Raw genomic sequence first — 144179 nt, forward strand, 5'->3', positions numbered from 1 at the left:
TTAGGGTGCCCAATTTTTAAAAAAATTTGAAAGACCTCCTGCAGCCATGGCGGCCGACTGCGCAGGCAAGACTCTTGCTCGTCTTCGCCTGTATGGTGATCTCACGGCCATGCAGCAGGAGCGAAATTTGCTTCGCAGGCCAGCACACATCCGTAGATGCTTTCCATGCCATGTACGATGCAGGTCAAAATTCGACCCTTTCTCCTGCTAAGCGGGCTTGCCCGCGGTGCTTATCGGCTTCCCAAACCCGCTCGGTTAGACTCTACTCAAGGGGCCATGCCCGCCTTGTAGCAGGGTTTCCTTGTGAAGCTTGTCCACCACCCTCAACACGCCCTGCCACGGCCCTCCATCGAGGATGAGAGAGAGAGAGAGAGAGAGAGAGAGAGAGAGAGAGAGAGAGAGAGAGAGAGAGAGAGAGAAAAGAAAGAGACCCGAGACCGTGCTTCCATGCCCTCCACCCTTCTTCTCCTTCCTCCCCCTGAGCTCTGATACCAGTGTAAGATCAGGGGAAACTAGGGTATGAGAGTCCACCACCCAACCACCCTTTTAATAGGCAAGCCCCTGGCACTTTGCCCTAGTTGGGACTCCCCGTTCCACACCGCCTAGCCCCCGGCCCTGCCCTTGTCTAGTCCGGCCTTGCCGGTGTCCTGACATGTGTATTGAGCCTTCGACTCTCATATGCTATGGCATGCCCTTCTTAAAGCAGAACTGCTCCAAGGCAATCACCACAAGCATCACATTGGACCTCAAATGGTTTTGAGAGATCCGGAAGCATAAGGACTGGTTGGGAGGTAAGCTTCTCTTTGAGCTTGTCAAAAGCACTTTGCTCCTTAGCAGTCCATGAATACTTAACGTTTTTCTTTGTTAAGTCATGTAATGGTCCTGCTAATTGAGAGAATTTTGCTATGAAGCGTCTATAGTATGCACACATACCAATAAAGCTTCTTAGCTCATGTAGATTCCTTGGCTTTGGCCATTCTTTTATTACCTCCAACTTTGATGGATCCATATGGATACCATCTTGAGAGATAATATGACCTAAGTATTGAATCTCTTGAAGGAGAAATTTGCTTTTCTTTTGATTGAGAAAAAGCTTATTCTCCCTTAATGCTTGAAAAATCACTTGGAGATGTTGCTTGTGTTCCTCCAAGGAATTGGAGTAGAGGATGATATCATCAAAGAACACTCCAATGAATTTGCGGTAGGGTCTAAAAATTTTCTCCATTAATCGATTGAATGTAGCTGGTGCATTAGTCAAGCCAAAAGGCATGACTAGATATTCATAAAGGCCAAACGTTGTACGAAACGCGGTCTTTAGGATACCTTCATTCACTATCCTTATCTGATGGTAGCCACTTTTAAGGTCAATCCTACTGAAGTAGGTAGAGCCTTGTAGCTTATCAAACAGATCTTCTACCCGAGGTACAGGAAATCTGTTTTTGATAGTGATATGGTTTAGTGCGCGATAGACCACACACATGTGGTATGTACCATCTTTCTTTTGCACTAAAAGGACTGGAGAACAAAAGGGGGAGGAGCTAGGCCTCACCATCCCTTTGTCTACCAATTCTTGTACTTGCCTCATGTTCTCCTCTTGTTGAGCTTGGGAAACTCGATAAGGAGGTTTGTTAGGTGGTGAGCTTCCCGATAGGAGCTCAATTCGATGGTCATCATCCCCTCATTTTGGAGGTAAGTCCATAGGGATGTCATCGATGAACACATCTTGGAATCCTTTTAGAAAGTTAGACAAGTCTAACTCTTCTTGATTCATATCATTCCCCTTTGATGAAACATTAGGACCTTTTAGGGACTCTTTGACAAAAATCATGTACGCAGAAACTAAGCTCTTCATTGATTTATCAAAGGCAAGAGGATTTACAAGTGGTATAGTACGACCAGACTCATTAGCATCTATATACATATTCTTTCCCCTGTAGGTGAAGTAGATTCTCCTTTCAGGGAACTTCATGTTGGCAGCCATGCGGTTGAACCATGGTGCCCCTAGGATAGCATCCTCATGGTGGAGAGGAGAGATAAAGAAGTCTTCTTTGTCGACATAGCTTTGGACATGAAGCCTCAACTTCCCAATCAAGGGAGTAACGGGGGCTTGTTGTCCCTTGAAAGCGGCATCGGCAATTACAACATCTCCCATCTCAAAAGCTTGAATGCCCAACTTGGTGGCCAACTTCGTTGATATGAAGTTGTGAGTAGAACCAGGGTCAAACAAGATGAAGGAATCATGCTCCCTTAACTTTTCCCAAGCATAGGAGAGAGGTGATCCTTTGCAATGAGCATACTCTTTTGGAGCTTCGATAGTGGAAGATCTAGGAGTCTCATTGCGAACATTTCTTTTGGGGCAAGAACGATAACCATGTCCTTGCTCCCCACACTTAAAACATTTGTGATCCTTGCGAAAAGTTTCAAGCTCTTCAGGAGAGAGTTTATTTTTACCTTTGTAAACTCCTTTCTCCTTGGACTGATTGTTGTTGTTGCCGTTGGAATGGCCTTGGGAAGAATTGTGGGCATTAATTTTTCCCTTTGCATCACTTTTGTCTTTATTTTCCATGGGCTTGACATTCCGTCTAGCCCCTTGTTGGAAATTGATGCGTGAAGCAACCATGGTATGGTGGATTACTTCACTGATAGAATCAGGCCATTGAGTGTTGACATACTCGACCATCTCTTCAGGTAATCCCGCACAGAATTGTTGCTTTTGCTCAGCAAAGTCTATATTTTGAAAGACAGTAGCCTTGAGATGTAAATCCCAAAACTTGTCCACATATTTGTGGATAGACTCATGAGAGAGAAGCCTCAAACTCCGCCATTCGGTGAGCACTTTGTCCTTTGCATCGCTTGCAAGGAGTTGCTTCATGATGGAAACTCGTAGAATTTTCCATGTCTTTGGGCCTTTGCCGTTGCCATGAAGGCTAGCCCACCATTGACGAGCCGATTTTTGGAAGTGCATAGCTACATGGCGTAGCTTGGAGGAATCCATGAAGCCCTCGTCTCCAAAGGCCGCATCAAATTGTTGGATGAAGGCCAATACTTTGTCGGTAGCACCAAAGGTGCCATCATAGGTGAGAAAAGAGATAATCTTTCCTCCCTCTTTGAACTTCTTTAGCTTTTGTGACCTTCGCCAGGCAGGGTAAGATTTGCGATGTCCTCCCCTCTTGTATTTTCTAGGAGAATAGCCATAGCTTTCATCAGTAGAGGAGGAAGGTGAAGAAGAAGGAGAAGCAGGTGACCTCTTTCTTCCTTTGTTTCCTCTCTTCCCTTTTGGAGTGATGAGGAGAAGCACTATGGGTTAACCGTTTCCTCTTCGAAGGAGTTGGCGATCGTTTAGTCCGCCTTCTTCGTGGAGCCACATCTTCGGAGGAATTTGCGAATTCATTACTTTCTTGATCTTTGGATTCCTCCTCTTGTATGGGAGAGAGTCTTCTTTTGGGAGTCTCATCAAGAGGCCTCCTAAGCTCTCTCTCCTCTTGGAGAGGAAATGAAATCCCATAAGCACGAAGTTGTTGAGTAACTTCGGCTTGCAAAGCGGGGTTACCCATAGCTTGTTGCAACCTAGTGACAAGATAATTAAGAAACATGGGGGCATCATCATTAGCACCTTCATGTGCAAAATCAAAGTTATCAATGTTCATTCTACTCTCTTGATTATTGTCAGCCATGTTAATTAAACTTATGTGTTTACTTAGTGTATGCTTTGGCAATTCAAAACCTTAGTTGCTACTCCTCTTAGCCTTTGAAAATAGGCACTTAAGTATCTACACCCACGGCTCGAATTGCTTAGTTATAGAGAGTAGTGGAGTGAGTCTAACAGAGCGAAGTTGCCAAGGGATAGCTCCTTTCGGACTTCTTATGGCTCAATAATGGTAAAGCCGTAGGCAAGTCTAAAAAGACTCCATTATTAAGACCAAAGCTCCCGAGGTGTGCACCATATCCCACATTGTGGGCTCAACAAAACCGATATTAGATCCCAGTCCCACTTATCCTAATATAATTAACAAAATCAACCATTAATAGGCTACTTAAGGACCTCTCTTCTTAAGCAAGAAAAGAGAAACCAAATGCTCTGATACCAATGTAATGGAAATGGCCTATGAACTTTGAGAGTAGCGGAATTAGGAAATTAGATGAAGCACTTTTGTGAGTTTACTTTGAGAGCATAGCGGGTGAACTTAATTGATGGTAGCAACATAAACATGGTACTTAGTTAACTTGGCATGAACAATACTTTTGCAAGAGAGAGAGTTTAGAGAACATGACAACAATTGAGGACCAGATTCATATGGAGTTGGTCCCCCCTCCAATAGGCATTTGTATTATAGTTTCTCCCATCAAGAGAGACTTGGTACAATACAATATTTGTGTTCCTTGTGACCTAGGTGATGCAATGAAGATGGAAAGCTTCATGCATCACAAGCATAACATAAACTTTGTAGAAAGCATTAACTATCCCAAGCCTCAATCCCAAGCCCTCAAACACTTTCGAAGGTAGAGAGAGCTAGCGGGGAATGAGGATAGGGAAGAGGAAGAAGAAACATTCCATAGGAGAAAGAAATACTTCCTCACTTATCATCACTCTTCTTTCTAGCATACATAATAGCATAGTAATGAAGATGGAAAAGATGGCAAGCTTAAGCATTGAAGCATGGCGCTTGGTTGGATTTGCATCCCATAGCCAAGAGTGTTGGTGTAGGCTCTCACTTCTCACAAGCTTGGAGAAGGAGGTGGAGTTCCTCAACTTTCACCAAGTGAGAATGATCCACAAAATGAGTGTGTGTGTGGTGTATACCTCCCCAGCACCCCCCTTGCTTGCTTGGGGCGAGTTATAGCCTTTCCACATGCTTCAGGCTCATTGGACCCCTCTCCCCCTAGCCAATCACATGCAACATGCATTCAAGTACATGGGTAGTCTTTGGACAAGTGTCCTCCTTACCCCTTAGAGAGAGAGAGCTTGAAAATATCTAGATATTTGCTGGATGGAACTAGAAGCTCATTGGACCCCTCTTTAGCCCAATCAATAGCATTCAAGCACACTATGTGGCTAAGCATAGGGAGAGTCTGACATGTGTCCCATGTGCCCCTTGAGAAAAGGGGTGACCTTTGGGTGAGTGGGAGGTTAAGTCAAAGATTCCCCAAACTTTCTGACTTTTTCCCTCCTTTGAAGGGTCTCTTTTTGACTAAATCACCTTACCCCCCCCCCCATGCATGGGAAGCTTCTCAAGCACCTTCCTCATTAAGTATGACAAGCACCTCAAGCACCTTAGTCATCAAGCACGACATGCACCTCAAGCTTAGGTCCGGTTCCCACCTCAAGCTCCAGCCCTAGCTTGCCTAAGGCCTAAGGTCAAATGACTTTTAACACTAACCATTGGAGGTCTTTAATGAAGCTAACCCTAAGGTCTTTTAAGCTCCATTAGTTAACCTTACTCTTTGACAGACCATCTCTCATTTGGACCCCTTTACCATTGGCCCCGTGTTGAGATAGATCCGTAAGCACATGTCTATATTCTAACCCTTGTTCCCGTTTATTATCCCACATTAAATGAACAATTTAATATGAGAAAATCATTTGGGTTGGTTAGATATTAGATTTTATGACATCATACTTAGAGTCTAAAGATTTATTCTAATGATTTGAGCTTAGCACATTCACTTTCTATTTTTAGACTTCTATAATTGCTCTCGATCCTCTCCTTTGTCCTATACCTTTTATCAAGGCTACCCGGGATACATTTATTCTTTCTTGACCTATAATTATGACTGCGATAATTAATTATCAATTATCCTTGCTCTTTTATGGACTTTCCCCTTTTGGTCCCAAGCCTTGTTTGGTTGGTCCATTAGTACTTAATCAGTTTCACTTGTTCCCTTTTTATTTCCTCAGACGTTGGAAACTACTTTTAGAAGGTTAGAAATCAATATTCATGACAAAACCTTTCATGCTTCTCACTATTTGTGAGTTCCCATCACTTGCCTTGTGTAACTGTGAGAACTGTCTCCAAATCTCTCTCTCTCTCTCTCTCTCTCTCTCTCTCTCTCTCTCTCTCTCTCTCTCTCTCTCTCTCTCTCTCTCTCTCTCTCTCTCTCTACCCTTGCTTCTAAACTGAAATCGATTCCATTTGCCACATGCTATGGGAATCCAAAAGCAAGCTCCTCAAGATGCCCGCAGAGCCTTTTCATTGAATGGGTCACAACAACCGTTCAACATGAAGACCCCATCCCAATCAAAAGGGGCAGCAGTGGGTAATAAGGTCCCTACATTTCCAAGATCCTGAATGCCATCAAGGACAAGCAATCTTTGAGGGTGAGGACACCAAGAGGATAACAATGTGAGTGACTGCTCTTGGCAACAAAAGGAGGACGACAAGTATAAAGTACCCGATATAAATCTTGAATTGAATTCTACACTATTTATAGTTCCATCGTCTGCTTTTCTACGACCCAAATTTCAATCATCCAAGGGTTGAGTTTGGGCCAAGTGGTTCACTCCATGATCTAGAAAGTGAAAAGCCTCATTAAGATTACCAAGTAATTAATCAACTATAGAGGGATGATGATGCAGTAGCATAGCCAAATCAGCATGTGATAAAGTATACTAATGAGCTACTACAACTTTCAATGGAAACTTTAGAGATCCTTGAGAAAGACCTAGCCAACAAAGCAACCTTTGAACCCCACTTTCGAGAGATGATGGAAATACTGTTTGAGGCTCGGATCAAGGCCAATCGACCAAATCTAGCTAGTTGGATTCACATGATGTCAATTTGTCACAAGCTGGCCTGAGCCATACTTACCAGAAGAAAGAAGAGACTTTATGATCTTGACATGAAGACCTGGAATGTGCTGACACCCTACAAAGTGGAGATGATGACTGAGTGCAGGGAGTAGTTGGAGCAAAAGGCCATTTATTGAATCATCCAAAAGGAGAATACTGATTCCAACGCTCCAAAAGCGATAAGCAAGGAAACTCCCATTTCCACCCTAGATAGCCGACTCTAAAGAAAGCTCCAGATAAACGAAAGCGCAAACGTTGACATTAGTGCACTATTTGGAATTTTGAAAATATGCCAAAATTCAAAGAAAGGAGAGGAGGATGTAGATAGTGGAAACTTGCCGTATACAGGCGCTTGCACATAGTTGGTACGGTATTTATCAAAATTAATTACTGTAGTAACTATATCAGTGCTACGTACAATCAATTAGAACCCAGTTCGAGTACCCATAAATAGGACCTGCTAGCTACTTCATTTTGAAGGTCTATCATTCCCGGAGCTAACCTGATCATTGAGTTGTTGCTCTTATTGTCGTCATGCTCTATTGTAATCAATACTCGATGCCAATTATACTTCTGCTCCATTATATCAGCTCTAGTGCTGGGTGTCCATTATTTAAATTTGTACTTTCAGTTTAGTTCGTCTCATTTCCATGTTCACCTAAAGTCTAAATATGTGATGTGTCTATTTGATTTGATATTTGACTCTAAATTTCTAACCTAGAATAGTTGTTAGAAGTGACTAGCTCATTCCATAGCCTATAGAGTGTCCATTCGCTCGCCCATAGTCTTGAGCATATGTCGTAATCAATCACTCCATGAGACAACATCCCAAATAGGAAACAATTAGACACTTTCTATGCTGTTTGCAAAAACACTTGGCATAAATGTCGTTGAAAGCAATACAAGGCACAACATTATTTTAAGAGCCCTCACCCATTTAGCATTTTGTGCAATGTTGCCCTCAAGATGCAAGTAATTGTTCACCCATGTTAACATTTTGCATACTGATGTAGGCCTTCAGAATAGAAGTATTAGACGATTGCATTTGGAGAGAGGCACTCAATATGCATTTGATGAAAACCATCACGAGTTTCTTTGCTCTGCTCATAAAACGCAAATGCAATGTTTGCTTTTCACAACACTTCACACTTTTTATGGACGAGTCTCGTCTTTTGGGGTTAAGTTTAATTTTCAAGCCAAAAAGCTAACCACGTAAAAAGCAAAGCTTTGCTTTCTAACCACGACTTTAACGCAAATGCAATGTTCGACACTAGTTTTGGGGTTAAGTTAAATTTTCAAGCCAAAAAGGCTAACGACGTAAAAAGCAAAGCTTTGCTTTCACATACACTTGAAGGCATTGTGAACGTCTCGCGCTTCTTCTTTTGAGTTGCCTGTCATCAAGGAAGCAAACTTTGGTGAGCTTGCGTCGTTCTTTCTCCTGTTTTCGACTGCGGATTGTGGAATAGGACGTGCAAAAGGACTCTTTGTGGTCTCTACCATCAATTCTCTCGTTCTTGCCCTGCTTTTGGGTTCTTTGTTTTTGAAGCCTTTTGAAAGCAAAGTCACCTTGCGCGGAAGATACATAGCAGAGCAGATGTTAAGGATGCCATGGGACGTAAAATACTAACTATTGCAGGTCTTTAAGCGTCTGAACACCCACATACATTGTCATAGGGCACTCTTAGCCAGATTTTTTGCCATTGGGGGCTTCAACATGGATGGAGGCAATGCCTTAACAGGTGGGCCGGAAAGCAGAAAGAAGAAAGTTGCTTATTTCTACGACCCAGATGTTGGCAATTATTACTATGGGCAGGGGCATCCTATGAAACCCCATCGCATTCGCATGACACATTCACTTCTGGTGCAATATGGGCTTGATCGGAAGATGGAAATGCTGAAGCCTCTTCCTGCTCGTATTAGCGACCTCTGCCGTTTTCATGCGGATGATTACATTTCATTCTTAAAGTCGGTCACTCCAGAGACTCAACATGAGCAGACGAGACAACTAAAAAGGTTCAATGTTGGTGAAGACTGCCCGGTTTTTGATGGTCTTTACTCGTTCTGTCAAACTTATGCGGGCGGCTCTGTGGGTGGCGCAGTGCGACTCAATCATAACCATGCCGATATTGCCATTAACTGGTCTGGTGGTTTGCATCATGCCAAAAAGTGTGAAGCATCTGGCTTTTGCTATGTTAACGATATAGTGCTTGCTATATTGGAGCTTTTAAAATATCACCCGGTATGTGTATGATTTATTGGAGCATGCATATATGCATTAATTTTCCCCATGTTGCATTATTAATTCTTAGCCCTTCCTTGAATTGCTAATAGTTGCAGATTATTTCATTAACCTCAAGCACAATGTTTTGTTGTAAAGCCGTCTCACCATCATGTATCTGATTGTGTTACAAATTGGAGATGTGATGCAGCGTGTGTTATACATAGATATTGACATACACCATGGGGATGGAGTGGAGGAGGCATTCTATACAACAGATAGAGTGATGACGGTATCATTTCATAAATTTGGCGACTACTTTCCTGGTACAGGTGATCTTAAGGACATTGGTCACGGCAGTGGGAAGTATTACTCCTTGAATGTGCCCCTTAAAGATGGAATAGATGATGAGGCTTACCAATTTCTTTTCAAGCCTATTATATCCAAAGTAATGGAGGTGTTTCAGCCTGGTGCAGTGGTGCTGCAATGTGGAGCGGACTCACTTTCAGGTGATAGGCTTGGTTGCTTTAACCTTTCTATCAAGGGCCATGCAGAATGTGTTCGTTTCATGCGTTCATTCAATGTTCCATTGCTTTTACTGGGAGGGGGTGGTTATACCATCCGCAACGTTGCACGATGTTGGTGTTACGAGGTTTGTCTATCTTAGATATGTTACTAGTTAGGAATCAAATCTAGGGTTTATGTGAATGCTGAATCTTGGGTTTATGTGACTTGATACAGACAGCAGTCGCTGTAGGAGTAGAGCTTGAGGACAAGATGCCTCTTAATGACTATTATGAATACTTTGGGCCCGACTATACCTTGCATGTCGCTCCGAGTAATATGGAAAATCAGAACAACCGAATATATCTGGAATATATTAGAAGCAAACTTCTTGAAAATTTGTCAATGTTAAGCCATGCTCCAAGTGCACAATTCCAAGAACGTCCTCCAGATACTGAAATGGCAGAAATGGCAAGTCCCTGTTTACAGTTTTAAAGTAGAACATTGTCAATGTTCTTGTTTTTGCTTGGGAGCTTTGAAAGTCTTTAACCTTAACTTCCTTTACTTATGCTCAGGAGGAAGATGAAGAGGATATGGATGGTCACAATGGAAGTGGAGAGCTCTCTGATGTTGATACAGAAGAGAATGAGTTGAAAATCTTTAAGAGCACAGACATTAAAGATCCTTTACGTACCAGGTCAGATTACTATTGAAGAGCTCCATTTTACCCTTTGGCACCCTGATTGAAAATTGTTCCATGGTCTTTATGACGCATTGATTATGGAAAAGCATGTTCATTCTGGTGTTGTCATTGTCTTTTGAGCCCTTAAGATATTTCAAACTCCCTTGGGTTTGGAAGTTGATATCTGCCTTCAACCGGAACATGCCAATCTCAGTATTATCCGTGTAGCTATGTCAGTTTTTGTAAGTAATTAATTTATTTGCTATAAAATAATTATTTAAATAGTTGTGTGCACACCATAATAGATCTAGTAGTTCTAGGGCCTTTGGTGCGCCTAAACATAGGCCAGAGCACCTCGGGGAGGTCCTAACAGAAAATACCCTGAAGCCCTAGTGATTGGGAAATCGGGCCTTCAAAAAGAGGTAAATAGTAGCCTCATAATTTTAGGCTCAAAAACTTACGCACGTCGGTGCGAGCACAGGAATAAGATGGGGTCCTTAGAATAGTGATCCTAAGGCCAGGAATTTTTTTTGACAAGGTCTTAGGGTTAGCCAATTAAACTGAGGTTAATTATTTGTGCCCGGGCCAAATGGTTAGGCAAGTCCAAACAGATGGTGCAGGAGCAGTGCCTACGTTGTGCTAGGAGTAGTTGACGTTTATAAGTAGCATTCATGTGTGCAGTTGTGAGTGAATTACACATTTTATTAGTGATGTGGTAAACTTTTAAAGTTAAAAGTTGAATGGTTTTTAAGTTATAAGGTAAGTGTGCCAAGTGGCACACTTACCCATGCAAACTCTCTCTCTCTCTCTCTCTCTCTCTCTCTCTCTCTCTCTCTCTCTCTCATCTCCTAGCGCCCCCTTTGTCTACTTAAGAGCAGCCCCTCCTCCTCATGGGGAGGTTGGTAGTGCACCTACCCCCCCTATTGTGAGTATGCTCTACGCGATGGAGCTCTCCGTTGAAGCTTGAGAGCAGCCCCTTGCGACGTATGTGGTAGCTTTGAGCTCCCATAGTCTAGAACAAGGCTCTCACAGCCATAGGCACTCTCTCTAGTAGTTTTGTCGAAAAACGTTAGAGAATACTCTTTTTTTCTCAAGTGTATTGGCTGTAAATTCTCTGTTTTCAGCCCTTAATCACCTATCTTAGAGTGATTTTTCAGCAAAGCTCTCATAGAATCTCAATCTTCTTTGTCATTCCTACACATACACAAAGCTTGGTGCAATTCCATTTCAGCATTGTTAGTGCTCAGGTAACAATTTCAGGTTATGTGCAGAGAATTACAGTAAGCATATGTGTGTGTTTTGCGTGTTTCTCCCTTGTGTTAATTGCAGGAATGACTATGTACGAAGGTGACTACTTAGCAGAAGATAGACTCTCTTCTTTGAGAGCTTCCGAGGAGATTTGTGGAAGGTAGACTCTCGCTTATGAGAGCTTCCCAAAATCTCACAGAAGAGGGGAAAAGTCCCCTTAGCAGTTAGAGAGTAGTTCTCTTACTCTCTCAGTCAGAAGTAGAAAAAGGACAAGAAAGAATAGAGGACGGCCATTTGCCATAAAGATATTCTCTTTATGGGTGGAGACCAACCCATTTTCTGGTCTCCAATGATGTGTCGAGCTCTCTCTCTCTCTCTCTCTCTCTCTCTCTCTCCCCCCTCAATTCTCTTGAGTATTTGAATTGCATTTAAAAGTTAGTTTACGCTTTTGTCTTTTGTGACACTGGTATCAAAGCAAGGTCATCTCCCTCTTTCTCAAGGGATTGACGACTATTGGCAGACTGCAAAACTGGAAGGACGTGAGTTAGAGTTCACTCTCCTCCAGCAGCAAGTGGTAGAGTTGCAGAAAGCTCTCTTATCCAGAACTTCAGAAGATTCTTCATACCCTTGAAAAAGGGAAGGAGAAAATGCCATTGGAGTCGGGAGAAATCTCGCAGAACCCAAAGGGACAAGAGCATAAGAAAGGCCCTCTAGTCGGAACCTCCCGCATGCACGAGAGTTTTATTCCGCAGAAGCCAAATATACCAAAACCTCAGAAAGATCCTCTAGTTGGAACCTCCCGCATGCACGAGAGTCAGAATAAGCCTCCAGAACGTCATGTGCGGTTTAATGCAAAGGTTCAAGAACTGATTCCTCTTGATTCTTCTCAGTTTTCTTCATGAAAGATTTGGATGATATAGTTTCTCCAAAAGACATGTTCCTTGAAGATCCAATGCAGCGGGAAGTGCAATCGAAGGAAAGGGCTCTTGTCAACAAGGAGTCTAAACACAAAGAGGAGGAGTATCATAAGAAGCACTGTAGGTAGTGTTCGAGTGAGCAGTGGAAGGTGGGGAGAGAAAGAGAGAGACAATGGCGATCAACACATAGAGACAGATGGAAAAGGCTGGCAAGCCTCAATAACTCCAGATAGCAAAACTGTTATGTACAAGACAAGATAAATGGGAGAGTGCAAACCCCCCCCCCTCCTATATATAGGAGAATAGGGGTAGGTAGGGCAAACCAAGAAATTTAACGACCATGCACAAAAAATCCCCATGAATATGGAAAAATTGGAAAAGGACCAGTATAGGTCCGGCCGGGCAAAGTGTTGAGCAAAACCCTAAATGTGCCTGAAGATCCCTGTCCAGCAGGTGTATGGGTGGCCAACCCACAACCAAGGGCTAATGCACGTGATACGTGCGAAGCTTGTAGGTAGGTGCGAAGCATTTGGAGATGAAGAATCTAACACCCCCCCTCAACGACAGATGCAGAGTCGCTGAGGAAGAAGATGCAACATGTGTGGAAAATTTAGAGTGTGAAAAGAAGAAGCGCCAGCCAAACAAAATGACGAACCGTCCAACACCAATGTGATGATGACCAAAGTGAGATCAAGCTGATCAAGTCGCACGAGGAAGCTGATGGAGAGGCTAACAACATAATAATTCGCTGAAGAGGATATACATGAGGATAAGATGGAAGCCTAGCAGGGAGCTCATCGGTGGAGGTCAGCAAAAGAGAGAGTCGGAAGAGAGAGAACCCCCCCCCTGAAGCAGAGCACTCTGACACAAAAGGATAGAAGGCCAAGGTGGTAAACTGGCAAAATCCAAGCAAAAAGTGATCTCTATCATAAGAGGGAAGAAGGAGCTGGAGGAAACTAGAGGGGGATGCCATCGGTCTGTGAAGGGCCAGAGATGGCGGTTACAGGCGTATGTCGAGAAGGCATCCCATCCTCAGGATCTGAATTCTTCTTGCGGTCCCGCTGTTGTTTATGACATTTTGCTGCATAATGACCTTTCTTTTCACAATAGGTACAAGTAATGTCAGGGCGAGAAGGTGTACAACCAGGTCCGGACTATCCGGGAGTAGTACCACCCCCACTGGATGTAGAAACCAATGCAGTCGCTGTAACAAACTGCTGACGTGTCAAAGCCTAAAGAATGGAGTCAACGTACAGATGTGGCCGAGGGGCCTAAACCCTAAGAAGAACAAGCAACAGAAGAAGTGTCACAAAGTGATGACGTGTTGTCCGAGTGCAGAAAACCCTAACCCTAATTTCTGCCAAAAACCCTAATTTTGGAAACCCTAACTGTTGAAACCCTAATTCTGGAAACCCTAACTGTTGAAACCCTAATTCCAAAAACCCTAATGCTGAAAGCCCTAACCCTAAAACCTGCAAACCCTAATTCTGAAAACCCTAACCCTAAAACCTGCAAACCCTAATTCTGAAAATCCTAACCCTAAAACCTGCAAACCCTAATTCTGAAAACCCTAACCCTAAAACTGCAACAGCGTGGCTGATTTCCGAAAATTGCGTTGGCATGATGATGTGGCAGGCTGTACGGATTTCCGTGATTTATGCTGGCAGCTTTTGGCATTGCTTTTTGACCAGAAGCTTTTGAGTTTGAAAGCTTTTCATGTAAATTGCTTTTTGGACCAGAAGCTTTTGATTTGGAAAGCTTTTCATGTAAACTGCTTTTTAGGCCAAGGGCCTTTAAATATGAGGCTAGGGCTCATTCTCTGGCATGCTTCAGTACGAAGGTGCAGAGTCTGGAGTACCGGCTTGTACTGTGTTGATGCAATATAAAGAAATACCGAAAGGGGCGCCAAGGTTTGGGGCCAATACTCTCTGGGGTGGAATTCCGCCACTCCGTGTCGCATGTCGTCTCTCTCTCCATTTCAGTTCAGTTGTTATTTGAAGTGTTAAAAGTGTGTTCAGTCTGTTCTTTTCTATTGGCACGTGGTGCCCGCCTTGTGACAGTGGTATCAGAGTATCAGCCGTGTGATTTTCTGAAAGCATACCGGTCCCACAAAAGAGCAGACAGAGCTTGATATCTTCGCCCTCCAACCCGGACTTATTAGCCACTCCCACCCTTACTTCATCGTGCATCAGGCGCGCTCCCATCTTCACCGCAGTGTCTTACAGGGCATAAGCCAATTAAGATCACTTGCAAGAGAAGGATCCAGATTTGTTTCAAGTCACTGTTTTTCTCAGAAGCAGTGCTATGCAGATGTTGATATCTATAGCTACCAAGCAGCATACTCCAAGTACTTGAGAGTGGGGTATCCTGAAATGCTTGCCATGGAAACCCTAGCAGATTATAACTTGAAGTTTCTCGACATCTCCCAGTAGATGTCTCTTCACGAGCAGATGAACTTGGAGACCGAGTGCGATTGCTATCTTGGGACTACCATCGCTGCCAAAGAAACACTGTTTGTCCAAGAGCTGATGGACCATGCTGTGCTTGGCTACGACCTTATGGAAGAAACCTAACTCTACTTTTTTGGTGCAGGTTTCAGGATGGAAAGTCAATCGACTTTTCGAGCTCGACTTATGTCGAGATTGCTTTTTAAGTTTGAGTTCTGTTTGAGCTTGTTTGGTGATCCTGTTTGGAATTTGTTTGAAATGGATGGTATCTGTTTTGGTGCCGATTTGAATTGTTTGACTCTGGTTTGATACTGGTTTCAATGATTGGTGATTTTACTCCCGGGTGGAGAAGTGATAAATACTGTTTTGGTATTGTTTGAACCTCGGAACGACGCAGGCTGATGCTTGGGGAGCGTTTCGTTGTATGTTTGAAAACCTCCGAACGACGCAGGCCGATGCCTGGGGAGCGTTTGGTTGTATGCTCGTAAAATAATTGTTGTTGTAACTCCCGGCCCGGACCTGGATGGTTATGCGGGAGGAGTATTAAGAAGTCTGAGCAGTGGTTACTCTCAGCACCTCCAAACGACGCAGGTTGCGGTTTGGGGGGCGTTTGGTTGTAAAAGGCCTCTATATCTCCCGGCCCGGACCTTTTTAGGTTATGCGGGAGGAGTGATAAGGGAGTCGATGAATATCTCACGGCCCGGACCTTGTTAGGTTATGCGGGAGGAGTGTTCATTGGCGGCTTTATGTTTCTATGTCTTGTAACATGCATATGTGAGCATTTGTGTTGCATTGTGATGTGCCAACCACTGAATATTCCTAATTGGATGAGATTGCCTGGATATGTAATTTTAGTGCATCAAGACATTCGAGGAAGATCAATACGGTCTGGGTGTGATGGCTAATTTTACTACGCCGGAATATCAAGAGTTCCGATCTGGATGAAAGGAGAAGCTAACTCCTTGATCAAAACAACCGATAGGAGCAGCTAACTCCTTGATCAAAAGAGCGGAAAGGAGAAGCTAACTCCTTAATAAAAAGAGCAAACTGATTGTCCCTCGGAATCTCCCTTGGAAATTTTTGAGCTAACTTGAGTTGTTTTACAGATATGCTGTAATCGTGGATGATTACTCTCTTTCGAGAAGGGGAGATGTAACAAACTGCGGACGTGTCAAAGCCTAAAGAATGGAGTCAACGTACAGATGTGGCCGAGGGGCCTAAACCCTAAGAAGAACAAGCAACAGAAGAAGTGTCACAAAGTGATGACGTGGTTGCCCGAGTGCAGAAAACCCTAACCCTAGTTTTTGCCAAAAACCCTAATTGTTGAAACCCTAATTCCAAAAACCCTAATTTTGGAAACCCTAACTGCTGAAACCCTAATGTTGGAAACCCTAACCCTAAAACCTGCAAACCCTAATTCTGAAAACCCTAACCCTAAAACCTGCAAACCCTAATCTTGAAAACCCTAACCCTAAAACCTACAAACCCTAATTTTTGAAACCCTAACCCTAAAACTGTAACAGCGTGGCTGATTTCCGAAAATTGTGTTGGCATGATGACGTGGTAGGCTGTACGGATTTCCGTGATTTACGTTGGCAGCTTTTGGCATTGCTTTTTGACCAGAAGCTTTTGAGTTTGAAAGCTTTTCATGTAAACTGCTTTTTGGATCAAAAGCTTTTGATTTTGAAAGCTTTTCATGTAAACTGCTTTTTAGGCCAAGGGCCTTTAAATATGAGGCTAGGGCTCATTCTATGGCATGCTTCAGTACGAAGGTGCAGAGTCTGGAGTACCGGCTTGTACTGTGTTGATGCAATATAAAGAAATACCGAAAGGGGCGCCAAGGTTTGGGGCCAATACTCTCTGGGGTGGAATTCCGCCACTCCGTGTCGCGTGTTGTCTCTCTCTCCATTTCAGTTCAGTTGTTATTTGAAGTGTTAAAAGTGTGTTCAGTCTGTTCTTTTCTATTGGCACGTGGTGCCCGCCTTGTGACAGTTGCACCCGCAAAGGCTGCTGAGGTGGCTCTGTCCTGAATGCGCGAAGCTATTTGTTGCACAACGGGTAAGAGCTCCTCCCAAGTGATAGGAGTAGGGCGCGTAGAAATAGTAAGTGATCGGAATAAGGAATTATAAGCGTCAGGAAGCTTGAGCAGCCACCGAGTTGCCATGCCCTTGGAAGAGATCTGGTGACCGCAAGTTGCGAGCTCATCACGGAGCAGAAGCATGCGGGATATGAAGTCGTGGATAGTCGGAAATGACGAGACCTGTAAGTCCATCAAAGTCTTTCCGAGAGCGAGGATCCTTCCGGGTGTCTTCGCCTCGTACATGTTGCAAAGGAAACCCCATACCTCATGTGTAGTGGTTGAGAGCGTAAAGACGTCAACACGCTATCCGCACAGTTAATGGGTAAGAAAGAGTAAACTTTGTGATGGTTCAGATTCCACTGATCCACCATAGGACCATGAGAAGAAGTAGATAAGAAGCCAACACGTGTAACAACAGAAGAAGTGGTAGCTAATGATGTCGATGTAGGAGCACCAGATGCAGGAGCAAGGCCGGGACACACGGCATTGGAAGGATCGGTAAGCCAGTCCCAAAGGTCAAACTTCATAAGCATCACCATGATCTTCATCTTCTAGACGACAAAGTTGGGAGTCGTCGAGCTTTTCGTCAGGAGGAAAGATGGGCATGGCTGGGAGTGTTGCCATAGCTACAGACAAAAAATCAGCAGAGAAGTCTGGTGTGTAAAATCAGAAACAAAGGTGAGGATAGGATCAGAAAACCATACCGGATAGAACGCCAAAGGACTGCAAAGAAGAGGGTTAGTGACGGGAGAGGCAAGGGAAACCGGAAGGGATGCCGATGAAGCAAAGTCGAGGTGCTGTCCAAACTTGAAATCTCAGCAAAAGGGAGCTGGAAACTCTGCGAGAAACGCCGGGGTTTGAGCAAAACGCCAGGTGATGAACACCGGATGCCGAGAAGGTAAGGGGAGGGCTGCAAATGCACCAAAACAGGCTGAAAATCAGCAATGAGGTGATTGGGAAGATGCCAGAAAGGTCATGTGATGGCGCAGTTGCTACAAAAAACGCTAGGCCAAGGTGCTGGCTGAAAAATGTTGATTCAAGGAAGGGGCAACAGGTGGCGATCAAGGTAGAGGGAGAGAGAGCGATAACAGAGAGGTTGCAGAAGCAGATGCAGATCCCAAAACTCTAGGGCTGAAGCAAAAACGCAGGTCTCAAAAAAAAATGCTAGTAGATCTGAGCAGTTCTTCGCGATGGCAGATCCAAGCCTAGAGCTATGATACCTTGTCAGAGTGAGTAGCGGAAGGTGGAGAGAGAAAGAGAGACAATGGTGATCAAGAAATAGAGATAGATGAAAAAGGAAGAGTCAAGCTTTGCACATTCTTTTGGACGCATGGCATGATCAAAAGCCATCTATTGATCACATGCGCATTTTTGACTATTTGGCTTATGCTTTGTCGAAAGGGGCGCCAGACTTTGGGGCCAATACCTCTGGGCACGGAACTACGCTGGGCCGTGTCGACCCTCTCTCTCTCTCTCTCTCTCTCTCTCTCTCTCTCTCTCTCTCTCTCTCTCTCTCTCAAAGTTCAGAGATTATGGAGTTTCTGTTCGTGTGTTGCTATCGATTTCTCGCTTGGAGTATCCAAGCCTGTTACAGTGGTATCAGAGCACAAAAAGATTCTTCTACAGAGGATCCGATCCTTTTGCTAGCACATGCAGGGTTTTTTCGAAAGAATCTTTGTGTCCCGACCTTGGACTTATTAGCCACTCCCACCCTTACTTCATCGCACATCGGGCGCGTTCCCGTCTTCATCGCTCTGTCAAGCCGTTAAGAATCCCAAATTACACATGGGTTCTCGTGAAGAATTTGATGGAGATAACACCTCTTAACAGGCAGGCAAAAGAAAAGTGGAAATCCGACGCGGAAACTGAAGAAAAGAATGAAGATTTGCACAGATTCTTGGTGGAAAATTTTGCATGGGCAGAGTACGAAAGTCAACTACACGTTGACTCATGTGTGAAAAGATCGATGAAGTACTCCAGAGACCTGAGACTTGCAAAACACGTGAAGAATTACCCGATTGATGAGATTTACTCGAGATTGCTTTTCTCTCAGGTTAGGAGGAAAGTTGAACGGACAGACGAGTGCAAAAAATGCAGAACCTGTGCTCGTAGGAAGAGCCAGACAGAACTCTTGAAATGAAGACGAACCAGAGAACCACCAGAAGGTAAGCTTGAGAGTTACAGAGCAGCAGCCGAGTGTGGAAGAAAAGGAAAGATGAAAGCAGAACTGGTATCACATTGCGCGTGGGGACCGACCCGAATCAGATGAACGAAAGCACAAATTTTTGCCGCACATGGGGCAAAGTGAAAGATTAGGAAGCCCTCATTTTCTTTGATGGAGGAGCCAAGGCCAACTTCATTGACGGCTCGACTTAGAATTACACTCGATAGGCTAAGGCCACCGGCGGAGGCAGTTCTAGAGGCACCTGGACAGGATGTTTCCATTACACCTGTCATTGGCAAACTGTGTTTGTATTGTCAGGGGTATTTAGGGCACGAGGACTTTTATATTATGCCTTTGGAAGGGTGTGATGTCCTCCTAGGAATCCCTTAGTAACACAAGAACAACCCCGTGGTTGACTATCGGGCTAAGATAGTGATTTTGACAAATGAGAAGGGCAAAGAGATTGTACTTGTCGAAATCCAGTTTTCGTGACTCGATTTTATTGAAGTAACTGAATGACGATTGGAGGTCGAATATGTTTGACCTCGAAAAGGAGTGACAATATTTTTTTTGCAAGCTCAGGCTACTATTTCTCTGAGGGCGTACCAGGCGAGTTGCCTCCTTCACGCCCTGAAGATCACATGATTGATTCCTGGTAGTACACCACCAAACCGGCCACCTTACAGAGTTAGCCGAGGCCAAAATAAAGAAACAATGAACATAACAGATTTCCACATTACGAGGATCTATGATATACTCGACAAACTTGAGAATTCTACTTGCCAAATTGATATGAAGTGGTTATCATCAGATCTGAATTGCTCCTGGAGACGTCTACAATACAGCTTTCAGGACGACTTTTGGGACTTTCAAAGAGTTTTACAGGCACTGCGGAAGCATAAATTGGTTATAAATGTGAAAAAAAGAGCGAATTTTTCTTTCCTAAGATACACTTTTGGGGACATATTGTCTCAGTAGTAGGGGTAAGATGGACCTGACCAAAATTGAGACTATTCGTTATTGGCCTGATTTGACGAATGTTCATGAGGTTCGAAGCTTATCTGGGCTTGTGCTCATATTATTGGTGGTTCATTCGGAAATTTGCAAAGATAGTTTCTCCTTTGCATATGCTGAATCAGAAAGGAGTTCCTTTTATTTGGGATCGACAGAGATTGTAGCCTTTGAGACTCTCAAAGAAAAGTTGACTACTTGACTTGTGTTGGCCTTACCAGACTTGCAAAAGCCATTCGAAATTTACTATAGTCTGTGATGCTTATGCAGCAATCTTGATGCAAGAAGGCCATGTAATTGCTTATGAGAGACGTTTTTACGTCCTGAAATGGTTGCATAGATATATGAAAAAGAGCTATTGGGAGTGATCCATACTCTTACTCAGTGGCGACACTAGTTACTTGAAGGTGATTATACAGTCCTTGTGGATCATCAAAGTTTGCGCTACTTCTTGTCACAGAAGCAGCTTTCGGAAAAGCAGATGTGATGGGCTACCCTCCTGTCACAGTTTCAATTCCAGATTGTCCATGTTCGAGGACATAATAATTTAGTGGCAAATACATTGTCTCGGAAGTCCTTGGTTCTGCAATTCATCACAGAAGCATCAAGGATATGATTGATCAGTATGCCACGGATCCTGACTTTCTTGATATTTTACTAGGATACAGGATGGGGAGACAATTTCAGGCTATTTTATATGGGATGGCTATTTGATGCGGAAAACGATGTTGTGTGTCACATAGCCTTTGAGGGAAAAGGTTTTGACACAGTGCCATTGTCCACCTTTTACAAGCCACCGCGGCATAGATACCAGCTTGAAGGGTGTGGAGCGTTACTTCTTTTGGCCGAGGCTTAAAAAGGACGTGGATGACTTTGTTCGCAATTGTTTAGTATGCTAAATGGTCAAGTTTTGACTTGCATAAGGCACACGGACTCTTACAGCCTTTACCCATTCCCACCCGCCCCTGGGAAAGCATTGCGATGGATTTCAACGTTGATCTCCCCAAGATTCAAAGTGGGTATGATGGCATTTGGACAGTCATCGACAGATTCAGTAAACATGCCGACTTCATTCCGGTAAAGAAAATAGTTAAGCCCGATCATTTGGCGAAATTGTTTGTTTCACAGATTTTCTGTATGTTTGTCATGCTTGAGTTCTTTGTTTCAGACAGAGATCCCCGGTTTACTAGGTTCTTTTGGAGGGCAATCCGGGAGAACATTGGCACGTGAAGTCTTATAGCTCGATTAGACGACTATATGGGAAAAGTATTTGCCCTTGGTGGAGTTTGCCTACAACAACACATGGGGAAGGCGCCATTTGAAGTATTTGAGGGTGCCGAGCAGATTCGTCAATTTCCTAGGCACCAAAGATAAGATTTGTTTAGAGCATACTTTTTGAAAATGTCTAGAAGACATGGAAGGCCATCTAGCCGTTCAGAGGAGGAGAGCTTGTTCTCTTTTGACAATGACCAGATCAACAAGGAAACCAAGGAGTTCAAGGGAGTCACATCGTCAGGTTGAGCCGTTGTCACGCTATTAGGACACCCATTGAGCCCTTGAGTTTGTACAACAGTTTGACGTCGCCTTCTCTGGAGGACGGCAAAGGAACTGTGCAGGCATGGTGATCTACTTTGTTGTTACACAAAGAAGCACATGCGACATGGTTAAAATTCTTTTTTTCACGTCAACTTGGATATTAGATAAATATGCAGAGATGTCATCTTGGCACCACTTGAACATGATAGAGAAAGATAAATTTTATGACTACTGCTAGAGGTTTTGAGATACTTATTTGCCGGTGTCTTCGTTTCGGAAGATTACTTTGAAAGACCAAATTGAGCGGTTTTGTTGTGGTTTGTCAAAAGAGAATTGAGACTATTGTCTGAACAAGAAGTCTGACTCTATTCAGTGACTTATGCAACCTGCTAAGAAACAATTTGGAACGCATGCCGGCTCATTGACTTATCTTATGGACAAGATAGTATCCACCTCAACAAAGCAAGAGTCCGCCAGATTGAAAAAGAATGAATCAAGGGAACCGGATGACAGCTCATCACAGGATTCTGGAGAATCAGAGGGTTCCGATGAACTTAGGAAACCAGATGCAAGTTCATCAAAGGATTCCACAGAAAGGGGATCAAATGATAGTGCGTCTTAGGGTTCCAATGATTGAGACTGACGTGCCAATGGACAGGGGAAGCTAAAGAAGCTACCCATAAGTCCCAGGGCACAGGGAAAGAAAGAAAAAAGGGAATCAGCTTGTAGATCAAAGATTTCCCCAGACTCGGGATAAGATTTTTTTAAAAGAAGATCAATATGATCTAGATCTGGATATTGCTTTTGCCAACGTGCATGAGGCTCTTGAGAAGTCTCAAGCACGACATAAGAAGGCAGTCGACAAGATTCGTCGCGATTAGCAGCTGAAGGAGGATGATTTGGGTGCTCTTCCGGTTTGGGAAGGCACGCCTTAGGAAACGAAAGGGAAAGGAGCAACTTTTTCCAAAGCTAAGAATGCAATATTAGGGCCCTTTCCAGATTAAAGAGAAGATAAATGATGTATCCTTCAGATTGAAGTTGCCAGAGATTTGGAAGATTCACAATGCTTTTCATGTGAGTCCGTTGAAAAATTTCAAGGGTGAGGTGCCAGTCGTTGATAGGGAACTTGAGGAGCAACCTGAAGGGAAAGAGAGTGAGCAGATACTTGTTCTGGAACAAATACTGGCTCACCAGGAAAGGAAGTGAACGACAATTCTTAGTCAAGAACTATCCGGCATTGAATGCGAAATGGATAGAGGAGGAGGACCTAGCAGATACCCCTTAGATTTGGAACTTTACCTTGACGCTTTTGGTCTAGCTTTGGCTATTCCAAGAATTTTCGAAGATTAGCAGGTTGAATCTCGTGCAGGCGGGACTGCACAAGAGAGGAGTTACTCTGCTCCTTTGTTACAGATTACCTAGAAAGAATAAAGTCTCTCATTTTCCTTTGGATTTCAGGGATACTGATGGGTTGATAGTATTCTGTTGGATGACTTTATGAAAGAAGTAGTTCGACTTGGGATCCCCGAAAATGATTTCTCGCACACAATAGTGCTTGAGGCGAATGATTGCTTGCACACGATAGTGCTTGAGTTGAAAATCTTTGTAGACATGATTGCAATATGGGATTAGTTAATCCGACATCAATGAGGTCCGAGGTGGATCTAGATGCGGTTACTAAATACGTTGTTGGCAGTCATGGTCTGAGATTTGGAATGGATTTTTCTGTGATTGATTTGTCATGTGATGTCCTGTGATGCCATGTGCAGTGATGTGACTGTCGTCTTTGTACAAGTGCTGGATTTGTATCGTCTAGTGCGTCGATACTTAGAGTCAGTGTCTATTGAACTGGTTTATGGCTCATGTCTGATTTTGCAAGTGTAATCGAGGGCGATTACAATTCTTTCAAGAGGGGGGTATGTCACAAAATGATGACGTGGCAATCTTGCCCGGACACACACAACAGATGACCACTATTACGGCAGAACATGTTGACGTGACAGGACAGTACGGATAATCGTAAAATGCGTTGACAGGCTGATGACATGGCAGTTCCGCGAATTGCGCTGACAACATGATGACGTGGCAGAACTGTACAGAATTTCGCTTTTTGCTGGCAGATTTTTGACCAGTTGCTTTTGAAACTATTTTCTTTTGAGTTTAAAAGCTTTTGGGGCATCCCTTGTAAATTTATAAGAGCCTTTGGAGCCTCACTCTTCAGGGCATCTGGATGCAGAGTCTGAGAGCAGAGGTCCCTTGGGAGTTGTACTTTGCAATGATTATGAAAAATAAATACCGAAAGGGGCGCTAGACTTTGGGGCTAATACCTCTGGGCACAGAACTACGTCGGGCCATGTCGACTCTCTCTCTCTCTCTCTATTAAAGTTCAGTGATTATGAAGTTTCTGCTCGTGTGTTGCTATTGATTTCTCGCTTGGAGTGTCCAAGCGTGTTACACGGCGGGACAATGACAAAGCTCTAGCTTTCATCCTCCAGTTTGAAGTCGTATTTGCAGAAGGGAACTTTAAAGAAAGGTCTAAGCTTTGCCATGCCAGTATGTACCTGAAAGGCATAGCTAGCAGTTGGTGGCTGACCCTGATCCTCGAAAAACGTAAGCCTCAAGATTGGATTGCTTTCAAGAAGGAATTCTATGCACAATTCCTTTCTCCAGACTATGAGGAAGAAGTAAAGAAGGAATGGGATCCACTCTCTCAGTTAGAGAAGGAAACTGTTCCACAGTATGTGGATAAGTTTTGGGACGTTCTCTTGAAAGTCACCCCATTCAAGAAGATTGAAAATTCGGAAGTTTGAAGCGGGGCTGCATGAAGCCTTGCAAAAGGCTATGAAGGTTTATCTTTGAGGCAACTTACAAATACTTATGGAATCAACTCGTATAGCTGATAATATACATGACAAGGGTACTTCAAGGAAGATGGAGCAAAGCACTTATCATGCCAAGCAGAAAGCTCTTCATAATCAGCCCACTTCTACTTCTTCTTCTCAAAAGAAGAAAAGAACTGCCTCACGTGCTGAAGCAAAGCCTAATCAGCCCAAGAAAGGGAAATACCTCTCTCTTGTAGAGTTGAGTGTCACAAAGTGATGACGTGGCGGACAACAAAAACCCTAATTTCTGCCAGAAACCCTAAAATTCCTGCAAACCCTAATTTTTGCCAGACACCCTAAATTCCGGAAATCGCGGAGGTGGATTATTAAAAAAAAAAAATATTTTTTTTTTTTGGAAAATGATGAGCGACGCGAATTTTGCTTTTGTTTTTTTTTATAAAAAAGAAAAGAAAAGATTCTCTAAGAGAGAGAGAGAACTGATGCTTTTGATTTTAAAAGCTTTTGGGGCTCTGCTTTTGGGCATCCCTTGTAACCTTTAAATTAGTGGTGAGGGCCTCACTTCTCAGAGCATCTGGACGCAGAGTCTGAGAGTGAAACCCTAACCGCTCTCTTGTACTTTGATGATTGATTAATATAAAAAGAAATACCGAAAGGGGCGCCAGTCTTTGGGGCCAATATCTCTAGGCACGGAACTCCGCCGGGCCAGTGCAAATCTATTGTGATCTGTGAATTGTTTTGAAGTGGTTATTTGGTGCTGTCGCGGTTGATTCTTGACTTGGAGTGTCCAAGTCTGTTACAGTGGTATCAGAGCACGGCCGATTTCTCTTCTACGGGAAATCCGATCCCCGAATTTTTTTCCGCGGCACCTATGGCTTCAGGCAATGATCAGTCGACTCCCTCTGCATCTGGAGATGCGGGCTGGGATCACAACGAAGATTCAGGCAGAGAGTATGGCCCGCCTTGGCCTACTTAGGCGGAGCGGCGAGAGATAGAGTGTCGCCAGTTGATCGGCGATGCAACAAAGATGATGCTCAATTTTGCCAAGGACCCGAAGATGGCAAAATATATGAACCAGACCTCTTTGGAAGAGGTACAGATGGAGTGGCAGAGAACCACAACACCACTCCCGAAACCCGCTCTCAAGAAACCTTCTGCCTCCAAGAAATATACGGAGAAGGAACTGGAGAACGTGGTTGATGCACGGATTGCTCAGCTTTTTGACACGCAAAAGAAAGCCAAAAAGCACGGCAAAAAGCAGAAGAAAGGCACTGACTTCCCGGGATATTTAGGTCGTCGGTCGACATTTGACAAGGCAAAGAAATTGAAGAAGCGCGTCAAGTTTGAAGACCTACCCAGTTCTTCTTCTTCTTCTTCTGACAGTTCTTCTAGCTCCTCGGATTCGAGCGAAGAAGACAGAAAAGGTAAAAAGCGAAGCAAGAAGCAACGCTTTGGAAAGGGCAAGAGAAAGGCAAAGAAGGCTAAATCTCGCCCAGAGACTCACAGTTCTACTGAGGACTTGTCTACAGACAGCTCAGATTCCGATGACAGAAAGTTTTATGCGAACAAGAAGAATTTTTACAAAGCCAACCAGTATGACTTTCTCGAAGATAAAAGCAAGAAAGTCCGAGAGTTTAAGGAAGGTGGCCACTCGATCAAGTTTGATACTTTTCAGGATACTCAGATGCTTCGAAGGCTTCGTCTTTTATTCAGCAGTTTGACATCGCTTTCGCGGGAGGACGCTATTCAGAGCACTCCAAGATTCAGAGAGCTACCTCTTACCTTAAGGGGAATGCTCGTACTTGGTGGTCCACGCTTCTTTTAACAAGAGTGCGCCAGTTAAATGGCTGAAATTTAAGAAGCTTTTTATTTCTTCTTGGTTGACGCAAGAATATGAACGAGATGTACGAGCTGCTTGGAACCATCTTCGGATGACCAAGAAAGATACAATCAATGCTTATTGTGAAAGATTCTGGAGCTCTTTTCTACCCGCCTTTTCATTCAAGAAGATCTCGTTCAGAGAACAGATTGAGCGGTTTACCTTGAGTCTACCTACAGAGATCCGAGATCACTGCTTGGAACAGAAGTCAGCTTCTATTCAGGAGTTGATGAGTCATGCGAAGCGGGGCTTTGCCATTCACTCTGGCAGTTTGACCTACCCCACAGATAAGGCCATGACACAACGAGCCGAACAGACTTCTGGGAATGAAAGTAGAATGAAAAAGAGCAACCTAGAGAAAAAAAAGGATACACGACCCAAGCTTACTCCTGAGGAGAGAGCTCGCTTCATCAGAGAGGGGAAGTGCTTTGGATGCGGGGAACATGGACATATCTCCGCAGAGTGCCCTGATAAGGCACAGAAAGAACAGAATGATAAAGACGACGACAGGCCTAAGAGTTTGAGAGCAGCTGAGAAATGTGGCAAAAAAGGCAGATAGAAAAGTAGAACTGGTACCACATGGCGTGGGACTTGCACCGAATCAAATGAATGAAAGTACAAACTTTGCCGCTTTTTTTTGGGGCAAAGTGAAGGATCAGGAAGCTCTTTTCAAGGAGCCAAGGCCAACTTCTTTTCACTTGGAATTGGCGGCTCGATTTGGAACTACGCCCGACAGACTGACGCCACAGGCGGAGGTAGTTCGACTGGCACCCGGATGGGATGTTGCCATTACACCGAGCATTGGCAAACTTCGTTTGCAATGACAGGGGTGTTCAGGGCACGCGAGTGACGTTCTACTCGGGATCCCTTGGTACCACAAGAACTACGCCGTGGTTGACTACCGGGCCGAGAAAGCGACTTTGATAAATGAAGGGCTTAGAGATTGTACTTGATGAACTTCAGTTTTCTTACTCATTCTTTTGGGAGAACTGAACGATGGATAAAAGTTGAAAATGTTTTGACCTGAAGAAAAGAACGCCAAGATTTTTTTTCTCCACGCTCATGCCGATTGCTTTTGAGAGGGCCTGAAGATCATACCATTGATCTGAAATCTGGAAGCACGCCACCGAATCGGCCACCTTATCGTGTGAGCCGAGTACAGAATGAAAAGATTATGAACTCAGTGAAAGACCTCTTGGAAAAGGGTCTTGTCCAGTCTAGTACTTCACCGTATTGCTCTCCAGTGTTGTTGGTTTTGAAGAAAGACGGATCTTGGAGAATGTGCATCGATTATAGCACTCTCAACGAAATCACCATCAAGAACAGATTTCCGATTCCTAGGATCGATGATATACTCGACAGGTTACAGGGATCCTCGTGCTTTAGCAGGATTGACTTGAAGAGTGGATATCATCAGATCAGGATAGCGCCAGGAGATGTCTACAAGACAGCTTTTCGGACGACTTTTGGGTTATTTGAGTTTTTGGTGATGCCTTTTGGCTTAACCAATGCTCCTGCGACATTTAACCGGATGATGGATAGGATTTTTCGAGAGTACAGGCCATTTGTTGGCACTTTCTTTGACGACATCATTGTTTTCTCGAAGAATGAGGCAGAACACAGAGAACATCTGCTTCAAGTCTTTCAGGCATTATGAGATCACACATTAGTGATTAATGCTAAGAAAAGTGAATTTTTCCTACCAGAGATACACTTTTTGGGACACATTGTGTCAACAGCAGGAGTGCAAATGAACCCGGCCAAGATAGAGACTATCCGTGATTGGCCCGATTTGAGGAATGTCCATGAAGCTAGAAGCTTCTTGGGACTGTGTTCGTACTACAGGCGGTTCATACGAAAGTTTGCAGAGGTTGCTTCCCCTTTGCTTGCATACCTTGACACAGAAAGGAGTACCTTTTTCGTGGGGACCCACAGAGGTGATTGCCTTTCAGACATTGAAAGAGAAATTCACTACAGGACCAGATTTGACTTTGCCGGACTTGCAGAAGTCATTTGAAGTATTTTGTGATGCTTGTGGTCGTAGTCTGGGTACGGTCTTGATGCAAGAAGGCCATGTCATAGCTTACAAGAGCCATTTGTTCTCTAGGCCGGAGATGACAACACAGATCTATGGGAAAGAGCTTTTGGCGGTTATCCACGCTCTTACTCAGTGGCGGCATTACCTACTCGGAGCGGATTTTACTGTCTTTACAGACCATCAGAGTTTGCGCTACTTCTTGTCACAGAAGCAACTTTCGGAAAAGCAGATGCGGTGGGTGAACATCTTGTCACAGTTCCACTTCCAGATTGTCCATGTGCAGGGACAGAAGAATGTGGTGGCAGATGCTTTGTCTCGGAAACCGTTGGTTCTGGCTATTTCCGCGATACATCATAGGAGCTTCGAGGATATGGTCGATCAGTGTGCCACAGATACAGATTTTGCAGATATTTTCACACGGATACGGGATGGGGAGACAGTAGCTGGATACTCCCTTCGGGAAGGCTACTTGATGAAAAAGACTATGTTGTGCGTTACACAGCCGTTGAGGGAAAAGGTTATGACTGATTGCCACTGTCCACCTTTTACGGGTCACCGCGGCATTGCTACCACCATGAAAGGGGTAGAGAGAGATTTCTTTTGGCGGAGATTGAAGAAGGATATGGAAGAGTTTGTGCGCAGTTGCTTGGTATGCTAGAAGGTCAAGTTTGACAGGCATAAGGCATAGGGATTGTTACAGCCTTTACCCATACCCACCCGCCCCTGGGAAAATATTGAAATGGATTTCATTTTTTTGATCTCCCGAGAATACAGAATGATCACGATGATTTTCCGATTACATGGCATGCCTGAGATGATTGTCTCCGACAGAGACCCCAGATTTATGAGTTTGTTTTGGAAGGCAATTTGGGAGAACATTGGCACGTGGTTGCAGTTCTCGTCATCGTTCCACTTGCAGACTGACGGGCAATCTGAGATCTGGTGCAGTGGGATGCACAAGAGGAGAGTCACTCCACTCCTTTGTCAACAGATGCCTCGATTTTGATACTAAAGTCACTGATGTCTCTTTGAGCTTCAGGGATACTGAGAGCTGACAGTATTCTGCTGGATGACTTTATGAAATGGAATTCCTGATTATGATACTGATTTGTTCTTGACTTCTTGTGAGTGCAGGAACTGATAGACGAAATGACTGCAGCATTTTGGTCTGATTGATCTCGAATAGACATGGTTGCAATAGGGGTTAGTCAATCGGACATCGTTGAGGTCCCGATTGGACCTAGATGTGATAGCTAGCTACATTGCCGATAAATCACGGTCTAAGATCCGAATGAATGTTGAATGTCATGTGATGTCCTGTGATGTCTGGTGATGTCCTGTGATGTCGTGTGATGTGACTGTCGATTTTGTACATGTGCTAGATGTGCGTTCCTAGTACGTAGGTACTAACAGTCAGTGTCTGCTAAGACGGTTTATTGCTTTTGTCGGTTTTGCAGGCGTAATCGCGGTCGATTACAATGCTTTCAAGAGGGGGGTATGTCACAAAGTGATGATGTGGCGGACAGCAGAAACCCTAATTTTTGCCAAAAACCCTAAAATTCCTACAAACCCTAATTTTTGCCAAAAACCCTAAATTCCGGAAATCGCAGAGGCGGATTATTAAAAAAATAAAAATAATTTTTTTTTTCTGGAAAATGATGAGCGACGCGAATTTTGCTTTTGCTTTTTTTTATAAAAAAAAAGAGAAAAGACTCTCTAAGAGAGAGAGAGAGAACTGATGCTTTTGATTTTAAAAGCTTTTGGGGCTCTGCTTTTGGGCATCCCTTGTAACCTTTAAATTAGTGGTGAGGGCCTCACTTCTCAGAGCATCTGGACGCAGAGTCTGAGAGTGAAACCCTAACCGCTCTCTTGTACTTTGATGATTGATTAATATAAAAAGAAATACCGAAAGGGACGCCAGTCTTTGGGGCCAATATCTCTAGGCACGGAACTCCGCCGGGCCAGTGCAAATCTATTGTGATCTGTGAATTGTTTTGAAGTGGTTATTTGGTGCTGTCGCGGTTGATTCTTGACTTGGAGTGTCCAAGTCTGTTACATGAGAACCTATATCAGTGAAGGGAGATGCTTCAAGCGTGGTCAAATTGGACACATGAAGGGAGATTCCCTACTAAAACCCCACAGCCCCCTTCTTCCAATGCAGCTTCAGCTATACACGGTAATACAACAAGGGATGGTAAAGAAAGAGCTCTTCTCAAAGCATGGGGCAGCATCAACAACCAATGGGCCCTCATTTTGTTTGATCCAGGCAGTACTGATAACTTCATCTCTACAAAGCTTGCCAAAGATCTCAAATTACAGCTCAACCGCTTTGGAGTCTCTATTTGAGCCTCATGTGTTTTCAAAGGACAAAACTCCAGTTCTACTCCTATTATAGGGAAGGCGAATTTAAGGGTAGATAACTACAAAGATCAAGTGTTTCCTACTAGCTTCACTTGAGGGATGTGATCTAATCTTGGGAATGCCTTGGCACTACAAGATGCACTCCATCGCCGATTATGTTCAAAAAACCTTATCCTTTGATCATAGAGAAAAGCAATATGTTGTAACTGCGGATGTAGGTGAATGGCGTATCCCCATCGCCAATCACATTGCAATTAAGAAAGGAATGGAAAAGTGTGTTTCAACGTACTTAATTTTTGCAAGAGAGAGATATGTCTTCATCACAACTTTCTTCCTCTAAAGAGCAAAATAGAATTAAGTTGTTAGAAAGTTGTAAAGATTGTTTCGTAGATGAACTTCCAAATGAACTTCCACCTTCTCCACCCGAGGATCATACGATTGATTTGATCCCAGGGAGTTCTCCTCCAAATCAGCCCCCTTATAGAGTCAGTTTCATGCAGCAAGAGGAGATCCTCAAGCAAGTTAATGAACTTTTGGAGAAGGGTTTAATAAGGCCTAGCACTTCTCTATATTGTTCACCTGTCCTCTGAGTACAGAAAAAGGACGACACTCCGTATGTGCATAGATTATAGATCTTCAAACAAGATCATAGTTAAGAATCGATTCCCAATCCCTCGGATTGGTGACATTCTTGATAAGTTACAAGGAGCAAGTGTCTTTAACGTATAGACTTGAACAACGGGTATCATAAAATCCGCATTGCTCCTCAGGATGTGCATAAGACTTCATTTACAACAACCTTTGGGTTGTATGAATTCTTAGTGATGCCTTTTGGACTCGCTAATGCACCAACAACGTTTAACAGAATGATGGATAGAATCTTCCATCCACATAGAAGATTTACAAGAGTCTTTTTTGATGACGTCTTAATCTTCTTAGAGACGGAAGAAGAACACTACAAACATCTTGAAACAATGTTTGAAGAATTACGCAAACACAAGTTATTTGTGAATGCTAAGAAAAGTGAATTCTTTTTAAAAGAGATTCATTACTTGGGCCATATAGTATCTCACAGTCAGGTGAGAATGGACCCTTATAAGATTTAAGCAATTGTAGAATGGCCTACGCCAACTACAGTACATGAAGTTCGAAGTTTTCTAGATCTCTGCCCCTATTATTGGCGTTTTCATCCTAGCTTTTGCCGCCATAGCCGGTTCTCTCCATGATTTGACGAAGAAGCGGATTCCATTTCGTTGGGGACTCCAACAAAAACAAGCTTTTGAAAAGCTCAAGTATTTACTCAGTCACGGACCTATCATCAGAGTCCCTGATCTTTGCAAACCTTTCGAGGTGTATTGCGATGCATTTGGAGATTGTGTAGAAGCAGTTTTGAACCAAGAGGGTCACGCCATAGCCTATGAAAGCTGGCGCCTTAAAGATGCAGAGTTGCATGCTTCCATTTACGAGAGAGCTAATGGTAGTAATTCATGCTCTTTCCATATGGACGCAGATGCCCTCTCCAGAGGTCCTGAGGTTGCTGCATTAACAACTATTTATCATGAGGAATTGGAATCTCTTGCTGAGATGTATCCTAAGATCCAGATTTTGCTACAATCTGGGCCATTCTTCAAGCAGGACATTCAACGCTTACTTACTCTATCAAAGATAATACACTATCATCAACAAGCTATATGCATAGCTCAGCCCTTACGACATAAGGTGATGCAAGAAGCAAATAATTCTCCCTATGCAGGCCATCGAGGTATTCTTGCTACTATTACTGCTCTCAAAAGGTTGTTCTTTAAGCCAACTCTCTAGACGGTCACTGAAAAATATGTTCGTGAATGTTTAGTATGTTAAAAAGTGAAATATGACAGACATAAAGTTTATGGCAAGCTTTAGCCACTCCCTGTGCCTGACACACCGTGGGGAAAGCATTGCCATGGATTTTGTCATAGACCTTCCTAAATCAAAGAATGGAAATGATGCAATCTGGACTATTATAGACAAATTCAGTAAGCAAGCACATTTCCTTCGAGTTAAGAAAACGATTAAAGCGGATCACATGGCTAGGATCTTTCTAGCTTAGATTTTATCATGGATTGCCGAAAACTATTGTCAGCGATAGAGATCATTACATGAGTAGTTGATTTTGGCAAGCACTATTCGAGAATTTGGGAACTAAGCTTGATTTTTTGTCAGCTTAGCATCCTCAAACAGATGGTCAAAGCGAAATGCCATCGTTTTAGACCTTCTCAAGTGCTATGTTTCGGGAAGACAATCTGTCACAAACGGGAGCGCATAACAATATAAAATACATTCGGATAAATAGACTTTATCACTTATTACTGAAGCCATAGGATATAGAGAGAAATAGATAGAGGAGAGATAGAGAGTGAGAAGATCGACACAGTACTGGGGACCAAAAGATGGGCTGGTCCCCCCCCGTAATAGTATCTTTATTACTGAGGAGTAGTCTATACAAGCACTTGAACCAAACGTATTACCACGTTTGTTCTAGAATAAGACTTGATGGTTCTTGGAAGCCTCGGCTTCCGATTCCTACGGCAAAACCCTATCCGTTTCTTATTCCAAATCCTTGAGAACCAAGGTTCTCGCCTCTGGATCTCACCTTCCAGACTAAGGGCATGACATCCCTGCAACTCTTTTCTAACTCTGTTTCCAGAGTCCTCTTCCTGTAAATTAACTCCGCTTTCCTGGACACGAAGTCCTTCCCTTGGGAATTTCAACTTCCTGATCACATCTTGAGAGACTACCTCTCTCCGATCCGTGGATCTACTTCCCAAACTCGGGTACGAAACCCTTGGGCTGATCTGGTTCTAGTTCCTCAGAGCGCTTTTCTCTTGCTTTTCTCTTGCAGAGGCTCATGCCTTCCTGTGCTCCTACTCCCTCACGAAGAGGAAGTACACCTGCAATCAAATACTCAGAGATCATAACATGAAAATCGTTACCTTCAAAGTCTCGACGCTCGAAACGCAACTCGGTTCTCGAAAAGCAATTACGCAGAAGAGATCTCTACATAGAAAATCCTCTCTTCCAATCCTACACACAAAAGAGGTGTGTTCTTGGGTTCCTTCTCGTAAATCAGCCCCGTCTACGACGTTTATGGGATGAAAACTGAGAAAAACAGCAGCTTGTCGCGATGGAAACACGCTCCGTAGGCACTTCTTCGCGAGGGACTCGCGCACTGGGTCTTGGCGACATCTGGTACACTTGGGGCAGCCATGGGCATCACCGGCAACGTCTTCTTTACGGCTGAAATCTGCAGCAGCATCTCCTCCTTGTGAAAACTGATCCCCTCCTTTGAGTGAGGGCATGTAATGCTTTTCTAGCTCCTGGCCAGGGCACGAATAGCTGCTCGCGTAGAGATCGTGGCCGTTATTTTTTTTTCCCCCCGCTGTTCTACCAGAAAAAGAGAGAGAGAAAACGCTGGCTGATCTGTTGCCTTATTTATCAGATGGCTGCCCACTTATTAAATGGGCGGTCGACGTATTTTAAAAATAGTTCGAATCTGCCTAAAAACTCAATAAAACCTTATAAGTTAAAAACAATGCTTTCATAGCACTTCCCAGGTGTCCCTGGATGTAATCACACGCACAGTTGCAATGCAGATATAGACTTCCTCGCGGGAAAGCATCTGCTTTCCCGAAAAGCAATCCCGCTTTCTCAGAAAGCATTTGTTTTTCCTCAAAGTTTCCTCTGAACCCATCTTTATTCAAGTGCTTGCTTTTCCTTGTGCACAATTCTAACACAGTTCGGAATTTCCTTTCGACTATGGATATCCCCTTCCCGATGCACTCGTCACCCACCTTGTGATGCATCAGGAATACCCATCACTTAGTCCTTTCCTACCGAACTTACGATACAATCTCCTTCACGATGCTCTATGTCACCCATCCTATGACGCATCAGAGATGTCCGTTCCCGGATGGTTGGATACTTCTTCCCGATGCTCCCTGTCACCCACCCAATGTGACGCATCAGAAGTACCGTTTCTGGTGGCCTTACAGATATTTCCTTTCACAGTGCTCCCGTCATTACTCTGAATGGCGCACTAGGAATTCTCTGTATTCGGATGTCCCCAGTGAGAAAACCCTCTCACTTAAAATTCCAATAATTCATTTAGAATTATTTTTCTTGGTGTTCCAAGCGAGAAAACCCTCTCACTTATAAATCCAATAATTCATTTAGAATTATTTTTCTTGGTGTTCCAAGTGAGAAAACCCTCTCACTTATAAATCCAATAATTCATTTAGAATTATTTTTCTGTCAAATAAAACCAATTTAGCAATATCCCTCTCACTTATAAACAGTTGTCCTCAACTGTAGAGGTCCAACTGAACTGCCGGGGAGAAACCGGAAAGATTCCAAATCTTGCTCAATGGTGAGTTGAGTTAGTCCTTTCTCAAAAGAGAACTTAAAAGTTAAACAAAAATTCAATAATTTCAATACTTACCTTACCGGTTCATGTCCTTCCTCTAGTACCTCGAGGATATCCTTTACCATTCATCAAAATCACAAGCCACGTAAGAACTCATCATTCACGTTTCCGAGAATCTGTTAACTCAATTCCACCTTCTCAATCCCGAGAAGAATAATCCTCCTAGAAATCAATCTAGGTATCTGTCCTTGTGCATAATCCTGCGCTATTAGTCCAGAGGGTATTAAACCTCTTGTGTCCTCCCATATAGGGAATGTCGAGAGTATTAATCTCATGTGAATCTTCCTGTGGCAGACAAAGTGTGCCATCTTACCAAAGTAAGTTCTTATTCCGGGCCTTTGCTTTGGGTAGGCCAATTGTTCTGATCCAAAGTTTCCTTATCCGAGACTTTGTTAACTTGATTCCGTCTTCTCAAAGTCGAGAAGAATAATCTTCCTAGAAATCAATCTAGGTATCTGTCCTTGTGCATAATCCTGCGCTGTTAGTCCAGAAGTATTAAACCTCTTGTGTCCTCCCACATAGGGAATGCCCAAGTCATAGAGCATTAAGCTCGATGTCTTTCTTTCACAATTTGCGATCACCTTAAAGAAGGTTCTTGTTCCGGGCCGTCGCTCAACGTAGGTGGACGGTTCCAATCCAAAGATTCCTTGTGCACGGCGGCACTTCCTTCCAATCCTTTTTTCCTGCGAGTTATTACCATGAGCAGTGTTTTCCTGACGCCCATTAGCGTCTCTTCCTTACATAATCATAAAAAATGATTCACCTTGCGAGCAGCAATGACGACTTGCAAAATCTCAGGCAAATAGGATTCTAGCCATAGCATTTTCTGAACGTACGTTCAAACCTAGTTTACAATAGAGTGAACCCTCTTTGATTCTCAGGGATGTTCTCCCATATGTAATTCTTACCATTTTGAAACGGTTGCGAATTATATTCTTACGAACAGAATAGTTTGAATTTATTCCAGCAGTGTGTAAATGCTACTTGACCTGCTCATGGAGAAACATATACCGCAACCAAAATTTGCTACTGTAATGGTAAAAGCACATAGCGTACTCAATGATCAACGACCATCAGAAAACCTCTTCTCCGTAGAGAAACTTAAATTCCTTCTATCGAACACATCTCAAATAGAGATTCTCGCGGCGGAATATCCTTGCGCGCAAAAAGGCGCTCAAGAGAGTATAACAAACTCTCGTCCAATTCTTGAAATGGAAGTTGGTTCATCTTATTCCGTTCAACAGAAAAAAAATTCAATTGGTAGATGACCTACCTTATCATAGATCTGCATCTTCGTGTGTTATCCATGTACCCAAAGGTGTACATAAGTTTCAGTGAGCCTGGGAAATTACCTTCCCTTCGTAAGATTCTTAGAGCGAAGACGCTCAACCTGGCGATCCCTTGGCTCAATCTTAGAGCAAAACCCGCTCATGAAATAAACTAGGATTTAAATCCTTGGATTCCTCGAGCACAGGCCGTAGTCGTCACTTGTTCCTTCCCTCGTAAAGAGAGTGTTCATTCACTTGTGCGAAAAGCACTCCCATGTCTTCCCTGACCGGGTAGGGGGTGTGGGCTTAAAGAGTATTCAAGCTTAATGAAAGCTTTTCTTTGCTGGAAAGCTCAGAATGGTTCCTTCATAATTTTCCTACCCGCATTAGCAGGTAATCTATTCGAGAATTACCGGATACTAGATCAATAGTTGACCTTCCGGCTAGTTGAGTCATCTTAGAAAACAATGTTTCAAATTGATCCTACCCTCATAAACACTTGAGAGTGAGTAGTCCTGGTCAGACATAACCATACCTCGTGCAAAAGAGCAAACAAGCACCATGCACTTTATGATTTCCTCAAAGATGTAACTTTGATCAAAGACTTGCCCTCTCACTTAAAGTTTGAGGGTCTTCCAAGGTGGTACCAAACGTACTGGGCGTGGCGTATATGTATGTACTGTACGTTGTTCCGTACAGGAAAATTTTTTACGTACGTAAAAATACGTACTCTTGTAAAAACACCGCAAAGTACTAAATTTTCTAGGACATTTCCAATAAAAAACAAGAGAGAAGCCAACAGCTTATAGACATTCAAAGACACGTTTTACAAGACAACCAGATACTGTGTAACTATTGCAAGAGATTTGGATTGGCGTACGGATCGTTCCGTACGGTAGGGATCCGTACATAACGTCCGTACGGTACGGAACGGATCAATACGTACGTTTTGATCCAACCTTGGGGTCTTCTATTCAAGAACTCAAGAGTTAGATTGAATTCCCTTACTCCAAACTTTCTCCGGATAGCAATGTATCCTTCGAGGAGAAATAACAAAAATTCGTTGTTTTTGTGTTGAATGGTTCTCGTCCCATTGCGGGGATGAGATTCTATGTACGCTAAGGTGTACACTTTCAGCTTTTATTGCTGACTCCACCATCTGAGCAAAGTATTTTGCAGATGCGTCTACAAAATTCGGGTAAAAGTCCTTCGTTGAATTTCTTCATCTTTCTTTCCTCAGAGAGGATCAAGAGTGGAGCTACCTTGGCAAGAGTGAACCAGTACTTGCTTTGACTCACTCGTGTTCCTATTGGGCAAACTGATCCCAATCTTCTTGGATGCCTTCCTCAAAGTGTAGAGGAAAAATAAATAAATAAATTTGTCAGAAAATTCAGCCTTGGATTGAATCCAAGTCTTGTTGTAAGTTCCTTGCAAAGCATTGGTATACCACCAAGTACTTGCAATCCCCTTGAGGTGTTTGGTCACATGCCTCACCTTCGACGCTTCTCAGAAATTGCCGTTTGCAAAGGCAACTTCAAACTGTTGAATGAAAGCGGTAGCTTTTGGGGCATCTTCCGTTCCGTCAAAAGTATCAAGCTTGACCGGAGTGTTTTGAGGTCTAGAGACCTTCTTCATATCCTTCCCCGAATGATGGGATTTCATGGCTATGGTTCTGGATTCACGTTCATGGATATTTTCTGGATTCTGAAGGATCTCGAGCATTCCGCTCCTTGGATTCTCTAGGTTCTTGAGCATCATGCTCTTGTCGCCTTCTCAGAGAATCCAAGTCTTGTGTCGACTTCTTGCAGAGAGAAAAAAAAATTCCAACTCTGCGAGCTTTTCTTGCAGGGCTTAGGGTTCCGCGTGCGTACTTCTCTCTTGGCTTGTCATGGCTTCTTCCCGTATCTTCCCAGAGTCGTCCTCCTTTACAGAGCAAGAGAGGAGACCATGCTCTGATACCACTGTCACAAACGGGAGCGCATAACAATATAAAATACATTTGGATAAATAGACTTTTATCACTTATTACTGAAGCCAAAGGATATAGAGAGAAATAGATAGAGAGATAGATAGAGAGTGAGAAGATCGACACAGTACTGGGGACGAGAAGATGGGCTGGTCCCCCCCTGTAATAGTATCTTTATTGCTGAGGAGTAGTCTATACAAGCACTTGAACCAAACGTATTACCACGTTCATTCTAGAATAAGACTTGATGGTTCCCGGAAGCCTCGGCTTCCGATTCCTAGGGCAAAACCCTATTCCAAGTAACTTCCGTTCCTTGTTCCAAATCGTTGAGAACCAAGGTTCTCGTCTCTGGATCTCACCTTCCAGACTTAGGGCATGACATCCTTGCAACTCTTTTCTAACTCTGTTTCCAGAGTCCTCTTCGTGCTAATGAACTTCGCTTTCCTGGACACGAAGTCCTTCCCTTGGGAATTTCAACTTCCGGATCACATCTTGAGAGACTACCTCTCTCCGATCCGTGGATCTACTTCCCAAACTCGGGTACGAAACCCTTGCGCTGATCTGGCTCTAGTTCCTCAAAGCGCTTTTCTCCTGTAGAGGCTCATGCCTTCCTGTGCTCCTACTCCCTCACGAAGAGGAAGTACACCTGCAATCAAATACTCAGAGATCATAACATGAAAATCGTTACCTTCAAAGTCTCGACGCTCGAAACGCAACTCGGTTCTCGAAAAGCAATTCCCCGGAGGAGATCTCTACATAGAAAATCCTCTCTTCCAATCCTACACACAAAAGAGGTGTGTTCTTGGGTTCCTTCTCGTAAATCAGCCCCGTCTACGACGTTTATGGGCTGAAAACTGAGAAAAACAGCAGCTTGTCGCGATGGAAACACGCTCCGTAGGCACTTCTTCGCGAGGGACTCGCGCACTGGGTCTTGGCGACATCTGGTACACTTGGGGCAGCCATGGGCATCACCGGCAACGTCTTCTTTACGGCTGAAATCTGCAGCAGCATCTCCTCCTTGTGAAAACTGATCCCCTCCTTTGAGTGAGGGCATGTGATGCTTTTCTAGGTCCTGGCCGCGGCACGAATAGGTGCTCGCGTAGAGATCGCGGCTGTTTTTTTTTTTCCCCCGTTGTTCTGCCAGAAAAAGAGAGAGAGAAAACGTTGGCTGATCTGTTGCCTTATTTATCAGATGGCTGCCCACTTATTAAATGGACGGTCGGTGTATTTTAAAAATAGTCTGAATCTGCCCAAAAACTCAATAAAACCTTATAAGTTAAAAACAATGCTTTCACAGCACTTCCTTGGCGTCCCTGGATGCAATCACACGCACAGTTGCAATGCAGACATAGACTTCCTCGCGGGAAAGCGTCTGCTTTCCTGAAAAGCAATCCCGCTTTCTCAGAAAGCATTTGTTTTTCCTCAAAGTTTCCTCTGAACCCATCCTCATTCAAGTGCTTGCTTTTCCTTGTACACAATTCTAACACAGTTCGGAATTTCCTCTCGACTATGGATATCCCCTTCCCGATGCACTCGTCACCCACCTTGTGACGCATCAGGAATACCCATCACTTAGTCCTTTCCTACCGAACTTATGATACAATCTCCTTCACGATGCTCTATGTCACCCATCCTATGATGCATCAGAGATGTCCGTTCCCGGATGGTTGGATACTTCTTCCCGATGCTCCCTGTCACCCATCCGATGTGACGCATCAAAAGTACCCGTTCTTGGTGGCCTTACAGATATTTCCTTTCACAGTGCTCCCGTCATTACTCTGAATGACGCACTAGGAATTCTCTGTGCTCGGATGTCTCCAATCAGAAAACCCTCTCACTTAAAATTCCAATAATTCATTTAGAATTATTTTTCTTGGCGTTCCAGCAAGAAAACCCTCTCACTTATAAATCCAATAATTCATTTAGAATTATTTTTCTTGGTGTTCCAAGCGAGAAAACCCTCTCACTTATAAATCCAATAATTCATTTAGAATTATTTTTCTGCCAAATAAAACCAATTTAGCAACACAATCCGAATGGGAACAATACTTATCATTAGTTGAGTTTGCGCATAATAATACCATGCATTCCTCAATTGGTAAAGCTCCATTCGCAATTATTTATGGAAAGCCACTCTTACTTCCTATTTTGGGTACCAAAAAAGACATCTTTGCCGCAGACGAGTTTGTACGTGATATTGATAATGCCTATCAGAAAGTAAAACAAGAAATCCTTTGCTCTCAAGAGCAGTTGAAGAGAAAAGCAGACAAGCACAAAAGGGATCTCAAACTTGAAAAAGGACAATATGTCCTGCTTAAGTTTGAGAAAGCTAGATTGAAAAAGCGGGGAAAGTTGTTAAACTTTGCTATAGATTTTACGGCCCTTTCATAATTACAGATAAAGTCAATGAAGTGACTTTTAGATTGGATTTTCCCTCTCATTGGCGTATCCATAATGCTTTTCATGTCAGTCTCCTCGGACTATGTGTTGGTTCTCCTCTCGTGGTTCGTGTACAGAAAGATCTCCTAGAAGTCGAAGAGACTGAGGAGATCCTTCAACCAAAATAGATAATACACCACTCGGAGCGACAACTAAAGTCTGGGAGACTACATCGAAAGTATTTAGTCAAGTTCAAAAATTACACCCCTTTGGATGCAAAGTGGATGATTGAGTCAGATCTCAAAGATTACCTAGACATCTTTCACAATTATGTTGACGCTCTACAGTTGAGGTCAACTGTTTAGAATCGAGAGGGATGTTATTATGTCAGTTTTTGTAAATAATTAATTTATTTTCTATAAAATAATTATTTAATTATTTAAATAGTTGTGTGCACACCAAAATAGATCCAGTAGTTCTAGGGCCTTTGGTGCGCCTACATGTAGGCCAGAGCAGGTTGCAACTCGGGGAGGCCTTAGCAAAAAATACCTTGAAGCCCTAGTGATTGGGAAATCGGGCCTTCAAAAAGAGGTAGACACTGGACAATAGACTCAGAAAATAACGTGCATCAATGTGAGCACATGAATAAGTGATCCTTAGAATAGTGATCCTTAGGCCGGGAATTATTTTTGATAAGCCTTAGGGTCAGCTAATTAAACTAAGGTTAATTATTTGTGCCCGGCCAAATGGCCAGACAAGTGCAAGATGGTGCAGAAGCAGTGCCGATACGACGTTGTGCCGTGGAGTAGCTAACGTTTTCATAAGTAGCATTCATGTGTGCAGTTGTGAGTGAATTGCACATTTTATTAATGACCTGGTGAACTTTTAAAGTTATAATGTAAGTGTGCCAAACTTGGCACACTTACCCATGCAAACTCACACACTCTCTCTCTCTCTCTCTCTCATCTCCTAGCGCCCCCTCTTCCTGGAATCTACTTAAGAGCAACCCCTCCCCCTCATGGGAGGTTGGCAGTGCACCTACCCCCCTATTGTGAGTATGCTCTACGCGATGGAGCTCTCCATTGAAGCTTGAGAGAAGCCCCTTGCGACATAGTGTTAGCTTTGAGCTCCCATAGTCTAGAACAAGGGCTCTCACAGCCATGGCCACTCTCTCTAGTAGTTTTGTCGCGAAAAGTTACAGTATACTCTCTCTTTCTCGAGTGTATTGGCTGTAAGCTCTCTGTTTTCAGCCCTTAATCACCTTTCTTAGAGTGATTTTTCAGCAAAGCTCTCATAGAATCTCAATCTTCTTTGTCATTCCGACGCATACACAAAGTTTGGTGCAATTCCATCGCGAAAAAGGCTTCCATTTCGGCATTGGAACGTGCTCAGGTAATAATTTCAGGTTATGTGCAGAAAATTACAGCAAGCATATGTGTGTGTGTTTTGCGTGTTTCTCCCTTGTGTTAATTGGAGGAATGACTATGTACGAAGGTGACTACTTAGCGAAAGATAGACTCTCTTCTTTGAGAGCTTCCGAGGAGATTTGTGGAAGGTAGACTCTGTTAGACTTACACCACTCTACTGGTTCACTAGTCTAGGCATACATGTATGGCTGGTGTGCCTCCTGGTTGGCCACCCTTTGCATATGCATTTAGACTCGACTGTTTGGGCGCCCACTTCTGGGTCGGCTGCCCACCTTTGTCTGGGCGCCCTCATATATCCTTTTCTTGCTGGGTTGTGAGGCATCCTTCTGGCATATGCTCGACCTTTCCCTTGGACACCTATATATGAGGCCAGGGGGGTACCCACACACATCATCTGTTTGTTGTTGTATTGGGTCTTTTGCCCATGGTAGTCATGGGGGGTTGATCGCCCCCTCTTCACCATATCTTGCATTTTTGGTCTACTCTCTCTCTCTCTCTCTCTCTCTCTCTCTCTCTCTCTCTCTCTCTCACGCGCACTCACATGGTTTCAGGCTCTCCATTGATCTTGCACTACATCGGCATCAAGTACTCCTCCCAAGAAGATTTAGCCAACATTTTTTGCTGATCTGCCAGCGTTTTTGCATGATCCAGGCATGCGATGGCAATTGGAACGTTTTCATTGCGAAGGACTCCCCTCTACTTGCGTTTTCTGTATCAATTGCTTGTGTTTTTGCCTCTGGCTGCAAGCGCTAGCCTTCTCAGACTGTTTCATCGTTGGAACACCCCTCCCTCTAGTTGCGTTTTTGCAGCCCATCTGCGTTTCTTTTGGGAGCATCAGCATTTTCAGCATGGAGGGGCAACACTCAACTTTCCAACCACAGATCTTGCCGGATCTTACCCTATCTACCCGATTAGGCATCCGGTGCTTGGACCGGCTCACATTCCTCTATATCTGCTTCAGATTTCAGCCATAAACAGGACAGCAGCCTCTTGGTTTTTGTTTTTCACGAAGGATGAAGTTACCTCCTGCCAAGATGGTGGTCCATGCGGTCTCTCAGTGACTGTTGCAGTACACGGTAGTTTTGACATTGGCTTGATCATCTACGGGCGTACGATCCTTGGGAGGTCCATTCATTCTAGCCATCATTCGGCGGTTGCGCACTCCAAAGGGGGTGGTGACTTGTGGTTTGTTTTGAACACACCTATGCACTCATCAGAGGAGTTCACAGGAGATATGGCCATGCTCATGGCATATGGGATTCCGACATTCTCAGAGAAGACACCACCATCTTGGGTGGACTGACACTTACCACTTGACCTCGATACGTCAGATCGCTTGCTTACACAGGAGCATCTACGTGGACTTAGCGAGAGGATCTTGAGTCTCTTCTTGGATAGATTCATTGCTTGGATCTACAGATTGAAGTGGGACTTCGGTGCTTTGGACTCTCTTGGAGAGTTGGCCCGCGAGATGCGGGAGATCAGGCATTCCACGACCACATCCTGATATACTCGTGATCATTTGGATTGCTACATTCAGAGTTGCATACACTCACCCTCGGTAACCTTACAACAGACTTATCCCGTGACCTGAGTAGTAGGCCACTCCTAGCTCATTCACATTGAGAGCCGCACCGAGTTGCGGTTTGGTGGCGTTGTTGGCGTGGATTTTGTTTTGGTTGACACCGGAGGATTGGAGGCAGGAGATACATGCAAGATGGCGTAGACATCTTGGTTTGGCCACTTCTCTTGTTAGAGATTATTCCCAGCGCAGATTGCTCAGTCTGGCTTCCCTTCTTCATATGGGATGATCACGGTGCAGATAGCTTGGTCTGACCACACCTCTTGTCAGAGGCCTTTCACAACGCAGACTGTCGAGTCTGGCTTTCCCCTCATCTTGGATTACCCTACCTATTGACAGGACACCATCCAGTGGTGGTTCATGCGGTCTATCGGTGACTGTTGCAGCTTATGGTAGCTTCTATAGTGCAGATTGTTTAGTCTGGCTTTCCTTGATTCGGAGGAGTGTACAATGCAGATTGCTATATCTGGCCTTCCTGGAGTTTTACATAGCTTAGCCACCTGGCCACACTGGGTTAAAGGTTCATGCATTGACAGGCTTCCGGTCATTCTCATGACGGTTCTTGGGCTTTCCCATTCTCTCCACGGTTTGACTATAGACACCACAAATACTATTGGACATGACACTTGCAGGTCTATTGGTACTTCTTTTACGACAAGGAATTGTTTTCACACTCAGTTCTGAACCTTCGCGTAGTATCTTCGCCCTTTATCGTAGTATCTTCACCCTTTATCGGTGGAGTACAACAGTTTGCTACACTGCTCGTGGTGACGGCACTTTACCATGGAGATTTCTTGACGGTCAGGACACCACAAACTGCTACTACACTCGGGGAGTTTGTCGGAGTATTGTCTTTCAGTGGACATCGTAACAGACATCCTCATCATTGCCTCGCATCTTCGGCTTCATGTGGTTTGTTTAGCATCCGGTGCTGAGAGGGGGTGTTAGACTTACACCACTAGGATATACATGTACGGCTAGTGTGCCTCCGGGTTGGTGTCACGAGGACGTGGCAATTGCTAATTACTGTCACGAGGACATGGCAACTTTTGACCTTAGTTGTTGGTTTCTTTCCGATGATTTTTATTTAATTTTTGGGACCCTCTTTTTGAAGTTGCAAATGGCCGTACATTGTATGGCCAGTGTGAAACAATCGGTGGCCGAGAATTTTACCCGTAGACGGGAAAGGCCTTGTCGCCACGAGTTGGTCGGGTGGATCGGCACTAGAATCAGAGCATTAAAAGGGTGTCTAGGCTCAGTTCAAAGTCGTTCAGGTCCCCTCGCTACACTTATAAGTCGGTGGGTACTAGGAAAATTAACTCAAAGAGGCATAGTGGACATTTGGCAACACCAAAGGTTGCAAAAAGTCAAATTCAACCACCTCAGCCAAGAATTGGCGCAAAAAGCAATTTGGGGCTGCCTCTCTCTCTCTCTCTCTCTCTCTCTCTCTCTCTCTCTCTCTCTCTCGCTGTGACTTTAGTGTGTGTGTGAGTAGTTGGTGTAGGTGATGAAGCTTTAATGGAAAGCTTGCTTTCTTCCTTGCACTATGTAGCGCGATGATTCCGCTCTCACGCACCTCTCTCCCCTTTTGAATACAAAAACGTGATGCCCCGCTCGGGGGCTTTTCATATGTATGTACAGTTGTGTGGGTTCATGCGCGATTGCCGAGGCAAGAGCCTCTTGCACAGGTACTGGATTAGCTAGTTGCTAATCCCCCGCAGGTACAGGTGAATTCGAAGAGATTTAACGCGAGGAATTTTGTCCGATTGAAAGGGCAAGTAGCCCTACAAGTGCGGGACCTTGAGGACTTGCTACGGATGCGAGCGGCTCGCGAAACGGAGCCCAAAACAGGGAAATACAGCCTGCTGTGTATTTTTACAGGTTTAGGGTTTCGACCCTAAACGGTCCCTAATACCCCCAGGAGGTCCGGGGACGCGAGGGGATCGATGTGCGGGTGATCTGGCGCATTTTCAAGGCAGAAACAGAGAATTCAGCGTGCTGCAGATTCTCACCAGGTTTTGCAAAGTGTCCGTATGCGCTGGGAAAGTCACTTATTGCGTGGGGATACTGTTTGTGAAGCATCCTAGTACAGTTATGTTGCCAAAATTGGGCCAGAACACGTTATTTTCAGCCCTTATTATGCGGGACAGCTCGTAGGAAATTGCAGTTTTTATTCCCTCTTTGAATACAATAAAGAATTACCAAAAGGGTGCCAGTCTTTGGGGTTAACAGGTTGTTGGCGTAAGCTTGGAGCGCTCTAGCTTCCAGGTTGTGTGTGTCTGAAGTGTCAATTCCCGTTACAGGTTTTATTTGCGAAGTTTCTGTGTGTCCTAAAGTCTAAAGTAAAGTTTCGGGTGAAAGTCAAAGTCTACGGCCCTACAAGCCGGTTTCATGGTTCCGTCGCCAGGACAAAATCACTTTTTTCTCAAGAAGTGAGCCTCGCTTCGTTTGCGGCAAAGACAGAGAGTACAGAAACGTGGGATTACACTATGGCCGAGAAGGGGAAAGTCATCATGGAAGAGGGTTCCTCTTCACAGGACAGGCATGCAATTTCTACAATGTTTGAGGTTGGCGAGAGTTCACGGCCACTTCTTTTTGTACCTCTTGTTGATGTGAATGCTCCACCAGTGCAGGGCTTTATGACTAGGCAACTTGAAGATGATGCGTTCAGGACTCGGTTGGTTGCCATTGTGAATGTGTTTTCTCGATTGGTGTAGAACCCAAGGTTTATGGAGTTCTTGCAAGCGCCGCCAGTGCCACAGCAGACAAGGCAACTTACATAGCCCGTAGAGCCCATTGAGGTTCAAGCCCAGGTACTTCATGCTTATCAGCAAGAGAGGGAGCACTCGCATGCTGCGGAGTCGGGGGCTCTAAGACAGGTTCCTTTCGTCCATGAACATGTGGTTAAAACGCCAATTCCACAGGTTTTGCCAGTTCAGCCCGCCACTTCTTAGAGTCCACATGTTGCATTAAATGGACGGGGAACCAGTTTCCAGGTAATGCAACAGGTTTTTCCACCACGCACGGTACATCTTGGGTATTTCGGGGATGGATCTATGTTTCAAAGTATGGCTGGTTATACGCCTGGAAACAAGCAGTATATGCCAGGAACAATGTTTGGGGGTATGCAAGGCATGATTCCAAACCCCTTGTATGGTAATATCGGCATGCAACAAGGCTTTCAGAGCAATCAGGGCCAGTTTGGGATGCCACACAATTTTGGTATGGCTGGTTTTCCTGGACAGCAGCTAGATATGGCACTTGTGACGCAAAATGTCAATGGCCAAGGAATGCCGATGATCTCTACTACAGTGCCCATGTTGCAAACAATTCCTTATGACAATTTGGGGGCACTGGAAAAGCCAAAAGCTTACAAAGAAGGTGGTGCAGCTGTAAAGTTTAGCACTTTCAGCGGCTTTGAGGATAAGGCAAAGGCTCTTACTTTCCTCCAACAGTTTGATACAGCTTATGCAGGAGGGAATTTTACAGAGGCTTCTAAGGTCAGGAAAGCTTCCACTTACTTGAAAGACAATGCGCTTACATGGTGGACGACATTGTTGATGCAAGGACAGACACCCGCCACATGGGTATACTTTAAGCAAATGTTTGCATTTGCGTGGTTGTCAAATAAATTTGAATCTGATGTCATGACAGATTGGCACCAACTCACTGTGGCTACTTGCAAGAGTCTACAGGAGTACAATCGAAGGTTTTGCAAAGCGTTGCTCTCAGTAATCTCCTACACGTTTGTGCCACTGACAGAGCAGATTGAGAAGTATTGTTGTGGGTTGCCTAAAGGGCTTCAAGATTACTGTACAAAGAACAGACTGGCTACTCTCACTCAGCTGATGGAAGTTGCCAACACTCGTCTTGCTTTGTTGGAGGGAGAGGACAGTGGGTTTCCGGGCAACGTGAAAGGGAGGCAACAAAAGAAAAAATCCAACAAAGAAGCCCTTTGTGAAAATAGCTCCTGAAGCTTCATAGGGGTTAGAGAAGGTCAACGAGGACAAGGACTCAGCCGGGACTTCTGGAGCGCAGGCAAAGAAACAGAAACGGAAGCCTTTCTGCGTAAGTCGCTTGAGGAAAAGAAGGTCTTGATGGCTGAGAATAAATGCTTTATATGCGAGCAGCCTCGTCACTTTGCTATAGATTGTCCACAAAGGTAAAGACCAACTGACTCAGATGATAAAGAGGACAAGAAAGGAAAGAAGCCCAAACCCACGGCAGGTTTAGTGCCAGATATGGTGGGTGACAGGCCAAGCACGGATACCAGCGAGTTATGTAGAGCATGGGGTCAAGTCAGAGACTAGACGGCACTTATTTTCTTTGATCCAGGTGCCAAAGCAAACTTTATCTCACCAGAGTTAGCTATGAAGCTAGGCATCAGAGCTGAAGAGGTGGGATACATAGCAGAGGCAGGGTTGGCATGTCCTGGCTACTCAGAGTGTGTTACTCCCATCATTGGAAAGCTGTGACTGCATGTTCAGTCGTATGTGGACACAGAAGAGTTCTATATCATGCCATTGGAAGGGTGCGATGCGCTGCTGGGAATCTCATGGATGTTCCGTATACATGGAGTGCTGGATGTTTTCAACAAAAGATCACCCTTCAACATAGGGGCAAAACTCATGTTTTGGATGTAAAGCTCAAAGGGGAGTCTATCCCTATTGTATCTTCTTCGGCTATCACTTTTGTAATTAAACATATCTTTTTGCGTACTTGGTTTTTGCAGGTGATGTTTCAGATAGTTGTCAGTCAAATTTATCTGTGCTACATAAAGAAAGGTCATCATTTTTGCGAGAGTTTATTGACTGTTTTTTTTATTAATTACCGCCACAATTGCCGCCGGAGAGGCCCGAGGACCATGCGATAGATTTGATGCCAGGGTGTAGCCCACCAACAGACCACCTTATAGGGTTAGTGTGGCTCAGCAGAAAGAGATTATGGGCCAGGTTGGGGCTGATTCAGCCTAGTTCTTCACCTTTTTGCTCCCCAATGCTCCTAGTGCAGAAGTAGGATGGCTCTTGGCGTGTGTGTATTGACTACCGTGCGTTGAATAAGAATACCATCAAGAACAAGTTTCCTATCCCAAGGATTGATGATATTCTTGACCGTTTAGAGGGTGCTGTCATTTTTAGCAAGATAGACCTTAAGAGTGGGTACCCATCAGATTTGTATAAGGCCAGAGGATGTGCACAAGACTGCGTTTAGGACGACATTTGGTCTCTATGAGTTTTTAGTGATGCCATTTGGTCTTACAAATGCTCCTGCTACGTTCAATAGGATGATGGACCGGATTTTCCGCTCGCATCAAAAGTTTGTTGGCACATTCTTTGATGACATGATAGTCTATTCGAAGAATGAAGAGGAGCATAGGCGTCACTTGACCATTGTGTTCAAAGAGTTACGCAATCAAAGGTTACTTGTCAATCCTAAGAAAAGTGAATTCTTCTTGGAAGAGATCCACTTTCTTGGCCACACAATGTCAAAGGATGGTGTCCGAATGGATCCGGCAAAGGTTGAAGCTATTAAGACATGGCCAGACTTGAAGACTGTGCATGATGTCCGAAGCTTCTTGGGATTGTGCTCATATTATAGAAGGTTTATCAAGAATTTTGCAGAGATAGCTTCACCTCTTCATGCTTTGCAAAAGAAAGAGGTCACTTTCAGATGGACCCAAAAAGAGATTTCAGCTTTCAGTCTCTTAAAGGAAAAGTTGACTTCAGATTCCGTGATTGTTTTACCAGATCTTAGGAAGTCATTTGTGGTCCAGTGTGACGCGTATGGCAATAACATTGGAGCAGTGCTAATGCAAGATGGTCGGGTAGTAGCTTACGAGAGCAGAATCTTGCAAGGTCCAGAAAAGACTATGCAAATCTACGAGAAAGAGCTTTTGGCCGTCATTCATGTGCTCTCTAGCTGGAAGCACCATCTGTTAGGTGCTGATTTTGTTGTCCAGACAGATCATCAGACCTTGCGATACTTCTTGACACAGTCAAAGTTATCCGGAAAGCATATGCGATGGGCAAACATTCCAGATTATGCATGTGGAAGGCAAGAAGAATGTTGTGGCTGATGCGTTATCAAGGAGCCACAAATTTTGTTACCATATACATGTGGTAGTGATGTGTGTGAACACACTAGGACCGCTGGGGCATCTTTCCATTGCACACTAAGTAATACACTCTCTATTGTGTGCCTTGAGCTTCCTTCGTCTTCTCCAAGCTGTGTGCGTTTCTCTGCAACCCTAATTCCAACAATTGGTATCAGAGCAGGTTGCGTCCTCCCGAGCTTAGTCGCCAGCTGCTCCAGTACACGCTTGCTCACTTTCTCCGATTTCAGTGAGCTTTGGCGAGCGTTCGCGGGTCGATAAATATTTCGGGTAAGCTCGTAGAGCTTGGTCTGCTCAGATTCTTGATTTGGGCTCATTTCGACCTCCGTTTCCACTACAGGCAGTACTGCACAGGCTATTTCGTCATTTTGTGCAGAATTTTTGTCAGTGCCATTTTCTGCATAACAAGTGCCTTATAGTCTTCTACGGTTTGTGCTATATAGCACGTGTTATTCCCGCTCCGTTTTCGGGCAGTTTTCACATCAGGTTGAGCATTTACCATGGCTGACAACAACAACACAGATGTGTTCAAGATGTTTGCTGCTGAGGACAGGTTGGATGGGAACAACTACTCTATGTGGGCTTATATGATGCAACATGTTCTTGTGTCAAAGGGCGTCTGGAACATTGTGCAGGGCATTGATGTACGTCCTGGTTCTGAGGATGTAGGCGATGTTGAGGATGTTGCAGGTCTTGCTGCAAGGATTGTTGCTGTTAGAGTTATTTTGCCTACGGCAGAACAAGCTCGTTGGGATGTTAAGGATGCGCAGGCTCATGCATTGATTGCATTGTCTGTGAAGCGCACCATTGTTCCTCACATCCGTTCAGTAAAATCTGCAAAACAGGCTTAGGATATTCTAGCAGGTCTTTATGCAAGCCGCAATGAGGCTAAAATTGCTTTGCTGCGTAAAGAGTTGGAGTCAAAGATTATACATAAGGAAGATGATATGGACACTTTCCTTGCTAGTGTCAAGGATATCAATGAGTAACTCATTTCTGCAGGTGAAGTCATTTCACACAGTTCCCTTGTGCAGACTGTTCTTGATGACTTACCAGATTCCTCCCAGAGTTTTGCTAGTACTTGGAGATTGATGACCCAAGGAAATCCTGAAGTTGTCAAGTTTGATGCATTATGCACATTGTAGTTGCAAGAGTCACTTTCCAGAAAAAACAGGAATAGACAGCGTGCAGTTGAACATGCTTTTATTGCTTCTCAAAGAAAGGGTGGTAACAACAATGCAGCCACTTCTTATGGTTTTGCTATGAGTGGAAAAAATTCTGTTCCTAATGCTTCTGCTGGCAGCAATTCGTCTGGAAATTCTGGTGATAAGGGCAAAAAGAAGATGCGTTGCCATTATTGTAAAGCTAATGATCACTTGATCAAGTCGTGTCCTACGAATTTCCAATGAAGTCGTGGGATAAAACACCAATGTACAGTGCCTTATACATCTCAGCAAAATGGTGTTGCTGAGAGGAAAAACAGTTCACTGACGGAAATGGCACGATGTATGGTCAAGAGTCAAGCTTTGCCGCATTCTTTTTGGCTTGAGGCCATCATGTGTGCCACTTATGTACTTAACAGGTGTCCTACGAAAGCTTTGCATTTTATTACTCCATATGAAGCATGGCATGATAGAAAGCCTTCTATTGAGCACATGCGTGTTTTTGGCTGTTTGGCATATGCTTTGGTGCCACAAGTGCAGCGCAGAAAATTGGATGATAAGGCTGTCAAATGTTATTTTGTTGGTTATAGTGCTGAAAGCAAAGGTTACAGGTTGTATCATCCGCAAACAAAACGTATTCTGGTTTCACGGGATGTAGTGTTTGTGGAAGATTGTGTTCAGCCCTTGCTGTCATGTGACATTTATCACACTTGGTTGCCTCTTTTCAGTGGTGGAATTACGAATGTAAGTTCCAATGAGGCAAATGTACAACCTATGGGGGTTTCTGAAAATGTTGCAGATCAGCCTATTACTGATGCAAATGTACATGTACTTGATGAGGAAAGGACTGAAAATGAGCAGGCTAGAGGTATGCCAAAATGGCTGGTGCACACTTTGCGTGACAATAAATTGGATGCACCTTTGTCTAGTCATACTCGTTCAGGCTCTCGCCATGTATCTTATGCGTCAGATTGTTATGCTTTGGCTGTGTCTAGTTTACATGATGTTGAGGAGCCTCTGTCTTTTGATGAAGCACAGAATTCAGAAAATTGGATGGCTGCCATGCAATCAGAATATAATGCACTTATAGAAAATGACACATGGACTTTATGTGATTTGCCTCCTGGCAAAAAGGCCATTGGTACGAAGTGGGTTTACAAGTTGAAACGCAAGCCGGATGGTGAGATCGATCGCCATAAGGCTCGACTTGTTGCAAAGGGTTATGCACAGCAAAAAGGCATAGATTATAAAGAGACTTTTGCTCCCACTTGTCGTATGACTACTGTGCGTTTTCTATGTGCATTGGCATCTCATTTTGGTTGGGATGTACATCAATCAAACATTGTTACTGCTTTCTTGAATGGTGACATATTTGAGGAAGTTTATGTAACGTAGCCTCGCGGTTTTGTCATAAAAGGACAAGAGGACAAAGTGTGCAGATGTAAGAAGGCTTTGTATGGGTTGAAGCAATCTCCTCGTGCTTGGTATGAGAAAGCTGACACTCATTTGGTTAAACGAGGCTTTCGTAACAGTCCAACACAAAGCACATTGTTTGTAAAGCGTGAGGGTGATGTACTTCTCGTTGTGGTTCTTTATGTTGATGATTTGCTGATCACTAGACCAAATGAGAGACATATTGCTGAATTTAAGGCTGATTTGAATTCTACTTTCAAGATGAAAGACTTGGGGCTGTTGCATCATTACTTGGGTATACAGTTTAAGCAGTGTGATGGTGGTATTGCCTTGTGTTAGAAAAGTTACATAGAGACATTGCTATTTAAGTTTGGACTTGAGGATTGCAAACCTATTGCCACTCCCATGGAAACAGGTTTGAAGTTGAGTCTACATGATGCTGGCGATCCTGCTGATGTCACTCTTTACCAAACTGCTGTTGGCTGCCTTATTTATGTATGCAACACGATGCTAGATATTCAGTTTGCAGTCTCACAGGTCAACAGATTTATGCATAGCCCAGGGTCTAAGCATTGGCAGGCTGTCAAGAGGATTTTCCGCTACCTTAGTGCCACTTTACATCTTGGCTTGTTTTATCCCAAGGGGGGATCATTGCCGCCAGACTTACATGCTTTTTCGGACTCAGATTGGGCTGGTTGTTTTGACACGAGAGTGTCCACAAGTGGTTTTTGTGTCATGCTTGGCAGTTCATGTATATCATGGTTGAGCAAGAAGCAACCTATTGTGGCCACTTCGAGTTGTGAGGCTGAGTACAGGGCAGTCTTCACAGCTACGGTTGAGTGTGTATGGCTCAGACGCCTTATGGCTGATTTGGGTGTTGGACAGGACACTGTCAACACTATCTACATTGACAGTCAGAGCGCATTGGCAGTTGCGAGGAATCCAGTTTTTCATGCTCGCACAAAGCACATTGAGGTGTATTACCACTATGTTAGGGAGAGGCTCTCAGCAGGAGAGATCAGCTTGGCTTATGTGCCAACACGGGAGAACCTTGCAGATCTTTTCACAAAGGCATTGTCTCGTGAGAAGCTTGAAGCTTTCCGCAAAGCTTTGGGCTTACTCCCCTTTGTGGAGTGATCATGTCCTCAGGGCATGGCACTTCCCTTTACTCATGTGCCAGCTCTCGTTCACCGCATCACTCCAGGGGGGATTTGTTACCGTATACATGTGGTAGTGATGTGTGTGAACACACTAGGACTGCCGGGGCATTTTTTCCCTCTTTAGGAGGTTTTTTCCCCCGAGCATTGTATATACGCCCATCTCTCTAGGGCTATCAATCTTTCCATTGCACACTAAGTAATACACTCTCTATTGTGTGCCTTGAGCTTCCTTCGTCTTCTCCAGGCTGTGTGCGTTTCTCTGCAACCCTAATTCCAACAAATTTCAGTTGTGGCAATTCCTTACTATCATGAGCTTGACGACATGAAGGCACAATATGCTACTGATGAAGATTTTGGAAGGATCTTTGAACAGTTGCAAGATGGGCAACGTCATGAGCACTACCTCCTCAGAGACGGTTTTATGATGATGCATGGCAGACTATGTGTCACTATGCCATTGTGACATAAGGTTATGGTAGAAAGCCATGTCCCATCGTATGCAAGGCATCGTGTTATAGACGCGACCGTGAAAGCAGTCGAGACATTCTTTTATTGGCCTACTTTGAGGAGAGAAGTGGATGTCTTTGTGGGAGCCTGCATGATTTGCCAAAAGGTCAAGTTTGACAGGCAAAAGGCACCAGGTTTATTACAGCCATTGCCTATTCCAGATAAGCCATGGGAAAGCATTGCTATGGATTTTATCTTTGATCTTCCAAGAACGCCGACAAGGAATGATGGTATATGGACCATTATTTGCAGGTTCAACAAGCATGCCCATTTTATTCCTTTCAGGAAGAAGATAAAATCTGGCCAGATGACACATTTATTCATATACAATGTGTTTAAGTACCATGTATGCCACAGTCAATTGTCAGTGATCGTGATCCTTGTATGACAAGTTTATTTTCGAGAGGATTGTTTGAGAACATGGGTACTACGCTTAAGTTCTCGTCTTCGTTTCATCCACAAACTGATGGACAGTCATAAGAGGCTAATTCTACTGTCTTGGATCTCCTGAAATGTTATGTGTTAGATAATAAGGGCAAGTATTTTCCTATGCTTGAGTATGCGTACAACAATCCGGTGCATTCGTCCACAGGCAAGGCACCTTTTGAGATTGTTGAAGGTGGCAAAAAGGTTCCTTCCATTTTGCATACAAAGGACAAATTCTTTGAGGCAGATTGATATGCTGAGAACATGGATGAAATGTATAAGAAAATCAAAGTTGCCTTGGAAAAGACTCAGGCAAAAGAGAAAAGGGCTGCTGATCGTCACCGTCTTGAATTACTATTTTCACCTGGTGATTGGGTACTTTTACGGTTTGTAAAGGCAAGGTTAAAGAAGATGAAGGGCAAGGAAAGGCTGTTTCCGAAGCTCAGCTTGCATCACTATGAGCCTTTTCAAGTGCTTGATAAGATTAGTGATGTTGCTTATAGGCCAAATTGCCTAACACTTGGAAGATTCATAATGCGTTTCACGTGAGTCTTCTAAGACCATTTGTGGGTGATGTGTCAGAAGATATCCCTCAGGAGGATCAGCCAGAAGTCGATGAACTTGATGAGATCTTGGTACCTAAGTAGATTTTGGCACATCAAGAAAGAAAAGTTAAGGGACAGGTTGCAAGACGCTATTGGGTGAACTTCAAGAACTATCCACCTATGGATGCAAAGTGGATGGAAGAGCATGAACCGTCAGAGTCACCAAATGTATTGCAGCTCTACCTTGAGGCCTTTGGGTTACAGCCTACGTATGCCCGAAAGCAACGTGTGCAAAGGAGGGGTAATGATGGAGCTAGCACATCAAATGTACATACGAATTCAATGCAATAGAAGTGTGCATTGCTCTTCAAGTGTTAAAGGTATTATTCTCACTTCTATCAGAGATGGAAATGACAAAAGTATGAAGCTCTCATTGAGTCATTTGTATCTATGTGCTATGACCTTTCTTGCGGGTACATGCGATGATAAAAGCGTGCTAACAACACAAGATCATCAATGGCATGTATATATGGCATGCAATCGAGGACATTTGCGATTTCAAGAGTGGGGTATGTCAAGAGGACGTGGCAATTGCTAATTACTGTCACGAGGACGTGGCAAGTGTTGACCTTAGTTGTTGGTTTCTTTTCGATGATTTTTATTCAATTTTTGGGACTCTCTTTTTGAAGTTGCAAATGGTTGGACATTGTATGGCCAGTGTGAAACGGCCGATGGCCGAGAGTTTTACCCTCATACGGGAAGGCCTTGTCGCCCACGAGTTGGTCGGGCTGACCGGCACTACTTGCGGGGGATTACCAACTGCAACGCATCCACCGTTAATACTTGTGCAAGAGGCTCTTGCCTCGGCAATCGCGCATGAACCGATGCAAGCGGCTCGTGAAACGGAGCCCTGGAATCCGAGCAGTAAAAGGGTCTCTAGGCTCAGTTCAAAGTCATTTAGGTCCCCTTACTACACTTATAAGTCGGTGGGTACGGGGAAAATTAACTCAAAGAGGCATAGTGGACACTTGGCAGCACTAGAGCGTACCAGAAAGTCAACCTCAGCCACCTCAGCCAAGAATTGGCGCAAAAAGCAATTTGGGGTTGCCTCTCTCTCTCACTGTGACTTACAATGTGTGTGTGTGTGTATGAGTAGTTGGTGCAGGTGATGAAGCTTTAATGGAAAGCTTGCTTTCTCCCTCCCTTGCACTATGTAGCACGATGATTCCGCTGTCGCGCACACCTCTCCTCTTTTGAATACAGAAACGTGATGCCGAACCTATAGGGCTACTTGCCCTTTGAATCAGACAAGATTTCTCGCGTGAAATCTCTTCGAATTCACTTGTGCTGTGTATTTGTTGAAGGTTTAGGGTTTCGACCCTAAATGGTCCCTAATACCCCCCGGAGGTCCGGGGACGCTAGGGGACCGCTGTGCGGGTGATCTGGTGCATTTTCAGGGCAGAAAACAGAGAATTCAGCGTGCTGCAGATTCTCGCCAGGTTTTGCAAAGTGTCCGTATGTACCGGGAAAGTCACTTATTGCGTGGGGATACTATCTGTGAAGCGTCCTAGTACAGTTATGTTGCCGAAACGGGGCCAGAATCTCAGCCCGGATTATGCGGGACAGCTCGTAGGAAATCGCAGGTTTTATTCCCTCTTTGAATACAATAAAGAAATACCGAAAGGGGCGCCAATCTTTGGGGCGGCATAAGCTTGGAGCGCTCTAGCTTCCAGGCTGTGTGGGTCGCCCACCTTTGTCCAGGTTTCCTCATATATCTTTTTCTTGCTGGGTCGTGAGGCATCCTTCTGGCATGCTCGACCTTTCCCTTGGGCACCTATATATGGGGGCAAGGGGGTACCCACACACATCAGCTGATTGTTGTATTGGGTCTTCTGCTCATGGTAGTCATGGGGGGCTGATCACCCTTTCTTCACCATATCTTGTGTTTGTGATTCTCTCTCTCTCTCTCTCTCTCTCTCTCTCTCTCTCTCTCTCTCTCTCTCTCTCACGCTTCCGTGCACGTACACTCTGATAGACCCTCGCTTACGAGAACTTCCCAAAATCTCACAGAAGAGGGGAAAAGTCCTCTTAGCAGGTAGAGAGTAGTTTTCTTCTCTCTCAGTCAGAAGCAAAAAAAGAACAAGAAAGAATAGAGGACGGGCATTTGCCTCGTTCATGTGCTTGTAAAGATTCTCTCTAAATATGGGGGGTGGACCAGCTCAATCAAGCTCTCTCTCTCTCTCTCTCTCTCTCTCTCTCTCTCTCTCTCTCCCAAAAGTCAGTTTACGCTTCTGTCTTTCGTGACAATCCGTATGCCTCCCATTTATGCGAACATGTTTCTTTTGCTAAATACGGTGTTATTGTTGAGATTCTCACCTTTGTTCTAGTAAATCTGCTTTTGTTGTTTAGTCGTGCCATGCATTTCTTTACTTGTTGGAAAAGAATCATGAATTTTTTTTGTTCATTTTTGCAACGTGGCAAGTTTATTTTCAGTGCTTCTTCTTTTTATAATGTTAAAGACAATTAGCAGTAAATTCAATAAAAGTGGGGAGCTTAAAAGCCCAATTATTGTTTAGCTTAGTGATGCCGCTTTTAGTAATTTTACTCGTACTTGACAAACTGCTAGCCTTTCTCATGGTTGAGTGTGCCCATCACCTCCGGAGGGTGCTAGAAAGGTACAAATCTGCACCTATTCTTGGGCATTGATGATGTTAGTAGGGATGGCATGCATGATAAAGGTGATGATCTTGTTCTCCTTGTGTGGACAAGCGGTGAAGTTAAGCTCGCGTGTTGTCAAGTGTTCAACATTGCACTAGTTTGGTTATGTTTTACCTCCGCTAGGTCGGTATGTAGTAGTTTCTCATTTTAATAATTAGCTTACATTAGGATTTAAAAATTTGCGCTTTTGTCTTTTGCTTGTGTCATCATGTGGGGTCTGAATTCTTGGATTGAATCTTTGTGGTGTCTTATCCTTGTAGTGATTGTTTAAAAGTTTTAATTGAGTTTGCCTATGCCTTTTCTATAAGCATTTTCAAGTAAGAATGGTTTGTTTTTATCTATTTTCTGTTTAGAATTAAATAAGGTGCTTTAATTTTTCTTCTTTATTTTATCTTGTGTGACTTGCTTTTGTGTTCTTGTGAGTGTTTTAGCCTCTCTTATATTCTTTCCCTTACGAAGGTATATGTTACTTGAAAGCTGGCTTTTTATACAGCTTGAGCTAAGTACTGCACAGGTGAAGTGTACCTGTGTAGAGCTAGAGCCACACAACTCTGCTTGCATAGAATATCTTTAATAAATAATTATTTTGTGGACCCATTAAAGTGTTTCGAGCTTTCCACAATAAGAAATCAGGCTACTTCCTCCAAAGCTTGCCGTACAACTGTAGATTATGAGTGCTAAATTTAAAGTCTTCTTTAACAGGTGCACCTATGCACTTGCTGACTGATGCTTGTGCTAAGAAGGCTTGAAGCTCAACATGGTGTCTAGTTGCCATACAAAAATGGAGGCTTTTGTTCATTGTGGGGTATGTGGAGGTTTAGCAGCTGTCAAGGTGTGCACATTAGGGGGTTTGAATCTTGAGATTCAAAGGTGAGCTGGACTTTTTTTTTTTGGCACAGCACTTTGGTCATCACATGGAATTTGCTTGTGGATACAGCAATTGCCACATACTGACAGCAGGCTATTACTATTTTCTCTCTCTCTCTCTCTCTCTCTCTCTCTCTCTCTCTCTCTCAATTATGTTTCTTCCTGTATTGCTTTATAAAGGCACTGGGATAAAAGGCAACCTGACCCTCTTATTAAAGTCTCCCTCTCATTCGAGGGATGCTCCTTGAACACTTCTTCAGGATTTTGCATCTACCGTCTGAGCAAGAGAACAGGGTCCCCTGGATGTGTGGAACTTTTGATTTTGATAAAGCGCTCTCTCTAGTTTTAAGGTCAGACCATAGTTACCTGGAATGGAAACAGGAACGAGACCCGCAAGGCCATCAAAGACGAAAGCGGCCCGCTCATTTCATTGGAACGGTTTAGAAACGGCTTTTTATAGGTAGATTGTGTATAAAGCGTTCAGAACTCCCTGAAGAAACGGCAAAACTGAAACAAGAAACTGGGACTTTGGAAACGGAGTTTCGGAATTGATAGGCCCCGAAACGGAGTTTCTTGGTGTAGGTATTTTTATGGGAAAAAGCACTCATGGATTGGTCAAGAAGTTTTACAGTACAGTGGACTCGTAATTTTGCCCTGGGTTTTGAAATGACCATCTAAGCTCTAACTTGTAAGATGAATTGTTTGCTTTACAGCTGAATGTCTTCAAGTGTGATGTTGTGTGTGACATGCTTACCCCAAGTGTGCTTGTTGTCAGAAAATTGGTGCCACCTCTTCCAGACCAGTCTTCGTCACGAGGAGACCACGAGTCTGTGATAGATTATCAAATTCCAGTAAGTTTTTTTTTTCTGTTTAAGTTAATCCTCTGTTGATTAATATTTGCTATAATGTTTTTGTGATTAATTGCTCGCGCATTGAATACACATGGATAAACAAAAGTAACATATTCTCTCACTGACCACTTAGAGTATGCGATTGTGTTTGTAATCAGGCCTTGTGTATTGGATTTATTTCTTGTGCATGAGCAGAGACTAGTGTGCATTCAGGTTGCAAACAAGTGCTCTATTTAGTGTTTATATATAGGTGAATTTGTGCATTTACATTTCTTGTCTTAAAAGGTCATGTCAGAGTTTATGTTAATGCCCTTGGATCATGTGCGGCAAGTAGCAGGGAAGCAGTAGAAAGGACAATTCAAGTACTGTTGATTCTAACAAACAGCCAAAGGAAGAGGTAATTGTTGTCTATTGTATTGTTCAGTGCGTGAAAAATGAGTAAATTTAGGCATAAAAGCTGGACATTATGGTGCGTTTCTATAAAATATAGTCTTGTACGTGTTTGTGTGTGTATCTACATTATATTTATATACATGCCTAGAGATGAGTTGTTTTATGGCGTTTACTACATTGAATGACCACCTTGACGTCATAATTCACATCATCTATTAAAGGTAAGTATGACAAATTTCATGTTTTCTTTGATGCCTAAAAACTGTGTGTGTGTGTGTGTGAGAGAGAGAGAGAGAGAGAGAGAGAGAGAGAGAGAGAGAGAGAGAGAGAGAGAGAGAGAGAGAGAGAGAGAGAGAGAGAGAGAGAGAGAGAGAGAGAGAGAGAGAGGAAACAAAATGTTATATTAAACGTCTTCAAAAGGCCAAAATGACCTATGAGACCAAACTGATACAATCCTGGTGGATCTAATACAATGTCTGGGTACAAAATAAAATGAAGTAAAATAAAAGCGAAAATGAACATCTGTGTCAGAGAGAGAGAGAGAGAGAGAGAGAGAGAGAGAGAGAGAGAGAGAGAGAGAGGGGGGGGGGAACAAAATGTTATATTAAACGTCTTCAAAAGGCCAAAATGACCTATGAGACCAAACTGATACAATCCTGGTGGATCTAATACAATGTCTAGGTACAAAATAAAATGAAGTAAAATAAAAGCAAAAATGAACATCAATGTCCGAGGATGTTGGGCATCGGGTGCTATTTGAGGATGTACTGCCTCGGTCGTTGAAGAGTATTGTCAATGTCCGCCCCAGTAAATAGTCGTACTCGACGACTCCCATCTCGTGCTCATCAACGTGGGCGTCTAGTTCTCCCAAGCCCCCCAAATCACTCTGTCAGTCAATATACCTTTGGTATAGGTGGACTTTGAAGTCTGTTGTGAAGCTTGTTCATCTAATTGCCGAGTCCCTGCTCCAAAGAAGTCAGTGATTTCCCTCTGTGAATGTCTCCCACTGTCTAATCTCCATAAGAGACTCTCACTGTGTCTGTGCAACTCTAGCAAAAACAACCAGAGGCATCATCTCATGACTCTAGCCAGTTGTCCAAATCCCTCTCTAAATAGACAGCGAAAGCGGCCTCGTATCTCATAGTATACCGGACAATGACATTATGTTGTTTTTCATTGGGAGAGTCTCCCCTTATGGGCTCTATATGACACAATTGTGTCATATAGAGCCAGAGACAGAGTTACATCACATTGGGTGGTAGTGCCATCTGGGCTCACCTTGGATGCAACAAACTGTTGACGTGTTAAGTCAGTGAAGAGTAGAGCCAACTTGCAGATCTGGGCCAAGGGGCCTCAACCCTAGAAGAAGCAACATAAGAAGAAGCAGAAGCAACAGAAGAAGCAGAAGCAACTAATGACGTGGCAGATCTGTACGGACAACCCGGATTTCGCGCTGATTGTTGACGTGGCAGACTATGGATTTCCGGTAATTGCGCTGACATGTTGACGTGGTAGGCTGTACGGATTTTCGCGTTTTGCGTTGACTACTGGCGTGGCAGTCGTACGGATTTTCGTGATTGCTTTTGACCAGATGCTTTTGAGTTTGAAGGCTTTTCATGTAAATTGCTTTGGGGCCTAGGGCCTTTAAATATGGGCCATGGTCTCATTCTCTAGCATGCTTCCTTGAGAAGGTGCAGAGTCTGGAGTACCGGCTTGTACTGTTTTGATGCAATATAAAAAAATACCGAAAGGGACGCCAAGGTTTGGGGCCAATACTCTCGGGGGTGGAATTCCGCCACTCCGTGTCGCGTGTCGTCTCTCTCCCTCTCTCTCTCTCTCTCTCTCAATTTAGTTGTTATTGAAGTGCTAAAAGTCTGTTCAATCTGTTTTCTATTGGCACGTGGTGCCCGTCTTGTGATAGTGGTATCAGAGCATCAGGCATGTGCTTTTCTAAAAGTATACCGGTCCTACAAAAGAGCAGACAGAGCTATTAGAATTTTACTTGAAGAATCTTCGTGTCCCGACCCCGGACTTATTAGCCACTCCCACCCTTCATACATCGCACATCGGGCGCGAGTCCCGTCTTCGCCGCTCATGTCTTACAGGGCATAAGCCAAAAAGATCACTTGCAACAGAAGGATCCAAGATTTGTTTCGAGTCATTGTTTTTCTCAGAAGCAGTGCCATGCAGATGTTGATTTCTATAGCTACCAAGCCGCACACTCCAAGGACTTGGCAAGCTTTCAAGAAAATTTTTGCCCGAAGTTATATGGTTTCTGACATCTTCCTTCAGAGTGCAACTTCTGGCAAAGAGGGGTATCCTGAAATGCTTGCCATGGAAACCCTAGCAGATTATAACTTGAAATTTCTAGACATCTCTCAGCTGTGTCTCTTGTTGATAACCTCGGAGGTCTGGTGTGACTGCTATGTCTTGGGACTACCATCACCGCCACAGGAACACTGTCTGTCCAAGAGCTAATGGACCATGCTGTGGTCGGCTACGACCTTACGGAAGGAAATTAACCCTAATTTTTGGTGCAGGTTTCAAGATGGAAAGTCAATTAACTTTTCGAGCTCGACCGATGTTGAGATTGCTTTTTAATTTTGAATTTTGTTGATGTTGTGACTCCCGGCCAAGACCTGGATGGTTATGCGGGAGGAGTATTAAGAAGTTTGAGCATTGTTTACTCTCAGCACCTGCAAATGATGCAGGCTGCGGTCGGGGGGGCGTTTGGTTGTAAAAGGCCTCTATATCTCCCGGCCTGGACCTTTTTAGGTTATGCGGGAGGAGTGATGAGGGAGTCGTTGAATATCTCTCAGCCCGGACCTTGTTAGGTTATGCGGGAGGAGTGTTCATCGGCGGCTTTATGTTTCTATGTCTTATAACATGCATATGTGAGCATTTGTGTTGCATTGTGATGTGCCAACCATTGAATATTCCTAATTGGATGAGATTGCATGGGTATGTAATTTTAGTGCATCAAGACACCCGTGGAAGATCAGTATGGTGTGGGTGTGATGGCTAATTTTACTACGCCGGAATATCAAGAGTGGCTGTACAGATTTGCGCGTTTTGCTCTGACTACTGATGTGGCAGTTTTACGGATTTCTGTGATTTATGCTGATAGCTTTTGGGCATTGCTTTTGACCAAATGCTTTTGAGTTTGAAGGCTTTTCATGTAAACTGCTTATGGGCCTAGGGCCTTTAAATACGAGGCCATGGGCTCATTCTCTGGCATGCTTCCTTGAGAAGGTGCAGAGTCTGGAGTACTGGCTTGTACTGTGGTGATGCAATATAAAGAAATACCGAAAGGGGCGCCAAGGTTTGGGGCCAATACTCTTTGGGGCGGAGTTCCGCCATTCCGTGTCGCGTGTTGTCTCTCTCTCTCTCTCTCTCTCTCTCTCTCTCTCTCTCTCTCTCTCTCTCTCTCTCTCAGTTCAATTGTTATTGAAGTGCTAAAATTCTGTTCAGTCTGTTCTTTTCTATTGGCACGCGGTGTCCGTCTTGTGACATTGGACCATGGTAAAGAAGGGCCCTGGCCACCAGAGTCGCAAGAAAGCCTCTCTGCGATCCCGCATGTGGTCGGATCTGCCATGAAGTCTCTCGAACTGACCCTTGAGAGTATGGATTTGTTACCATATACATGTGGTAGTGATGTGTGTGAACACACTTAGGACTGTCGGGACATTTTTTCCCTCGTTAGGAGGTTTTTTCCCCGTGCATTGTATATACGTCTATCACTCTAGGGCTATCTTATCTTTCCATTGCACACTAAGTAAAACACTCTGTTGTGTGCCTTGAGCTTCCTTCGTCTTCTCCAAGCTGTGTGTGTTTTCTTGCAACCCTAATTCCAACAATTGGTATCAGAGCAGGTTGCGTCCTCCCGGGCTTAGTCGCCTGCAGCTCCAGCATACGCTTGCTCACTTTCTCTGATTTTTGTGAGCTTTGGCGAGCGACAACAGGTCGACAAATACTTTGGGCAAGCTCGTAGAGCTTGGTCTGCTCAGCTTTCTGATTCGGGCTCATTTAGGCCTCCGTTTCCACTACAGGCAGTACTGCGAAGCCTATTTCGTCATTTTGTGCGGAATTTTTGTCAGTGCAGTTTTCTGCATAACAGGTCTCTTACAGTCTTTTACGGTTTGCGCTGTATAGAACGTGTTGTTCCCGCCTCGTTTCTCCTCTTTTTGGGTAGTTTTCATATCAAGTGCAACGTTTGCCATGGTTGACAACGACACAGATGTGTTCAAGATGTTTGATGTTGAGGATAGATTGGATGGGACAATTATCCTATGTGGGCTTATATGATGCAACATGTCCTTGTGTCAAAGGACGTTTGGAACATTGTGCAGGGCATTGATGTACGCCCTAGTTCTGAGGATGTAGACGATGTTGAGGATGTTGCAGGTTTTGGTGGCAGGGTTGCTGCTGTTTTGTCTACGGCCGAGCAAGCTTGTTGGGATGTAAAAGATGCGCACGCTCATGCATTGATTGCATTGTCTGTGAAGCGTACTATTACTCCTCACATTCATTCAACGAAATTTGCAAAACAGGCTTGGGATATTTTGGCTGGTCTTTATGCAAGTTGCAATGAGGCAAAAATTGCATTACTTTGTAAAGAGCTGGAGTCGAAGATTATGTATGAGGAAGATGACATGGACACTTTCCTTGTTGGTGTCAAGGATATCAATCAACAACTTATTTTTGCAGGCGAAGTCATTTTTGAGAGTTCCCTTGCAGACTGTTCATGATGCGTTGCCAGATTCTTACCAGAATTTTGCTAGTACTTGGAGACTCATGACCCAAGGAAATCCAAAAATTGTCAAGTTTGATGCATTATACACATTGCTGTTGCAAGAGTTACTTTCCAGAAAAAAACAGGACTAGACAACGTGCAGTTGAACAGACCTTTATTGCTGCTCAAAGAAAATGTGGTAATAGCAATGTAGCCACTTCTCATGGTTCTTCTGTGATTGGTAAATCACCTGTTCCTAATGCTTCTGCTGGCAGCAATTCGTCTGGGAATTCTGGTGATAAGGGCAAAAAGAAGATGCGTTGCCATTATTGTAAAGCTAATGATCACTTGATCAAGCAGTGTCCTAAGTTGAAGGCCAAAGAGGCTAAGAAGAAAGAGGCTGGTTCCACTACAAATGCAGCTATTGTTGAGTCTTCTGTGAAAGGAGACTGTGATGCTGATGTTGATGCAAAATGGGCTTTTAGTGCAGAGTGCACTTATGATTCTTGTGTCCATGATGCATGTTCGTCAGTTGCATCAGATGCTCAAGTGTGGGACTTTGACAATGGTGCTACAAAGCACATTATCTCTCATCGCGACTTGTTTACCTTTCTCTAGGATGTCCCTCAGTCACTTGTGCCACAATGCCTCTTTTCCGGTCAAGGAAGTTGGAAAGATCGTGCTTACTGCTGCAAATGGCAATTCTTTCACACATGTTGATGCATTGTATGTACATGGATCAAGAAGAATCTTTTGTCAGTATCTGCACTTTCTAGACTCGATCTTGTGGTCAAATTTGTGGATGACAGATATACAATACGTGATCTCAATTTCGGTGATGAAATTGTTGCATCTAGTGTTGGCAATTTTTTTTGCATGCAGTTGTGGATTCTAAGGCTTTTTCAGTTGCAAAACTTTGGCATGCACGTTTTGGACATCTGAACTTTGCTAATTTGGTGCGTTTGCAAAATTCCGATATGGTTGCTTCTTTGCCACCTCTTGAAGCACCTGTCAAACATGTTTGTGAAGGTTGTATTTTGGGTAAGATGCAGTGTTTGAAGTTTCCAAAGGATGGTTCAGTTTCCTGCAGATGTCACTCTTTACTAAACTGTTGTTGGCTGTCTTATGTATGCAACACGAGGCCGGATATTCAGTTTGCAGTCTCACATGTCAGCAGATTTATGCATAGCCCAGGGTCTAAGCATTGGCAGGTTGTCAAGAGGATTTTTCGCTGCTTGAGTTGCACTTTACATCTTGGCTTGTTTTATCCCAAGGGGGAATCGTTACCGCCAGATTTACATGCTTTTTCGGACTTAGATTGGACTGGTTGTTTGACAAGCGAGTGTCCACAAGTGGTTTTTGTTTCATGCTCAGCAGCTCATGTATCTTATGGTTGAGCAAGAAGCTAACTACTGTGGCCACTTCCAGTTGTGAGGTTGAGTACAGGGTAGTCTTCACAGCTACGATTGAGTGTGTATGACTCAGACGCCTTATGGCTAATTTGGGTGTTGGACAGGACACTGCCAACACTATCTACACTGACAGTCAGAGCGCATTGCCAGTTGCGAGGAACCCAGTTTTTCATGCTCGCACAAAGCACATTGAGGTGCATTACCACTATGTTAGGGAGAGGCTCTCAACACGAGAGATCAGCTTGGCTTGTGCGCCAACACAGGACAACCTTGCAAATCTTTTCACAAAGGCATTGTCTCATAAGAAGTTCGAAGCTTTCCGCAAAGCTTTGGGCTCTCCCCTTTTTGGATTGAGCATGTCCTCGGGGCATGGCACTTCCCTATACTCTATGGGCCAACACTCGTTCACCACATCACTCCCAGGGGGGATTTGTTACCATATACATGTGGTAGTGATGTGTGTGAACACACTGAGGACCGCCGAGGCATTTTTTCCCTCACTAGGAGGTTTTTCCCCCGTGCATTGTATATACGCCCATCAGGGCTATCTTATCTTTCCATTGCACACTAAGTAAAACACTCTCTGTTGTGTGCCTTGAGCTTCCTTTGTCTTCTCCAAGCTTTGTGTGTTTTCTTGCAACCCTAATTCCAACAGGATCAACTCGAGCCAAAAGTCACGAACAGTCTCTGCTGGTGGGACAGGGCGAGCCTCGAAGATGCGGAAGCAACGGGCCCGTCAAATGAACCAAAGTGTCAGGCCACAAACAAGCTCCCAACACACCTCTCTCTCACTGCATCACTCTTGGGGGGTAAGCTCTGTGGCAGGCTGGAGTGTTGGTTGACCCCCCTGGATCACTATCATCCTGCTGGTGGAAGATAGCTAAAACTGAAGCATAGGGCCTGTGAGGGTGGACCAAGCAGCAACACCCCAAGTGTATTGTGGCGCTGTGGAAAAAGCTGGCATCTGCTGAAGAACTGCGGAAAGGCCACTATGTAGTATGTACCAGCCAGCTCCCCACTGCTGTAGCTCTGTGTGCAACTAGCGAGAGAGAGAGAGAGAGAGAGAGAGAGAGAGAGAGAGAGAGAGAGAGAGAGAGAGAGACGAATTAGCCCTCACCGCCCTATCTCTGTCGCTTCCGCTCCTCTTGTCCCGACACCAAGCTCCCAGCCCTTTCTCATGCTCGTCGCCTTTGCTATGTGCACACTGGGCTGCCTGCCCTCGTGTTCCAAATTGCTTCTCCATTGACGGATGTTGCTCATGCTTTGGGCCCCCCCCCCTCCCCGATTTCCCTTTCCCTTCTGCTTTTTTGCCTGTGAGGTTGCGCTGGTTTTTTTTCCTTTTGTGTTTCCACACAAGCTTTTTCTCGTGTTTCGATGTTGCTGCTTGTCTGCTTGTAGGTTTGTTTTGCTTTGTGTGCACTGCGTGTGTTTGTGGGTTTTGGCATTTGCATGTGCTTGGGGTGTGTGTGGCTGCACATGTATGCATGTGAGTGCGGTGCACGCGTGCGTGCTTGTTTGCTCAACTCGTTTTTGCTGCATACTGCTTTTGTTTGTTTTCCCTATTTGGTGGGCGCTTGGTGGTAGGTGTTCGGCTGGTTTGGGTGGTTTATAGCCTCTTCTTTGGCTTGGACTTCTTTATGGTATTTCTTTGCAGGTTGAAGAGCATCATAGCTCTAATGATTGCTGCCAGGGATGGCTTGAGGTTGTCTCTCTCCCGCAGTTTTGATGCAAAGTGGATGTGCGGTGGTGATGCTGATTTTGCTAGTGTGCACCTCTTGCGTCTTTGGAGATCCAAAGTGTGGTATTGGAGATTCTTTGGTGGAGTTTTTGGTTGTCTCTCTCCCGCAGTTTTGATGCAAAGTGGATGTGCAGTGGTGATGCTGATTTTGCTAGTGTGCTCCTCTTATCCAAAGTGTGGTATTGGAGATTCTTTGGTGGAGTTTTTGGCCGCTTCATTGCAAGGTCGGGTGGCCTGTTTTTGCTTCAGTTTCCTGCTGTAGTCTTCCTTTCGTCCTTAGTCCCTAGCCATTGATATATCACCCATCTTTTGTGACTTTGTATCATTGGTGGTTTTTCCCCTATGGTTTGTTGTAATTGTTGTACTTCAAGGGTTTTTTTTCTACCAGTTCTGATTATCTTGTGATGCCTCCGGACTTACGTAATGCCTATTGGCCTTGTAACTTGGTTACCTAATACGAAAGGTTGAGGCAACCTGTAAGGCTCTTTACAAAAGCCCTAAACGGGAAGCCTCCTGTGCGCAACTATCTGCATCCCTGTGCACCGTTGCCCTTCCTACCTTGGTTGGTGCTCGGACTTCCAAAGTATTAGGTTCACTGTGGTGTAGAGGACACCATTTGGAGGGGCTCCCCAATCCTGCTTCCGCCATGCCTGCAGCGAACCCTACAAACAAAGGGCCATGTATCGAGTCACGGTTGTTGGTCTTCGTGGAGGTGTAGATGTTGCTCAACCTCGCGAATTTTCGGTGTAGGTTGATGGGCGGGTTTGCTTTTCTGTCTTAGCTTTCTTGTTTTTGTTTCTTTCAGCTTGCAATTCCTTGCTCTAGTTTGTGTGTGTGTGTGTGTGTGTGTGTGAGTTCGGTTTTTGCATGCTTTGTTTTCCTCATGCTCTTTAAACTAACTTTTCGGTGGGTGAGTCAGTGAGAGTGTGTGTGTGTGTGGGGGGGGTGTGAGTGAAGTCCGTCTTAGAGCTTGTTTTTCATTTGCTTTCCATGGTTTCTTTTTTTGTTTTCTTTCCTTGTGTTCGTTGCCTTCCTCGTTTTCTTTTGTTCTCCGCATTGGGTTGTTAGGGTTTGCTGTTGTTGGATTGCTACTCTGGTCTCAGCTTACTCTACCAAGTTTCTACATCAGGCTCGAAAAGGAGGTTGTCATCAAAGCCTCCTTCATTGTCTTCTTGGAGTTCCCTCCCTCTCAGGAGCCACCTTCAACAAGTGGACTGATTTCTATCCTGGATGATAGCACCTTGTCAGCTCCAATGTAGTGCTTTGTTGCTCATCTTGTGGCATCCTCATGCAGTTTCTTCGTGATGTGAGTTTCTTGGTTGTGGTGTGCACTGTCTTAAGTATCCATTGCCTTTTGCTGTCGGATCATACGAGTAGGCGGGCAATGTCTGACGTTTGAGCTCTTGCCATTGAAGATGTTCCTTGTCCTCTTCACTGTTGGTGGCTTTTAGTGGTTCAGGCTTTTGATATACATTAGCTGAGTACGCTTTTGATGAAGTGCCTATCTTTAAGTGGTCACTTTTATCCTCTCTCTGCTTAGCTTGCAAGGGCACTTTTTACTCTCTTTAGGAGACCTTGGCTCCTTGGCTTTCAGTTTTCTACTGTTTTAGTTGTATCCAGTTTTTACAGTTTCCAGATTGTCGCCTTTGGGCATGCTTTGTAATCAGTGATGTTCTTGCCCTCAGAATTGACATCATTTGGGCGTTCTGAGGGATATTTCAAGTACTAGAAGTCAGCCTCTCAGAGAGAGAGAGAGAGAGAGAGAGAGAGAGAGAGATTTTATTATCGTTCTCAGAGGTCAAATATGACCTATGGGACCAAAGTTACATGTGATGTAGTTAGTATGTGTGTGGCTGATGAGTGATTCTCGATGCTCCAAAATTGTGGTGATGAGAGTCGCAATGGAGAGCCCACACTGTGGTTGGGAGAGGAAAGTGTGTAGGTCTAGGTCATGGCTAAAAATGTGAGGGAAGCAAGTTTGGATGTGACCAAAAGCTGAGCACTCTAGTAGTGTGTGGTACTCAGACTCTCGAACTTCAGTGAGCATAATGTGCACGATCGATTTGACTCTTCTCCATTGCCCCAACGCCCTGCCTCGCATCGAAGGGAGTGGGAGCTAAGCCGAACGGCTACGATAGTGTGTATTGCTAACAAGGGGATAGGCTCAAGCATGTAAGGGTGAGTATGGTTTCCTCTTTCAGCAAAGAAAATGGTTTTGTAGTTGGGGGCAATATGGGTGGTGTAATGTATGAAGCGTGACCCACCGGATTCCTCCCAAGCCGTAATACATTGGCGTTGTAGAAAATCTTCATTCACTTGCGAGTCAATTGAGGCATCATGTAGCAAGTGTAATGCATTCTTTATGTGTCGCATCCATCCTGTTCTCAAGATCTTACTTTTATGCGTCCTTTAAACTTTTTTGCTTGCTTCCCATGCAATTGTAGGAAGTCGATGAGAGAGAGAGAGAGAGAGGAGAATTCTTGTTGCAGGCTATGGAATTTGAGGATGAGTCAAAAAAGCCACCTGAGCAAGAGGTGCGGCAAGGTCTATCTGTTACTGGTTCTTAATAGAATTGGTTTATTTATCTCAGCAGCGGGAAAACTCTCCAGCCCCGGTTTTTGGAGCAATAGTTTTGCTTCACATCTTCATGTCAATGTTTGTGAGGACTGCTGGATAATTTTACTAAATTTAGGATACAAAAGAAGGTCCTATCCCATGTACATCCGTCTCTTGGCTCATGAACAGGCGTTGAGCAGTTTTTTTGTGCATCGTAGCCTGACACAAGCATAACTTCATACAACTTCAAAGCCTGCTCCTTCGAGATTTTAGGTAGTGGCTTGGCAAGTTCTTCAATTTTCAGGAGCTGCAATAGCAAATGCAGACTTACCTTGTGTGAATCTCCCAGGAATGTCTGCATGTACAATAGTAGAGAGACTTGGAGTTAGTACCCATGAAGAGGCCCCCATGGTAGTCGCTGGTCTCCAGAATAGTGAACATGAATGCATTGATAAGCTTACTAACTCAAAAGTATCAGCAGTTTCAAATGGTGGTGTCTTCTGATGGTTTTTTCTTTTCTTGGCTGCAGAATGTCTAATGTTTCTGTCAGTGATTTTCTAGAATGTAATGGCTTGTGATTTATAGTGCTATCGACAATTTCCTTTTCGAAAAGCCATATAATTTATACAGTTATTGATAGGTAGTCGGAAGTCATTGCTGTCTTCCCATGCTCACAAAGCCAAAAACATAGGCAGCTGGATTAATTTTAACCACTGGTGACTGGTTTTAACCTCCCTTCTTGCTGGTCTTTGAAGTGCCGAAAATGTCATGTAGCTTGCGAGCATTCAAACAGAGTTTCAATTATACAATAAACAAGCTAATGCTATTGTACTGACACTTGGTCACTCAACCGTGTGGCTACTACTTGGAGAGACCTTTGCAGATTATACCACTTTTATTCCTCTTTAAGTGCTTTTCTGACATGCTTATACAACCATGTTAGAGAAATTGATTGCGCTTGCCATGACAGGAGTTGAGGCTCTACTCTGACATGCAGCATCTTAGGCCTGTGTCACACATGGATGCCCAGCCCTGTGAACACCCAGACGGGCCTGAAAAGGGCTGCTTGGGCACCCTTGCAGTCAGACTTACACGGACATACTTTTTTTTTTTCCATCCCCAAATTGCAGATGGACGCGTCCGGGCAGATGTGAGTGACACGGGCCTTAGTTAAAACAAGACAAGGTTCTATAGTCTCAAGCTATTAGGGTGGAATCTTTGTTTTGAAATGTCAGTACTGATCCCTTGCAAATGGTTGAGGAAGCAGATACCTTGAATGAAGTAAATTGCATTTTATACTCTTATTATTCTTAGGTAAAATCTTTCTAGCCTTTCAATGGTTCATGTATTTCAATGGTTTATGGTAATATAGACATGCTTCCCAAATGTATCTACGAAGGGTTAGTATCGATGCTAATGCCAAATTCTAAGTTTTGCACCCATGAAGATGTACACCTTAAGTTTTCAAACGACATTTTCGCTGTAATCTTGAGTCACTTTAACAATATTGACATGTGATGCATCAATTAGATGGCCATGGTGATGCTATGCTTGGCTCTTCGCTGATAGTACGTGACCCTTGCCAGACCATGTTTCATGACTAATATTTGAAAGGGATAAGCACCTTCCCTTGTGGGCCCTCTAGTGTGTTGTAAGAAAAAATATTGACAACTTTTGTAGAGTTGTGGTAGTTTGCTATTCGAAATCGATTTTGGGGCAAAACATTCTTGGAGTGTGGTTTTTGAGCGAGCTTTGGAGTGAGCTATTATATTTCTTTTGCCTCAGCCACATGTTGCTCAATGCCGCTTGGAGTCACCCACTTGCAACTCAATGCCACCCATTCCCATCACATTCTCTTCTATCCCTCTCTATGGTATTCTCATAAGACTCTCTCTCTCTCTCCCCCCCCCCCCCCCCCCCCCCCCCCCCCCAAGCAAACCATAAGTAGCTTTGTCTCTTCTCTCTCCTTGTTGACCTCCCCTTGGGTGAGGGGAAGCCTTGTTTTTTCTTCTTTCTCTTTTGGCCGTGGGGGGTTGGGGGTTCTCAATAGTGTCTCCAGCTCACATCACTAGACAAGTCGCTACCTTGCCATGCTCACTGGTTGCCATCTCACTTGCCCAACGACTTGCCTCCACGTTCTGTTGGATTGTTGACTCCCAATTCACACAATATTTCTACATCCCGTCAAAGATCCCAACCCTCGCAACTCCAAAGGTTCTTTCCCACAAGGCAAGCATTCTCAAAATAGGATGTAACAAGTGGTTTTGTTTACACCAAGCAAGTTGACATGTATTTTCGTGTCCACACCATGAGTGGACCTAACGGACCGTTCACAAGCCCAAATCGGTGAACTCAAGGACGAGAATGTGGAGATCAAGTCGTGCCTTCTTATCTTGGAGATATGTTTTACTTCCTTGGAGTTCCAAAAGCATGTTGACAACGATCATCTTCTTGCCAAAGAAAAGGAAGGTCCACAACGATCATCTTCTTGCCAAAGCAAAGGAAGATGAGCACACTCTCACCACAAGAGTGGAAAACCTCGCCACTCTGTCAGAGAAGGAGAGAGCAATAGATAGAGAAGGAGAGAGCTTGAGCTCTTGCAAGCATACACACTCTCACAAAGATGGAGGCAAAAGACTGTACTTCTTCTTCTTCACTAACTCAAGATAAGAGGTCTACAAAACCTAAGGAACCAGTTGTAGTATCACTGGTGAAGATATGCGCATCCACCAAGGCGTGCCAGTGATAGTGTCTTTCGGTGATAGTCATCTAGGAGTCATACATGTTGAGCTTGACATCTCAACACTATTCAACGGCATCTCTCGTATGCCAAGCATCGCTCAAAACTGCCGTAGCTTCATCGCTCCAAGGGCCTTCGTGAAGATATTTGCAACCTGCTCATCCCTCGTCACGTACTCTAAGTCGATGTGGCTTGCTAAGACACTCTTTGATGAAGTGGTAGTGCACCTCAATGTGCTTTGCCTTGGTATGAAACATTGGGTTTCATGCCAACTTTATGCTACTGAGGTTGTCACAATAAATGACAACTGTCTTTTATACCTGCACTCCAAAGTCGTGAAGTGCCAATCCCAACCATGCTACCTCACATGTCGCCACTGCAGCACCCTTGTACTCTGTCTCTGTACTTGAAAGAGCAACGGTAGGTTGCTTCTTGCCGCTCCATGTGATAGAAGTACTCCCAAGTGAAAACATGAATCCGCTGGTAGACCTGCGATCGTATGTACTACCAGCCCAATCTACATTTGTGTAGCCGTAGAGCTGCAACTCCACATCAGCTTTATAAAAGAGTGTATAATCTAAAATAGCACTCACATAGCGCAAAATACGTCTCACTGCATCCAAGTGTGGTTTCTTGAGAGATTGCATAAACTGACTCACCAATCCAACTGTGTAGCTCAAGTTTGGATGTGAGATAGTCAAGTAGATCAAGCTACCCACAATCTTCCTATACATGGTAGCATTATCAAGCACTTGACCTGCATCATTCCTCAAATTCAAATTGTGATCTAAGGGTATTGCAATTGGTTTACAATCAGTCATACCATACTTTTTCAACATATCTAAAGCATATTGCCTTTGTGACAACCATACACCTTCTTCCATGCAAATAATTTCAATGCCCAAAAAATACCGCAAGTCTCCCAAGTCTTTCATGTCAATTCTTGCATAAGTAGAGCCTACACGTCCTCTACTTCAGTCACATTATCACTCCCAATAATCAAATCATCCACATAGATCCATATTGCCACAATTGTTGCCTCATTCTTCCGCACATACAATGAATGGTATGCATTAGACATCTCAAAGCCCAATGAAATGAGGAATGCCACGATCCTCTCATACGAAGATCTAGGTGCTTGCTTCAATCCATACAATGCTTTCTTTAACTTGCATACAAGGTTACGTAGTTTCATATTTGCATAACTTTGTGGATGCTCCAGATACACAATCTCCTCCAAGTCTCCATTCAAAAATGTATTCTTTACATCCATTTGTTTCAGCACCCATTTTAATGCGGCAACCACTGCAATACACATGAATGGTAGCCATCTTAGCGACGGGACTGAACGTCTCCTCACAATCAATCCCATAAGTATGTGCATAATCTTTGGCCACAAATCTAGCCTTGTACCTACGCACACTGCCATTAGCATTATATTTTATTTTGTAAACTTACTTGCATCCAATTGACTTCTTGTCCTTTGGTAATGGCACCAATTCCCATGTTTCATTTGCATCAAGTGCAACCATCTTTTCATCCATAGGTTGCCACCATTTTTCATCCTTGAGAGCATCCTCAAAACATGTAGGTTCTACTTCCTCTGTAATCTTCGCAATAAATGCACAATGATGAGCCACATAACTATCCTAAGTCAATCTTTGCACATGATTTCTTGCTCTTTCTGATCTGCGTAGTCCAGGATCACTTGCAGGTGCCCTATTTCTTGCTTGCATTCTTCTTGCACTCGGAGTCTTCAAAGCTCCTCATCCAAACTCTACTTAGAACCATTGCTATCACCATCATCATAAGCAACACTCAAATTTGACAACTTAAGGGCAATATCAACTTTTTCCTTTCCTTTCCTTTCCTTGATACCTTTGAGGAGTTTGTAAGACTCACTCTTTCATGTAACTTGCCACTCCATGGATTTTCACCATGGGTTGCACTAGAGGACCCTTGCGGCTGTATTTTTTGCAGCCACATTCACTTTAAAATTTGATACATTTGGTTTTTCACCACTGAACTTTTCTTCAGGTGTCATATCATGTACTACAGCAGTAGGGGTCCTGTTCATAATGTAGACACCTGTAGTAGCAACAGCCTCAACCCAATAACAATGAGGCATGTTCTTGTCATTCATCAATGATCTAGCCACTTCTGCAATGTGCATGTTCTTCCGCTTAGCAACACCATTTTGCTATAGAGTATCCATACATGAAAACTTCCTTTGAATTCCATGCGTTTTCAAAAAATCATTGAATTCAATGGAGAAGCATTCTCCCCCTCTATTTGACCTCAGGCACTTTACACGTTTTCTAGTCTTTTTTTCAACTATAACTTTGAAATTCTGAAAATGTATGAACACCTCACTTTTCTGCTTCATAAAGTAGACCCATACCTTCCACGTATGGTAATCAATGAAACTCTCATAGTATCTACATCTACCCATAGATGCAGCCTTTGCTGGACCCCATACATCCGTTTACACTAAATGCAATGCATTTTGACTTACATGCTTATGCTTTTACTTGCTTTCCAAATTGAAAGCGTCACACACTTTCTGCATTTCAGCAACTCAAAACATCGATAAACCTGTAACCATCTCTTTAGTCTACATCATTTTTAGCCTCTGCAAATTTACATGACCAATACATTTATGCCAAATCTCTATATCTGGAATAAGACCTGCACCTCGTGTAAACATGCCATCATTCACCTCAAGCACATTTACATCGAAAGTTAACATTCTGCCCACTTTCTTTCCTTGTGCAACTAGCCTTCCACCCTTCTTATGCTCTTCGACAAAGAGACCATCCAAGTTAAACCTGACTTGTAAACCTTGCTCAACAATTTTCCCAACAGAAACTAGATTCTTTGTAATGTTGGATACATGTAGTACGTTAGCTAGGTACTTCACTTAACCATCTATCATAGACAATGACACATTTCCTGTATGCATAATAGGATGTGCAGTATCATCCCCAGTTTCTACATACCCATGACTTTGTAAAGTCTGCATTTTCTTAAACCATTCACCATGGCTTGTCATGTGATTCAATGCACCATAATCCACATACCATACATTATCACTTGATTTTGCCACATTTGCAGACATAGTATTGAGCATGTGCTGCATCACAAGTAGCTTCTTGGGCTCATCTGCATTCTTGGTAGTGGTTGTATAATATTTTTGCTACCTCCTATCTGGACAATACCGTTCAAAGTGACCATGTCTTCCACAACTCCAACATACTACATTTCCGTGTTGACCTGCATTATTGCGCTACACATTTCTACGACCTCTTGGACTCCCCCTACCTCAAAAATTTCCTCAACCACCACCTGTGTTCTAACCATGATTGTTGTTTTGCTGTTGTGCTTAGTGGTTGCCTCTTCCTCGGCCTTGTCCACGACCTGTACCACGTCCTCTTCCTCTTCCTCTGTTGTTGAAAATGGCTCGTTCAAAATTGTTTCCACCCTGCGTAGAGGAGTCTTCCTCAAGTTTCTTCTCTTCCACAATCAGTAAGGACACCAAATCTATAAACAAGGGAATGTTCTCTCGAAGATGGATGCCAGTTTTGAACTGTTTGTACTCAGGACCCAAACCTCAGAGACAAACTTCTACTTTATCATCATTATCAACTGTAACACCAATCAATGCAAGTGACATATGTTCTTTATCTTAATCGAATAGTCATTGATGCACATGCTTTTCTTCTGCACAATATTCATCTCAGTCTTTAACTGCAGCTTCCTTGCCTTTGTGTTGGTCACATCCACCAATGACAGCATAGTGTCCCAAGCCTCCTTAGGAGATTGAGCATCATGTATATGCCCAATCATAGTGTCATGTTCACTGACAGAAATCTAGTACATGACCTTTTGAGATCCCCGGTTCTGATCTTTAAATGTCTTAATTTTCGCAGCAATAATCGATACCATCCCTTCCAAGGTAGAAGAATGTATGCAAGAGCGCATGAGATTGTTGCTATCTTTCTGCATTGGTGGTCTGCCCTCTACCTAGGTGGCGAGGGGAGAATGACAACTACACCGTGATCTTAATCAACCTCAACCAATCCATTCACCCAACCGAGCTTGACCCCAACATGATCGAGAAGGTTCACTGCAATGATCGCACCAACCAAGGCATCCTTCTCTTAAGAAACAAAAAAGTGTGCATTGCACTTCTATGAAAATCACGACTACTCAAAAGGAACCAAAGTTTGGATAAGCAAGGCTTTGACCCCCGCCCAACTCAAAGTCAAGAGTACAATTTTTTTTTTCTAAGGTCAATCAAATTGGTTTTCTTTATTGGTCATCCTTTAACCCCACTAGGTAGGCTAAGTGATTTTATCCCTTCTTTGTTTTAAATGCCAATGTGACCCTCCACCCTGTTTTTTTACTTTCTAAACTTCTTTATGTCTGTGAGAAAGTACAAAATGCTGGTTTTAAAATTTTCTACATAAGCAATGATACTAAAAAAAGTACTCCTTTAAAAACCCAAGTTATTATTTTGTACGAGAGAATATCAATGATTTTTTAAATTGTTTTTTGTAGTACCCTTCATAATGTTGAAATTCATCATAGGTAGTTTATCAACATAAGAACACAACATGTGCTTGTAAAGAACTCCAAAACGTAAAAGACGCACAAGGAGCCGATAAATGGACCATCTACCAAGGTGGCAAGGTCATTATTCCCGAGGAGTGTTCGGTCCCAAGAGCTCCCAAGCCACCAAACTCTCTAACCACCCTTCCCCCACTTCTATGTGACATATGTCACAATTTTTTGTGTTCACGTTTAGATATGACCTCTATGTACCCTCTTATTTTAAGAGGATCCATCATGTATGTTCTCTTCTTCCCACACAGGTCATCTATGACCTTCAAGGATGTTAATAAAACTATCTTTCTATCTTTCTCTTCTCTTATCTCTCTCTCTCTCTCTCTCTCTCTCTCTCTCTCTCTCTCTCTCTCTGAATCGTTGGGAACAACCAGAGAAATTGCAATATGCATAGAGAGTTGATATTTTATGGTCTACGAACATATTTAAATAATTCTTCTAGTCATTTTGCATTATAAACACTACATTCCAAACCAAGATCATAAGTGTAAAACCTAGGAGACTGAGATGCCGGATCCACTACCCTAGCACCCTATATATAGGCCGGCTCCTAGCCCTAGCCATAATTCGGATCCCTAGGCCACACTAGTTCAGTTCAAGCCCTTGCCTCAGGTCCCTGACCCCGTAGGTCGAGCCTTGCTCCTTAGGATCCTTGTATTGACATTACTTTCCTCTTGGAGAAGCGTTTTTGTCCTTAAAAACAAGAGTGGTGATACACTAATGTGTTCCACAGTGGCATCCTTCATGGATCCAGCTGTTCATTTGACTGGACATGGTTCAACGAGAGGTTCAATGAAATCATGAATAACATCTTGATTTTCCTCATTGTTGTCCCTTTGCAGCCGTCTTGGTGTAGCTGGCTCATATAAAACATAACGTGTAGACTCCATTTAGAACTCACTTGAGTATGCTAAACGAGTTATGACAATTAGAATGTACCTAAAAGAGTAACTCTTTTCACTTTCCCTGAAAGTAACTTGCCGACATAACTCATCAGCAAAGTTTACGTCCTTGACTTTTTATCTTCTCGTATCAGAAAATAACCCCACCATAACTAGTGGTCTAGGTTGAGAACCTGGATTATGCATGAAGAGACTAAACCTAGTCGCAAACTTGCTTTAACTTACGGTAAGTAAACTCCAACTAGAGCAATAAATACTTACTAATTAAATTTCCTGGTGCTAACGTACGCACTTCGCATATCTTTTAGCACAAGATTAAAATTTGAATATAGCTAAACCGAACTCCTTGAGTTCCTAGAACATATTGTATCCCATGTGACAACATGTGCCAAATCAGACCCTACAAGTGGGTCTATAATTACGTAATGTGAAAACTTATTTTGGACACTACAACCCAAATTTCTTGGCTCTTACATGACCTTGTCATCTCTCTTAAGAGCAAAAATGGATGAAAACATAGAAGTTTATGCATCCTATTTGAAAAAGTAAAAAAATAGAAAAAAAAAATCAGATGCGTACCTGGAGGTTGAACATAATGTTCACTTATCCATAGTGAAAGGCACCTGCCCAAATTTCCCGCCTACAAAGTCTTAGGAACACTAATTGAAAATCAATGAAATTCAAGTAGTATTACACATATAACCTTGGGTGTTGCCTTTGCAATCCAAACCCCTTGGTTAATATCTACATTGTCAAACTTGTTGGTTAGACTTTTGTAGGGAAATTGCTCAACTAGCAGCCGGCCCTTGGCATGTGTCTTTGACCCCCCCCTAAGTTTGCCCTTGCTACTGCGGGAGTTGAAATTGCCCACTACTTTGTGGCAATTTGTGGACTTCTTTCCTTGAAAGTTCAAGGGTGAAGGTTCCAAGAAGTAACCATCAACACTTAATAAGTGATTTAGTAATCACAAGCTGAGTCTTACCCCAAAACTATACTCATATAGACACTCTTAGTGATATAGAAAATAGGAGATCCACAACTAGATCTTTTTCAAACCCAAATATCAATAATCTTGCCTTTTTGTGAATAGCCTTGCTCTTGAAAATGATGGCTCTTATCTATACACCTTGGTAGAGATAAGCCCTAACAAGTTTAAGTCGTTCAAAAACTCAACTTGATCTTCACACTTAAAGTGTGTAGTGTTAAAACAATGCCCAAAAAATTGCTAATGGAAAGACTCTTGCTGGTCCATTAGAATCGATGATACTCAAATGAATAGGATCGATGGTGTGTAGTGTTAAAACAATGCCCAAAAAATTGCTAATGGAAAGACTCTTGCTGGTCCATTAGAATCGATGATACTCAAATGAATCGATGAATAGGATTGTATGATCTTGAAAACAATCAGATGGATTACAAACAGATTTTTGTTAGCCATTCAAAATAGATGGCTCTTAGTCCTTCAAAAATAGATGGCTCTTAGCCATTCCAACATAGGTGGCTCTTAGCCTTTCAAAAACAGATGGATCTTAGCCCTTCCTATTACCATATCAACATAAAAAGAATTTAGTAAAATTATGCCTAGTTTCACCTTTCCCGTAGAGAATTTGGGGAGAGAGAGAGAGAGAGAGAGAGAGAGAGAGAGAGAGAGAGAGAGAGAGAGAGAGAGAATGCTGGGATGGGGAAAACCCCTTATCTTCCATATGCTCCAGTGCAGACCATGTCCGTGTCATAGCTTATCCTATAAGCGTACAACAGTGTCCTTGTACCATGCTCTCATAGAGAGATGTACCATAAGTCACATCTTGATCCACTTACCTTGTATGTGATCGTGACTATATCAGGATATATGGCACTTTGCCTCTGAATAAACATAAACACAAAATGTTTTAAAACGTCAATAATTGAGCTCATCCTTGATAGAGTAGCTAGTGCTATAGTGGAAGCGTATACAATGATGGAGTGTCATACGTCCATCATACTAGTACTCCATGCATACATATCAAAAAATAGAATAATAAGCGCTTGGCCTCAATGACAGTCTCAACCATGTGAGCCCCTGGTGTACATGCCTTGCATGATTATATTGTCATGGATACATCACAGTGCAGTGTTCATAAACTGTGAGCTTATATCCATGTAGTGCTAAAGATGTGTGCCATTATCGTTGATCTAAAGTCAATCGATAATACCTTTGTACCTAAGAGAATCCTTGCTTCCATGAAATCTGGCAAAGCACTTTGCTTTGTACATCGGCTTCGTATGGAGTTTGTCCAAGGACTTTGCTTTGCAAAGCAAAGATGCAAAGTGAAAAGTAAAAAATAGATAAAACAAATATAACTTGACATTTACTAACCTTGTCACCCACTTGTGGCCAGGTTTTTGGTAATTCGCTTGAATATGGATCATAGCCATATGTAGTGCTTGAGTGAGTTAGCGTATGTATCATATACACCCTCGTGGGATGTAAAAACATGTAGATATCTTGGTAAGTTTTCCCAAGTTTGTTATCTAATAGCATAACTAATCGTCCCTGCCGAATACTTGTATCTTACAAGCCACAAGCCTTGCTTGTACTGGCTTTACTGGAGGAAGCTTACTTAAAGGTGTCTTGCTGGATTGTGGGGTTTAAACCCATCTTTGCTCATTAATGCGAGTAAAGTTCACAAGCCTTCCTTGTATTATGAGGGATTAAATTGCACAAGGAGATAATTTTTAAAATCATGGCATCACACATAGCCCTTACATGCTATACCATTCATCATGTACTTGAAAAATTTGGCAAACACAATCAAAATTGATTGCTTACCTCATAATTACATGTATAAACTTACCGTGTCAATCGTATGGCTGGGATGCTCGAGATTCCATGAACCTCGAACCTAGCATCGACATCATCTTGCCTAACAGCCTTGCTCGGAACCTTGTCGAATGCAGTTTGTAGAATTCTTTATTGTGGATCCCATATGGAAACTGGTTTGAAATAGCAACAGTGATGGCTTCTTCTTGGCATATTTCCTGTGTTGAAAAATCTATAGCCTCTGTTGTTGGCATGTGCTTTGTGCAACTTGGAAGCTCAACAGCCTCGTATCACCGAGCTTGGAGAGATCTTGAGATCTTGAGGGGTGTGTGTGCCTGGGGTGGGCATGCACCCTTGCTTAGGGTTTAATGAAAGGGCCAAGGTTGGGGGGTGCCCGTGTATGAAAAAGGAAGCTCCAAACCGATCCATGACGGGCTGTAGTGTGTGCTGCAGGGAAAAGGAGAGAGAGAGAGATGCCGATGCTTTGCTCCCCGGCCCTTGTGCTGCTACGTCTTGAGTTTCTCAGCAGGGCCCTGCAACCTCCTTGGAGCCCTCTCACAAGCAAAAACGTGGAGTTCAAGGCCTCATCGGTCGCGGCTCTGCACATGGTCGTCTTCGACCTTCGCCGCTTCTTCTTCCAAGGGATCTTGCTCACGTCCTTCTCCATCAAACTTTGGGGGGGGGGGGGGGGGGGGGGGGGGGGGGGGAGAGAGAGAGAGAGAGAGAGAGAGAGAGAGAGAGAGAGAGAGAGAGAGAGAGAGAGAGAGAGAGAGAGAGAGAGAGAGAGAGAGATCACGAAACACCATGCAAATGCATGCAAAGTTCCCCCTTTGTCCATAGCCCCTCCTTCCCCTAAGCTTTGATACTAGTGTAAGACCTAGGAGACTGAGATGACGGATCCACCACCCTTCCACCCTATATATAGGTTGGCTTCTAGCCCTAGCCGTAATTTGGATCCCTAGTCCACACTGGTCCAGTATGAGCCCCTGACTCAGGTCCTTAGCCCCCTAGCTGGAGCCTTGCTCCTTAGGATCGTTGTCCTAACAATAAGCAAACAACACTTAGAGATAAAGCCATTGTACAATCGTGTTGCTCAAGGGATACATCTACCTCTCTCTCTCTCTCTCTCTCTCTCTCTCTCTCTCTCTCTCTCTCTCTCTCTCTCTCTCTCTCTCTCTCTCTCTCTTTCTCTCTCTCAGGAAGAAGATCATCTTGCCTTGTCTAGAACAATATTTGTGTGTGTGTGTGTGTGTTTCTCTTGTATAGAAGCATTAGAGAACAATAGACAAATTCACAAATCAATTGTTTTCCACGTCTTGAAATACATTTTAATGTGGCATTGTAGTGTCCAAAGTACAATGTCCCAAATTCCCAAAAAACATTACACATAGCTGAATTGTGTTCCAAACACTCCTTAATCCTAAATTTCCCTCTTTGCCTGTAGTAGAATGCCAATATCTTGCTCGCTGAGGCTAGACTAGTGAATGAACATGTTATGGTTCACATTCATACCTAAGATGTGGAAATAGATATAGTACATGTGCTTGCATGCAACACAGGGGCCCTCCTCTAAAAGTCATGACAGGTGCAACTTGGGTTCCTCACAATGATCACTCGATACTTCTCTCATAACAATCTAGAGTTCTTTGTCTCTACTATGAAGACTTCATGCTTACCCTTCTTGATGACTTGCAATTATTGAACAAACAATGCTAATGTGAGACAACTATTGATCCTTTTGGAGGCCTCTTTAGACACCCCTAATTGATATTATCCAAGATGTCTTTGCATCTGTGCATTTATACTCTTTGTGGCCACATGAAATCCATCCTGCTCAACGGATTCAACCTCTTTCATTGTCAAGGACGTACCACGTGCCACATGCCATTCCAATGGTATCCTAGGAGGTCTCATGAAAAGATGTGGGCATACATTTGAGACTTGCCTTACCTTTGTGCTACAAAACCAAGCCCATGTGTTGGTGTTGCATCCCTCCCAGCTTCGCTGACCAAAAAATCATCGTACTCCCATGACTTTTCTACTTAAATACACTTTCTTTTTGCACATTTTGCAACCTAGTAGTATTCCTTGGCAAATGAGTCTTGATTCGATGTTGCACCTTTGTATGGACCACATGTTGTCATTGGTGTCTACTTCTATGGCTATTTCCTTTGAAAAATCCTTGAATTTGTCGCATGAGAAGTCATTTTGGGGTTGTTCGGTTCTACTTCAATCTCACTGTGTTAATTCCTATGGTGGATAGACCAACAAGGCATTCGTCATAGTGAGAGCATCATAACAACTAAGAGTAAGTACATTATAGAGAATGAGCTCAATACAATGAAATGAAACTTTCTTGATTGATTAGAATGAAAAAGAGTTTCAAGTTTAGCATGGCGACCTAATATAGGCTCAATGATGGAAAGTGGAAATGAAGGAAAAAGGGTTATATGGAAAGGGGCAAGTAGCATGTGGTCTACAACATGTAGCATGTGGCTATAAAGTGTAGCATGTGTGCATGGCATGAGAAGCATGTGTTAGGGATTTCTATATAGGAGGCTGCATGCTAGTCTGCTCGGCTTTAGGGAGTGGTCATGTATTGAGTGTAAGCTAAAGGCTTACCCCAATACATTGTCCATACGCTTGCATGGATTTGATAGTGTCATATTGTCCCCAATGAGCTCATACATTCTTGGGAAGGAAGTATTGAGAATGGCATCATTGACGATGCGGTTGCTTTGGGTAGGACTAGGAGTTTGTGCTTGCCAGGATGCATCTTTGTCTCTTAGCTTACAGTAGAGCCATGACTAACATATTTACCCTTTGTATAGGCAGAGGTAGATGTGGCAAAGTGTAAGCTAGACGGGTTGAAGAAATGGTGATTTGCAAGTGTTCAAGTGGGGGCTTGAAGATCTTTGGGGATAGTAGCTTATCAAGATGATTGCTACCAAAAATGTTGACTTTCTAAACTTGAGTAAATTTATGGATTGCCTACATGAGGATGTTTAGGATAAGGTTGAGGTAGACGGGCATGTGTTGTATGTGAAAGCAGTGGCTTTTGCAAGTGGATGGACTAAGAAGATTTTCAAGAAGTACCAATCTAGGTAGGAATGGTCAAGTCAGGTGGTGCCAAAGCAGAGTGCTGTGGTGGAAGTAAAGCCAAAGTCAATACAAAGGGATTTTTCGGTGCGAGAAGAGCTAAGGGTTTTGTGGTTGCATAGATATCGAGTCGTTTCTTTGACCAAATTTCCCTTTATAGAGGCTCCAACCATTGAAGAAGTTCAAGTGTTTCCAAATGCGGTAAAGGTTGCACAGACAAGTTCTTGTATGGTTGGTCAAGCTCCATTGATGTGTGCTAGAGATCAAAAGGTGAGGTTTGCATATGAGATTGAAGCGGTGGAGGTAGAAGAGATTTTGGATCTTGAGACAAGGTAAGAGGTAGAAGCGGGTGATAGTAGCTCTCTAGATGCGGATACAACTTGGGAGATTGACTCATCCCATTCGAGGGGTGAGGAGTTTGACCTCTTGCATGTGGGTAGGGATACAGTAAATATATGTGAGGAGCATGGAGAGGTGCAAGCCAATATGCTATATATACACCAAGGGGTGGAGCCTAGACCTATAGACAAGGATATGCAGGTGAAGATGATGTGTGGTACTGTGCTGATGATGATGATGCTGATTAGGGTTCCGGTGGATTGTGCTACAATGGTGCAGCAAGTACAAAACTTTGTCGACAAGGATAAGGCGGCCTCAACTATGGAAGAAGAGCAGATGGATATGCAATATGGAGTGTTTTCCTTTGTTCTTTATGGGAGGATATAGCAATAGAACAAGTGCTTGAAGAGCAGGTAGATGAGGTCAACATGGAAGAGGTGCAGGTCGATGGTCCCTATGAACCAGGAGATGTAGAAGGGCTTGATGATGTTGGGATTGAGGGTGTTATAGGTGTGGAGGCAAGCATTGAGCTGAAAGTGGAGGAGTTTCCAGTGCAGCAAGTGTTTTCTATATGGTGGATGGGAAGGAATCCCAGGTTACGTCTTTGTCCAAGATTTCTAAAGAGGTATGTGTATCATGGTTGAAGAGTATGGTTGTGAGTGCAGCTATGCAGTGGGTGATCCATTGGATACAAGGTTCTCTTAAGGAGAACTCCACTCTACATGGTTAAGAAGAAGGGTTGGGTATGCATATGGAGTAGGATGGTGTGCTTGGTGGTGCTTTGTTTGAAGCAGGCGGTGTGCCGATGGGTGCTTTGAAAGGAGAAGGTATTCTATGGGTAGCTTATGTGTGTGGTTGACTATATGCTTGGGTGTAGCCCTATGGAAAGATGTTGCAGGTGGATGGGTCTGCTTAGTGCCAAGTGTTTGATATAGGTGATAGCCATGCTATGATGCAGAGGGTTGGGCAACCCACTTGAAGAGAGATGATGTGCAATGGAGATAGAGCTTTGTACATACCTTGTATATACAATTGCGGTTTCCCAATTTGTTTGGTTGTTGGTTTGGTGTTGCAGCTGTCACATTTATTGGTGAAGTGGTCTTTTGAATTCTTTGAGGCTTTAAATATCTTTGTGTTAGACAATTGTTTCTCAAGGTTAGAATCTGGACATTTCAAGGCCACCATGTGGCAGACCATTGAGCACACATAGTGGAAAGTGAATGGACTAGTCTATATATATATTGAACAATGGCCTCCCCATTAGAATCGAGTGAGGGAGAGAGCTCCCTTGAGGCAAGCTATGGAGATGCAGGCGGCAACTGTGATGGCTGTTGATGTTGGTGGTAGTTGTCCATGATGTCAAAATCTGTTGGCGAGCCTCATTGTGCTCTTAGGGGCTTTCTCTTACGTGGGATCCCCAAGGAACCCACTTTTTTTAAATTGAAGGCAGCCCCCATGCCCCCCTCCATGCGCGTGCACACACACACACACACACACACACACACACACACACACACACACACACACACACACACACACACACACACACACACACACACACACACACACACACACACACACACACACACACACACACACACACACACACACACACTAGCGACCTTGCTAGTGACCTGGTGAGGGAGGGAGAGCCCAAAGAAATTTATGTGTGTGTGTGTGTGTGTGTGTGTGTGTGTGTGTGAGAGAGAGAGAGAGAGAGAGAGAGAGAGAGAGAGAGAGAGAGAGAGAGAGAGAGAGAGAGAGAGAGAGAGAGAGAGAGAGAGAGAGAGAGAGAGAGAGAGAGAGAGAGAGAGATGTGCAACATTGTAGAACCCAAGGGGCACTAGTGACATCGCTACTGCTCCCTGCCCAAGTGACAGAGGGGTTGTGACTTATAAAGCTAAAAGGGTACCACCCTCCAAGGGTTGCTAAATTTGACCACCAAGTGGACCAATAAGAAGACAGATGCTAAAAATGCGACGACACCTTTAATAAAGGGGATTTTTTAGGTCATTTTTGGAGCTTTTTGGAGCCATTCAAGCCTACAAAGGGGCATTTTTGGATAGAGGAGTGTGCCTGTCAAACCCTTACAGTGTTTTTCATGAGACTAGCCATACTTTTGGCATTGTAAGTGTTGTAGATGTTCTTCTAAAGCAATATGAAGCCCATTGTTGCACAATTTGGTGTCATTTCCCCCTTCCCCCCTCCTCTTTGTCTTGCTCTTGTTGTATTCTTCAGTGTTGGCAATGTGGATGTGTGTGCCCCCCCTCCCCCCTCGGACCGACGATGTTCTGTGCAAAGAGAGTGAGTTAGCGGTTGTGTTTGTTACAAGGGTTAAGACAACCATGGTGGTGGGTGTGTGTTGTGTGGTGATCTTTCTAGCACTGGTGGAGTGCAAAAAATGGTATGTTGGTGAAATTTGTATCTTTTGAAGGCGGTTTTAAGAGGACAAGGGTGTTGTGAATGCCCCGAGCTATAGAGAGGCCATTGTGTTATGTTCTACGTGTGTTTTCCATTCCCCCCCTCTAATTGTTTTCTCAATTGGCTATATATATGATCCGATCTACTCCCTTAATGTCCTTGTATGACCATCAAACACGTCTCTATATTTTTTAAGCATCGCTATCAATAGCTGCTCATCTCCTTAGTAAGGTCAATGGAAATGCACACTAGCTTTGGTTCCTGTCTAGGTTTAGCTCGTTCAATGTGTTTGGCATTCTCAGATCCATGATAAAAAGTCTCTGTTTCCTCAAGTTCATGCATAGGTTGCTGAACTATGATCTTCCAATCGTGTATTGTGTATTTTTTGTAGTGAGGAGATACAACAAATTTATTTTTGTGCCTGATCCCTTTTCACTCTCCATTTCTGTCATCCAAACCTCTTTCAAGGTTTGCTTCAATTTTTGGTATTCTTATTTTTACTCGATTTTTTCCATCACCGCAGCCTCATTCCACCCTTATCCCACCATTGGTGAAAAACTAGTTAAGGAGTGTCATCAATTTGAAGGTAAGGGCAAGATGAAAGTGGAAAAACACATCAAAGGAGTGGAAAAATGGAAGACAAAAGGTAGATTCCATGGGAGTAAAGTGTGCTAGGCATGGTGAAGTTTCCCGAAGGGAAGAAAAGATGAAGACCAAGGGGGAGTCAATCAAGAAGAAGTCTAAGCCACGATAAAAAAAATGACATTTCAGATTTCACACTTGATGAGTCTATAGAACCCTATGATCTTGTTAATGATGTTTCTATGTAGGGCTCAAAGATCCCTAAGGGGAAATTCTATTTAATTATCTTAGGGAGACCATGGCTTATGGCCATGAGAGCAAAGCAAGATTGGGGAACAAGAATGCCCAAGATGCAAGGTACAAAGGGTAAGGAGATTCTATACAACATGGAGACTGGTAAGCAATGAAAGAGGTGGACCTAAAGACTACTATAGATGACTTTCTAGCAATTCTACTACAACATCGGAGGAAGAATCTATGACAATGAATGATAGTGAAAAGTCTCATTCTTCACTAATCCAAACAAGGTGGATCCACTACACATACAAGTGCAAGAAGGAGGCACGAAGTCTTTGGCACTACACCAATCAAAGAAAACTATTGGAGACCAAACAAGTTTTTTTTAATCCAAGAAATGGGATTGTGAAGTCCACCCTAAGGAGATTATTAAGAAAATGGATGCAGTGGAAACTTATTGGTATTAAAGGTTTGTTTGGCAACTTAAATGTGGAGATTGCCTTTGGTCATACTATGTTGGATGCATTTGAGACAATGTTTGAAGAACCATTAGCATAAGGGATGATCATAAGAGTCATAGAGAATGGTTCCCAACATGAGAACGATTGAAGTATGAAAAAGTGTTTTTCAACATGGGATTGCATCTTACATTTTGTATATGCTATTCAGTTTGGTACGATTGTATCAAGCTTGTCTTTGAGCTACAAGTTTTGCGGCTTATTACCAATGTTAAAAAAAGAAATGGATTTTTTTGATAGCACCCAAGAGGATTGTGACTCTTTTGCTAGTGGTAAGCAAGGTTTTAAAGACAATAGGAGCTTTCCACATCAGTAAGGAGGCCATAAATGGAGGACTCTTGGTACAATCTTAGGGATCATGATCCTAAGTTTTGTCTTGGAAGGAGCCAAGATACTCATTTGTCATTTCACTAAAGTAGGAAATTCTATTGTTAGGGCATTACAAATAATGGCTCTATTCTTTAGTTGGGACCTAAGAGGATATTGGCACAAACTTTTGGAAGCCATGGGCTTCCCATTTACTCCAAGGAAACTAGAGTTGTTGATCACTTATGTCTTAGCTAGGGAGTATTTGCAAGAAATTTTGGTAATAATGGTGATAAAATTGAAGCATCGCTTGTTTCAAGGTAGTGGCTATCTTGAAGACATATTACATTTCTTGAAGACTAGTGAATGTCCCAAAGATCTCACTAATGGCCAAGTGTAATGGCTGGTTCAAAAGGCAACCAAGTATTGACTCAGCAGTATGAATAATTATGGCAAGGGACATTCTACTTAACATTCCAGAGGAGGAGGACACCTCTGTTGCTCACTCTAACCTAAGTATGGATCTAGAGGCATGAATGCATGTAGCCTAAGGGAGAGGGCTAATGAGGGCCGTGCCTCAATTTTTTGGTCCATCTCTCTCATTTGCACCTCACGTAGTTTCTTCATGTTGATTATTTTTCTTCAACTAGGTATATTTCTTCTTTATATTACATTCATAAATTTTTTTAATTACCATTACAATTTGACCTACCTATTTTCATCTCATCATAATTTTTTGTGATTTTATCTCTCTCTCTCTCTCTCTCTCTCTCTCTCTCTCATTTCTCTCTCACAAATACATTCAGACATACATACACACAAATGTACATACAATCACAATCATATTTACACATAAAAAAAATATATGATCTCATCCTCAAGCTTGGTAATAATGACATCTTGCTATCTCTCAAGGATTTGATCATCATGACAAGATGTAGAGTCTCTCCAATGGGAAAATAGGATAGTTTCAACAAGTATAATCACTCTCTCACCTCTCTCTCCTAAGTCTCTCTCTAGGAGAGTGAGTGAGATCATGAAATCTCTTGAATTATTTGAAGAGACACAAAGCTCTTCAATGTGGTCTTGGCTACTTTGGAGTGTTCATTTCCAACTATGGCATTCTTACCCTTTCCAACTAATTTTCACCTTTCTTGACAAATCCGTTGTAAATTTCCTTCTCTCTCTTTCAATAAGCTAATGTAACTAGAAACCATGTAAATTTACCCCCCCCCCCCCCCCCCCCTCTCTCTCTCTCTCTCTCTCTCTCTCTAACCAGACAAGGGTGACCCACAATCACATGGCCCTTGTTTTAGCTTAATAAAAATATTGGAAAATCCCACCCACTTTACCTTTATAAGGTGGGGTCACCATCACCAAAAGAACAAAAATCTGACCAAGGCACATGCTCTAAGTACTGGAGGTTATCATGGTCATTTGAGGCATGGTACCATTTGAGGCATATGTACCATGCCTTCCCTATATAAGGAGGGGTCTCCACCAAAAGAATAACATTTTCACCAGGGTGCATACTCTAAGTACTGAAGGTTATCATGAGCATTCAAGGTGTAGGCGCCATGCCTCCACATTCTAGCATAGCTAGACGCTTTAGTCCATACAAAGGTTTTTGGAGATGCCAACCACAACATCACACCACAAGGATTAAGGAGGCTATGCAACACCCATGAAGGTGTACACACATTGAGGGAATACAACACATGATGTATACAAACAGGGAGAGCTATAAAACACATAAATCCTAGTGCACATCCCACCCTTCCATCACCATCAATATACACACCCTTGTGTACTTGCGGAGGACTCAACATGTGATATCAACAAGGAGAATAAAGGCTAACCTCACATTACTCCTTCCCTGTTATATGAGACATGGCACCCTCCTATTGCATGTGGCTAACTACAATTGGGATAGCTGACTTAATGGTTAATTATGTGCTGTCTATTTGATTTTACTAATAGTGAGTGCATGATTATTTGTAGATTGGAATTTTGGGAGTTAATGAGGAGGCTTTGGAAAATAATAATCATCTCGATCATTTTATTCTTGCACAGTATTTTAGATCTTTTATCAATAATCCATTACGACTGCTTTGTAGATAGGACAGTGAGAACTCACCCTAAGAGGGTCATGAAATAAGTAATGTGTTCCACTCATAACTAAAGTGAGACTAAAGTGCAAAAGAGGGGACTCCATTTTTTGGCACCAACAATAATATTAAATATTGAATACCAAACTCCACAAGAGGTGCCGTGGTGTTGGAGACAGTGAGAACTCACCCTAAGAGGGTCATGCAATAAGTAATGTGTTCCGCTCATAACTAAAGTGGGTCTAAAGTGTAAAAGAGGGGCCTCCAATTTTTGGCACCAACAATAATATAAAATATCAAATACCAAACTCCACAAGAGATGCCGTGGAGTTTGGGGCTGCAATCTTTAAGCCTTTCTTGTGTAGATGCCCAAAATTTTCCCTTCCCTCTCTCTTATACTATGTTGTGTTACTCTGTGTACTCCATCATTATGTCTACATCTCTTACAACCCCTCTTGCACTCTCTTACATTCTTTCCTTGTCAATTTATTCTCTCTTGTGTGTGTGCGTGCGCGCACGCATGCTCTCATAGTCGAGGTGTGTGTGTGTGTGTACTTGGCAAATTGGAAGAGATGATGAAAGGTTGACAAGCAGGTGTGCAAACAAGATTGGGAATTGGCCCAGCAACCCTTCTCCCCATCTCCCTTCCAACAGTGGTATCAGAGCAACAGGTTTGAGGAAATTGGCAACCAAATTCAAATTTCAAGGAGAAAATTGTGAATTTGTTGCCTCAAGTCCCACAAATTGAAGCTAATTGACGCTTATCAACCAATTATTTTTTCTTGTTGACGATTGAGAGCCATTATGACAATGTTTAAAATTTAATTGGATGGCTAACTTTAAAGAATTGTGAAGATGGGATTGATCGAGAAAGTAGAAGGACTTGAAGGTTTTTGAAGGAAGGCTATCACAAATTGATCCTCGAAGTGCTTTTACTCTCATCACCTCACACCCACCTTGTTGCATCAACTTCACACTATGAAATGTGTGTAGAAATGGCCTCCTTTTATAGGCCAAAAGAGCTGCCCTCTCTCATGAGAGGCAACCATGTGTAGCCACCCTTGTGTAGATAAGTCCAAATCAGACCCTCCAATCCACCCATGTGTGGCCGCCCTTGAGAAGACAAGTCTGCTTTTGAATTTGTCCACCAGTCACTGGCAATTGACTTCCGACCACCGGCCACTAGCCATTGACTATTGGCCACCGGCCAACCAGCCAACCAGCCAACCGACCGATCGTTTTCCGGCCACCGGCCAACCAGCCAACCGATCGATCGTTTTCCGACCACTTTTCGGCCGTCGTCCGGTCATAATATTCCGGTGAAAAGGAATATTTCGGCAAATGAAAATTTTGGTTTTCGACGAGTGATTTTATTTTCTGACGAGTTATTTTTCTTCACGCACGATGGCTTCTCCTCATAATGGGGGGCCTTACAAATGTGCGTTTTTACCACAGAAAATTACAAGGGGTAAATGAGGCTCCATACTTAACAATCTCCCACTTGGAGACTGATCTCCAAACCAAACCTATGACTGCTTTCCATCCTGGCTTCTTATCCTTGAATGCCAATTGAAGATGAGCAAAAGCTCAACTTCTCCTTGTTGACCACCTTTGTAAACATGTCTGCAGGATTTTCACTTGTATGCACCTTTCCTAGCTTTAGCTGTCCCTCTTCCAAAAGAGTACGTATGAAGTGATATCTCACCTCAATGTGCTTTGTCCTTGAATGAAAGGCTGAGTTCTTTGCAAGATGGATAGCGCTTTGGCTATCACTGTACAAGACACAATTGTCTTGTTTGAATCCAAGCTCTTCTAAGAATCTGTGAAGCCACAAAATTTCTTTGCTTGCCTCCATCATTGCTACATACTTTGCTTCCGTGGTAGAAAGTAAGACCACTTTCTGCAGCTTTGAAGCACAGCTTACTGCTGTGCCTCCAACCGTGAAGACATAGCCAGTAGTGCTCCTTCGAGTATCTTTGTTACTTGCCATATCTGCATCAGCATACCCTTCTAGAAAAATATGAGTTCCTCCAAAATACAAAGCATTTGTTGTTGTTTCTTTTAGATACCTAAGTATCCACTTCACAGCTTGCCAATGCTCTTTACCTGGGTTGTCCATGAACCTACTTACAACTCCCACTGCATGTGCAATGTCTGGCCTTGTCCAGAACATAGCATACATAAAAGAACCTACCGCTGCAGCATATGGAAATTTAGACATATAGGCTATCTCCTCTTGTGTCTTTGGACACATATCCTTGGCTAGTTTAAAGTGACCAGCCAAAAGTGTAGAAAATGGTTTTGCATTTTGCATTGCAAACCTTTCTAGTACCTTCTTGATGTAATCCTCTTTAGATAGCTTTATTGTCTTCTTCGTCCTGTCCCTTGATATTTTCATACCAAGTATCATCTTTGCAGCACCTAAATCTTTCATTGAAAAAGATGTAGACAACTCCTCTTTTAGGTCTTTGATGTCCTGCATGTTAGCACTTGCAATCAGCATGTCATCAACATACAACATTAGGATGATGAACTTCTCATCACCCAAATTCTTTGTGTAGACGCAGTGATCGGAGTTGCATCTTGTGAATCCATGATCCAACATCCATTGATCCAACTTCAAGTACCATTGTCTTGATTCTTGCTTTAAACCATACAAGCTCTTCTTTAATCTGCAAACCATTTTCTCCTTACCTTTTACTTCATACCCCTTTGGTTGAAGCATGTAAATTTCCTCCTCTAAGTCACCGTGAGGGAATGCCGTATTTACATCCATTTGCTCAAGATGTAGATCATGAGCAGCCACAAGGCTTAAAACAAGCCTAATTGAGTTCATTTTTACAACAGGAGAAAATATTTCATTGAAGTCAATACCTTTCTTTTTAGAAAACCCTTTTACCACAAGCCTAGACTTGTACCTTTTCTTCCCACCTTCTTCTTCCTTCATCTTGTACACCTATTTGTTTTGAAGTGCCCACTTACCTTTAGGAAACTCAACCAACTCCCATGTTTTGTTGCAATGTAGTGAGTCCATCTCCACTTGCATGCTCTTTGTCCATTCTTCTTTGGATTTGTGTTGCATAGCTTCTTCGTATGATTCTAGCTCTCCATAATCTGAGATCAAGAGATGGTTGAAGGAAGGAACAAACCTTTCTAGAGGTCTACTTGCTCTTGTAGATCTTTGGGGAATAGGTTGAGGATCCTCATTTGGTTGACATTGTTGCACATTGTCACCGTTTGCAGTCCTCGAGTCTTCACCGTCCTCAAGCTCCATGTACTCATAACCTGTTTCTTTTGTTTTTTTTCTTTCCAAGTAATCTTTGTACATATATTGTTCATTAAAAATTACATCCCTACTCCTTAAGATTTTACCATCTTCAGGATTCCATAGGCAATACCCAAAGTCACCTTCTCCATAGCCAATGAAGAAACACTTTTTGGACTTTGCATCTAGCTTTGATCTTAGGCTTCTATCTATGTGCATGAAAGCCTCACACCCAAACACTTACACTTTGAAAAATGCATAATTCACCGGTTTACCTATCCACACCTCTTTGGGAACTCCCCCATCCAATGCTGTTGGGATGGGGGAAATGGAACAACACACAGGACACAAACTCGATGCCTCTCTATAGCCCAGTAGGTATACAACACCCCAAGCCACGCAGAACCACGTACACACGCACACTATCGCCAACCTTCACACCATAGACTCGCCTATGAGCAACTTCGGCTACACACAATCACCTTTACCGATGCACACATCAATGCACACAAATTTGTAAACCCACTCACATCGGGAGACCTCACAAGCCTCGACCGCATACAAAACCACACTCAATCTGCAACCACAATCAATCTCTCTCCCACTCTCTCTCTGCACACACACACAAAAGACCTGGAGCCATCGCTACCACGGGCATACGGCAAAAGGCGAGGCGTAAACGAGATTGATAGCAAACTCGGAAAAACACTAACCCAATGATACCATAAAGTCACTTATGCATAACAAAAAAAAAAGACTTTGGGTACAATGATGGCGTCATCGATTCTTCAAATAACAAAGCACACTCGAGAACGAGAGGCCGGCGCGATTCTCAATCGTCAAGAATGGCCTTTAATGATGTCGACTTTTCCTCTTACAGCGATGGCTTCAATTCTCCTCATTGTTGCTTTTGATTCCCTTCTTGGTGCTCTCTGGAGGCCACCCCACCTCTTGAGTGCTCACGACCTTCCTCTCACCTATGGCCATTTTCCTTCAAATGGCGGCTCTCCTCAAGCAGCTTTCCCAAACCATGGCCACTTGCAGTTTTTTCTGTAGCTCGCGGAACTTCTCTCTCTTATCTTGCATCACCTCCTCTTGCATGCCCTCTATCGGATCTCCTTTTCACCTGGCGGCCTTGCAACCTCCCCTTACTGTAGAGCTGCCCTTACTGCACCTGGCGTTCTCCCGTGGCTGCCCTTGATTTCGCCCTCATGAGCACCTCAAGGCTGGAATCTGCACCACCCCGTGGACCTCAGCCTGTACTGCAGCTCCTCCACATCTCTGCAAGGCGGCCCCCCTCAGCTGTGCTTCCTCAAGCTCCCCTCAACCCTGCCTTCCCAGATTCTCAAGCCCGGCTCTGTCCTGTGCCCCCAGCCCACGGCTCAATCCTCTGGCTCTGCCCTGTGGCAGAAATCTCTTTTGCTCCTGGCCTCCCTTCTCTGGCTCCTTCCCCTTCAATTGCATGCCACCACCACTTGGCTCCCCTCCAATCATGCATGGCCCAAGCAGCCCTCTCTCCTCGTATGGCCAACCGCATGCGGCCCCCCTTAGCTGACTCCTCTCTCCGCATGTAGACACCACAGATGGCACCACATTCCTACATGCAATGGCAAACCTGCCCTCGTTTTTATTAGCATGGCAAACCTTTCAAAAAAATTTATCTTGCGCCTTAGCGGCCATTCCCACCTGTGGTCAACCGCAATCCCAAGCACCGCCAAGTGGGTGGACCATGAGGCTGCAGTAGCCGCATCCGAGTACTCCTAGCTTCAAGTAGCCCTAGCAGCCCCTTTCGAGTCGCACTTCAATTGCTTTGTAATTTTCCGGTAGTGGAGGGCACCCTGATTGTGGGCCATCCCGAACTTGCCGTAATTATGACAAATAATTACGGTAGTGGAGGGCACCCTGATTGTGGGCCATCCCGAACTTGCCGTAATTATGACAAATAACCTCACTTCAATCTTTAGTCCTTGAAACAACCCTCCAAAAAAAAAAACTCATGGCCAAATAATGGGACCATAGATTTTCCATAGAGTAAATTCCCAGCATCGACGAGCAGTTTACTTATGAGATATTAAAAACGATGCCTGACCTACTAATTGCCACATCTGGCATACACATCTTTGTGGGACCTATTCCCGGTTGCACCTGGTACTTGTCCAAGCCTTCTACTATCACACTGTCTACTGCCCTTTACCTTCTGCTGACACTTTCCATGGTCCGACACACCTTAGGTGCACCACCGTTGAGAGTGACCGGTTGATTAAGTACATAGACGTACTTACAGCTTCCCCCCAAAGCTCAAGCGGTAGGCCTGCATGCAGCCGCATGCTTCGTGATCGCTCCATGATTGTCCCGTTCATCCTTTCTGAAATCCCATTTTGTTGAGGTGTCCTTGGGGTTTTCCTTTGCCCCCGAATGCCATTGCTAGCACAAAAGCTTTCAAAAGCTTGGCTACAATATTCGTCTCCATTGTCCGATCTGAGGCATTTAACCTTGGTACCTGTTTCATTCTCCACAAAGGCTTTCCGCCTTTGAAACATCGGACTTATTCTTCATGACATAAACCCATGTTTTTCTAGTCCCATCGTCTATGAATGTTACATAGTACAATGAGCCACCAAGTGATGGTGTACTTGCAAGACCCCAAACATCAGAATGAACCAACTCAAGTTTTTTATTTTTTCTTTCATTTCCTAATTTTTGACATTTTACCCTCTTTTGTTTACCATAAACACAATCTTCACAGAACTCTAACTCCACTTCTTTCAAACATGGTAGAAGCTTCTTTGTCTGAAGGATTTGCATTCCTTTGGCACTCATGTGCCCAAGCTGGTAGTGCCACACCGCACTGTCAACTTCTGTAATTGCTGCACAAGCTGAAGGTTGCATGTTGATAGTACACAAGTAAAGTGTATCGACCTTTTCTCCCTTGGCGACCACCAAAGATCTCTTTGAGATCTTTGACCGTTTGTTTCCGAATGCAATGTTGTGACCTTCATCTTCCAATTGTCCTGTAGAGATCAAACTTTTTCTAAGAGAAGGAACATGCCTAACATCTTTAAGCTTCCATTCATTTCCGTTAGCAGTTTTGACAAAAACTGTACCTTTGCCGACAATCTCACAAGCTTCATTATCTCCCAAGTATACATACCCAAAATTACCTTTGGTGTAATCTTGAAAATGTTGCTTGTGTGGTGTCGCATGGAATGAAGCCTCGGAATCTACTATCCAGGAATTAGACACATTGTCTAATGAGAAATTAGAGCATCTTACTCTACTTTACCTGCCACATTGGCCTCCGATGTTGGCTTGTTGTCTTGAGACTTTGTCTCCTTCTTCTTCTTGGACCAACAATCCTTCTTGACATGGCTCTTCTTGCCGCAGTTCCAACATTCAAGAACTGACTTTGTGTGTGACTTGCTCCACCTTGAGCAATCACGACCCTTTTGGTTTTTGAACCTCTCCTTAGGCCTTCCTCTTGTTTCCACTGATAGTGCAGCACTTGATGATTCTCTTGTGCTTCTCCTTCGTATTTCCTCGCTTAGGAGAACACCCACAACATCATCAAACTTAAGAGTATTTGTGCCAGAAATAGAATTACTTACATCCATCACAAGGCTGTCCCAACTATCCGGTAGAGATGATAGTATAAGGAGAGCTGCCACTTCATCAATCAAAATTGATTTTCACCGATCAAAGTGGACTTATGTTTTGTGTTAAAGTCATTTAGGTGTTCTGCAACTGAACCATTCTCTGCCATCTTTAGATTGAGCAAGCGCTTCATAAGAAATATCTTATTCGATGCCGATGGTTTCTCGTAGAAGTCGTCAAGTGACTTCATCAAGTCCTCCGTGGTCTTCATCTCTGAAACATTGAAGGCCACCTTTAATGCCAAGCTTAACCGGATTGTTCCCAGTGCCTTTCGATCAAGGACAATCCATGCTTCATCTGCCATTGTTGCGGGCTTCTTTGCAAGACCGCCTAGTGGCAAATAGAGGTCCTTCTGGTAGAGATAGTCTTCAATCTGCATCTTCCAATGTTGGTAGTTTTTGCCGTTGAACTTCTCAATCTTGAGCTTCCCTTCCTCAGCCATAACTCCCACTCAATTCAAGGAATCCTTTCCTTGAGATAATTTAGCTACGAGGAAACCTTGCTCTGATACCAGTTGTTAGGAAATAAGACGTAGTTAAGTAGATAATTGAGTAGATTACTTAATGGTGGAGAGAGATAATTTTCACACACAAGAGATTATAGAGTAGAGAGAGAGAGAGAGAGAGAGAGTACACACGATATACGTGGTTCACCCAATGTGGGCTACGTCCACAGAAAAGCAGCCACTCAATGGCTTTAGTACTTCAAAACAAGAAGTAGTATACCCTTTTGGAGCTCCCGCCTTGCTTCACTCTCACCACCTCACACCCACCTTGTTGCATCAACTTCACACTATGAAATGTGTGTAGAAATGGCCTCCTTTTATAGGCCAAAAGGGCTGCCCTCTCTCATGAGAGGCAACCATGTGTAGCCGCCCTTGTGTAGATAAGTCCAAATCGGACCCTCCAATCCGCCCATGTGTGGCCGCCCTTGAGAAGACAAGTCCGCTTTTGAATTCTGCCACTGGCCACCTGCCATTGACTTCCGACCACCGGCCACCAGCCATTGAATACCGACCACCGGCCAACCGGCTGGTCGTTTTCCGACCACTTTCCAACCGCCGTCCGGTCCTAATATTTCGACGAAAAGGAATATTTCGAAAAATGAAACCTCGAGCCTCGAGATTGGCCGTGAAAATTTTGGTTTCCGACGAGTGATTTTATTTTCCGGTGAGTTATTTTTCTTCACGCACGATGGCTTCTCCTCATAATTGGGGCCTTACAAATGTGCGTTTTTACCACAGAAAATTACAAAGGGTAAATCAAGCTCCATACTTAACAATTACAAGGTTTAACCCAAAAAAATAGGAGTTACAATATTTCCGATTTATCAAAATAATAAGTGTTTTACAATGAGAATGTCATAAAATCTAATATCTACCAACCCAAATGATTTTTTCACATTAAATTGATCACTTAATGTGGGAGAATAAACAGGAACAAGGGTTAAGATATAGATGTGCTTATAGATCTATTTCAACACGGGGTCAATGGTAAAGGGACCCAAATGAGAAAAGGTCTATCAAAGAGCAAGGTTAACCAATGGAGCAAAAGACCTTAGGGTTGTCTTCATTAAAGCCTCCAAAGTTAAGTTTTTAAATCCTTTAGACATAGTCTTTAATTTTACTCTTCAGTCAACTAAAGGTCCAAGCAGGCAAGCGGTGAGCTTTCTTAAGCTAGGGTTGTGCTTAAGAAGGGGGCCTGCCTACTTACCAAGATCAAAAACCTTGCTACAAAGAGGGGGGCGAGCCCTACAAAGGAGGGATGTGTGTAGTAAGTATGCACCTCACCAAGGACCCATACTCTTATGAAAGGAAATGGGTTACATTGCTCAAGCAGGCAAGTGGGTAGCTTGTTTATGCAAGGGCTGTGCTTAAGCAAGGGGGGTGCTAGCTTAACCTCACAAGAGGGAAATAGGGCACTTGTCAAGAGACTACACATCTTGCCCCAAAGGGAGCTAAGCTCTCATTGGCTAGAGGGCTACATGGCCCAATGAGCTTCAGAGAAAGCCTTGGAAATGGGGTCAACCTAGCTATCTCTCTCTCACTCTCTTTTGAGCACCCCACAAGCTCTCTCACTCTCATTCTTTCCTTCACACACTCTTGTGAAGCAAGAACTCCATCTCCTTCTCCAAGCTTGAGAAGTTGAGTGCCTACTACCACAAGCTCTTGGCTATGGATGCAAATCCACACAAGAGAATGCTTATGCTTTCTTATCAATCTCTCTAAACTCTCACTCTCTTTTACAAGTATTGCTCATGCCATGTTAATGAAGTAATGTGTTAGTGTTGCTCTCTCCATCCAAGCACTTTATTTCTCACTATACATCTACACACAAAAGAATGCTCAAGGAAATGCTCAATATGTTATTTACTTTCCGCTCCAACTCAAGTTAAAAGGCTAATTCCATTACATTGGTGTCAGAGCATTTGATTTCTCTTTTCTTGCTTAAGAAGAGAGGTCCTTAAGTAGCCTATAAATGGTTGATGTTGTTAATTATATTAGGGTAAGTGGAACTGAGATCTATTATCGGTTTTGTTGAGCCCACTATGTGGGATATGGTGCACACCTTGGGAGCTTTGGACTTAATAATGGAGTCTTTTAAGACTTGCCTATGGCTTTACCATTATTGAACCATAAGAAGTCCGAAAGGAGCTAGCCCTCGACAACTCTTCTATGTTAGACCTACTCCTCTACTCTCTATAATTAACCACTTTGAGCCGTGGGTGTAGATACTTAAGAGCCGATTTTCAAAGGCTAAGAGGAGTGGCAACTAAGGTTTTGAATTGCCAAAGCATACACTCATAAAATATTGTTAGCATGGCTGTCAATAATAAAGAGAATAAAATGAGTATAGATGATTTTGTTTTTGCTCATGAAGATGCTAATGATGACACTCCTATGTTGGTAAATTGTTTGGTTACTAGACTCCAACAAGCCATGTGTAATCTTGTTGTTCAAGGGGAAGTACAACAACAACTCCATGCTTATGGGATACTTCCACCTTTCCAACAAGAGAGAGGTCCTGGCAAGTCTCATGGTGAGACCTCCAAAAGAGGACTCTCTACAAAGAAAGGAGTGGAGAACCCCTATCAAGAGCTTAAATGACTCCTTGAAGGCAAGCAAGCATCCAAGAAGAAAGACCATGCTTCACATGAAGGGTCGCCTTCAAAGGAAAGAGAAGTGAGCGAGTCTCAAGATGAATCCATGGAGGATGTAGCTCCAAGGAGAAGAAGAGCTCAAAGATATCCAACTCCCCCACAACGGAAGAGGTCACCGCATAGTTCTCACCGCCACAAATCAAAAAGAGAAGAGAAGAACTCAAGGATTAAGAAGGAGAGAAAGGGGTCACCCTCTTCTCCATCTTCATCACACTCTTCCTCTTCTGACAAAAGCAGCGGGTATTCTTCTCAAGAAAAGAAAAGGAGAGGACACCGAAGGTCATATGCTGCTTGGAAGAGGTCTAGCAAGCTAAAGAAATTCAAGGAGGGAGGAAAGGACATATCTTTCCTCACCTATGATGGTACTTTTGGTGCCACGGATAAGGTGTTAGCCTTCATCCAACAATTTGATGCCGCTTTTGGAGACGAGGACTTCAAAGAGTCCTCAAAGCTACGTCACGTAGCTATGTATTTTCAAAATTCCACCAGGCAATGGTCGGCTAGCCTACCGGCTATTGGAGAGGCACCAAAGACATGGAAGGCTTTAAAAGCCTCCATCATGAAGCAATTCTTGGCAAGCGGTGCTAAGGATAAGGTCCTTACTGAATGGAGAAGCCTAAAGCTCACTCCTTGAGTCTATCCACCACAAGTATGTGGACAAGTTTTAGGATTTGCATCTCAAAGCCACTGTCTACAAAAAGATAGACTTTGAGGAACAAAAGAAACAATTTTATGCAGGGCTTCCTGAGGATATGAATGAATATGTTAACTCCAAAAGGCCTAAGTCAATTTCAACGGTTATCCATCATACTATGGTAGCCACAAGGATCAATTTCCAACAAGGGGCTAAGAGAAATTGTAAGCCATTAGGAGAAATATGAACCTTGCATGGGCCTTGTAAGGAATCCTAATTTTTAGGGATTAAGGCTAATGGTGTGTAGGGTTAAGGGGACAAGGGCATTCAAGAAGCTAGTTTTGAGTAGGCTTTTCTAGCCTTTTTTTAAGACACATATAGGATGTGGACCTAAGAGGTCACCTTCTCTCTCTAGCTTTTTGAAAGTGAAGGGAGTAAAGAGGTGTGGCCACATCATCAAAAACATGGATCACTAAGAGCCAAAATTTGACTTTTTTTTGAAAAAGTTATTTTTACTTATTTTTGACTTAAAAACTCCCCCCCAACATATATCCATATCAAAAAAAGTATTTTTTGACATTTTTTTTAACTTACAAGCACTAAAAGTCCAATTTTTCAAAAAAAACTCCCAAAAAAAAACCTTTCTTCTCTCTTCCTCCTCCCTCCTTTCTCCCTCTCCTCTCCCTCCCTGTCCCCTTCTCTCCTCCTCCTCCCCTCTCTCTCCCTCTCCCCCACTGTCCCCTGCTCTCCTCCCATGTTCCTCCCTCCCCCTCCCTGCCCCCTTCTCTCCTCCTTCTCCTCTCTCTCTCTCTCTCTCTCTCTCTCTCTCTCTCTCTCTCTCTCTCTCTCTCCCCACTACCCCCTTGTCTCCTCCCATGTTCCTCTCTCTCCCTCCCCCCTCTCTCTTTTCATCCTTTGCTTCCTCATGCAACAACTACCATGGTGCTCAAAGACATCACAAATCGTATGCATACATATTTGCTTGTTCGCAACGTTTGCACTGAAGGCCGCACGTGAGGGTGAGCAGAGGTCATCCCAGGAACGTCGTACCATCGGTGAGATGAATGTTGATGGTTCTTCAATATCTTGCCAATACCATCACATATTTGAATAAAACACCCCTTTATGCAAGGTAACAATATACTTCTTACTTTTGATTGCATTCTTCTTATCATAAACTTTGAAGTCTAAGGTGTTGCCTCTGCTTGTTTTGTAGTGCTTGGCACAAAAGTTGCTTTTAAGCACAAATAGTGAAAGGCTGCAGGTTAGAGAGGCCAACTGTCACCAATTTTCCTCTAAAACAATCTTCTTTGTTACATCTTGCAGGTAGGTGCTTCAAATCCATGCTTATTAGGGGTGGTAATCTCATCCTAATGTATATTTTAGGATTGTCTATTCCCAGTTAGATAGAAATACTTGCAAATTTGTACAACATATACTTAACAAGTGTCTTCATTATATAGCTTGCAAATGTTGAATTCATACATGGTTTTGTTACAAGGTGACCTCTTGCTATGCTAGTTGAGTTGCGTTGTTTGCAAGAATGGCTCAAGGAAATGGCATAACATGAAGCTTCTACGGTGGCACAAAGCTCTTCTCAGCGGCAATGTGGCTCCCACTACACCAAAAATCATTATGCTAACATGGAGAGATCCCTAGTAGGACAATGCAAAAACTTTTCATCAACAACAACACACCCTTTCCTAACATGAGGGCACTCCTACCAAAGATATTTTTATGTGATAGGTCACCCCAGAAGCATACCATGTCATGGAATGGATGTAAGAACTATGACCGCACTACTCCTTGGAAGTTGTTTACAGATGTATGTTTATCAAAGTTAATGAGAAGAAATTTGGACTTTTTTGTTTGTTGATGTGTAAGAGCACTCTAGGTCTACCATATTTTAGATTGTTTGATAAGTTAAATAAAATTTGTAGTCATTTAAAGTGTAAGTTTGTTTTTGTTGGTAAGATTGTACATGAGAAGACATAATAAAGTATAAGAGATCTTGACGGAATAAACTCGATTAGATTCCTACCATGCACTTGTGACGCCATACCTCTCCTTGAACCCTTTGATTTCTAGCATTGTCGGAAGTCCAAGGGTGGTCTATTTTCAAATTTTTAGCAATAACTTTTTTTTAAAGGAAATTTTGGTTATTTTAAAGTTTGTACACAGTCTAGGAGTTCATTCTGATTGTTTTCCTTCAGTTTTAATTTTTGATCGAGGGCACTCCTTGGAAGCCACTTTTGAAGGTGTTAGGGTGAGATTTTGAGAAAGTTTTGTATGTAGGAAATGCAGTCCTTAACACAATAAAAAACATTGGTTCTCTGAGTATTTTCAGATTCCATGGTTTTAATGCTCGTTCGAGCCCGTAGATTAAGAAAAAAGTAAGAAATGTCTGTTTTACATCATTTTTTAAGAAATTGCCAACTTGCACGTTGTTTTTTGGAGAATCCGAGTAGGATATGATTTTTTTTGCATCACACGATGGTCGAAGAGCGCGACGAGATGAACAAATTTATGTGAGACAAGCCCAGACAGATTCGGAGCCAATTGAACACTAGAAGCTCTTGAAAACAGCCTAAAAGTTCAACACTTAAATTTTTTTTTTTTTTTTAAAAAAACTGACCACTTGAATTATGGCCATGCATAAAAAAAAAATCTTATATTTGTCATTTTAGGGCCCCAGGGACCCTCAACATGAGGGGCCACAAGGGCGCGCAAATTGGCCATCCAAAATTTTTGGATGGCCAATTTGCGCGCCCTTGTGGCCCCTCATGTTGAGGGTCCCTGGGGCCCTAAAATGACAAATATAGGCTTTTTTTAATGCATAGCCATGAGGTAGAATTGGGCAATTGAATGTATTCATAGCAAACTCCCCCCCCCCCCCCCCCCCCCCCCAAATGGCAAATAGCTAAACATTGTATCATGCCATGCATTACCAAAAAGCTTGTACTTGTCATTTTAGGGCCCTAGGGACCCTCAACAAGAGGGGCCACAAGGGCGCGCAAACTGGCCATCCAAAAATTTTGGATGGCCAGTTTGCGCGCCCTTGTGGCCCCTCTTGTTGAGGGTCCCTTGGGCCCTAAATTTTTGGATGGCCAGTTTGCGCGCCCTTGTGGCCCCTCTTGTTGAGGGTCCCTGGGGCCCTAAAATGACAAGTACAAGATTTTTTTAATGCATGGCCATGAGATAGAACTGGGTAGTTTAATGTGTTCATAGCAAACCCCCCCCCCCCAAATGGCAGATACCTAAACCTTGTATCATGCTTATCAACCATTTTTTACTTCCTTGTGTCCATCCCCTGTTCTTGGAAATATCTTGGTCCCTATTTGTGCCTGGATGGCCATTCTACGCGACATTGTGGTCCCTCTTGTTGAGGATCCCTGGGGATTCAAAATGACAAATAGGGGCTTTGTTTTAATGTATGGCCATGAGATAGAGTTGTAGTGTTTGATGTCCGGAGTATTCACTATGTAAAATTTTCCTATATCATTTGCGTTCACCACAATGGATTGAAAGTAGCACTTATAGGCCTTACCTACACATGTTTCTGTAACTTTACAAGAATATAAATTCTCTTCTGTTGAACACGTGCTATGTTACATATACTTTAGTGAACTCCCAAGGTCAAAGGCCTCACAAATTTTGTGCACTCAGAACATTTAGCACTAGAAATCAACCAAACAAGGAGCCAATTTTTACTTCGTTGTGTTCACCTCGTGTTCTTGGGAATGTTTTGGTTAAGCCATTTCTTTGGTATTTGAAACCACATGTAACCCCTATTGTTATAGTATCCAACCAAAGGTTTCTTGATTAGCAGTTATATAGGTTCGAGTGATACATATCTTCTATATTAACAATACATGTATCTATAATTTATTTTTACACTTTCTCTATCCAAATGAGCTACATAGTAAAAATCAAATCCGCAATTCAACAATTAAGTTCACAAGGTGATAGCTATTGGTATGATCTTTAGCAATACCAAATAAATAGCTACCAATAGCGAATGAATAGGGATATTTAAGAAGGTTTGATACCAAAAACTTGTCAACACTACTCAAAAAGGTGGAAACTCGAAGGCTTTATAATATATATGATGAAACAAGAATCAATAATAAGTCACCCCTATATATATCTACACCTCCATCTCAAGTTGTCATTTCTTTAAGTCAAGCTTGGCATAGGCATAGTATGGAAACAATAACATTTTGGAAAGCCAGAATTTAGCTTTCTCAACTTTTGAAATGTTGCTATTGATATATATTCAACATTTCCAAATGAGGACATCTTGACAAAGGTTATGATCCACTTAATAAGAATAACCATTAGTGATTAAACTGAAATCAAAATATTGCATGATTTCTTCATGGTGGAATGATTAAGACTTGAAACTTCAAACATCTTACAGGCAAATCAGAATATCCATAAAAATCAATAATATTTCTCAAATCTGTATGAAACTCCAATAATCTAAATTAAATACTCTCACTCAGTGCGACACTATTTAACAAAAAGAAATATTTATATTGTATTTATAGAGGAATCCAGCCTCATAAAAATAATTACAAATGGAGACAATGTTGTTGCTATTAGGCTTCTCTTACAAGTATTTGTCTTTCTCATCTAGAGATTCATATACAGGAGTATTTGTGTGTCTATGACACTAGGGAAGATAGTAGTACTATAGGGATGGCTTTTCTAAGAGCTCCTAGAGAGTACCTATTGGCTCAAGATTCTACAAAAATCCTACTATTCTTATCAAAATCTTTTAACACGGTAGTGAAAGGTTCCTCACGGAACAAAAATAGGGTGATTTCCATCTCTGCACATGGTTGCTTGCTCATGTCCTCTCAAAACAAGTTGACTCTGTAAGTAAACAACAGATTATATGAGCACAAAGTTATAAAGTACAAAATGATATTATTCTAATAATCTAATGACAACTATACAAAGAATAAATTATAAGAAAAATCTTTGATGACTCTCCATAGATAGCACAGCTTACTTACATTGTGAGACTCAATCACATGCTACAAAACTATAGATGGCGCACCAAAGCCATCAACAAAATAGCACCACCCAATGTTATGAGGTGTGAAGCCTAAACATTGAAAGCCATAAAGAGGCTAATTCCCTCCAGCATGATAAACTTAAAGATGGAGATGATCTTAAGCTTTGAATGTAAGATACAAGGGTAGTTTTCTCACCATTCTACCTTTATGTTGGAGATGAATCCTTGCAATGCCCATGTACTATTCACACCTCCTGTTCTTGTGGTATGCAAGTCATGTGAGTTGATTCTTTTTCCATCTTCGGGAGTAGAGGTTTCCATGTAGTGCGAGTGAATGAAAGTAGAAGGAGGGCTGTAATGGAGGTGAGAGAAGGGAGAGGAGCTAGCTTGGTGTGGAACTATGTGGTGGGCAAGGGGAAGAGATGGGGGAGAAGCTTGCTTGGTGCTACAATGGAGATGGGAGAAAGCTAGTAGAGAGATAATGCTGGACTATAGGGGGTGCATGTGGTTGTTGCAGCCATGGAGAGCTTGGAAAAGGGTTTGTAGAGAGAGAAAATCACTTTTTAGCTATAGAATAGGTTTGGAAAGACTTTGGATGGTGGAAAATGATGTTTTGAATTTTTTTGAAAAAATTTAATTTTTTAGAATTTTTAAGTGCACGTTTTTTACTTTTGGAGGTCAAAAATACTTTTTTGACCATGAAATAGGTTAGGGGACCTTTTAAGGAGGGAAAACTTGAAATTTGAAATTTTTAGTGTATTTTTAAATCCGGGCCAAAAAGTGGGGGAAAAAAGGTCAAAGTGGTCCCCCCCTACCCCCCCCCCCCCCCCCCCTCCCTTTCCCCTAGCCACCTCCCTTACCTTCTCACTAGGTAAGAGGCCATTAAGAGGTGTAAGGCTACCTTGTCCCCCTACTTTTTTGAGGGTATAGAGTGTGTCCACCACCCTCTTCCTATTGGTTGGCCTCTAATTAACCTTAATCCCAAAGGGCCCCTAGAGGGTTCATATTTTTCCTAATGCCCATGGAAACGAATAACAAGCAGGAGTACAAAGAGAAGAATTTCTCTCAAAATTCTTCCAAAGGCAACTCCAATAATAAAAACAATAAAGCTAAGGAGAAATGAGTTTTCAAAGGCAAAAACAAGCTCTCTCTTGAAGAGCTAGCGAGGTATCGCAAAGAAAACAAGTGCTTTAAGTATGGAGAACAAGTACACACCTATCGCACTTGTCCCCAAATAAATGCACGCAATGAGACACCTTGAGCTTCTAAAGTTGAAGCCCCACAACAGGATACTCATAGCTAAGAATTTTTCTTCCCATATGATAGGAAAGACATGTACATAGGGTGTTAATGAGTTGAGTAATACCTTACCATATGCAAGCTTTTGATAAATCAATGAAGAGCCCAATTTCTACGTACACGATTTTTGTTAAAGAGTCTCTAAAAGATCCTCATGTTTCATCAAATGTAGATGGTAAGAATCAAGAAGAGTTAGACTTGTCTAATTTTCTAAAAGGATTCCAAGATGTGTTCATCGATGATATCCCTATGGACTTATCTCCAAAAAGAGGGGATGATGACCATCACATTTAGATGCTTCTTGGAAGCTCACCACCTAACAAGCCTCCTTATCGAGTCTCACAAGCTCAACAAGAGGAGATCATGAGGCAAGTACAGGAACTGGTAGACAAAGGGATAGTGAGGCCTAGTTCCTCTCCCTTTTGTTCCAGTCCTTTTAGAGCAAAAGAAAGATGGTATATACCGCATGTGTGTGGATTATCGAGCATTAAACCATATCACTATCAAAAACAAATTTCCCGTGCCTCGGATAGAATATCTGTTTGATAAGCTACAAGGCTCTACCTACTTCAGTAGGATTGACCTTAAGAGTGGTTATCATCAAATAAGGATAGTGGATGAAGATATCCTAAAGACCGCGTTTTGCACAACATTTGGTCTTTATGAATATTTAGTCATGCCTTTTGGTTTGACTAATGCACTGGCTACATTCAATCGTCCAATGGAGAAAATTTTTAGACCTTACTACAAATTCACTGGAGTGTTCTTTGCTGATATCATCATCTACTCCAAGTCTTTGGAGGAACATAAGCAACATCTCCAAGTGACTTTCCAAGCATTGAGGAAGAATAAGCTTTTTCTCAACCAAAAGAAAAGTGAATTTTTATTACAAGAAATTCAATGTTTAGGTCACATTGCCTCTCAAGATGGCATCCATATGAATCCAACAATGATAGAGATAATAAAAGGTTGGCCTAACCCAAGGGATCTACATGAAAAACTCAAAGTTAATTGAGGTTTAATGTAATATCTATGGTGATTACCTTTGAGTAAGTTTTACTTCAAAAAGAGTATGCCATAGCATATAAGCGTTAAAAGCTTGACTCTAATGAGAAAATGTTGTGCATATACAAAAGAAGCTACGAGCTATACTATATTCCCTAGAGCTATACTATATTCCCTAGACACAAAGAAGCAATGTCTATAAGAGACTCCATTCATTCTAGAAACGGATCACCAAAATCCCAAGTACTTCATGACACAAGTCAAGTCTTTTGACAAAAGAACAAGGTAAGCAACATTTCTTTTTGCAATTTAATTTGTATTTCTCACATTTTTGCAAGCACACTCAAATGACCAATGCACTTTCACATCAGCCAAAGGGGTAAATTAGGGTGGCAATACCAAGTAGCAATAGCATCTGCATTAGGAAAGAAAGAAGAACTACTCATCTTAGGGGATGGTTATTTTCTAAATGGCAAAAAGCTATAACTTATTCACTTTCTCTGTAAGAAATTCATGAAGCATACCTCTATTGGACCAACATAAAAAATAGACAAGGGTTTAATTCAAATTGCATGGAATACCAAAAGACCATGGTTTTCCCACATCTAATGTGTTGGATAGAGATCCTAGAATGACCAAAGTTTTTTTGGAAGGGCCTGTATTCTTTTTGAATCTAAGAATAAAGTTGTCATGAATATACAATAATGCTCGTAATGGAAAATCACTTACCTCTAGTAGAGAATGTGTACAATCACATTGTACATACTACTTCAAGAAAGATATCTTTAGAGGTAAAAGAGGGAAGATCCAAAAGCCCCTTGCTATTTAAGGTACATGGGAAGATATTTGCCGTCGATGAGCATAGCCGTGATCTACAAGAATCTTTTCAAAAGATTAAGGAAGCTATATCCATCTCTCAACAAAGGCAAAAAGATGTTGCTGACAAGCACATAAGGGCCTTAACATTCAAAGAAAATGATTGGGTCTTACTTGAGTTTCCTAAGGCTCGATTAAGGCAAACGACGGGTAAAAATCCTACGGGCCATCAAAAGTATTATGTTAAACTAGTAAAAAGATACTATGGTCCTTTCCAAATTCTAAAGCCCATCAATGAGACAACTTACCAACTCAAATTACCCAACCATTGGCTCATACACAATTCTTTTTATGTGAGCCTACTTAAGCCCTACAATGGAGAGCCGCCAAGTAAACCAATTATTAAAGACCCTCCCGAAGTTGAAGATCAAGAAGAGGTGCTACAACCCCAAGATATCCTTCACCATTAAGACAAGGTACTACGACATGGTAAGATTATCAGACGATATCTTATTAAGTTTTAAAAAATCCTTTTTGAAGGTGCTAGATGGATGCAAGGAATACAACTTAAGGATGGTAAATATAAACCTTGTCAATGCTTACAATGCTACATTAGAAATAAGCAAATGTACAAATTTCTTTTAAATGATCCATGCTTTGTATTATAAGACTAATTCTCTTTTTATTGTGTACAAATTTAAATAGTATACATTCTTAGAATCATGTTTGTGAGGACGACGTCTCTCAAACACCAAGTAAAATTTGTCACTCTACTTTGGGAGAATGAAATGGCCTAAAGAGCAGACATGCTTGCGGTAGCTATGTCTCCCAAGAACCAAATGGATTAGTCATCCATCTTGGAAAGATGTCGTAGGGTAAAAAGGGATCCTCTACCCGCTAAGTGAAATTGACTACAAATTTATCTCTTCTACCTCATAGTCGAGGACGACTATGATTTCAAGAGAGAGGTAATATCATAAAATCTAGACTCCTTTGGGATGCATGTACTTTTATGTCCTGGATACAGAGGTTGTTGACCCAACACGGGTTGAAGTCTTTCCATACCCATCGTGGTCTTTGAGCTTGGGCCATATTAGGTTGATATCTGTACATGGGGTTGTCTTTGTGACCTCATAGGCACGTACTGAACTTTCCCATCATACTTTGGTCGGAAGTAGCACTCGTTGGTCTCGTGGTTGGTCCATTTACCCTCAATTTACCATTTTTGTGGCCTAATAGGTTGTCCCTGTTGAGGTATCCCTTGTCTTGGTCCCCTCATAGGTGCTTTTTGCACGTTGTTCATCATATCATTCATCGTTTTGATCATGTCTTCTATGGCTGAAAGCAGTGTTGCAGCAGTCGTTCCTACTTGTGCTGGTTTGGTGGATGTTGTTTTCTCACTTTGGTTATCCTTAGGGACATCTTCTGCATTGAAAATATCAAAATTGTCTCCTAAGTCGATAGCATCAGACACGCACTCTTCTAGGGTTATATGCTTCTTGCTATAAAATATAGCATGAAGTTCTTTGTTTAGCAGTCCCTCTAGAAATAATTATACTAGTCGTTCTTCTGCAGGTATCTCTAGCTCTGGGAATTTGGCAATGTATTGCTTCATTCGAGCTGCACAATCCCTAACAGACTCACCTTGTTTTTGTTTAAACCTGTAGATTTGAGCTACCGTATTGTGTTTGATCCCCATTTTGGAACAAGCAGCTACAAATCCTTGAGCTAATGTGTTCAAGTCCATGATTGACCTTAGTGGAATGTTTTGGAACCATGTCAATGCTTTTCCTTCTAATGTCATTCCAAACCCCTTGAATTGAGTATGAAAATCGAATATATATTTTGCTCTTAGCACTTGCTTAAAGCTTGCTAAGTGGTCATAGGGATCCCTTGATCCACTGTATTTTCTGACCCATTTCTGAAAATCGGCTGGTCCGACACGTCTGTTTGGTTCAACTCCCGGTCTCCTAGCAGTTGGTCCTGTTCTGAGTCCTTCAAACCATTCTGTTGGAAATAGTGACTCATGTACCCCCGGACTGGCCTTAGTGTCATCCGGCTTTCTGCGTGATAAAGTGGTATTGGGTTTCTTAACATTACTCTCAGAAGATCTCTCACGGTGTTCGTCTCTTGAAATGGTTTCTGGTCCTTGGCCCAATATCCAATCCCTTATGGAATACCCTTGGTAATTGGTTTGTTCTACCTCCTCAGGAGTCACCATAGCGAAGTTGTTGTTATAGTAATTCCTAAACAGGTAGGTTGGTAGGTTTGCTGATCTTCATGGCCGTTAGTTGTCCTGATTTGGCATGCAAAGTCCACAGAAGATCTTTTACATTTCTATCTTCCCAACAATAGACTCCAATCCTAGGATTATCTGTACTAAGCCATTTCAAAGGCTTCAAATCTACTTGATCGTATCCCTCGAATTCTAAGGTTGGTGGTCCTTCTTTCGCTGACATATCTGGGATTATGGTGTTTACTTCTAACCCCCACTTGTCTATTACGTTACAATTTTCAACTTGTAAATATTGAGTTTTGTTTTTATCCATGTCTTGTTTGTTTGCCATAATCTCTTCTTCGAACTCAATACCATGGTCATCAATGCGAATAGCATACTCTTCGTTAGGATCCAAGTAAACCTGAGCTCCATGGCCATTAGTCTTATAAAATGAAAGTATATGCTTATAGCGCACTCTCGTTCCTGTCTTTGAGTAAGTCGAGTAAGAAGACATTTCAGATGTTGAGTTTGAGAAAGTGTATGAGACTTCTTCAAGGATAGTGTGCAAGGAATTGCCTTGATTCTCGCTTTCTTCTGTGGATACCCTATTGGAGGTTTCTCCGAATATGCCTTGATTTCCTAGTACACGACCAGATCTAAGGTTCATAAAGACTTGTGGAGCCCTAGATAGAGTACTTACCTTTGGATTGACTTGTCGTCAATTTCCACTTGATTCGATTGCAACTTTCTGTCAAGCTACCGATTCCTCATCTGCAACCTAATTCCTGTATAAATTTGATAAAGTTAGCTATTCTTTCACAAAGTCTGTATAGTTTTTGCTAATTGTGATTGGTCTGTGTGTATCACTTCAATTTGAGCTATGGGAGTCAACAAATGACTTTTAGATTCCACTTTGGCAAAAAATCAAAGGATTAATCTGCAACTTGGAAACTGAGTGAACATGTACCAATTGTGATCCGATTGAACAACCAAATTTTCCCGGTGGCTTTGTATTAAGTTGATCTAACATTGTACAAGTTCAAAAGTCAAAATTGGTGTCCCTGTGTAGTAGTAGTAAGTAATCACGATTATTTACTTTTACCAGTTTTTTGCACGTTTTGGCTTGGTTTGCCAAGTATACACTCTATTAAAGTCGCTGGACAAGTTTCAACAAGTTTGGACAATATCTGTTCAAGTTTATCAAACTGTTTCGTGTCCGCAGAATCTGATTCAAGAATCTGGCTTAGGTCTCACTTTTGTGATCCAAATTTCACCAAAATTGATTTGTAGGGTCTACTTGATATGCTTGACCTTGTGGTTTACTCAAATTTGAAAATTTGTCAATTTTTGAAGCAAATGTAAATAATCGCGATTATTTACTCCAGTTATATTTGTATAAATTTTGTCCCAACTTTGATACAGATCTGTTAAGCACTTCAACTAAAGGTCCCTAGCCAAGTTTGAACAAATTTGGACAAGTTTTGGTAAAATGGTCATCAATTTTGGTAAAATGGTCATCAATTTTCTGTCCGCGACTAACTTTGCAAATTTGGTCACAATTTTCAATCCAATGATCCAAATCTTACCAAATTTGGTTTATGGACTTATTACAACATGGTAAAGCTAGTGGTATGCTGACTTGTTCATAAAAGTTGAAAAATGGGGCAGATGTAAATAATTGCGATTATTAATTACTAGCAACGTTTTGCATCTTTTTGGTTAACTGAGCATGTACACATGTTTATCACATCAATATAAGCCTATGAATCAAATTTCAACAAGTTTGGACAAATTTTTCCCCAATTTACATCAAGTTTCAAAAAGTCAGTACAAACTTTAGCTTTTACCTTGGTTTTATACCTTAGCTAAGGTTTTTGGTTGGCAAAACTAATAATTTGGGAGTTCTACCAAAGATGGGTAATGACATGTTGATACAATCTGGAAGCTTGTAGCCCCAGCTCATCAATTACAAGGTTTATGCAAGAAAATAGGAGTTACAATATTCTCGATTTATCAAAATAATAATTGTTTTACAATGAGAACTCCGAAAAATGGTATCTTATCCCACGCTCCTTGGAGAGCCATAATGTAAGCTTATTGAGTGGGGAAACCCACAACCGAATCAAAAACTTGATTATACATGTTGATACATGTATTTACATCATTGTTATCACTCCATGAGTGTGAGTTACTAGTCGCTTTTTGTACGGATCACATATACATGTAGGGTGCTACCAAGAAGAGGTATCATATATGAGTGTGGGATTGATGTGAGGTCTATATATGTTTTACGGGTTTTTTTAGTGAATTAATTCTATTTGTTTGATGTCCATAATTTATCAGTGGATGTGTGGTCAGACAGCCAAAACTGTATAGGCAAAGTGATGTAACAAGGTGATAGTCTATATTATAGGGATATGCTTGATACATTGGTATGAGGTCAAACACTCTCTCTTGTATGTCATGTGTGCATCCTAAAGTATGGATATTTTGTTTTGCATCTACATGTGAATCTATGGCATATGGTTGATCAAAGTGATGGGATTTTTTTGCATCATGATTGGGATTATGTGATAATGTTTTATGTTGCATAGAACCTCGAAGGAAATATGTGGATATCTCATGTGCCTGTGTTGGGGGCCCACAAGGGTCAACACCTATCACATCTGGAACCAAGACAAAAATGTCAATCCTGGGAAGCAACTAACTTGATTAGGGCATGGAGGCACACCAAGAGGTTGTCAATCTTTTGTCTGAACATAGTACACTCCATTTTGACACTTGATTTGCGTTTTAACTACCAAAAACTTGGATTCTATCCTTCAATCCTCTCACACAACTACATGCAAATATTCAAGCAAATCAACTCAGATTGGCTCCAAACTCAACAGGCAACCTCCTAGGACTATACGAAACAAAACTAAACCATCATGCTCTAATTGGACCCAGGGAGATAAACACAATTTTCTCTAGCATGCCTAATGCAAGTAGACTTTTCAGATTTTATACTTGCCTATCTTGTTCTCTTAAGTGACGAGAACCTCATGCAATTGATGGAATCACATTATGACACTCAGATAGTGAGATATGTCACCTGAAAGGTCATAGAAGTCTTTGCTCGATTCTTGTGAAGCACCTGCAATGCTCATGCAATGTAGTTATATACATGGAGAGCTCAGCGAGACAAACACAATGATGCCCTCAAAATTTCAATGTGACAATCGTGCGGTGCAGTGCAAGGAATTGAAATTCATAGTAGAGAGCAGAAGACACACGATGTACAGAGAAACCTTATCCTCTCATTCATTCATAATACTGATTCCTCTCAAAAACTTTACAAGGTTGCCTTTTATATCCTAGCTCTGAGTTTTATGGTACAAAAGCTAGATTTTGCCACAATAGCATCAAAACTTACATCTTGGGCTTCTGAATTACATGAGGACAATAGATATGGATTTTGGGAAAAAAATACAATAAATTGTGATTACAATCGGAACTACAAGGATGATGAAGAAATTGGAATCTTTGTTGGAATTTTCCAACACTCCCCCCTCCTATTTCATGTTGTCCTCGACATGGGTCAGAATCAAGGTTGTCTGTGGAGGAATGTTATCCGTTGTTGGTAGTGGGTTGCTTGCTCTTGTATTCCTACTTACTCTCTTGCTAGTTCAATGACTTTAGGGGCAAAGGGTTTCATGGTGTCCATTCAATGGAGTTCCATTGCATGGTAACTCACAGATCATGCCCGGATGTTGTTGACTTTGGGTCCAAAAAGGGTGGTGTCTAGTAATTAGAACCCTTAATAAAATGCTTCTTCAAATGTGTCCATTAAATAAGAGGGAGTGAAAATGAGGCATGCAAAGAAGCCATGTAGATTTTCTCATCTGGCTGTTAACTGAGGTCATAAACTAAACCTTTGTTTCCTTCCAAAAGTAACATTCATGGAGTTTTTGAGAACCCATGGTAGATGATACATGGTGATATAAGTGGCCATCATTTTGCAGATCTTCCTCAACATCTGATAAGACGGATCAAGAAGACCCTTATATTGTTTGATTATTGCATAGAGAGTGTTAAGCATGTATTGATCATCCAATCTTTCTCTCTTTTTTTTGGATCTTGGTAGTGCTAGATAGTTCAGATAATTGCAGTGTTGCTTTTATAGTGTTTCATGCTGAATTGATGTTTTCACTTGGAGAAGTGGGCATAATGTAACATCCTTTTCAAGGGAAGTGGGTGCTCTCATCATATGAATTTGCGGGATTCTTCTCTAGCCATGCTATTCTCCACTTAGGTTGTCGCTCTTGTAGTTGAGATTCTAGCATTTTTTGTTCAATGGATGCTTTCCTGCGTATACATTCATATTTTATCAGAGGAAGGGGAGAGAGAGGGTATACCATTCCTCATTGATTATCATTGGTTTGAGGAGTTTCATATTGATTGAATGGAGAATTTTGATTTCCTACTCCATTGATATTTTCCAGTGCTCTTCCTCTATTCCTGCAATCCTTTCTCTCATTTCAGCTATAACCTCTTCTATTAGGCAATGTGCTCTTTTGGCTACTGTTTTAGGTTCATTGCTCTCTTTATCTCTTGTCCTTTGAGCCATACTTGTCTCTGAGTTCTCTTGTGTAGCTTGTTGCTTCCCTATGCCTTGCCTCCTACTTGATGTCGGATGAGTTGCCTCAAAAGGTGACCTTGCTTTGTGATTGCCAGTGTCAGTGCATTTTGGTTGCTTACAATCAAGCTTAGCATATAATGCATCTACTAAAGATTTCAAATCTTAATTTTCCTTTTTGAGAGTTGCATTTTCTACCTAGAGACTCTCCTCTCAAGCTAAGGCTACTGCAGTGGCATCATGTCGCAATCTCTCTTACTTTTTGGCCGCCCTCTCTAGCTCTAAAATACTAGAACTTGCATCTAAACGTGTTGTATTGGTTTCTTCTAGTCATGTCAATCGAGGGTTGGCCTTGATTTTATCGACTATGCCGGGTTGAGCCATTAACTCTTCTTCAGCACTCACTAATTGAATTTTTTGCCATTGCCAGCTGATTTTCTAGTGTGTCAGCCTGGCTAAGGACATTTGTAAATAATGCATGTAGATCTTTAATTACTTCTTTATGTGTGGCAATAGCTCTATGGACAGTTTCTATTTCCTTTTTGTTGTTGGGGAAGTAGTTGGTTCTTTGATTCTTGAGCTTCCTACCTTGCAATCTGAGCTTCTATGACTATGTCTTGTATTTCATTTATGAGTATATGTATCTCAGCATAAGCTTTATTAAGCTCATCTTGTAGTGTTAAGACCGTGTTATCTTGTGTGTGTTCTACCATGGCCACATTATTCATGTCAGCAACTACACATTGTAGGGCTTGGTAATACGGGTGCATCATGCTCCATTACCAAGCAAAGTCGCTAGGTATGGGGATAGGCCATCTGAATTTCTCTGTGACTGTAGGAGAATTTTGTGGTTGTGGGTAGCTATCTTGATACTTTGGCTCCTTCTCGGTGTCCTAAGCTTGTGATGTTTTAGGCTGAGAGGTCTTGCCTTTGTCATTTTGTTTCCAAAATCTTTGTAGAAGCGTTCATCAGACTTGGAGTGCAAGCTCTCGATGGAGTTGTTTGCTTCTAGTCTCTCCTCAACCTTCTTTGCCTCTTCAATCACTTTCTTGGCTTCTTCTTCTGCTATCTTGGCTCCACTTGAGCCCACATTTCTTCCGATTTATCAATAGTGATGGGAGTAGCCAATGGGTTTTCCAGTACTGCCACAACAATGATGATGACTCTTGCAATTTTCTTTTAGACCTCGTACGGACAATGGTTTGAGTAGAGCCTGACTTTGTCGCCTCTTTGTCATAAACTCCTCCTAGAGTTGGATCCAGTCATTTTGAGATGGAGCTTTTGGAAAATATTGGGCCGCTCTGATAGCTTGATAAGGTATTCTAGTTAGTACTTTTGGAGCTGACAGGTATGTGAGCTTAATGTGTTTCTTCTTTTTTGTCACCAGTGTCTTTTTATTATAAGCCCATGTGTACACTGTGGCCACCATATGGTTGGGTGTCATGTATCCACATGGCCTCTTGTCGTCGATGTGCATGAATATGCGAGTGGGCAGTTTGCCTTCCCGACATGTCATGTCTGTGAATGTTGCTACTACACCTTTCTCTTTCAAACACCAACTCCCATCTCCTTTTTTCCTTTTATTGTCACTCATAACTGTAAAGATTTTGCAATGAATTTTGATGTGATCTTTACCTAGACTTTGTCATTATCAAGGGTGGATATCTCAATTGTACCCTCCTCCATAATGCTGATGTAGATCTTGTGGGCTCTCTGGATATCAATCTTGCATGGAGGTAGCTGGAATTAATTTAGTAGATCCTCCTATTCTAGTGCTTCCTCAAAGGGCAGTTTCCTTGCAAGGTTGTAAGCCTCTCGAGGTATCATGGGAAGCATAACCATATTTTTTTTGCATCCCTAAAGACTGCTTCATACACCATTGCTCCTTCAAGATTGAGTTCTTCTTTTCAATATATGTGGAGGCTTCTTTCATAGAATCTTTGAGTATGCTGAATTCTAGGATCTATTTGAGCCTCTTGTTGCGGCTACCCTTGGCCTCAGATTCCATAGCTCTTGTGAACAATTGTTGTAGTACAAAGATCAGTTAGAGCCAGAAGTGATGTGTTTCCCATTTCCCGACATCTGAGAATCTTGTTAGTGGCTAATTTTGTTCAAAGTTCATGTACAAACTATGCAAAATCTCAACATTTGAAAAAGTATGTTTTCATGAGATATAGAGAAAAAATTGTGTTTTTTCCCTCAAACTTGTGATTAGGGGATTTTTTCTTAGACGTTGATTGCATGGGCTTGATGAGATTTGGGTAGGAGGTTTGGTCGTGGTCAAGGTTTCAAGCATCTACTTTGAGCTCTTAGCATCATGTTTGATGGAGATGTGACCTCTTTCCCACTTTGGCCACATAGGGATGTTTTATAGACTGATACCAACATTTACCTATGGTTGGATCTTTTTTTGGATCCCTGGTTACACTCTATTGGGAAAATTTGTGATTTTCCTTGCTTTTTCCACATTTGCCCTTGTTATTTACCAAAATTGGTAGGTGCATTTCCCATATTGTTTAGACGTCATCCATCCACTTGTAATATGAATTGATATGTTGGTCAAGGTGCAAGTCATTTTCAGTCCTTTGACCAAGTAGGAAGTTGATGAGGATGATGTGTATAGCTCCAATGAGTGTGAACCCTTTTGAGTAGGTTTTGATAACCTAGGGTATCACATGTGTAGCTGCAATTTCTACCTTTGATGTCACATTGGAACTGCACGGGAGAAAACCGTGATTTTCTCCCTGTTTTTCACATTTGACTTCCAAACAAGATGATACTTGGTCAGCACCTTGTACTTGATGTTTTAAGATGGTCGGTCACCCCTTGCACTAGTTTGGGACTAGTTTCAAGCCTTGATTTTGAGAGAGTTCCATTATGAGGGAGTATGGTCACTTCCAATCTATAGGGTCTCTTATCAAAACTAAACTGCTCAGTGGTGTAGAGATGTGAGAAAAAGGTGTGATTTTTTCTCTACCTAGCATTTATAAAAAAAACTTTTTCAATCATGCATTGATCCATACACAATTATACACATCTTTTGAACATTTTTAAGGTACCGGCTCATTGATCATGTAGTCATGTTGACCATAGGATGATTGTCCGTAGAAAGGATTCTTTGACTTTGACAACTAATCACTTGCCTCTGTGTGGTTCAATGCACCATTGCCAACTGATGAGTTCACATTGCTCTTTGATAGTCTATCTCTCCTCTTAGTCCCCTATTGAGATAAGTCCAATAGCACATATTAATATTTTGACTCTTGCTCCCTTTATCTTCCCATTTTAAAGGAAAATTTAATATGATAAAATCATTTGGAAAAATTAGAAATTAGATTTTATGACATCCATGAAGAGTGTAGGCCACCAAATTCTGACAAACATAATAGCCTTAGCCTTTTTTAAAGCAGAAAAAGGACCTCCCACATGCCCTTGCAAGATAGGCAAGTATTCACTTTTTGATGCACAAAGTCTGAGTTGATTATCTTTGCAGCACTTATACAATTGGTTGCCAATCAATTCATATGATTGTTCTTTAGTTTTGATTGCTTTCATCCTTGTTTTGGACATGCTTGTAAGGAAAGGAACCTGGTTGAAACAATCCACAATGTACTTACTCCCATGTGGTGCTATATTCACTTGAAATAGAGTAGAATACTCCTTAGCGACCCTAGTTGCATATGATTTTCAATCCTTAACATACATGTGTGCATCTTCATTTAACTTAATCATAAAAATGGCCCATCCATTCACCTCAAAATTCTTAGGATCATAGAATCTCTTTGCAAAGCCTTAAGTCAAAGAACATGTTATTGAAACATTTTAGCTTGAGCTCTTTCTTCTTACTAATGTTAACTGAGCCGATGTCAGTTAACAGGATCTACTAAAGATCGAAGCCTTATGAATATAGATCAAAGATGAATATGAAGAAGCAGTGAAGATTGGAGTTACACACTTTTCACATTTTTCCAAAATGGCCATGTATCATAATTTCTCGATTTATTTAGCCATTGTGATAATTGTAACGTGTTACGGGCTCAATAAGAGTTCCAAGATGTAAAGCATAGGTCACTTAGTGTACATGGGTTGCAGATACAATAAGTGTGGAGCCTCAAAGGTCTTGGGTGCCGGACATTACACATTTTAGACCTTGGCTAAGGTATAAAATCCAACTTTGTAAAGTTTATTATTATGTTTTTGGATAATGAAACACAGCGTGAGCTAACAATGCTCACTTCTCTCCTTCTCACACTTCCTACTCCCTTCTCGGTTGCCACATTGCAGTGCCATCTGTTGCGATGCAACCGCAGGTAAGAGCTCTACGCCTTGACGTAAGCATTTCATGGTAATCCGTAGCTTTTGGCGTCGCTGACCCACGGCCTAATTTCATCATAAGTAGAAATTTAAGCTTAAAAATCATAAAATAAGTATAGGTGGGTATTAGGGCATCATTGCTAAGCATTTAGATGCATTTTGGATCGAAAACAACTAGGTCAAAAACTCACTGCTCCTGTTAATAATTGTGATTTTTGCACTTGACCTAAAGTGAGATTTGAGACCTTAAGCATGTGTTCTTAGGTCTCATAAACATGTCCTACAAGTTTCATAACGTTTGTATGTCATTTGATGTTGTAACAGATGTGATTTGTTTGCAGATGAGCAATTAGCTTTTGGTGATTTCTTTCTCTTGAGTGTAGCTTGAGTTAGATGCGAGTTGTTTGTTGATATCTAAGAGATTGACAATCTCTTGTAGCCTCTATGCACTAGTTGAGTCAGCTTCGTCTCAGGGATCAAAGAGACCTAAACTAGGAAAAACACGAGCGTCTTGTGTAGTTGTCCATTAACTTCCTCTAGGTTCACCTAGAATTAAACTTTCTCTTTAAAACCGCATAGCTTAAGAGTGTTGTCTTTTGCTGTGTAGAGGTAGCTTGGAAGTAGATTGTACTTGCTAAGTACCTTGTAGGATTAGATCAGGATTTTGAGAATGATTGATGGACAAGACAAGTCTTTAGATCAAAGCTCAAAAAACCATAAAAAAAAAGAAAACCAGTGTTTGTGGATACTTTCCACAACCCAATTCCAAAAGAACTTAGGAGTAGAGTAAGTAGAATCCGAGGTGAGATCTCAAATCATTCCTCACTCCAAAAGAATAATCTGTGAGTTGTTTATGTGAAGTTGCAGAATTTCAGGTCTACGGCTTGAAACAACACCAAAAGACTGTCAACCACTGAACCGGCTGGAGATTATGCTCATAAAAGTTGTACGAACCCCTGGGTAAGTTTAAGGATGCATTTGAGGTACATTTTCAAGAGTTTGCAAAAACTCAGATTATTTACTTTTTCTTGATATTTTAGGCCAAATTAAGTTTTGATTTGACTTAGAGGCTTAAAATAGATCATAAAAAGACTGTCCACTGAAAAAGCTGAAAAAAGTTTTCATTTTAGGTTAAAAGTAAATAGTCGTGATTATTTACTTTTAGCTAAAAAATGATCAAGGTTGATACCACAGACTCTATGCATGATTACAAACATCTTTTGTGAAGGCTCATAGAGTTTGGATCACAAAACAGACCAAAAACTTGGTAAAAACTGAAATCCATATTGATTGTCGAGATTGTGTTTGACTTGATGAATCTTGTTCAAATTTAGTGAGACTTGACTCAGAGGCTTAAAACAGGTCATAAAAAGACTGTCCAGTGAAAAATTTGCAAAAAGTGTTCATTTTAGGTCAAATGTAAATAATCGTATTTTTTGTATTTAGCTCAAAAATAACCAAGGTTGATATCAGAGACTCTATGCATGATTACAAACATCCTTTGTGAAGGCTCATAGAGTTTGGATCACAAAACCAAAGTCTTGGCAAAAACTGAAATCCGTACTAATTGTCGAGAAATTGTATCTAGCTTTATGAATCTTGGTCAAATTTGTTGGAACTTGACTCAGAGGCTTAAAACATGTCACAGAAAGACTGAGTATTGAAAGAAGTGCAAAAAATGTTCATTTTAAGTCAAAAGTAAATAATCACTTTTTTTTCATTTGGCTCAAAATACATCAATGTTGATATATACCATAAACTCTATGCATGATTACAAACATCTTCTGTGAAGGCTCATAGAGTTTGAATCACAAAACAGACCAAAAACTTGACAAAAGTTGAAATTTGTATTGATTGTCAAAAAATTGTGTCTGACTTAATAATTCTTATTCAAATTCAATGAAACTTGACTTAGAGGCTTAAAACGGGTCATAAAAAGGCTCTCCAAAGAAAAAATTGCAAAAAGTGTTCATTTTAGGTCAAAAGTAAATAATCGTATTTTTTGTATTTGGCTCAAAATGGATCAAGGTTGATACCACAGACTCTATACATGATTATAAACATCTTTTGTGAAGGCTCATAGAGTTTGGATCACAAAACAAGCCAAAAACTTGGCAAAAACTGAAATCTCTACTGACTGTCGCGAGAACTTGAGTGTGACCTCGTAAATCTTGTTCAAATTCAGTGAAACTTGACTTAGAGGCTTAGATTGAAGTGTTAAACAAGTGTATATGCTCAGATTGACCAAAAATATGCAAAATTTTTCCAGAAGTAAATAATCACAATTATTTACTTTTGTCTTATTTTTCAACTTTTTTGACCAACTAAGCATACCACAAGTTTTAACATGTTATATTAAGCCCATAAACCAAATTTGGTAAGATTTGGATCATTCGAGTGAAAATTGTGGCAAATTTGTAAAGTCAATCTCAGACACAAAATTGTTGACCATTTGAACATGGATTATCCAAACTTGGGGAAACTTGGCTAGGGAGCTTAAGTTTAGTTGCTTAACCAGTTGGCAAAAAGTTGAAAAATAAAAATAAAAATCTCAGTAGTAAATAATCGTGATTATTTACATTTGCTCCAGAATAGAGAAATTTTGCACAATTGAGTATACCTCAGGGTCAAGCATATCAAGTAGACTCCACAAATCAAATTTGGTGAAATTTGGATCACAAAATTGAGACTTAAGCCAGATTCTTGGAATCAAAGTCTCCAAACATTCAACAGATGATAACTTGCACAAATTTTGTTCAAACTCAGTGAAACTTGTCCAGAGACCTTGTCCAGAGACCTGAACAAGTTGAATACTTGGCAAAACAAGCTAAAAAGTGCAAAAAAATGAGTAAAGTAAATAATCGCAATTATTTACTTCTGAGACACAGAGATAGAATTTTGGACTTTTGAGCTTGTACAATGTTAGAACAACATAATACAAGGCCACTGGTCATGTTTGGGTTCTATCGGATCAAAATTAATACATGATAGCTCAGTTTTCAAATTGCAGATTAGTCCTTTAGCTCCTTGCAAGGATAGAATTTGGAAATCTCATTTGCTGATACACTTAGCTTAGTTTGAAGAACCAAGTTGCAGGCAAAGAATTGGGAGCTTGATAGGAGTTGAATTCAAGTCAATTGGAAAAACGGATAACAATCTAATCTGCAGGTTAGGTTATTCAAGGCCTAGATTTCTATCATTTCAAAGGCTACAATCAATTTTTATAATTTTGAGCTAGAATTAATCAACTCTTGTGAGTCTAAGAGCAATCAACTGCCAAAAGTACTTGGGCAAAAGCAGTCTTATCAAACTCGAGCAGGAGTAACTCGGCTAATCAATACCAAGATCTGCTAAGAGATAGTTCTTAGAAACCAAGATAACATGGAGTCAAGCCGAGCCAAGAGTTCAAATGCACGAGAATTGAAGCTAATCAGTAGCAATAGCAACACATACACAACTGCAGCAGAGCAAATGTTACATCTATATAGCTACATTGGAGATAAGGTTTTGTATACAGATCCGGAAGGCCATAGGTATCTTATGAGAGGCAAAAGTAACACAAGAGCCACGATCCTATTGATCAAAGTGAATCCAGATTCAGAGAACTCCCAGATGTTCACAGATTTTAGTGGAGCCAAGTATTGCAAGCTCAAAGATGAAGTGCAGATAGAAGTTCACAAAGTCAACCCAAGTGGTTATCCAATAGCCTACACAAGCCAGCAAAGCATCCATTTAGTGCATATGCAATCAAGGTCATTGTACATGGATTATAGTAGTTAGATCTATTGTTAAGAGCCAGAAATGGGAGATCCAGTAGATCAACCAATAGAAGCCAATCTAATTGGAGAACCAGGTCAAAGACGATACAAAGGTCAAGATGGAGCAGTCTACAGCTTGATGCTCAGTGTTTTAAAAGAAAATGCCAGCAACTTGGCAAGCACAGAAACAAAAACCAAATGAAATACCACCAGTCATGGCATATTGCTCAAATTGTAGATGAAAAGGTGGACATTTTTCTGAAGATTGTCCAAGAAATCCAGACAACAAGGACACATCAATTATCAAGCAAGTCACATAGCAAATTGGAAATGCGAATCTTGTTGTAAGTGCATTCAACTTGTCACCTTTAATGCAATCAAATGATTCTGCATTACCATTAGAAGCACCAGTAAAAGCACTGCAAGTTCAAAATCAACATAAAGATGCACATGCACCTGAAAATCTTAAAATTGATTCTTTGAACAAAAAATTCCTGCATGAATTTGGTCAAGGTTTTCAAATATCACCGAATGTTGAAAAGACTGTTAGGATTGCAAATGATTCTGCATCCACTGCCACAAGTGTGCAATCATTCACAAGTCTAAGAGACACATCAAACAGAATGATGTTAGCTTTGTATGGTACACATAATTCATATACACACTATGTAGACCAAAAAGGGAAACTGTACAAAAAGGATCAACCAGTGTTTGAACGGCCCACATACCAGCTCATAGAAGTGCGTCCAATGATAGATCACAAAGGATGGTTCATTTCAGAGGAAAGAATCTATTATAGCCCATCCTCTCTAAAACTGAAGGATATATTACCCAAGTGAACCCAGAAATCTGCTTAGAGCCAAACTCTCCTCCATCGAAAATCAAGCTTTGACATTGTGACCAAATGAGCATATACTTTGACCAAAACAATCATAGATATAGATAAGAGTCTAGCATCTATGATGCCCTGGGTCCTGAAACCACAGAAGGTCATATCATAGGAGTCCCATGGGATAGACAATTTCAGGGCAAAGATAATGCTATCTACATCTTGACTTGGGAAATATTTTGTCATGTTTCACAAAGATACATAGGGAACTAACTATGTAGGAGGTTTACAGATGCCAAACATCAACAATGTTACCTAAAGTGTGCCTTCACAATTTCAAAAGGTGAGACGCAACCAGAGCTAAACAATTTTGAGCTCTCACAATGAAGCAGGCTATAGTGATCACCCTAGGAAGGGGGGAGCTACAAATTCATCAAGCTCAGCTCTAGTACCAAAAAATGCTACACCAGTCAAATGCCCAAGAACTTCTAGCCAGCAGACCCCTTCAAAGCAAAAACCATTGAAAGATCATGTGGTTGCGGGAAGTTTCCCACTAGCCCAGATCCCATCAAAATCTGCAAAAAATTTCTTCTATGAAGATCATCAGGGACAAAAGTTTCAGTTGATCTCCACATGTCAAATCCAAAAGCCAACAAATCCCATAGTGTTCAAGCAATTGCGTGAGACCGAGCTCGCATATGCATATCGAGATGCAAATGGCAATGATTCTCAGTAGGTTCATGACCTTGTACAAGCCCCTAGAGATGCTAAACCTAAAGTCAAGGACTATCTGAAGATGATGCAAAGCCTCAAGCTGCTGAACAGGTGACATAAAAGTCAAAATCAATGAAAGCTAAAGTCCAAAAGGCTACACAAAGGTCACCACCAAAATCTCCTCCAAAGAGACAGATTCTTCTAGAAAGTACAACGGATCTTCTAAGATCAAATGTTACTCAAATGCAGGTACACAACACTAAACAATTGCAAGAAAAAGATGTAGTATTACAACAAAACAAGCCAACATCAACGGAAGACAAAGCCAATGTAGAAAAAGTGTAACCCACAGACACCGCCACCACAAAAGCACTCAATACAGAAAGAAATCCTGAGAAGATCAAGTGCAACTTTCACCAGCAAGATTGAAGAAACGATGTCAAGCAAAGTAAAGCTAAATTTTCAGCTAGATAAGAACCTCATGTCCTTTCGCACTTGGGAAAAATATGGCCAACCACAACTGGATGCTCCTGAATTTGTAGGCATATCTAGATACAAATGAGCAGAATGCTAGGGAATCATCTCCACCACCATTGAAGTAAGTTCACAAATCATCATAGCTCAATTCCACGTGATCACAGCAAAAGATATGTCGGACGACATCATAATGGGAATGCCAATGGCCCAAAAGGTCCTAGAGATACAAAGTTCAATGAAGATGCAGTCTTCAGAGACAACAAAGAAGGAAGACCAAGACTGGTCACCAGCGGACGATAGCACAAAGTCTTCAAGCACAATTCAAATGGAAGACCTTATGGAAGGTGATTTATCTCCATCGAATAGAACTTCAAAAAAGCTAGAAGCAGATCAGGCAACAACAAGTGCAGATCAAAAAGAGCAAAGAATTCCACCAAAGCCAGAGGTAGAGAAGAACAAGGTTGCAGTGAGCTAGGAAACAATAGGAAGTCCAAAGATCTAGACATTGCCCAGTTGAATCAATTGATGTAAGTCAGATTGGAAAACAAAGTCTCAAGCCACCCTCCATAGAGACACAATTAGATCAAGATGAGACCATGGCAAGAGCATGACGAAGATCTTCAATGGAACCTCCAATGAGAATAGTTGTAGTTCTCAATAGTACAAAAGGAGCAAGTGTCAGATGCAAGCTCTACTGGATAAAGACGCAAAGTGCAGTATGGTTGCAAACAACATCACAACATTCTCGAGATTACTCAGGACAAGCCAGGTAACAGAGACATCATGGGTAAGGCTACAAGTCAAAAAGACATGGTTGCTACCCTTAGCATCCAAAATCATGAAGAGCCGGTAAAGTTTCAGGTAAAGTCTTCAAAAGACATGCATGCAGATGTCATCCTTGGACATTATGGTTAGACAACACAAGGCCTACAAAGAAGATAAAATGCTAATACTCTCTTTTCCACAAGAGGTAGCAAGCAACAATTACAGATACCGTTAATGCTAGATTCAGAGTTGCAGAAGTCACAAGAAAAGTCCAACACTCATGCATAGTGCACAGTAAGATGAGAGCACATATCCTCAACGATGAAAACCATTCTTAAAAGGGTGCCAGTTTGCAAAGCCATGTCATATGCTTTTATAGTTACACCATCTTTCTAAAGAACCCCTCAAAATCTTTCTTGCACAACATATTATTTTCCATTCATATCTGTCCCATCATTGGACATATGCATTAGACACTCTTTTTTGCTTTCACAAATGCACCTTGAGTGGACTACAACAGGCAAACCAATGTTCCATCATGCTACCCTCTCATATTTGCTGCCTTTTTTAATCCATATCTATAAGCAAATAATTCCTTGAGTACTTTATTGATATTTCTAATCCTAATAAGTACTCCAATAATGCGCGTATCCCAAAGACACTTTTTTCTCACACTGGGTTTTTTCCCTTTGGTCATCCAAGTATTAGACCCTAATTTAGATCCTCATCATTCTACTTCCCTTGTACATACTTTTCATAAAAAATTAGAACCCTCATCATTACGCTATTACAACGGACAAATGCAACATCATCTCTCACAACAGACATAATCCGACCAATAAAGATGCTGCAGCAAATTGAACCTCATCAACAAATTCAATGACAAATGAAGACAATCAGCCCATAACCAGCCAATCAAAACCTTCCATTGCCTCCATGGGCACTTTTCAACAGTGCCCGAGGACAGACACTAAAATCGAAAGGGGGGATTTTAACTGAGCCGACGTCAGTTAACAGGAGCTGCTAAAGATTGAAACCTTATGAATGCACATCAAAGATGAATATGAAGAAGCAGTGAAGATTGGAGTTACACACTTTTTACATTTTCCCAAAATGGCCATGTATTGTAATTTCTCGATTTATTTAGCCATTATGATAATTGTAACATGTTACGGGCTCAATAAGAGTTCCAAGATGTAAAGCACATGTCACTTAGTGTACGTGGGTTGCAGATACAATAAGTGTGGAGCTTCAAAGGTCTTGGGTGCCGGACATTACACATTTTAGACCTTGAGTAAGGTATAAAAGCCAACTTTGTAAAGTTTATTATTAAGTTTTGGATAATAGAAACACAGCGTGAGCTAACGGCGCTCATTTCTCTCCTTCTTGTGCTTCCTACTCCCTTCCCGGTTGTCACATTGCAATGTCGTCTATTGCACTGCAACTGCAGGTAAGAGCTCTACGCATTGACGTAAGCATTTCATGGTAATCCGTAGCTTTTGGCATCGCGGACGCATAGCCTAATTTCATCATAAATAGGAATTTAAGCTTCAAAATCATAAACTAAGTATAGGTGGGGTATTGGGGCATCATTGCTAAAAATTTAGATGCATTCTGGGTCGAAAACGACTAGGTCAAAAACTTACTGTTGTTAATAATCGCGATTTTTGCACTTGACCTAAAGTGAGATTTGAGACTATAAGCATGTGTACTTAGGTCTTATAAACATTTCCTAGAAGTTTTGTAATGTTTGGATGTCATTTGATGCTGTAACGGATGTGATTTGTTTGTCGATGAGCGATTAGCTTTTGGTGATTTCAGTCATTTGAGTGTAGCTTGAGTTAGATGCGAGTTGTTTGTTGTTTTCCAAGAGATTGGCAACCTCTTGTAGCCTCTATGCACTAGTCAAGTCAGCTTCGTCCCATGGATTGACAATTATATTTGTGGTTCTCGCTATCTCTGCAATAAGATAGGAGTGAGATTAGACACCCGTCCCACAACTACAGTATACATCATTGATGTAAAAAGGTTATCCAAGCATCTTCATGAACCTGGATTTGATTCTAAGTATTTCTTGTGCACTAAAAGAGAGATGGCTTTGGTGTTCACTTTTGGGTGCTTCAAGTTTTTGTTCATGACCTTTACCTACAACATGGTTCCAACTTTGGATATAGTCCCTTGAGCATCCTCCTTCTCCAAGGTAGAACTCTTCAAGAATCCATCAATTTATTTCTACCTTACCTTCTTGAACCTTCTTTTTTCCAACATGTTCCTTGCAAGAACATGTGGAATCACTTCACAAAATGATTGTGAAACACCTCTATGTTTCCTTTTGAATAGTCTAGTTGAACTAGGGACTTGAGTAGAATACAAACAAAATATATACCGCCAAAAAATCATATGAGTAGACAAACTTAGCAGGTTTTCTAAGGAAATAAAGAGAAAAAATACCAACAATGAAAATAAACCAACCTGATATCACTTTGATTCTTTAGCTTACAATCTCCACGTCCTTTCTTGGGTCTAATCCCAAGCACAATTTCATTTCTCCAAAAAGTTCTCTCAAGCTAATGGCAATAGGTTCTCTCAAGCATTTTGGATGTTCTCTCATGCTTGAATGTTCTCTCAAGCTAATGGCAGTAGGTAATCTTGATTCGGCGGTCCTCTCTAGATTTGCATCCAGTAGGCTTTGAGTGGGTGCAAAGATCCTCCTCTATTGGGAATATTTGGAAGCCATGGAAGCAAAAAGTAACTTAAGTTCTTTAATTATGTTGATATTGTGAATATATATAAGTTTCTATAGGCACCTAAAGAAAAGATCTCTCAAATCTACTTTTGCCTACTTTTTGACGATGTGACAGATGGAAATGGGGGCATCTTCACATGCCGCATCACCCTTTTGTGGGCTAAGATTAGGATTGTTTGTGGAAAATTCAAGCTTTCAATGCTTTGCATATTGGAAATTCTTAAATCACCACAATCTATCAAAAATCTCTAAAAATCTATCATAATTCAAAAATCAGTGATGAAGTGGGCCTAAGAAAATCAAGCCCTCAATTTAGTGCCATATTCCTCAAGTTTTCTCTTATCTAATTAAACTTAATTTGGATTGTTATCAATTTTGAATTTTTCAGAAATACTCAAGCCATAGTACAACTTGATTTCACAACACCCTTTGGTTGATGGTCTTTGAGCATCAAAAAATCACATATTAAAGATGAGAAGGTACATTGCCTTCTGTCAAAGCCCAAGAAACACTACTCAAGTGGGTCTCCTTAAATCCAACAATAGATGTCCCATTTTGGGACTACTAATCTTCATGACACACAGATAGTTACAAAGATCTTTCCCTTAATAGCTCAATGGGTGAAACCAAGAGATGTGAAATTGTTTCTCCTACAACATTGAACCCCTCATCAAGCATTGCCTTCATAACCTTCAATTATTAATATTCAATGTCAACATGCCATGTCTTTGTTGCCACCTCAAGCCATTGAAAACTCTAACCATGAGAGGAGGCTTGAGGAAACTTTGGCATCAAATTTGCATGCTTCAATGCATTAATCATGTTCCAATATGCTCACCAAATCAAACAAACATCAATGTGATTTACATGAACAAGGCCCATGTCACTACCACCTAGTGCTCTGTCTACTTCTAGGGACTTGCTATATACGCCATGTGCGAGCCGCAGGGCTACAAGCACACAACTGGATAGATGCAAGCTTTATGTCTATAGGGAGGTGTGTCACTCAACTCCTACAGTGATGCCGCCAAGAAACTTTGTGTGCATGCCAAGAAAAAGAAGTCATCACGTCGCTGCTCGTCCTTCTCCGTGCCTCTTTGCTCACCAATGCTCTCTCTCTCTCTCTCTCTCTCTCTCTCTCTCTCTCTCTCTCTCTCTCTCTCTCTCTCTCTCTCTCTCTCTCTCTCTCTCTCTCTCTCTCACACACACACACACACACACACACACACACAGGCAAGAAGAGGTGAAGCAAGAGCAAATCTTGCATGTTGAGAATTCTTTGAAAACCCTAGTTTACAACCTTATCTAGGGATTGCCATCCTTTTCACATACGGGTGTCCATATTTTGCCAGTCAGTGCTAAATGGGTCTGGTATGTCTGATCACCAACCTTTTACAATAAATCTCTTGGACCAACAAGCTCGGCCCATGACTAAACATATGCACAAAAGAATAATGATGGCATCATCGGTTAACATGCTTTATCTACTATATTCTCACTCTCAAAAAGAAGTTTGCGATGATGTTTCCCTCCTAACTTCTATTAAGTTTGATGATGCTTCAGATTTTTCTCTATGAGAGAAAAAAATTGGCCCTTCAATCTCTTAGATAAAGCTACAGCCAAAAACTGGTTAACCATGAGGCAAGTTGCCTTGCCTTGATGTGAATACACAAGTAGACTCCCACAAGGTTGCTACCTAATTTGGTGCTCATGCTCAAATCTATTTTCCACCCATTTTTGATTAAGGTGGAGATAGTAATGAGCCATTCACAAATAAAAATGAAAACATATCGTGCATTAGTTGATATTTTGTGAAATGTAAAAACCGCTTGTGTAGGCATAAAGAGTAGTGACATCATCTTCTACATTATGGGCAAGACATCACCATATAGGTTATCAATCCTAGGTGGACTAGGGCACATGGGCATGCATGTTTAGCACATGACTAGTGTGCCATGTATGAATGTATGTGGATAGAGGAGTATCCATGGTTTAGAAAATAAGCTAGGCTTGACTACAACAACTGGCCTACCAAACAAAAGTTTTTGCCAATTTGTGATGGCAAGAGTATAGGATAAAGCATGACGATTGTGTGTCATTTTCTTGGTGAATTCAACATCCAAGGTATATAAAAAATCCTCTCTCACACAATTAGGTGTAGGAATAAAATTGTGGGGGATCCATTTTTGTGTTCACATGATCTTATCTCTTGGGTATTCATTGGCATTGAGGTCATTGTCAATGCCTCTTACAATATTGACTTTGCAAAAAAGATAGGTTTTTCACACATTGAATTCATAGGTGCCACCAGTGAGAGATAAACAAAACTGAGGTAATTGGTTCCATGTATGTTGGGGGTACCATCATAGCATAGCTCCAATGACCAACAATAATTGTCAATCCGGATTGATGAACTACCCGGCTAGGACATGGAAACACTCACACGATTAGTGAGCTAATCATGGAAACATGAATGGAAACTCTATGAGGTGAAGTTCTTGGCCTATGGAGGAGCTAAGCCATGATGTCTAGCAATCTCCACATACACTTCTCTTCACCTCAAATCAACCAATCACACACACTAAAACAATTGCAATGACACATACATCACTAATCCCATCATGCAACACACTAATCACAAGCGCACACACATAGATCTATTGATCATCCACACTCCAATCAAACCTACATGCACACACAAATAATAGAGGTAAATTACACAAGATTAGAGCGGGATTAATCACTAACTAGACACAATCTAGCCAATCAAGCATCATTAACAATCATAAGAAAGTATGAGAGAGGCATAGTGAAAGGGAATCAAGCATTGATTAGTGTTAACCTATTCTAATGAGCAAGTAGAATCTCAATGACTCCATAGCCACACACCTCATGAGCTCTCACTAAAGAGTGGTATTAACAAATGAGGCTAAGAACCCTAATTCTATTTACACATTGCTTTATATACCAAGGGTAAAAATATGCATTGTCTGGGTGCCCAAGGCCTTTAGGGATCCACAACTTATTGAATCTGCAACCTAGGTGCACTAACTAACCTATTATTTATAGCTCGAAACTCTCATTGAGCCCGTAAAACATTACAGTTATTACAATGGCTTGAAATAAATCAAAAAATTACAATACATGGCCATTTTGAAAAAAAAAATAAAAAATATGTAATCCACTCTTTATACCTTCTTTGTATTCAACTTTCATGTGCCTTTGTAAGGCTTGGGCCTTTAGCAGATTCTATTAATTGACATCAGCTTAGTTAACAATGTATATGGTAGTGATGTGTGTGAACACAGTTAAGACCGTCAACGTAATTTTTTCTTTCATTGGAAGGTTTTTTTCTCACATCTATGTATGTATGTCCATCAGTCTAGGGACATCTTATCTTGTATTTGTGCACTTAGAAATATACTTTTATCTTGTGTGCCTTGAGCTTCTTATCCATCTCTAAGTTGTGTATCCATTCCTACAGCCTTAACTCTAAACATTTGGTATCAGAGCAGGTTTTGTCTTCCCAAGCATAATTGCCAGCATTGCCAGCACTCTATGGCTCATTTTCTCCAAGTTGGGTTAACCTTGGTGAGTGTCTGCAAGTTGATAAATACTTTGGGAAGGCTTGTAGATCTTGGTGTGCTCATAATTTTTATTTGATCTCATATCATCCTTTGTTTTCACTACTGTAAGTGTTTGCACATGAAACTTTCCTTTTTTGTGTAAAATTTCTTTGACTGCAAATTTTTTATAGGTTTTCAATAATCTATTGTGGTTTATGTTTTATATCATGAACAATTTCCCTTCAATTTCTACTTAGTTTGGTCATTTTCCACATCAGGTCCAGTCTTTCACTATGGCTAAGAGCAATGACATTTTCAAGATGTTGTCTACTTATGACAAACTAGATAGAGACAACTATCCATTGTGGAGCATATACTTGTTTCCAAGGGTGTATGGAACATTGTTAAAGATTTTGATATACGCCCAGGTTTCTTAGATTCATGTTCCATGGAGGATGTTGCAAGTTTTAGCAATTTTTCTCCTACTGGTCCTGTTATTTTACCTACATCTAAATATTCTTGTTTGGATAGTAGAGATGTGCAGGCACATGCACCATTAGTCCTCACATTCATTCTGCAATAGCAAAAACAATAGGCTTGGGACATTCTAGTTGGATTGTATGCATGATGCAATGAGGCAAAAATAGCATACCTATCCAAATATCTAGGAAAAAAATCATGCATGAGAAAGGTGAAATGAAAATTTTTCTTTTTAAAATCAAAGGTATAAATGAGCAACTTATTTTTGCAGGTGAAGTCATTCTTGACCATTCACTTAGGTCAATCATCTTGGATGCATTACCAGAATTGTATCAAACTTTTGCTTCAAATTTGAGGCTTGCACATAGCAATGCAAATGCTAGTAACTTTGATGGGTTGGCTAGTTTGTTGTTATTGTTAGGGGAAAAAAGGGCTAAACAATGTGTTTTTTATCAATCTTTTTTTTATGCACAAAGAAGATGTTGAAATTACAATGCTATTACGAGCAAACCATATGTGATAAATGCCTCCCATAGTAGTAATGCATTTGTTAAATCTATTAAGAAAGGAAATAAAATGTTGCAATATATCTATTGCAGAGCTAATAATCACTTGATAAAGCAATGTCCTAATTTAAAGGCTAAAGAGACACGTAAGAAAGAAATTAAAACTTCTTTAAATGTAGCCAATTTCAAAATTTGCAAATTTTGTTGTTGATACAGAATGGGCTTTTAGTGCACAGCGTCAATATGACCCTTTTGTCCATGATGCATGCATGATTTAGGGAGCAAATTTACATGTATGGTATTTTGGTAGTGGTGCTTCAAAGCACATTACAGCTTTTCGTGACTTGCCCCCTAATGGGAATATCGTCACTTGTGCCAACAATGTCTCTTATCAAGTTTAGGGAGTTGGAAAGTTTTTACTCATTGCAATTAATGGAAATTCCTTCACACTATCATCAGATGTACTTTTTATGCATGAAATCAAGAAGAATCTATTTTCTCCTTTTGCATTAGCTCGACTTGGTCTTGTTGTTTTGTAAAGTTTATGGATGATAGATGCACTTTTCACGATCTTACTTCACGTGTGACGCTATTGTGGCATCAGGTGCCTTGTCTCATGGATTGTACAAGCTTAATTATTATGACAACTAGTGAAAACTTTGCAAACGCACTTACATATTCTGAAATTGTTTCATATGCTAAACTATGGCATGCATGTTTTGAACATCTAATTTTTTTGAGTTTCATATGTTTGCAAAAATATGATATGGTTGCATCATTTTCCCCTTTGGAGACACCATCTAATTATGTTGTGAAGGCTATATTTTGGAAAAAAATGCAGTGTGACTTTCAAAACATGGTTTAGTGTGGGGTAGTTTCAAGTTGTAGCTTCTTTATAGTGATGTTTGTGGCCATATGCTCACTTCTTCCATTAGTAACAAATTGTACTTTGTGAATTTCATTAATGATTACTCACGGCATGCATGGATATATCTGCTTAAGGCTAAGTCCTAAGTGTTTATGTAGTAGTTTTGGTTGTTGACTAAAAATGTTTGGAATTGTACTATAGGCACCCTCTATTCTAATCAAGGGGGAGTATATATCAAAATAATTTGATGCATTTTTTGTTGGTCATGGGATAAACCACCAATGTATGGTGCCTTATATACACTATGTGCAAACTCTTGTTCACCGCATAACTCCTAGGAGGATTTGATACCATAGATGTGGTAATTATGTGTATGAACACACTTACAAACCGCCTGGTCACTTTTTACCTCACTAGGAGATGTTTTCCCATGTGCATTGTAACATTTAATAGCCTAGTAACCTATGTGTAGCGGAAAATAGCATGAACATAGTGAGCATTTCATTAGAATAGATTCCTAATGAGCATAACAAGAGTGCTTGGGTGGAGAGAGCAACAAAAAGCATAACACCTAGTTAGATAGGCATGAACAATACTTAAAAAGAATGAGACATTAAGCTATTGAGAACAGTTGAGGACCGGATTTATATGGAGCTGGTCTCCCCTCCAAAAGGCTTTGTATTATAGGTTTCCCCCATCAAGGGAGACATTTTACAATACAATCCTTCGTGTTCCTTCAATAACTACCTAGTGCAAAGAAGATGGAAGCTTCAAGCACTAGTAGACACTTTGAAAAACAATATTAATTACCTCACGATCTCAGACCCAAGACCTTACACACATTCGAAGATGGTGAGAGCTTAGCGAGGTATGAGAGTAGATTGAGAGGAAGAAGGAGTAGTCTTACGAGAATGATGTACATCTCCTCACATAATCACTCATATTAGCATAGCATAGCTTAGTAACTAGCATGGTAGAGGAGATGAGCATGCATTGAAGCTTGGCTCTCGGTTGGATTTGCATCACAAAGCCAAGAGTTGTTGGTGTAGGCCTCCCTCTCACAAGCTTGGAGTAGGTGATAAACTTTCCATTAAAGCTTGAGAAGGAGAGAGAGAGTCTTCTTGCTTCACACATGAGCTAGTGTGAGTGTGTATGTCATAATGCCTTGAGAAATTCAGTCCCCCTCGCTCTCTTGGTCGACCCCTCATGCAATTCACTCATGTTTTCACCCCATTGGACCTCTCCAAGCTTAGACAATAGTATTTAAGGAGCATAAGTGATAGCCTTTTAACATGTGTCAACTCTCATTGGATCCCTTTGTCTTCTGGCCAATAGGAATCAGGCAAGCCATTAGGCTGCTGAATGCTCATTGGACCCCTTGGGAGACTATCCAATAGTCTTCTAGAGAGCTTAATTCTTATTGATTCTTTTATTAAGTGTTTTTCAATGAATTAAACTAGATTTACTCTAGCCTAATTCTGATTGGTCCACCTCCATGGCCATCCAGTAGGATTTGAGTGCACCCTTTGGGCATCTGAGCTAGGGAGCTGACATGTGTCCTTCATTCCCTTTGTGTAAAGGGAGCTTGTGTGTGTGTGTGTGTGTGTGTGTGTGTGTGTGTGTGTGTGTGTGTGTGTGTGTGTGTGTGTGTGTATTTCTCTCTCATCCCCTACTTGCAAGGCTCGCCCCCTCCTTCGTAGGATTCATGAAGACTTTTTGTACACGCAAAGCATCCAATTTTCCTAAGCTTTGAATTTTGGACACATCCTTTGAATTCTGAAACCTTAGCATTTTGGAGGTCTTAATGGGCTGAACCTTAGGTTCTTTAAAGCCCATTTTTGCACATTGCTCTTTTGGAGATGCCCCCCCCCCTTGGATCCCTATTGTTTTCGGTCTGCCAGCTTAACCAATATTCTAGCTTTTTCTCCCCTGGCACTTCCCCATCTTACCCTACGACATCGTTCCAAAATGGATGACTAATCCATTTGGCGCTTAAGAGCATAAGCTGCCGCAAGCATGCCTGGACATTAGTCCTATCAATCTTCCATAGTAGAGCCCGGGGTGGTCACTTTTTAGAATGTGTATGATATCACGTGAGTTAACCGGAGAGGATTATTAAAAGACCAAAATGTATAAAAATGTATACATACAGAGGGGGGTGGGGGTTTTTTAAATAGGCTCACAGTGTAAGTATAGTATGTATATTGGGGTATTATTAATTACCTCTTGAACGCATGTGATATAGGGGTCTTTTGATAAGTGACTGCCCTAGGTAGTAGAGTGATAAGCTCTACTTGGTGTTTGGAAAACATCATGTCCGCAAACTTGATTCTAAGCATGCATAGTACTTCACATTTGTGCACAATAAAGAAAAAGAGAGTCTTATAAGACAAAAACTTTGTTCATTTTAAACATTTGTACATTTGCTTACTGTAGGGAAGCATTGTAAGCATTGACAATGTTTAGATTATCCTTTAATTGTATGCCTTGCATCCATCTAGCATCTTCAAAAGGATGATTATTAAACTTAATAATACATCATCGGATAGTCTTACCGCCTCTTAATACCTTGTCTTCATGTCGGAGAATGGACTTGAGCTGCAGCACCTCTTCTTGGTCCTCGATCTCCGGTGGGTCTTCAATAGTTGGTTCTTGAGGTGGCTCTCCTTTGTAAGGCTTTAGTAGGCTCACATGAAAAGCATTGTGTATGAGCCAATGGCTGGGCAACTTGAGTTGATAGGCCATCTCATTAATTGGCCTAAGAATTTGGAAGGGACCATAGTACCTTTTTGCTAACTTAGCATAGTACTTTTGGTGTCCCGTAGGATTCTTGCCCGTGGTGTGCCTTAATCGAGCCTTGGGAAATTTAAGCAAGACCCAATCATTTTCTTTAAAGGCTTGGGATCTTTTGTGCTCATCAGTAGCAGCCTTTTTCCTTTGTTGTGAGATAGAGATAGCATCCTTAATCTTTTGGAAAGATTCTTGTAGTTCTCGGCTATACTAATCTGTAGCAAAGATCTTCCCGTGTACCTTAAGTAGCAGGGGACTTTTTGATCTTCCCTCAATTACCTCGAAAGGTTCTTTTCTCGTGGAAGTATGTATAGTGTTATTGTACGGATACTCCACTAAGGGTAAGTACTTCTCCCATTGGGACCTTTGACCTACTTCCATTACATAGGATTTTAGTAGATCAAGGATTGTTAGGTTAGCTATTTCACTTTGGCCATCCGTTTGTGGGTGATAGGCCGAAGAAAAGTTTAGACTTGTCCCTAAATTCTCAAAGAGACCGTTCCAAAAATTATTGGTCATTCTAGGATCTCTATCCGACACTATGGACATTGGCAAGCCATGGTACTTGAAGATTTGTGAAATGAAGAGGGTTGCCATTCGATGGGCTTTGATAGTCTTTTTGACAAGTATAAAATGAGCTTCTTTGTTTAACCTATCTACTATCGTCCATATTCCCATAATCCAAATCCATGGACGTGCTCTCCCATGGTGAATTAGGGATTGGCAAGGTTGAAGCAATCCAAGTTGCTTCCCTCTATCAAACTTTGTCTTTTGGCATACCACACATTTAGAAGCATACACTTGTGTGTTTGCTTTCATGGTAGGCCAATAGAAATATGTTTCAATCCCTTTTAGGGTAGACTGAATCCCTCTATGCCCCGCATAAGGAGGAGCATGAGATTCATACATTACTTTCTCACGTAGTGAGTTAGTAACGCATAGTCTATTTCCATAGAGAAGATAACCATCTTGTAGAGTAAATGGTTCCTCTTTCTTCCCTAATTCAAGGGCTGAAATCACATCTCTAAAATTGGAATCAATAGCATACTCATCTATCATAGAAGATAGATCATTGTGAGTTGCTATGGAAACCACATTCACTCTCGGCCGTCTTGAGAGTGCATCGGCTACCGTTGATTATGCTTTCCAGCAACGTGAGCAATATGAAAATGAAATTGTGAAAGGAAATTTTCCCACCTCATTTGTTTTTTGGAGAGCTTGGTCTGTGTCATGAAGTACTTAAGGCTTTGGTGATCCATCCGCAGAATGGAAGGAGTCCCCAATAGATAGTGCTTCCATGAGTCTAAGGCATATAGAACTGCGAGGAGTTCCTTTTCATATAGCCTAAGCTTTCTCAACAAGGTCGAGCCTTCGACTTTCAAAGGCTATGGCGTGCCCTTCTTGGATCAAAATAGCTCCAAGGCAATCACCACAAGTGTCACATTGGACCTCAAACGGTTTTGAGAGATCCAACAGTGTAAGCACAAGTTGAGAGATAAGCTTTTCAAAAGCATTGTTCTCCTTGGCAGACCATGTATACCTAAAATTTTTCTTTGTTAGGTCATGTAATGGTCCCGCTATTAGTGAGAACTTTTCTATGAAGCATCTATAGTATGCACACATACCTATAAAGCTTCTTAGTTCATGAAGATTCCTTGGTTTAGGCCATCCTTTTATTACCTCTCACTTTGATGGATCCATTTGGATACCATCTTGAGAGATAATGGACCCAAATATTGAATCTCTTGGAAGAAAAATTCACTTTTCTTTTGATTAATATAAAGTTTATTCTCTCATGGAACTTGAATTATTACATGGAGGTGTTGCTTGTGCTCGTCTAGTGAATTAGAGTAGATGATAATATCATCAAAGAACACTCCAGTAAAGGTTCGGTGAGGCCTGAATAGATTCTCCATCAAGCGATTGAATGTGGATGGTGCATTGGTCAAGCAAAAGGCATAATAATGTATTCGTAAAGACCAAACGTAGTGCGGAATGCGGTATTTACAATGTCTTGATCAACTATCCTTATTTAATGATAGCCACTTTTTAGGTCAATCCTACTGAAGTAGGTGGACCCCTGTAGCTTATCAAATAGGTCTTCTACCCGTAGAAGAAACCTATTTTTGATAGTGATCCTATTTAGTGCTCTATAGTTGACACACATACGATATGTGTCGTCTTTCTTTTGCAATTATAACACGGTGAGCAAAATGGAGATGAGCTAGGCCTAACCATGCCCTTCTCAACTAACTCATGCACTTGCCACATAATCTCCTCTTGTTGAGCTTCAAAAACTCTATAAGGAGGTTTATTAGGCGGTGAACTTCCTAGAAGAAGTTCAATTGCATGGTCATCATTGCCTCGTTTAGGAGGTAGTTCACAAGGGATGTCGTCAATAAAAACATCCTGAAACCCCTTGAGAAAATTGATAACTCTAATTCCTTGTGATTTTTTTATTTTCTTTTGCTAAAGCATTAGGTTCATTTTGAGAATCTTTAACAAAAATCATGTACATGGAAATAGAGCTTTTTATTGACTTATTGAAAGCTTGCGTATGTACAATGGGTATGGTGTTACCCAACTCCTTAGCATCTATGTACATATCTTTTTCCCTGTACTTAAAGTAGATTTTCCTTTCAGGGAATTTAACATTGGTAGCCATGCGATCAAGCCATGGTGCCCCTAGGATTACATCCTCATGCTTGAGAGGAGAGATAAAGAAGTCCTCTTTGTCCACATAGCTTTGGACATGGACCTCAATTTCCCGATTAAGGGAGTGAATGAAGCTTCGTCTTGCCCCTTGAAAGCACCATCTGCGGGTAGGACATCTCCCATCTCGTAAGCCTGTATGCCTAGCTTGGTGGCCAACTTTGTGGATATGAAATTGTCAGTAGAACCAAGTCAAAGAGAATAAAAGAATCATGTTCTCATTTCTTCAGAAGATGAAGAATTTGAGGAAGATGGAGAAGAGGGTGACCTCTTTCTTGCCTTTTTCTTGCCTTGGTTCTCTTTGTCCGCACCATCACTTTCTTCATGAGAGGAAGAGGATGAAGAAGATGGAGAAGAGGGTAACCTCTTTCTTGCCTTTTTCTTCTCGTTCTTTTTATCATCCCTCTTTGAACTATGATGTGGAGAGGTGTGCGATGGTCTTCTCCATTTAGGAGGTGATGGAGAGCGTTTTGCCCACCGTCTTTGTGGAGCCATCTCCGTCGAGGTGGCAGGAGACTCACTTCTTTCTCGTTCCTTTGGTGGGGGCTCTTGATTGGGAAGGAGATGTGTCATCAGGAAGCAAATTTTTGAGCCCTTCGTATGGATCCTCTTCTCCTTCCCGAATCGGAGAGAGGCCTCTTTTGGAAGTCTCACAAGGAGGCTTCCTAGGTACTCTCTTGTCATGGTGGGGAGTTTGGAGAATCCCATGAGCATGAAGCTATCATTGCACTTCACTTTGGAGGGATGGATTGCCCATGGCTTGTTGAAGACTAGAAACAAGGTAGTTAACAAGCATAGGGGCATCATTAGTGGCCTGCTCATTAGCAAAATCAAAGCTATCAACATTAATCTCTTTACTATTGTCAGTCATTCTAACAAAAAAAATTTAGGTGTAATATTCTGAGGTGTACTTTGGCACTTCAAGCTACTCCTCTTTACCCCTTTAGAAAAAGCACTCAAGCTATTGTACCCGTGGCTTGAATACCATTAATTGCAAGGAATAGAAAAGAGGGTTTTTCAACACCAAAACATCACCGGCTCCTATCAAGCTTCTAAAAGCTCAATAGTGGTTAGCCGTAGGTAAGCCCCATAGGACTCCATTATTAAGACCATATCTCTCGACAGTGATGCCCCGTTCCCTGCACAAAGTCAAGCGCACTACAAGGTTGAAAAATCCCTATTCTACTTGCTCAATTGCAATTAATAATACTAACCATTTATAGCTAGCTTGAGGACCTCCCTTCTTGAGCAAGAAAAAAGAAACCTTGTGCTCTGATACCAATGTAACATTTAATGGCCTAGTAACTTGTGTGTAGCGGAAAATAGCATGAACATAGTGAGAATTTCATTAGAATAGATTCCCAATGAGCATAACAAGAGTGCTTGGGTGGAGAGAGAAACAAAAAGCATAACACCTAGTTAGATAGGCATGAATAATACTTCAAAAGAGAGAGAAATTAAGCTCTTGAGAACATTTGAGGACCAGATTTATATGGAGCCGGTCTCCCCTCCAAAAGGCTTTGTATTATAGGTTTCCCCCATCGAGGGAGACATTTTACAATACAATTCTTCGTGTTCCTTCAATAACTAGCTAGTGCAAAGAAGATGGAAGCTTCAAGCACTAGTAGACACTTTAAAACACAACATTAATTCCCTCATGGTCTCAGACCCAAGACCTCACACACCTTCGAAGATGGTGAGAGCTTAGCGGGGTATGAGAGTAGATTGAGAGGAAGAAGGAGTAGTCTTACGAGAATGATGTACATCTCCTCACATAATCACTCATATTAGCATAGCATAGCTTAGTAATTAGCATGGTAGAGGAGATGAGCATGCATTGAAGCTTGGCTCTTGGATGGATTTGCATCACAAAGCCAAGAGTAGTTGGTGTAGGCCTCCCTTCTCATAAGCTTGGAGTAGGTGATAAGCTTTCCATTAAACCTTGAGAAGGAGAGAGATAGTCTTCTTGCTTCACACATGAGCTAGTGTGAGTGTGTATGTCATAATGCCTTGAGAAATTCAGCCCCCTCTCTCTCTTGGTCGACTCCTTTACTCATGCTGACACCCCATTGGATCTCTCCAGGCTTAGCCAATAGGATTTAAGGACCATAAGTGATAGCCTTTTGACATGTGTCCCCTTTTGTGAGAACTTTATGTAATTAAATAATACAATTAAACTCTCATTGGACCCATTTGTCTTCTGGACAATAGGAATCAGGCAAGCCATTGGGCTTCTAATGCTCATTGGACCCCTTGGGAGACTGTCCAATAGTCTTTTAGAGAGCTTAATTCTTATTGGATCTTTTATTAAGTGTTTTTAAATGAATTAAACTAGATTTACTCTAGCCTAATTCTCATCGGTCCACCTCCATGGCCATCTAATAGGATTTGAGTGCACCTTGTGCATGGGCATCTGGGCTAGGGAGCTGACATGTGTCCCTCACTCCCTTTGTGTAAAGGGAGCTTGTGAGTGTGTATGTGTGTGTTTCTCTCTCATACCCTACTTGAAAGGCTTGCCCCCTCCTTTGTAGGATTCATGAAGACTTTTTGTACACACACAAAGCATCCAATTTTCCTAAGCTTTGACCTTTGGACACAGCCTTTGAATTTTGGAACCTTAGCATTTTGGAAGTCTTAATGGGCTAAACCTTAGGGTCTTTAAATCCCATTTTTGCACATTGCTCTTTTGCAAATGGCCCCCCCTTGGATCCCTATTTTCCCTCCTTTGGATCCCTACTGTGGTCGGTCTACCAGCTTAACCAATATTCTAGCTTTTTCTCCCCTGTCACTTCCCCATATTAAATGATCAATTTAACATGAGAAAATCATTTAGGAGAATTAGATATTAGTTATTATGACATGCATTGTATATACAACCCCATCACTCTAGGGCTAACTT

The 144179-nt window shown here is 42.0% G+C and overlaps 1 protein-coding gene and 1 pseudogene across 8 annotated transcripts; both read left to right on the forward strand.

Moving 5' to 3' along the window:
• The first annotated feature begins 8126 nt into the window (after positions 1-8126).
• LOC147448013 (histone deacetylase 19-like) lies at positions 8127-71734 on the forward strand. 8 transcript variants are annotated; one of them, XM_086523915.1, is made up of 8 exons: positions 8127-9026; positions 9217-9657; positions 9747-9980; positions 10085-10206; positions 59483-59558; positions 59893-59955; positions 70323-70367; positions 71360-71734. In XM_086523915.1, the coding sequence occupies exons 1-8, from the start codon at positions 8502-8504 to the stop codon at positions 71561-71563; spliced, it is 1710 nt and encodes a 569-aa protein (XP_086380041.1). In that variant the 5' UTR covers positions 8127-8501; the 3' UTR covers positions 71564-71734. The 8 variants fall into 8 exon arrangements, with proteins under 8 accessions (XP_086380041.1, XP_086380035.1, XP_086380038.1 ...); XM_086523909.1 differs by lacking the exon at positions 71360-71734 and having other exon boundaries at positions 8128-9026; positions 59896-59955; positions 70278-70904; XM_086523912.1 differs by lacking the exon at positions 70323-70367 and having other exon boundaries at positions 8129-9026; positions 59896-59955; positions 71030-71446.
• Positions 71735-95431: 23697 nt separating this feature from the next.
• On the forward strand, positions 95432-95966 carry LOC147448014 (uncharacterized; annotated as a pseudogene).
• Positions 95967-144179: the final 48213 nt, after the last annotated feature.

The sequence above is a fragment of the Adiantum capillus-veneris genome, chromosome 11 (genome assembly GCF_014529385.1).
Source record: "Adiantum capillus-veneris isolate H3 chromosome 11, ASM1452938v2, whole genome shotgun sequence".
Taxonomy (NCBI): Eukaryota; Viridiplantae; Streptophyta; class Polypodiopsida; order Polypodiales; family Pteridaceae; genus Adiantum; species Adiantum capillus-veneris.

Coding starts and splice junctions, on each gene's coding strand:
- LOC147448013 (XM_086523915.1), top strand. CDS start 8,502: ATGGATGGAGGCAATGCCTTAACAGGTGGGCCGGAAAGCAGAAAGAAG. Junction 9,658..9,746: donor CACGATGTTGGTGTTACGAG/GTTTGTCTATCT, acceptor GACTTGATACAG/ACAGCAGTCGCTGTAGGAGT. Junction 59,956..70,322: donor ACAAACAGCCAAAGGAAGAG/GTAATTGTTGTC, acceptor TTCTTGTTGCAG/GCTATGGAATTTGAGGATGA.